At 43.9% G+C, this 144,179-nt stretch overlaps 1 protein-coding gene, 2 long non-coding RNA genes and 1 pseudogene across 4 annotated transcripts; 1 reads left to right on the top strand and 3 right to left on the bottom strand.

The window, feature by feature from the left end:
- Positions 1-952: 952 nt before the first annotated feature.
- On the bottom strand, positions 953-58,917 carry ADRA1B (adrenoceptor alpha 1B). Of its 2 annotated transcripts, XM_033180423.1 has the most exons (3): positions 58,856-58,917; positions 57,176-58,317; positions 953-2,080 (listed from the first exon to the last, which is right to left on the bottom strand). In XM_033180423.1, exons 2-3 carry the CDS (start codon positions 58,122-58,124, stop codon positions 1,473-1,475), a joined length of 1,557 nt encoding a protein of 518 aa, XP_033036314.1. In that variant the 5' UTR covers positions 58,125-58,317; positions 58,856-58,917; the 3' UTR covers positions 953-1,472. The 2 variants fall into 2 exon arrangements, with proteins under 2 accessions (XP_033036314.1, XP_033036313.1); XM_033180422.1 differs by lacking the exon at positions 58,856-58,917 and having other exon boundaries at positions 57,176-58,669.
- LOC117065535 lies at positions 13,460-21,594 on the bottom strand. Its single transcript, XR_004429958.1, has 3 exons — positions 21,583-21,594; positions 20,498-20,500; positions 13,460-13,671 (listed from the first exon to the last, which is right to left on the bottom strand). It is a non-coding gene; the product is annotated as an uncharacterized LOC117065535 (long non-coding RNA).
- Positions 22,911-24,059, bottom strand: LOC117065534 (annotated as a pseudogene).
- On the top strand, positions 36,664-37,776 carry LOC117065536. The gene is made up of 2 exons (XR_004429959.1): positions 36,664-37,015; positions 37,372-37,776. It is a non-coding gene; the product is annotated as an uncharacterized LOC117065536 (long non-coding RNA).
- Positions 58,918-144,179: the final 85,262 nt, after the last annotated feature.

Here is a 144,179-nt window from a genome sequence, read left to right on the forward strand (position 1 = left end):
AAAAAGGGATGGAATGTGGGAAGAGCGTTCCTCCTAGGCTTTTCTGAATCTCTGAAGAAAAATGTTTCATATTTTACTCACTGTGCTTTATTCTCTTTTCAAACTCGGGGCTTTCAGAGGCAGCAAAGACCTTAGAATGAACTCCACCATTACACAGACAGGGAACCAAGATCCAGAGAGGGGATGTAACTCTGCTCTTCATACAATAAATCAGTAGTAGGACTGAGACTAGAACCCAAGTTATTGACTCCAAAGAATGCTCCACCTTTCTGTGTGACCTTCCTCAGTGCTTTTTCCCAGGCAGGGTCACAAGTTAGCAAAGCTTGGGAGGGTTCTTGTGCTCCTGTGTGCTGCTGGGCCCCAAGGATCCATACCTTATCCAGAAATGTCTGCAGTTTGGATGTCTTTTCAAGTTCTGTGGACACAGGCAAACAATCAGTGGAGTGTTGGCCTGGGGATGCAAAGGGAAGGGGAAGGGAACCAGCCCCTCTCTCTGCCTGGGCTTTATCCTCTCAGCAAATAGGCCCATTTAGGGGACTGGCCCGGGAACCCCAGCTAGGGTTGGGGTTCTAGGGATTAGGACCAAGCCAGACATTGCTCAGTGTTGGTCACAGCAGGAAGGAGCCGCGGGAAGATTCAGATTCTGCTAAGGGTCAAAAGCGGGTAAGCAGGATTTATTAGGCAAGTCCAGGGCGTCACGTTCAGCCACAGGGCCAGATTGGTGCAGCCCCTTAGGTCACTAACCGCAAAGGCATAAATGGGACCTAGGGGAGCCAGCACTAATTGTCCTCGGGACGTGGTGAGAGCGGCTTTTCTGGGGTGGAGACTGAAGGGCAGGGGAAAGGAAAGCGAAGAAGGAGCCCAAGACCTAGGACGGGGTCAAATCCGAAGCAGAAGAAGAGGAAACACAAGGCTCGGCCTGCCGCTTGTCCACAAACCACTCAAAGCCGCACAGGAGAAATGACCTTTAATGTCGACTTTGTTTCCAACCCCACCAAAGTGCCATCCTTCAGTGAAGTACAAGGAGGGGCTTGAGAGGTACGAAGTCACGACACACACAACGCCCTCGGCTGCCTCCGGGGCGCACACTCGCTCCGCCCCCCACCGGGCGGCCCCACGCGCACACACATGCGGAACACACGCACACCGCACAGACACACTCACTTGCACCCACGGTTAAATACAAGTAGAGAGGGACTCGTTTATATATACACAGAGGGAGAGAGAGAGGTAAATCCCGGCGGCGTCGGGTCCCCCAGGCTCTCAGCATGCTCGGCCCGGCTCTCCGCGTGGTACCTGGCACCCATGCCCCTGCCAGAAAAGCAGCTGCCCCTCTCCCCGGCCCTCCCCCCCGGTTCCCCTTGGGGCGCGCGTCTACCCGGCGTGGACGCTCCCCTCCCCCCTCCGCCCCGCCCTCCCCTCCCGCCCACGATGTTTTCCTCCCCAGGGAAAGGAAGCTGCGCACGGGGGCCCTAAAACTGCCCGGGCGCCAGGGGCATGTTGCTTTTGAAGCTCGGCTGCCCGTTGGCCACGTCGGCCGCGGCCTCGCAGCCTCCGTTGCTGGCGCCGCCGTCGGTCCCGGGGCTCTCGGGCTCGGCCAGGAGCTTGAAGGTGAAGAGCTGGCCCGAGTCGTGGCGGCCGCGGCGGCCGGGGGCCTCAGGCGCGGGCAGGCTCAGGAGGGCGCCGGGCGCCTTCCACTCGGGGAAGGCGCACAGCTCGACTGGCGGCGGCGCGCCGCGGCCCAGGTAGCCCGGGCTCGGCGAGGCCGAGGGCAGGGTCCGCTGGCTGCCGCTCAGGCAGCTGCCGCTGTCGTCCAGCGAGTCCTTGCGCGACTGCGAGCGCTCCAGCGAGCCGCCGCGCGTCCACGGCCGGTAGGTGTAGGCGCAGCCGCCCAGGCGACGGCGGCGGCGGCGGCGGCGGCGACCGCGGCACTGGCACCCGAGGATGCGCACGAAAGCGCGCTTGAACTCCTTGCTGGAGCATGGGTAGATGATGGGGTTGAGGCAGCTGTTGAAGTAGCCCAGCCAGAACACCACCTTGAACACGGCGTCGGGGGGCTTCAGGGTGGAGAACAAGGAGCCTGCAGTGGGGAGGGGGGTGGGCACGGGCAGAAAGACAGCAATTTGTGAGTAGTCAAGCTCTCGCCCCAATATGCTCCTCAACATTGTCAACCCGCAGCGTTTCTGCCGCCAGGCCTTTCCCCGAGCCAGTTCCTTGGCCCGGAATACTTCCCTTTCCATTTCAAAATGAATGAATCCTACATTCATTTTTAGGGCCAGCCTCAATAACTTCGCCTTTGTCCATGAAACCTTTCTTGATCTAGTTGAACAGCATCTAAGCCCCTATAATTTCTTCTGCTAGCACTTGGCACCTTCTATCAAAGTGGTAACAATAATCGCCCACAATTGCACATCTCTTTTGGGTCAGGCATTGTGCTAGGTGCTTTCCCGATATTAGTTTATCCTTCACAAAACGTCATGAGGTAGATGCCGACTTATTTCCGTGGAAAGTAGAAGGTGTATTAAAGACCTAAATGTGAAAGGTAAAGTTTTTTTTTTTTTTTTTTTTTTTTTTGAGACGGAGTCTCGCGCTGTCACCCAGGCTGGAGTGCTGTGGCCGGATCTCAGCTCACTGCAAGCTCCGCCTCCCGGGTTCACGCCATTCTCCTGCCTCAGCCTCCCGAGTAGCTGGGACTACAGGCGCCGCCACCTCGCCCGGCTAGTTTTTTGTAGTTTTTAGTAGAGACGGGGTTTCACCGTGTTAGTCAGGATGGTCTCGATCTCCTGACCTCGTGATCCGCCCGTCTCGGCCTCCCAAAGTGCTAGGATTACAGGCTTGAGCCACCGCGCCTGGCCTAAGTTTTAAAGGTAAAAGAGGACAACATAAAACACTATTTTTTTGATCTAGGGGTGAAGAAAAACAATACTTCAAAAGGACGAATCATGAGGCAAGAATCTGAGAAGATATTTACAATGTCCAAAGCAGTCAAGCGATTGATATTTAGAATATGCAAGGAACTCTTACAAATCAGCAAGAAAAAGTGTTCCCAGTAGAAACGTGGGCAATGGAAATTAGCAGGAAATTTACAAAATAGGAAACTCAAGGGCTAATGAACATATGAAAAGATAATCAAAATATTAGGCAGTCAAATAAAATAAAAACCACAAAGAGGCCGAGTGCAGTGACTCATGCCTGTAATCCCAGCACTTTGGGAGACCAAGGCAGGAGGATCACTTGAGCCCAAGGGTTTGAGCTCTGCCTGGGCAGCACAGGGGGATCCCGTCTCTACAAAAGAATTAAGCATTAACCAGGCGTGTTGGTGCGTGCCTGTAGTCCTAGCTACTTGGGAGGTTGAGGCAGGAGGATCCCTTGAGCCCAAGAGTTCAAGGCTGCAGTGAACTATGATCATGGCACTGCGCTCCAGCCTGGCTGTCAGAGTAAGACCCTTTCTCTAAAAAAACAACAATGAAAATGAAAACCACAAAGGGACATATCTGATAGGCTGGCAAAAATTAGGAAGCTGGATACTTCCAAGTTCACGCAGGGGTGTGGGGTGTGGGGACGTGAGGAGCTTTGTGCATGGCTGGTGGGAGCACAGGCCGTACACACATCCTGGAGATGATTCTGGTAGCACTTGGTCTAATTAACTATACATACACCTTGTGACCCAGCCATTTTGCTCCAGGTCACAGATCTCAATGAATTTTCACACAAGTCCATAAGGCTCATATATGAGGGAGCTCATGGCAATATTGTTTGTAGTGACAGGAGGTGGGAGACAACCTGGATGTCCCTTCCTGGGAAAAGTAGAATGGGGTAGATGCATTCTTAGATATTATGCAGCATTTAGAGGCCCGGGGTGACATGTCCACATGACCACATGGAAAGATCTGAAATACATGGTTCTTTGTGAAAAAAGTAGGAAATAGAATGAGGTTTATGACATAATGCCATTTAAGTAGTTCACCAAACAACCACATGCATTTTGCAAAAAACACATTCAAATTAACAAAAACATATTAAAGACAGAATGCCTAGGGGTGGAAGCAGAGGGAAATGGGAATGGGAATAAAAGGAAATAAATCAATATAATGAGACAGGCCTGGCATAGACTCATGATGATGAGATGTTACGAATAAGAAACATGATTAACTCGCCCCTCTGAATTTGAGATCCCAAAACATTTTATGGCAATATTCAAAACAATTTCCATTTTAAATATAAGTCAGCTGAAACTTGGAGAGGTTAAATGACTTGCCCCAGGTCACACAGCATGCTTGTCATATATCTGGGATTTAAACTAAATTCTATTTGAATAAAAATGTGTTTTTTTTAAAAAAAAGAAGATGCAATTAATAATCTGTGTAAAGATAAGAAAATATAAAAATGCAAAAAGAAAAACTATTTTAAAAACACATATAACTCTGCAGTGCCAAAATACCATATTTTGGTATCTATACTTTCAGATTTTTCCTCTTGTATATACAAATTTAAATATCTTAAGAAAAAGGAATACTTTCTAGAACATTTTGTACCTTCTAACCCTGTCTCTGTCCCTGCCACCTGGCTTGTGGCATATTTTGTGTTCTACTTCTCAGACTGAGCTTCCCAAGGGCCTGGTCTGTGGGATCATCACTGAATTTATTTGTTAAAAGAAGAGTCAACACTCTTAGAGTGTATCTGAATGGGAGGGATCTTAGCAACTGCCAAGTCCAACCAGTTTGCAAGTGGAGACACCGAGACCCAGAGAGTAGCTGAAAATCCCTGAGGTGGTTGGCACAGATGCCACATGGATTCCCATCTTTGATTTTGGATTGCTCTTGCATTTCCTCTCTGTAGCATTTCACTTTCTTGATTATTTGAGATTTGGCCTGTTTCAAACCTGAAATAATCAAGAAGAAGAAATATAGGAGCCTGACTCCTAATTCTCTGCACAGTAACTCAGTGGTGGCTACTGGGGGTCAATGACTGGGCTCCTGGTGCAGGACTAAGTCAGTCAGGAATTCAACTTAGAAAGAGGGTTATCCATACCTGGATGTAAGCGCCAAGTGTAAGTACTGACCTCTTTTCAGGTCGGGGGGAAATGTGGCAGTGGGATACTTTCTAGGTTTGGTCTAGGTGAGACAAGGGAGGGCACTATCTTGTGGCCTGTTTTGTGACAAGATTCACACCATTAGTTTGGGGTTTCACCATTGGAGCTACTCTTTTGGATTAAGACTCTGTACAGAAGGCCCCAGCTGAAATGCAACTATGGTATATGAACACCTAGTTATTCCCTGATGCGGGGAGTTGTCTCTGTCCACAGGGATGGGCTTATTTCTGTCAGTGAGTCTGAAGAACATAGGAAACTGGCCTTGACAAAATGGGACACTGGGGAATAAATTTTGGAGAGGGCCAGACATGGTGGTTCACGTCTGTAATCCCAGCACTTTGGGAGGCCAAGGCAGGAGGATAGCTTGAGACCGGGAGTTCGAGACCATCCTGGCCAACATGGTAAAACCATGGACAGGATCTAGAGCAGGAAAGCATGTTTGTTGAGGACAAACTTGTAACTTCGTTTGGTGCCAACCCTGTTGAAGGTGGTTGTGAAATAGGCAATAAATGGATTAGTGAGGATGCAGCCTGAGAAACTGGCTCTTTTAAAGGTTGCACGAATATCAGTAATGCTAATAGCTAAGATTCATCATAGCCACCATTTATCTTGTGTGTGTGCTCTGCAGGTCCTGTGCTAACTCTTCACACCACTAGCTTATTTAATAATTATAATTGGAAGGTACCAGTGAGGAAGGTACTGTTGTTGGTCCCATTGTTTTGGATCAAGAGACCAGCATATGGTAGTCATAGTTATTTAAATTCTTATATGTTCATTCATGTGTTCATTCATTCATCCATCCCACAAACACTAAGCTCCTTAGAGGACAAGCTGTGGGAATACAGAGATGAGTTTGGGGTGTGGTGTTGCACCATGGCAGCTAACAGGCCATTCAATAGAGCAAATGTAGCATTACGAAGGGGGCATACATTTCACTTTCCCCCATGTCCGTGTGGCATATGTTTTTTGGTTGTTCTTCACGTCCATCACACTGGAAGCACCTTGTCAGGGACAATGATGGGCTAGATTTTTGCCTTCATTTTCTTACAAAGTACCCTCCAAGGACCATGGCCTTGAGAAGTGTTCAGCCAAAGGTGAGGGGGTGATGCCAACTTTTCTTATGGGCATTTACTGCCAAATTTGGGTCTGGGCTTGTTACACTGTTTATTCCTCTGAGAAGAAGCAGCCAAGGGCCATTCTTTGCCCTTGGCTCATTATGGTTAGGTAGTGTGGTCAAATGGCTGGAACCCAGAACTTGGGATGACACAGACCTATATTGAAACCCCTCTTGAGTTATTGGCTGTTCAGCTTTAGAAGAGTTAATTAGCCATCTCAGCCTCAATTTTCCCATCTGTAAAATGGTGACAATATCTGTATCATAGAATTACTGTGAATACATGAAAATATCCATATAAAATACTTGACACAGAGTCTGGCATCTTGAAAATAATAAGTAGTGACCATTTTCTAAATATACTTTATATCCTGGCCCATTCTTCTCTAGGAACTCAGCTCTGCTTAGCCCCACCTAACTCAGATGGACTTCTTTATTCTGCACCCCATAGAATTCATACAAGCAGATCATATTTTGTTATTTTATTATTTGCTTTTTCATGTTAAGCCGTCCCAGGGCTGGCTGAATCCTGGTTCGTCACCCAGATTGTAAATTCCTTCTGGGAAGGAGCTATATCTTCATTTCTTTTCTTTTCCCTTCCAGATTTGTATATATTTTTTATTTCAAAAGCAATCCATGCTGAATTTAAAAAATACATATCACAAAAAGTCTGTTAAGTCTAGAGTAAAAATACTCCACTTAAGCAGAAGGGATCAGAGTTAACAGTTTTATTTTGAATCCTTCCAGGTTTTAAAAAACAGGGTCATACTACACATTCCTTTCCCCAAATTGCTCTCTTTGCTTAGAGTATGTAAAAGATATTTCCCTGTCAAAGTACGTGGTGCTATTTCACTTCTCTCCCTGCCCCACAAGGGCTGCATTACATCCTACTGTCCAGATAGATGGTAGTTTTATTTAATGCCTTCTCTATAGGTGATTTCCAATTTTTGGGTATTATGGACTGCAGTGATGAAAAGCCACATGCATTCACTCTTTGCATGCACATTTGAGTGTTTCTGTGCAATAAATTCCACATGAGGACTCACTGGGTCATTTTCACTTTTAAGCACTGACAGCCAAATTGCCTTCTGAACTGGTTGTACTAATTTACCCACCTATCAACTGTTCCTGAGTCTGACATTTTCCCTACAACTCCCCAGCTTTGGGCTCTTTCAGCCTTTTTACTCCTCACTTGTTTGGTAGGTAAACACTGATCTTGCTCTTTTATTCCATCTGCATTTCATTTTATTTTGTCCTCCTGCAAAGGAGGGTACCCTGAACAAGTTCTCAGTGACTTCTGACAGGGAGTCCCCTTTTTTATTGGAATGGGACTCCCTGGGATAGAATCCTGGTTCTGGCCATGTGACCTTGGGCCAGTTTCATATTGTTCCTAAGCCTTAGTTCCTCATCAGTAAGTTGGGCTAATAATAGTAGTAACCTCTCTGATTGTTGTGAGGATTAAGCAAGGTAAAAACATGTAGAGTCCTTATGAGCACTCTGGATCCCAGATGTCTGCCACGCAGTCAACTGCATGAACAGTAATTAACTAAATAATAATTATTATCCCTGTAAATCCCTGATTACTGGAAATCTAATTTTAGGAAACATATTTGGGACCTATTTTACTAACTCCATGTATTATTTTGGGTAAACTGCTTTCCAATTTTGTGCCTGTTTTCCTTCTTTAATTGAGTGGTGTGAGCTGGGTCTTTTTCAGTCTTAAAATTCAGAGTTCTGGCTGGGTATGGTGGCTCACACCTGTAATCCGGCACTTTGGGAGGCCAAGGTGGGCAAATTACCTAAGGTCAGGAGTTTGAGACCAGCCTGGCCAACATGGTGAACCCTGTCTTTACTAAAAATACAAAAATTAGCCGAAATGCTCATGAACCCAGGAGATGGAAGTTGCAGCGAGCTGAGATTGCTCCATTGCTCTACAGCCTGGGCTGTCTCAAAACAAAAACAAAAACAAAAAAATTTCAGAGTCCTCATGAAGTCAGAGACCAAAGCCTTGCCATCCCTGCTGGGGCGTGCCTGCTTCCCTAGACTCTCACCACAGCGGGGCAGTGTGGGTCAGGGACTGGACCGCCAGGCTGCCACGGATTCCACAAAATTTTCGGCCCCCTCCTTCCTCCTTCTTCCTCCACCAGCACAGTAGCTGCTGGGATTAGGGGGGTCCAGTTTGCTGCACTGGCCTGCCCTCGTGGAAACCAATAAGCTGTCGTTAAGTGACAAGATGCTGAGCCTGTTAGGCATGTAAGAGGATGTGTGACAGGGATCTTTTCCCCTGGGCAGCCAAACAGACCTGTCATTGGAGAAGAGTGTGGTGGGTGAAGCTGCTGGGAGAGGGGAGTAAATACAACAGGAAGTGTGGGTTCCTGGAAGGCCCGGACACTCTGTGCTGGAAGTCAGGGCTGTGCCGGGCTCTTTAACAATGCCATTAACCCCCTGTACATGTTCCCGAGCCTGGCCCTGAGCCTGCCTCCGCTTCTCTTGCTCATGGAATGTTCCCGATGCTTCTTGCCCTGCCTCTTGAAATCATGGCTTGCCAGGACTGGGAAGCCTCCTTCCTTAATGGAGGGTCAGAGAGGGTGAGGGGAGTGACTCACTCAAGGTCACTCACCTGGTGAATGGCAGAGTGGCCACCAAGACCTGTTCAAGTTGCCATTCATTTGCTTCATTAAATATTTATTGAGGCAGTGGAGTTTAGTGGTTAAGGACCTGCTCAGACATCACGGGTTGGTAGATCTGGGGTCAAACCCTAGCCCTGGCATTCTCAGCTGGGTAAACTTGGAGAAGATCCTTAAGTTCGGTGAGGCTTGGTTTCCTGGAAAATGGGGATGGTAATAATTCTTTTCTGTATGGATGAGGTAAGCTCAGGCTTGGTAAGTACCTGGCACATTGAAAGCACTTAATAAGTATAGCTATGATGACTGCTTTGTGTGCTGCTACTATTACAACTGCCAGTGCTGCTGTTACCACCAGTACCACTGCTACCGAGATGAGGAAGGTGGTGAAGAGGATGAGGTCTTTGTGCTGTCTAGGCATTGAGACTTACCCTACTGCTCTTTCCAATACCAGCTGAGTTGTGGGCTCCACATGGCTCCTGAACCTGCTAAAATTGTGGGCAACATTCCTGTATTTTCCTTGGTGAGATTCTATAGCTGTCTTCATGGTCTTAAAGGGATCAGTAACCCTCAAAGGGTTGAGACTCACTCATCCCAGGTCTAAAGCTTGCTAAGAATTCATCATTCTGCCACCTGGACCACCATTTATTTAGCGCTTTCCTTTGCATCAAATAGCCTTTGGTATCTCAATTCTTTTGAGCTTTCTATCACTATTTTAAAACTTGCATCATTTGCTATAAATAAAACATCATGGTGGAGAAAATAAGATGAAAACAAAACAATGTTTGTACCTCCTGGATAGCTCCAGACTGTGGTGTGAATGAGGCCTGCTCCCTCTTTCTCAAAAAGGGAGATTAGCAGTGGTTGAGAGGTGCTGAAGACATTTTGTCCCTAAACCGAGAGGCACTCCTTTCTGAGGAACCTAAAGTATTGAAAGAGAAGTGAACAGGGAACCACTTTGTCTCTGGAGAGCCCAGCCCCTGGCACACGTAGTAAGTGCTGAACAGATATTTGCTCAGTGATGGCCTGACTGAGTATGTGACTCACAGTGTCTTGTGCTATCTCTAGATGTCGTTTCAGTCTTGCACACCACCCAAATCCATAGTGAATTTCACCTGCTGTGTAGGTACAGCCCTGGGAAAGCACATGTGGGAGGCATTTCTATTATTTCTTTTTTTTTCCGGGGTGGGGTGGTGAGGGGAGGAAGGATAAATTGAGGAACAATGTTACCGTGAGCCCACCCACGTTACTTGGGCTTTGAGTGCCCAAGGGCGATTTAGAGGGACTGAGAAGTGCAAGGATCAAAGACTCACATTGAGCAGGATATACACAGGGAAAAACATTTTTTGGCTGGACATGGCCCCAGCAGGTCATCCTTAAGGTGCCATTCAACAAATGTGAACAGTAAACAATGAACACTGGAGGTCTCAACCCTCTGTGAACCTCCGCTCATCAAAACCTCAGGGCATGTCTGTAGAATAGTGGCTGCCATTTATCAAGCTCTAACTCTGTGCCAGGCAATGGGCTAAGCACTTAACTGCTGTTGGGCCAGTTACTCCTTCAACAGCCACTGTTCCCAGGGCAGCCCCTCATGACTGTGTTCTAGAAGGAACCATTCATACTGTCATTTGCAACAATTCTTGATGACTGTGTCCAACCTGCATCACCGGCCTGGGGGCCACGATTCTTACACATGGGGGAACAGAAATTCAAATTTGATAAGTTGCCGAAGGCCACAGAGCTAGTAGGTAACAGAGTTAGAATTTAAATCCAGGCAGCTGTAACAGAGGCTCTTAATCACCACAATCACCACAATGCAGCTCACAGGAAAACAAAATATACATACTTATGTGTGTAGATATATATATATATATATGTATTTGTTGTTGTTGTTGTTTATTCACTGTCAAGTCTCAATGCTCATGTATAGAAAGGTCTGGGAGGGTGTGCACTGGAATGTCAACTGTGCTTATCTTTGAGTGCAGGGGAATTATGGGTGAATTTTCCTTCTCTGTGCTTTTCGGTATTTTCCAAAATGTTCTCCATGAACACAAATTCCTTCTGTAACTGGGGAAAATCCAATGAATGTTATCTGAAAGCTAAAAGACAGGCCAGGTGCAATGACTCATGGCTATAATCCCAGGACTTTGGAAGGCTGAAGCAGGAGGATTGCACGAGTCCAGGAGTTTGAGAACAACCCAGGCAACATAGACGTTGTCTCAAAAAAAAAAAAAAAAGGAAGAAGAAAAAGAAGAAATAAAAGCTAAAAACCAAACAAGCCAAAAAGGAAAAAAAAAAAAAAATTAGCCAGGTGGCATGGCCCCCACACCTGTGGACCAGCTACTGGGGAGGCTGAGGTGGGAGGATCCCTTGAGCTCGGGAGATTGAGGCTGAAGTGAGCTATGATCGCACCACTACATTCCAGCCTGGGCAACAGAGTGAGACCTTGTCTCAAAAGAAAAAAAAAAAAGAAAAATAAAAAGCTGAAAAACAAGCCAAAAGATGCTGTGCGTATTGGGTCCTTGTTATGTGCCGCCAACTTTCTTAGATCCTATTTCATTTAATCCCGACAATAGCTCCCTGAGCAGTGTGGGCTTTTCCCTACTTTACAGATGAAGAAATGGGTAGACGGCAGCACCAGTGTGAGGTCCCTCACAGGTGAGAGAATGAGAGGTTTAAAATGAAATCAGATGATTTGAGAGATTTGAAATGAAAATGAAATCAGATGATTTGAGAGGTTTGAAATGAAATCAGACGGATGACAGCACCACTCAGACAGATGGCAGCACCAGTCTGAGGTCCCTGAGAAAGAGAGTTTTTAAGTGAAATCTTTTGTTATTAAGCCCAGTAACCCCCTCGTTAGTTCCTGGTGTGCCTGTGGTCCCCTGTCCCTATCATCTTATTGTAGGGCATAAGTGGAGGAATCTTTTTAGTCTTTACATATTCTTTTTTCTTTGAGACAAGGTCTTACTCTGTTGCCAAGGCTGGAGCAGAGTGGTGCGATCTCGGCTCACTGTAACTTCCATCTCCCAGATTCAAGTGATTCTCCTGCCTCAGCTTCCTGAGTACTTGGGACTATAGGTGCGTGCCACCACACCCGGCTACTTTTTGTATTTTTTGGTAGAGACAGGCTTTCATCATGTTGACCAGGTTGGTCTTGAACTCCTGACCTCAAGTGATCCACCCGCCTCGGCTTCCCAAAGCGCTGTCTTTACATATTCTTAAATCCATTGGCCTTCACTCAATATTGGCTGAAGAAATGAGGCAATGAACAGGCTCAGAGACTGCGGCATGGTGTGGGGACCTAAAGCATCATTTATCTGGTCCACAAAATGCCAGCCATGGGCTGGGTGGTTTCTTTTTTTTTTTTTGAGACGGAGTCTCGCTCTGTCACCCAGGCTGGAGTGCAGTGGCCGGATCTCAGCTCACTGCAAGCTCCACCTCCCGGGTTTACGCCATTCTCCTGCCTCAGCCTCCCGAGTAGCTGGGACTACAGGCACCCGCCACCTCAGGGCTGGGTGGTTTCTAACATTCCTCCGGGCCCTGACGTTCTGGGACTCTGGGATTATAAATTTGATTTGATTTATTTCACAGTCAGTGTCAAACAAGCCAGTGACCTCAGGGGAGTCAGTGGGTGGAGAAACTGTTTCGATCCTCTTGTAAATGGAGTGGAACTCCTCTGCAGCACGGCTCTTATTAGGGGCACTTGGCTACACCGTCAGCCAAACCACATTTCCTCAGCTGAAACAATTTGGTCCAGTAAAAACTGGAAAAATTTACAATAGTTGCTGCTTCTTTCAGCACCAGCTTTGTGAAAGGTTTCCTTGGATTTGGAAATTCCCTTCAAGGTTTTTCCAGTTTTATTTGCCACTTAACCCTGGAATGAGATCATAAACTTGTCCAATTAATACAATATCTTTGGGCCAATAGAGCCATGTTAAGTTTTAAAACAAATGCTGAAAACAATAAAAATCACCAGAGTCACCTTTTACAACGACTCCATTCCCAAACCAGTTATTAAGGTACCACATTTACAAACATTCTCTATTGTTAATTCTCCAACAGCCCTGTCACTATGTATTTCATTTTACAGATGAGGAAATTAAGGCTTAAGAGGTTAACAAGGTCACATGCGTAGTATGTGGTGGACTGTAATTAAAATCCAATTTTGAAGCGTGGGTTTTTATTCGTTTAATAATAAGGAAAAGGAGCATTTATTCATTTCCTTAAACACTAGGGAATTTCTCCCTTAACTGGGAACACTGAATTGTCAAAGCACTTTTTCTGAAACTAAAATGTGGCATTTATCTCTTTCAACCTTGGATTACAATTGCTTAGGTCTATATCTCATCTCCTCTGATTTGACTGTGAATGAATAGAAAAGAGAGTTCATGTCTGACTCTTCTTTCTCTGCCCGAGGCCTACCTAGCACAGTGCCTGACATGTGAAAGGCACTCAGCCAACAGGTGTTGCATGAATAATAGTGATAAAAATAATAAAACCAAAATACATTAGCCTCTGGCTATGCAAAATGAGGTTCATGGATAAGCAGCACCTGAGTGCTGGTTAGACATGCAGAATCTCTGATCCAGTGCATCAGAATCTGTTTTTTTTTTTTTTTTTTTTTTTAGAGCTGGGGTCTTGCTATGTTGCCCAGGCCAGAATGGCCTTGATCGCTGGGTTCAAGCTATCCTCCTGCTTCAGCCTCCTGAGTAGTTGGAACTACAAGCAGGTGTCCTCATGTCCAGTTCAAAATCTACTTTTTAACAAGATCCTGAGGTGAGAAGTATTGCCTTAGCTCACATTACAATTTTACTTTTAAGAACTGTTTTTGTGTGTATCTTGGGATTCATGGGTGAGCAAAGGCTGGGCTGAGAGCCACCTCACTATGGGGTTGACTCTCTTGGCCCCGATCCTCCAGTGACTCCTCTAGTTTATAGGATAAAGTTCAAACTGCTTAGATTAGAATACAAGACCTGTTCAATGTGGCTGCAACGGACTGATTCTCTGCAACAGCATTGACTTTTCTGGCCCCTTTCCTTTTATTCACACTGTCCACACTGGCCTGAGATGCCCTTTTCTCTCCATCCTTTCCAGGCCTGGTTCACATTCTTTCTTCTCATAACCACTTTCCTCTGAAGTGTGAAAGCAGAGGGAAGGAATGAATAGCTCAAGAAGACCCGCTAAGATCCAGATGACTTACACACCTGACCTATTAATATTTTCATCTTTACAATAACATGGGGGTGCCTCATGTAATGCCTTGGGTTCTGTAACTCCCAATTTACAAATGTGGAAATGGAAGCCGTGAGTGTATGGAACTCACCCAATATGACACAGATATTAAGTGGTAGAGTTATGATTGAAACACTAATCTTCCTGGCCTCAAATTAGTTTCTATAATACACAATATTATTTCTAAACTCTTAGAATACTTCTGGGGTGGGGAAGGCCAGAACTAGGTACTTAGGCTTTTTTGTAAGTTTTTTTACATTTTTAAACTTTTTATTAAACTAATATTATTTTGCTTCTACAAATGACGACTCCTAGAAGTAATGACATCTTCACATATATTTTATCTGGCTATTAAGATGCAAGTATCTAGAAGCCAGGGATTTTGTGCCACCTTTAACTTAACAATACTAGTTAAGCAGATAATTCAGTGCCATATAATTTCAGGGGCTCACAGGCCTGCTGAATCTCATCCACAGATGTCCAGGAAGTACACGGCCCCCAGCTTAAGAGTCTCTGCTCTTCTCTCTACAGATTTGCATCATAACAGTTGAACTTATTTAAGGGTTTGTCTTCCTTGTTCACAAGCTCCTTAAGGCCAGGGTCAATCTTACTCATCTTGTTTTCTCTAGCACCCAACATAGAGCTTGTCTTATAGTGAATGTGTAAAAATACTTGTTGAGCACATAACCTCCTTTTCATGTGCCTGACTCAGTATCGGGTTCATAATAGATGCTGAATAAATGGCTGTTGCCTGTATTTGATTCCTTTCTCTTCTTTACGTACCTAAATGACATTCATGTGCCAACACCCAGCTCAGTTTCCATCTCCTCCCCAAACCCTTTCTGACTGCTCCAGACTTCTTCTTTTTTATTTACCATCAAAGTCCATAGTACATGGGTTAATCTAAAGTGCCATTGTTAGGGGGTGTGCCTCTTAACTCTTTGAGAACTGTAAAAGCTCCTTAAAAATGAGGTCTGTGTCTTGCCCTTGTAGCACAGGCCTCGGTATGCAGTCAGTGCCCGTTGATTAGCACTGACTAACTGATCGACCCATTCCAACTTCCAGTAGGGGAGCTACCTTTTGGCTTAAGCCCAGAGTTGAAAGCAGATGGGATGAAATAGTTTCTGCAGCACTAAGGTTCCATCTTTGATGCCAGACTGAGTTTGTTCCATGCTTTGACCTCATTGGAAATAGCACTTTCCCTGCAGAACACTTTTAGAAACTGAGCATTGGTGGGACTTACTGTGAAGAAGCTATAAAACTTTATAAAGGGTGGCCGGGCGCGGTGGCTCAAGCCTGTAATCCCAGCACTTTGGGAGGCCGAGACGGGCGGATCACGAGGTCAGGAGATCGAGACCATCCTGGCTAATACGGTGAAACCCCGTCTCTACTAAAAATACAAAAACTAGCCGGGCGAGGTGGCGGGCGCCTGTAGTCCCAGCTACTCGGAAAGCTGAGGCAGGAGAATGGCGGAAACCCAGGAGGCGGAGCTTGCAGTGAGCTGAGATCTGGCCACTGCACTCCAGTCCGGGCAACAGAGCGAGACTCCGCCTCAAAAAAAAAAAAAAAAAAAAAAAAAACTTTATAAAGGGTCATAAAAGAAGACATCTATAAATGGAGATACATAGATTGCTTTTGTACAGGGAGTCTCTATCCAAGATAACTTCAGTTTTCCCCAAATTAATCTGAAAATTCCAAACAGTCTAATTAAAATCCCAACAGGTATTTGTTGTTGTTGTTGTTGTTGTTGTTGTGTGGAGAGTTAAATGATCCAAAACCAAATTTATGGAAGAATATGGAATTTGGAAGAATAACTATGAGAAAAATATCCAGATCAATGGAAATAAAGAGGAATGGTAAGAGTGGGTATGAGGAAAATGGGTAAACTCAGCTCTATAAATATTAAAACCTGTCATAGAATCATAGTAATTTAAAAAAATCCTGGGGCAGGAAGTACAGAAGAAGGCAGAAGAAAGATCAATGAAATTACATAGTTTAAAAAGAGAACCAAATACCATGAGAATTTGATATGCCATTTCAATGCTTTTTGGAAAAAACAGAGTGTAAGTGGTGTTGGGGCAACAGGATAGCTATTTAAGAAAGAAATAAGGCTGGATCTCCACTTTATTTCTTACATTAAAATAAACTTAGGCAGATCCAATATTTTAAATATAGAAAAATTGTTAAAGTATTAAAAGAGGATATAGGTACATATTTTTATAAGTATGAAATAGGAAAGACCATTTTAAGCACAGCTAAAAGTCCAGGATTTGTAAATAAGTGTATTGATGAATTTGTCTAGACATTTTTATAAGGCTGCAAACTTCAAAAACAAAAGAAGAATTGAGAGAAATACATGTAATTAAAATGACAATAAAAGGAATGATATTTCTTTTCTTTTCTTTTTTTTTTTTTTGAGATGGAGTTTTGCTCTTGTTGCCCAGGCTGGAGTGCAATGGCGTGATCTTGGCTCACTACACTTCCGCCTCCTGGGTTCAAGTGATTCTCTGGCCTCAGCTTGCTGGGATTACAGGCGCCTGCCACCATGCCCAGCTATTTTTTTTGTATTTGTAGTAGAGACGGGGTTTTGCCATGTTGACCAGGCTGGTCTCAAACTCCTCACCTCAGGTGATCCACCCGCCTTGGCCTCCCAAAGTACTGGGATTACAAGCGTCAGCCTGGCCAAGGAATGATATTTCTAATACACAAAGCTGTCTTTCAAATAAATAAGAGAAAACTCAATAGAAAACTAAATCATATGAATAAACAAATAACAAGAGTAAGTATAATTGACACCTAATGAATTAATGAGAAATGTAACTTTTTTTTTTTTTTGAGACAGAGTCTCTCACGCTGTTGCCCAGATTGGAGTGCAGTGGCATGATCTCAGCTCACTGTAGCCTCCACCTCCTGGGCTCAAGTGATCCTCCCACCTCAGCTTCCAGAGTTGCTGAACTACAGGTGTGCACCATGGCACCCAGCTAATTTTTGTATTTTTTTGGTAGAGATGGAGTTTCACCATGTTGCCCCAGGCTGGTCTCAAACTACTGGGCTCAAGTGATCTGCCCACTTCGGCCTTTCAAAGTCCTGGGATTATGGGAGTGAGCCACCAAGCCTGGCCTGAAATTTCTTTACAAAATAAATAATGCAAAATAAAAAGCAGCAAAATAAGACTGGGGACAGTGGCTTGCGCCTGTAATTCCAGCACTTTGAGAAGCCGAGGTGCGCAGATCACTTGAGATCAGGAGTTGGAGACCAGCCTGGTCAATGTGGCAAAACCCCATCTCTACTTAAAATGCAAAAATTAGCTGGCCGTGGTGGTGCACGCCTGTAATCCCAGATACTTGAGAGGCTGAAGCCAGAGAATTGCTTGAACCTGGGAGGGTTAGGTGGCAGTGAGCCAAGATTGCACCACTGTACTCCAGCCTGGGTGGCAGAGTGAGACCCTGTCTCAGGAAAAAAAAAAAAAAAAAGCAAAATGTTAAAATATTTTAGGTATTTTTTTGTGGAAGATATTTTAAAAAGTGCTTATGCTCAATTTGGCAAGTGTGTGGGAAAACAGACATTGTCATACATTCTGGGCAGAGATGTAAATTCTGGGTGGAAAACTGGCATTATCTAATAAAACTAAAATAAGCATGACTTTTGGTCTAACTATTTGACATTCAGGAATTTAGCCTACATAAGTATTCTTGAAAGAGAGCAAAGATGAAAGTATAAAAAATGGCAGTAATGCTTTCCATAAATAGGAAATAATTTAAAATTTTAACAATAGGGGACTGTGAAATAAACCATGTAGCATTTACATAATGAAAAACCATACATTTATTAAAATGGTAAGCTGTCAATAATGGGATGATGTCCATAACAAAATTAAGTAGCAAAAAAGCAAATTTCAGGAAAGAATGCTTAGAATGCTTTGGATTTCTCTAAAAAAACCTCTGGGTGTGTGTTTTGGTATATTTACAGCCAACAAAAAAATAAAATGTGGAAATCTGGGTGAGTATACACCAAACTGTTCATAGCTGTTATCTCTGGAATGTGTTTATGTGAACGTTTTCACATTGTATTTAAAATTCTTTTTGCAATGAATATTTTTGTTTGTTTGTTTGCTTTGAAAAGGGTCTCCTCCCTCTGTCATCCAGGCTAGCGTGCAGTGATGTGATCATAGCTTGCTGCAGCCTGAAACTCCTGGGCTCAAGCGATTCTCCTGCCTCAGTCTTCTGAGTAGCTGGGACTACTCAGTGTCACCAGGCCTGGCCAGTTGAAAACTTTTTTGTAGTTGCCCAGGCTGGACTCAAAACCTTGGGCTCAAGTGATCCTCCTGCTTCAGCCTCCCAAACTGCTGGGATTACATGCAGGAGTCATTATGCCTGGCCTCAGATATTTCTTTGGTTATCAGAGAAAGAGAGAGAGAAAGAGACTGAGGGAGAGACAAAGGTCGAAAATATAGGGATGAGAAAGGAGCTAGAAGAGGACTAGTAGCTGGTAGACCTTGAAGCTAGGTCATGGCCTTTCTGGACTCCAGTTTCTCCATGTGCAAAACAAGGGGGTCGCATTAGCTACCAGGGCCCCCTCCTTCTCTGACTTTTAGCCTTGTGTTCAGCCTTTAGAGGTAGAATGGAAATTAGGGAAGAAGGTGCAGATATTTCTCCAGCCAGAGTTTCTTTGAGCCTAGGACAAACAGGCCACACAACACTGGATCCTTCCTTCCTAAGCAGTAGATGAACCTGCTGGCTGGCAGAGAGGCACAGGTGTCTCAGGATGAAAGGCTCTACAGGAGAACAGGGACAATTTCCAGCCTTGGCAAATCAGATGGTAAAACACTGAGATTAGACCACTTAGGCCATTAGGCTCCATGCAGTCCCTTTCATCTCTCCTCTCAGTGCTGATTTCCTTGCCCTCTTCTTTCTGACTCATCCCTTTGTTCTGTCCTTTCGCTGGTGGGCATTGAAACTTTTCCTACATCCAAACTGATACGACAGGTTAAAGTTATGTCTGGGGCCCTGGATGGCTCTGTGTCACCTCTCACTTCTCTGGCTCAGTCTGGGACACATTCTTCCCTGAGAAGGCCACATCTGGGACCCATACCTTCCTTGACACTGGCAGCCCTCAGGGCTTCCCCAATACAGAGTGAATGATGCTGGTACACCGTCTCTAGGGTGTCTTGTCTTCTCACCAGAGCGCTTTCTTGTCTTTCTGTATCCTGAAGGCTAAGCACATTGCCTGGCATCATGAATACTGTATAATTAAATGATTAGTCTTTGCTGCTGAAGGCATGCCACTCTCCAGGTTCCAGCAAGATGAACCCTTATCTTGCTTCTCAGTCTAGGTCTACCGGCATGCCATAAATGATCCCGAAATTCCAGCCCTCAAAGACTCCTTACAGCAGGGAAACCTTTCAGGTAGCAGTACAACTTGAAGATGTCCTGTAGGACACCCAGCTGGGTGGGCTTACTGTGGTCATACAAGAATGTTTTCTGAGAATCTCAATGAAAAAAGGTCTGAATGTGTTCAGTATTATTGCCTGTGATGGCTACATATGGTAGCCTGGATGCCAGGTGGAGGAGGCCTTCCTATTCCTTAAAAGTCAGGTGAGATTATCTCCTGTATCCCTTTCCCATAACCCTGGAAGTTCAAAGCCCTCCCTTGGAGTCTCCCAATTCCTGTTGTAGGGCAGGGACACTACCTTCCTTGTGGCCTCCCCTGACTCATGGGCTCATTTCCCTTGGTGGCCTCCTCTGTGTGCACCACACAGAGGCAATGATTCCATAAGAGAAAAATCACCCATACCAAGTGCAATGGAGTAATTGTCCTCCTAAAATCCATTTGTTGAAGCTCTATCCTGCAAAGTGATGGTATCAGGAGGTGGGGCCTTTAGGAGGTAATTAGGTCACAAGGGTGGAGCCCTCATGAATGGGATTAATACCCTTATAAAAGAGACCCCAGAGCGCTTCCTCCCCATCTTTCTCCCATGTAAGGCCACAACAGGAAGGCATCTGTCTGCAACTTGGAAGAGAGCCCTCACCAGAACCTGACCATACCAGCACCCTGATCTCGGGCTTCCAGCCTCCAGAACTGTGAGGAATAAATTTCTGTTGTTGATAAGCCACCTGATCTATGGTACCTTGTTAGAGTAGCCAGAGCTGATTCAGACACCAAGCATGGAGGAGAACTATTGATGCGGGTCTCCCTGACCCCCTCGTCCATTGCCATCTCTGCCCCTCTCCCTTTCCCTCCCAGTTTGCTCCAGGAGTTCCAAATTCATATAAATGTCTTTTGTTACTTTTCTTACGTCTCTTTTCAGGCAAGCATTTCTGTCCTGTCTACTGGCAGCTTTGGTATCAGCCTTGTTGAGGGGCAGCCGGGGAGAGAGAGTTCGGAATGGTAATGGTAGAAAATGGCTTTCGTTTTCTTTCTTTTTTTCTTCACCAGCTCTTTTTATGTAGATAAATGCTCCATTCTCAATTTGGCATAGGTTTTGGATTATTGCCCTCAGCAGGAGGTCCCCGAGCTTTGCTCCCCTTCACAGCAAGTCTGTATTGAACATCTCTTAGATGCCTGCATCTGATCAAGGAGATTAACACTGATTTAGGAGACAAGGAGATTTCACTAATTATTCAGTCCTCAGAACCCTATAGGGTGGATATAATTATTAGCCCATTTTATAGATGAAACAATGACAGCTCAGTCTGATTAAGGAACTTGCTCAAGATTACACAACGGTAGAGACAGGCTTCAGTTTGAGGCCTGACCCAGAGCTACTGGCCCTTCCACCACCCCAGTGCTGATTGCCACAGACTGGAGACTTGTGACTCCCTTGGAACATTCAGTGTGGGAGTGTGTAGAAGAAGATGAGGAGGTGCTGGTTACACACAGGGATGGAGAGATGTGTGGTGGAGATAGTTTGGAAAGGAGGAATTATTTGACATTGCCACTATCTTTTTTAAATTTTTTATTTTTCTGAGACAGAGTCTTATTCTGTTGCCCAGGCTAGAGTGCAGTGGCATGATCGGCTCACTGCAACCTCTACACCACCGGGTTCAATTGATTCTCCTGCCTCAGTCTCCCAGGTAGCTGGGATTACAGGTGTGCACTATCACTCCCAGCTAATTTTGTATTTTTAGTAGAGACGGGGTTTTACCATCTTGGCCAGGCTAGTCTCGAATTACCGACTTCAGGTGATCCACCTGCCTCGGCCTCCCAAAGTGCTGGGATTACAGATGTGAGCCACCACACCCAGCTCTTGACATTGTCACTTTCAAAGAACGTTCCTATAAAAGTGATTCCATATTCGTATGTTCTGCAGACATAGGAACTGGAAGGGCAGGAAATATCATCCCCTCTGTGTAACTGCAACAGGGCAAGTGTGTTTCAGAAACCCTGTAACGTAAGAAGCTTATTCAGCTCTTGAGAGGGGAGGCCTGGCTTCTTTTATGCAGTGTCCTGATTACAGGGAAGGTGGAGAATGTGTGCTGATTCTCACAATAATTAGAAATGGACTCGGTCTTTATGACAAAATCCAAAGAAAAATACAGAGGATGGTGGGAATCTGAATTTTGTAACAATAACGACTACAATAATAGTAGTTACTGTGTACGGAGAGCTTATAGGTGGCAAGCACTGTAATAACTCCTAACATGCACCTCTCATTCGTACCAAAAACAATTCTATGTGGGAGATGCAATTAACTGTCCCCATTTTACAGATGTTGAAATTGACACTTACATGAGAGAAGTAATTTGCTCAAAGTCATGGAGCTATCTCCGTTCAACCCATGAGCTCCTGCTCTCCCATCTGCTGCTGTTTTAACTTGGTGAGGTGGGCCACTAGGAAGCCAAGGACAGTAGTTTCCCCCTTATCCACAGTTTCGCCATCCATGCTTTCAGTTACCTGAGGTCAACTGCAGTCCAAAAATATTACATACAATAAGATGTTTTGAGAGAGCGAGCGAGACCATGTTCGGATAGCTTTTATTTCAGTATATTGTTACAATCGTCCTATTTTATTATTCTTCTTCTTAATCTCATACTGTGCCTAATTTATAAATTGAGCTTTATTGTAGATATGTATGCATAGGAAAAAACATAGTGTATATAGGGTTAGGTACTATTTATGGTTTTAGGCATCCACTGGGGGTCTTGCAACATATCCCCCAAGAATAAAAAGGGCCTCCTGTACCAAAAGGCAATTTAAGAAAGTGTAGCAGATTCCACAGGGAACTGGAAAGTGCAGGGAATAAGCGTTTGACTGTGAATACACTAGTTTTCAGATAACTCATTTTCCCACCCAAATCCAGGAGAAACTGTAATAATTTAGAATTGAAAAGTCATCCTTCTGTCATCTCCAGGCCTCGTGAAAGTAAGTTCTGGGCCTCCAAGAAGGTAGAGGGAGAAGAGATGCCTCACTCACAAATCCTTCCATGATCTGTGGACGAGCAATGCCAAGAACAAAAGTGAGAGGACAGAGCAAAGAGTGAGTTTTCAAAGGATGGAAAATATAAGTAGGGATGAAAAGATAGAACTAAGCCAGACAATAAAAGGGCACAACAGCCCTTGCTTCCCTCACCACTCTGCTCCATATTTCTGACTAGGATGAGGTGGTTTTGTGCACAGTGAGACCCCAAAGTGGCTATGGGTGGGTAGCCAGGCCAGGGCAGCTCAGGTTCCAGCCCGAGGAGCAGACTGCATTCTTTGCCCCTGTCTCACCGTGGTCTGGTCTATCTATCCAGACTGAGCTAAATTCTCCACTAGGGGCTCTCTGCACCTCCCGTTCGACAGACAGCCGCATCTTCTCGTGCGTTGTCAGATGCATCCCCGACCGTGGTGAAGGTGAAGGCTGGAGTCAATGGATTTGGGCATATTGGTCACCTGGTCACCAGGGCCGCTTTTAACTGTGGTAAAGTGGATATTGTTGCCATTACTGACCCTTCATTGACCTCATCTACATGGTTTACATCTTCTAGTATGATTCCATCCGTGGCAAATTCCATGGCACTGTCAAGACTGAGAAAGGGAAGCTTCTTATCAGTGGAAAGCCCATCACCATCTTCCAGGAGCAAGATCCCTCCAAGATCAAATAGGGTGATGCTGGTGCTGAATATGTTGTGAAGTCCACAAGCATCTTTTACCATGGAGAAGGCTGGGGCTGACTTGCAGGGAGAACCTAAAAGGGTCATCATCTCTGCCCTCTCTGCTGACGCCCCCATGTTTGTGATGGGCATGAACCACAAGAAGTATGACAACAAACTCAATATTGTCAGCTATACCTCCTGTACCACCAACTGCTTAGTGCCGCTGGCCAAGGTCATCCATGACAACTTTGGTATTGTGGAAAGATTCATGACCACAGTCCATGCCATAACTGCCACCCAGAAGATTGTGGATGGCCTCTCCGGGAAACTGTGGTGTGACAGCTGCGGGGCTCTCCAGAACATCATCCCTGCCTCTACTGACACTGCCAAGGCTGTGGGCAGGGGTCATCTCTAAGCTGAACAAGAAGCTCACTGACATGGCCTTCTGTGTCCCCATCACCAGTGTATCAGTCATGGGCCTCACCTGCCGTCTAGAAAAACTTGCCAAATAGGATGACATCAAGAAGGTGGTGAAGTGAGCATCAAGGGCACCTGGGGCGTCACTGAGCACCAGGTTGTCTCCTCCAACTTCAACAGAGACACCCACTCCTCCACCTTTGATGCTGGGGCTGGCATTGCCCTCATTGACCACTTTGTCAAGCTCATTTCCTGGTATGGCAATGAATTTGACTATAGCAACAGGGTGGTGGACCTCATGGCCCACATGGCCTCCAAGGAGTAACAACTCTGGACTACCAGCCCCAGCGAAAGCATGAGAGGAGGAGAGGAGCCTTGACTGCTGGCGAGTCCCTGACACACTCAGTCCCCCACCACACTGAGACTCTTCCCTCCTCACAGTTTCCATGCAGACCCCCTGAAGAGGGAAGGGCCTAGGGAGCCCCACCTTGTCATGTACCATCAATAAAGTCCCCTGTGCTCAGCCATAAAAAGAAAAAAGTCTCCCCTAGGGTCGCCCAAAAGGGCAGATCACTTAAGCTTGCTAATTCCTCTGTCCACCTCCTTCCTTGCAAGCTGGAACCAGGTGTTTCACCCCTAATCCTGAAATGTCACTGAACCTCAATGGATTATTACAAAAAACTGCCCTGATGGATCATTACTAAAAACTGCCCCATTCCTCCTAGGGAACACATGCTCTGGTCAAGGAGGGCTCACAGAAAGACCTGCCTGGCACAACAGCATTCAGAGCAGATGGACGGGCGAGGCCCTGGACCTCACTCTCTCTTCCCTGCTTGCCCTGATCCACTGCTTGTGACAGGAGGGGAGTGGATAGGGTTGGTGGAGGTTTGACTGATCTGGGACAAGGCTTTGCAAGCCATAAAGGAGCAGGATGCAAGGGGAGATAATGAAAAACGCCAGTGTGTGAAGAAGTGCATTTGGCAAGAGAATCCAACACTTACTCTTCTGAGGTTGCTGAAGTGCACAAATGGAGGCAGGCTGGTGCCGGCCGGTCCATCTGCTCTGAGATCTTGCTGATCTTAGTAGAGGACAGCATGACCTCAGGAGAGAGTCTTGACCTAGGTACCTCCCACTACATGGCAAATACACTGTTACAGTGCCTGGGTGTTTCATTCCGGTGTCTCCTGATCTGGTTCCTTATGCTTCAGGGTTATTAAAAAGAACAATCTGGCAAAACCAGCATTTGAAGAATGAGTGTATTAGTCCTGCTTTTAGTTTTAGTTCTCATGTTGTTGATGCATCAATCCTCTGGCAAGCCCAGAAGTTCTTTTTTTTTTTGAGACGGGGCCTCACTGTGTTGCCCAGGCTGGAGTGAAGTGGTGCGATCTCAGTTCACTCAGGCTAGAGTGAAGTGGTGCGTTCTCAGTTCACTGCAAGCTCCGCCTTCCGGGTTCACGCCATTCTCCCTTGTCAGTCTCCCAAGTAGCTGGGACTACAGGCACCCACCACCACCCCCAGCTAATTTTTTGTATTTTTAGTAGAGACGGGGGTTTCACCGTGTTAGCCAGAATGGTCTCGATCTCCTGACCTCATGATCCACCCGCCTCGGCCTCCCAAAGTGCTGGGATTACAGGCGTGAGCCACCGCATCCGGCCAAGCCCAGAAGTTCTTAATGGTGTTTGTGAGCCACTGAAAGATAAAAGGTTATTTGATGTGCATATGTACATTTTCTGCGTAGCAGTTTCATAGCTTCCCTCAGATTCCCAAAAGCACCCATGTACCAAAAAAAGGATATGAGCCATTGATTTAGAGAAAATCATTGTTTTGATCAGGAACTATGTTGCATGCATGCTCTAAAAGCGTGAATGCGCTATCAGAAGATTGGGCTTCATTTTTCCCTAATGAACAATACAAATTGAGTAGTACCCCATGTTGGTGATGATGTGAGTGAATGGGCATTCATTCATTGAGGGGGGGCGTATACATTGGAATATGCTTTCTGGAGGGTAATTGAGTGAGGTGATTCAAAAGCCTTATAGTTTTATGTATTTAGTTTCCCTGAAATTACAATTTTAAGAATTTGTCTTAGTGGGTAAGTGTGCTAGCTCTGCAGTGAGGCTGACTTGAATTAAATTTTAACATCACTACTTATTATCTACATCACTGTGGGCAAGTTACTTAACCTCCCTCTAGGACTCAGTTCCCTCATCTATAAAATGGAGACGATATTTATCCATAGGATTCTTAGAAGGGTTAAATGAGACAATACACGCAAAACACTTAGTATAGTATCTGGGACAAAATAAATACTCAATAACTGCTATTATTATTTAGATACAAGGATTTTATTGGCACATTATTTATCATAAGTAAAAATTGGAAACAACCCCAAATATTCAACATAAGTGACTGGCTTAATGACACATACAATTCAACCAGGAAAAGTTAACTAAGTGAATATGATTAGAAACGTGTTCATAATATGTCAAAAGACAAAGAACAGATTACAAAACAGTACATCTGATATCATGCCATAGAAAAATGGCTTAATAAATATGTTTTCAACATTTCAGTGGTTATGTTTAAGGGGTGGCTTTTTATTATCTTTTTTCTAATTCTTTTAAATTTTCTACAATGAAAACACGTGTATAACTTCTTGTAGTAAACATAACTAACCCAATAAAAGTTACTTTTTGAAAACATGATGACTGATCTCTGTTGAAAAATGCTTTGTGGCTTTGAGTCATCATATCTGTGAAGGTTCCTTTCTTCATGTTGAAATGAGAGTTATATTTTCTTTCCTTGTTGAGACACCAGGAAACTCAAATGAAAGGGTGAGCATAAAGTGCTTTGTGAAGGGTGGTGCATGGCATGTGTGAAAAGGCCCAACTTCTTAACCTGTGGAGCTTTCACAAAATAATCTGTGTTGTAATGCAGGAGAACTCTGGAAGCCCTGTTGTCCAGACTTAGAGAACATGCCTCCAGCCCTGGGTCAAAGCCCTGTTATGATTAACTCCAGGGAAGTGGTATGGATTGAGAATGAAAGTACAGAGACTTTCAGCTATGAAAATTGGTCTGTGGTCAGGATCGCAAGTTTAATCTCTGTGAAACCGATGGGCCAGTGTGGCCGTGCTTACTAATTAGACAGCAGCAATGTAATTGATCAATTCCCTTCATGATGCAAAGCCAAAGAATCCAGGGACAGCTTGAGCTTGGAAGAGCTTGCAGAAAGCCAGAGAATGTGAATCCCTCTCCCAGAAATGTTAGCATGGTTAATTCTAAATTGCTGTGCTAATTGCTGGCTCCTTTCTCAATAACGGATAATATGGTGTTGCAACGTAGCTCCCGTGTCCCTCACGTGGCCAGACTGTAGGCTGGAGAGATTTAAATTGTGCTCATTCATTTCTTTCCTGGACTTACAGCAAGGATTCAATGTCATTAAGCTTGAAGAGTCTTTGCTTTCTGGAAAGAAGCAAAGTCATAGCCAGGTCCCCCATTTCATTTATGAATAGCTTTAGCGTTAATTTGAAAGCCAGTGTATTGATAAAAAGAATGTAAAAGGGAAACCATTAAAAGAAATTAGGCTTATTGCAACAACCCAGTATTGAGGCCAACACTTCAATTTATTTCCTGCAGATCAAATGAAGAAAAGTGCTGTAGAGGCTGCACTGGTTGAGTGAAATAAGCATGGGATTTGGTGGCAGACAGAGCTAGTTGCAATCTCAGCTCTGCCACTTATGAGCCCTGAGAACTTGGGTCAATTATTTTACCTTTCTGAGCCATGGTTTTCTTTTCTTTTCTTTTTCTTTCTTCTTTTTTTTTTTTTAGATGGAGTCTCACTCTGTTGCCCAGGTTGGAGTGTGGTGGTGCGATCTCGGCTCATTGCAACCTCTGCCTCCTGGGTTCAAGCAATTCTCCCTGCCTCAGCCTCTGGAGTAGCTGGGATTACAGGCATCCACACCACGCCTGGCTAAGTTTTCTATTATTTAGTAGAGATAGGGTTTCGCCATGTTGACCAGGCTGGTCTTGAACCCCTGACCTCAGGTGATCTGCCCACCTTGGCCTCCCAAAGTGTTGGGATTACAAGCATGAGCCACCGCACCCAGCCAACCATGGTTTTCTCATTTGTACAATGGAGAGACTTATGCCATCCTCAAAGGGCTGTGAAGATTAAATAAGATAACATACTGAAACACCTAGTTCAGTGCTAGGGACATCATAAGTGCTCAGTAAATATTAGTTCTCCACCAGTGTCTTGCCTTCTGAACAAAGCCCTGAAATCATGTCTTTGTTCGATGATACAAACTCACGTGTCTTAATCCTACACTCTGTGCCATTGGATTTTCAGATGATCCTAGACAAGGTAACCTGCAGGCTTTCCAGAATCTATGCCATGTTTATGTGTGAGCTCTGATTCTTAAGAGAGGGCACAATAGAATCTGAGCATATTCAATATTATACTATAATTTTAATTGCTTTCATAACATACATCACAGAATACAAAATTCAAATCATCTTGGCTGGTGGTATCAGAAATCTCTGATTGCAGAGGGCATGCAACTTTAGGTTTAGAAAAAGAGGTCATGAGATAAGCAAGACTGAGAATATGGATTTACAGAATGTCATTCTGCAAAACATGTGTCACACACATACTTGGAATGCCAGAGATGGGCTGGAAGGAGAAATGGGAAGGCTTTGCAGTTACTGATAATCTTTTCTTTCTTATTTTGGGTGCTGCTTACCGGGATGTGTTCATTTTGTGAGTATTGGCACGGCCATCCCTTCTGATTGGTGCTCTTTTCTGTTTGCATGTCATACTTCAATAAAAAGTTTATTTAAAGAGAAATAAGTGTCACACAGTTTGTATGCATTCAGCATGAGGTGGGATAAATTCTGGAGAAGCCTCATGTTAATTTGCCAGGGAATTCCCTGTAAATCCTGGATCAGGCTTTTTCCTGGATGGTCTAGATTTTCATAGGTAAGAACAGAATGCAATCCAAAGTTACCATCATCTCTTCTGGACCAGGGCCGCAGCCTCACAACTGGCCTCCCTGTCTCTGCCCTTAAGCCTCTACAATCCATTCTTCACTTACCCGATGAAGTCTTTAAAAACAGAAATCGGATTACATTATTTCCCTTTCCAAAACCCTCCTGTGATTTTCAATAGCATTTAGAGAAAATGCTGAACTTTCTATCATGACCTACAAGGCCTCACAGGATATCCATGCTTCCTTCCTGTCTGACATCATCTGCCACCTCTCTCCTCCTCCCTCTGTGCAGTCCAGCATTCTGGCTCCCATTTTCCATGTCACCCATGTCAAATGCATTCCTATCTCAGGGACTTTGCATTTACTGTCCTTGCTGCCTGGAATGCTTTCCCCTCAGATTCCTGCAGGGCTGTCTCCTTCTAGTCACTCAAGTTTCAGCCCATGATCTCAAAAAGCAGCTTTCTCTCTTTTTTCTTCCCTTAGTTTTATTTATTTATTTATTTTTAGACAGAGTCTTGCTCTGTTGCCCAGGCTAGAGTGTAATGGCGCAATCTGGGCTCACTGCAACCTCCACCTCCCGGGTTGAAGCAATTCTCCCACCTCAGCCTTCTGAGTAGCTGGGGATACAGGCATGCGCCACCACGCCTGGCTAATTTTTGTATTTTTAGTAGAGGTGTTGGCCAGACTGCTCTTGAACTCCTGACCTCGAGCGATTGTCTTGGCCTCCTCAAGTGCAGGGATTACAGGCCTGAGCCACCGCACCCGGCCCTCTTTTTTCTTATAATTATTTTCTTTTTCAATCAGCTTCCTCAGGTTGAGCTCATGCTTTTTTTTTGATCATCACCACCTGCTCCTCTCTAGCACACCACTTCATCTTATTTCCTCTATAGTATCTGCAGTTATCTGATATCACATGTTTATTTAAATGTATGATTTGTCCATGCCCACCCCTCAGGACTCTAACCTTCATGGAGGCAGAGGCTTTGCCTGTTTTTTTCACTCTTGTATCTGCAGTGCCTTGAAGAGTACCCGAGACGGAGAAGGTACTTAATAGATATCTGGCTGTGTGATCTTTACAGGCCTCTCACTCTCTGAATTTCAATTTCCATATCTGTAAATTTAGGCTAAAACAAGCTTCTCCCCCCGCCCCACCTCCCCCAGGGTTGTTGTAAAGATTGAAGGAGGTAACATATATGAAGCACTTAGCACAGTGCCTGGCACATGGTACAAATGGTGGCTGTGTTCCCTGGGTGCTAACTGTAAGGCATTTTTAATTTTTTACGCCCACCAGAATCCTCTCTCATTCATTCATCATGAGCAAGCAATCATCTTTTATTAGGGGCCCTTTGACAAGATGGTAACACAGCCTGTCGAGAGACCAGGTTTCACAGCATCATTCTGATGTTTCTTTGGCTAAGTGTTAGCCTTTCTCTGTGTGATGTACAATAATTAACTGATTAACAGAGACCTTGTGCTACTTCAGATCGTTCTTTAAAAGGCACTGCGGATGGAATTTGTATCTAGAATAATGAGTAGCCTGCAGGACACTGCACCACGGTCAGACAGGTAATAAACGAAAGCACAGGAGCACGACACTCCGGCCAGGAGCCAGTGGCCAGCGAGAAAGCTCTCCGCTGTGACAAATGGGGCCATTTGTTCCTGGGGCATCCTGAGTAAATTGGTATCTTTAGAAGAGTTTTGTTAAAAAACAAAAAAACTCTGCCTGAAATGTTCAGAAGGAAACAGGGCCTGCCACTTTAAGAATCTGAGTTCGTAAAGGTGAAAGTGGCCTCTGTAAGATGTGATGCACATAAATGCGGAAATCTTGGGTAAGGTACCTTATTGAATGGTAAAGAGGTATTGGTTTTAAAGGAGGAGAGAACCAAGAAGAATAAAACTGGGGAGTGAGAATGTGTATGTGTATGTGTGTGTGTGTGTGTGTGTGTGTGAGAGAGAGAGAGAGAGAGAGAGAGAGAGAGAGCCAATTGTGGTAGTCAGTCAGTCACCCAGGTAACAATATACTGATTGGAAGGAAATCATCACAAAATTTTAGTTACAAAATGAGAAAATGTTCTATTGTGTTCCTTTAAAATTTTATCTTTTCTTCCTATGATCTGAGGAAAAAAAGATTGGGAAAAAATCAAATGAAAAGCAAATCTCTTTCTCTCCCCAACCCCTGAAAAAAAAATCCCCTAAGTAGGTCACACACAGTATCCTCAATCATCTCAGTGGAGGCTCAGCCTACAGCAAGCATAAAAGAATTTCGAGGCGTTACCTAGATAGATCTGGTTAGGGAGAGATGCTGACGGGTGACACAGGGTAGAAGTCATTAGACTAACGATCTTTAATCAGGTTGGAGTTGGGGAGTTAGGGACATTCATGTCTGGGGCTCTTTCATCGGGGTCTTAAACTAGAGGAACTGGCCTCTTGGGTTTGTTTACAGCCCTAGAGAGTTCAGAGCTAAGCAAAGTTTAAGAGGGAAGTTTGTTTCTTTGGGAGAATATAAGAGCTCAATTTACAAACAGAAAAAGTACCTCATTATAGTTAGGTCGTTTATATCATTGAAACTTGTTCTGCATTATGTTTCTCTTTATCCTCCACTGAGATGATCTAATTTATTTATTTATTTATTTTTTGAGACAGAGTCTTGCTTTGTCACCCAGGCTGGAGTGCAGTGGCGCGATCTCACCTCACTGCAAACTCTGCCTCTCGAGTTCAAGTGATTCTCCTGCCTCAGCCTCCCGAGTAGCTCAGATTACAAGTGCACGCCACCAAGCGTGGCTAATTTTTGCATTTTTAGTAGAAATGGGGTTTCATCATGTTGGCCAGGCTGGTCTTGAACTCCTGACCTTAGGTGATTTGCCCACCTTGACGTCCCAAAGACGATCTAATTTATGTTTTGATTTTAATAAAGAAAGCATTACAAATTATTAATTACATATGTAATAAATGAATACTTTTAAAAATTAAGAACAATTTTTTTGACTACCATCCCTAATTTTATGTCCCTCCTTTATGGGGAACTGTTTTCATTTTTTTGGTGTATTATCTTCCAGTTTTTTTCTATGTATTTCCATATATATACTTATAGAAAATAGAATATTTGGGATTTAAAAAATGTAACATTTCATACTATATGCAATGCTCTGTAACTTGTTTCTCTCCCTAACAATTTGTCTTTTTTACGTGTTTGTAGAGGCGGGGGTCTCACTGTGTTGCCCAGGCTGGTCTGGAACTCCTGGGCTCAAGTGATCCTCCTGCCTTAGCCTCCCAGAGTGGTGGGATTACAAGTGTGGCCAGTCAACAATTTATCTTAAAGATCTTTTAAAATTAGTATCCAGATCAAATTCATTCCTTCTAAATGCTGTATCACAGTCCACTGTATGAATGTGTGAGAGTTTATTTCCTTACCTGCTTATGGATAGACATGTAGGTTGTTTCCCAATTAGAACAGTTTTTTTTTTTTTACAAAAAGTCATAGTGAGCTATATAATTCCCATACCATACATGTATCTTTTTTAAGTATACAATTTAGCAGTTTTTAGTAACTCACAAAGTTGTACACCAACCCCACTATCTAATTACAGAACATTTTCATCACCCCCTAAAGAAACCCAGTACCTGGCCAGGCACAGTGGCTCAAGCCTGTAATCCCAGTACTTTGGGAGGCTGATCACGAAGTCAGGAGATCGAGACCATCCTGGCTAACACGGTGAAACCCCGTCTCTACTAGAAATACAAAAAATTAGCCGGGCGTGGTGGTGGGCGCCCGTAGTCCCAGCTACTCGGGAGGCTGAGGCAGAAGAATGGCGTGAACCTGGGAGACGGAACTTGCAGTGAGCCGAGATCGCGCCACTGCACTCCAGCCTGGGTGAGAGTGAGACTCTGTCTTAAGAAAAAAAAAAAAAAAGAAACCCAGTACCCATTAGCAGTCATCTCATTTCCCCTTCTCAGTCTCTGCGAACACTCGTCTACGTTCTCTCTCGGTGCATTTGCCTATTTTGGACATTTTGTTTTAACAGGATTATATGACAAAATGTGATCTTTTATGTTTGGCTTCTTTAGCGTATCAGTTTCAAGGTTCATCCTTGTTGCAGCATGTATCCGTACTTTGTTCTTTTTTCTTTGGCCAAATAACGTTCCATTGTATGGATATACCACATTTTGCATATCTGTTCTTCAGCAGATGGACATTTGAGTTATTTCCTCCTTTTGGCCATTATGAATAATGCTGCTGTGAACATCTGTGTGCAAGTTTTTGTGTGAGGACATGTTTCCAATTGTCTTCTGTGTAAACTAGGAGTGGGACTACCGGGTCATTAGGCAAGTCTTTGTTTAACTTTTGAGGATCTACCAAACTGTTTTTCGAAGTGGCTGTGCCCTTCTACGTTGCCATAGATGTGAGTTTTTAGAACAAGAACGAGGAAGAACATGTTCATGGGCCAAATGGATGTGTTTATTCTTGAGACATCTCAGCCATATTTGGAGCAAGCTGAAAAACAACCCAGCACTGTTCAGTAGAACTTTCTGTGATGATGAAAACGCTCTAAATCTGTGCTGTCCAATATGGCAGCCACTAGCCACGTGTAGCTGTTTAACACTTGCAAGGAGACTCCTGTGGCCGAGGAACTGCATTTTTAATTTTAATTAATTTAAATATGATCGTACTCATGTGTCCAGTGGCTACAGTATCGGATAGCACAGTACTTATTCTCTCCTGTATGTAAAGACCAACAGAACCCAAAAGGTCACCATAAAGATACTGGAGAAGTGATCCACCTTCTAGTATGTACCTTGCAACTCCAAGTTAGCTCTTGTCACAGACATCACAGAGAAGAAATTCAGAGAAGAAATTAAATCAGAATTGAGAAGGAATTAAACCAGAATTGTACCACATTGAAATTCAGGTAACTCCCAACTTTTGCAGAGTTATGCTTGGAAAGTTGGCATTTCATGTATCTCCTTTTAGCTCACTGGTTTAAATAACTGTCTTTATATTGTTTTGTTTCTTTGTACAAGAGCAATTCATGATCACTACAGAGAAACATGAAAAGAAAATAAAAACTACCACAGATAATTGCTGCTAAAATCTTGGGGGGGTGGTGTATGTTTAAGTGTGTGTATATGCATGTGTGTGTGTATGTGTATGCATGTGTGTGTATGTGTATATATACTGTTAAAGAAAACGTTATTTAATGATCCTTCTTAAAGCACAGTAAAGAAGACTTTATTTAGAACCACTGAGATAGGTATAGGAACTACTGCAATGGGCTTTGCAGTGCAGGAGACAGATTGGGCTCAACTGTGAATACGGAATAAGCAAGTGGGAATTTATGTCCAAGGAGCAGGGTTGGGGGCAGTGGATGGAAAATTACTAAGAGAAAGCATCAGAGGTAAGGGTGATTCTGGCTAATCTGAACTAACAGGGTTCTTGCTGAAGGCAGGCCAGGGTAATCACATGTCAATTGGGGGGATGCTGGAGGATAAGAGGCCTGATCAGATATTAAGAGTGATTAGATATTGAGGTTGATTAGATATCGATGTGGGTGGTTCTTTCTGAACTGATTCACCATGGTTCTTCCTAAAACTGGGTTTTACAAAGAAGTGCACAGATAAGTCTAGAAGAAGATTCAGGAGCTGGACTAAAGTTTGATCAAGCAAGGTCTTTGTCAGTACACACAGAATTCAACTATATTTCGGCTTTGGTAGAAGAGCGGAAGTGACATTGGAATCAATCTTGTTCCTTCCTCACAGTTCCTCTTTACAGTTCTGATCAGATTTCATTCACTTACTGAGTTCTCCCTGTGCCAGGCCCATGCTGGGTAAGACCCAGTCTCCTGGGAGAGATGGACATCAAAAAGCTCAGTGTGACAAGGCTCTGATGGGCATGGAGTGAGGACAGAGAAAGCACAGGAGAGAGAGTAGCCGCTGCCTGGGGAATCGTGGAAGACAGCAAAGGAGATGTTACATTTGAGCTGGAGGAATTAACTGTGCAGAGGAGAGAAGGAAGGGTGTTACAGGCAGAGGGAATTGCACTGGCAAAGGCTTGGGGCACGACAGAGCCAGGTGTGTTCTGGGAAGGGAGACTGCTCCTGTGTGGCTGGAGGAGCAGTAGCAGGGGCCACGTGTGATTGCCTGCCTTACTGTCTTTTAATTCTCTTATCACCCCAGTGAGGTAAGTAAAATGTCATCCCTGTCTTACAGGCAGAAAAAATGGGAGCTGAGAGAAGTTAAGTAACTTGCCTGAGGTTGCACAGCTAGTAAGGGACAGGGCTGAGATTCTGATCTGTTTGAGCACAAAACCCTATCTTGGGAGATGGGATAGGTTAGATTCCAATTGTGATGAGTCTTTTCTGTCACACTCAGAAGTTCAGAAGTCACCCTGGGGTAATTCAGCAGGGTACCAGCTTGAGCGGATCTGTGCTCTAGGAAGATCTTTGTGGCAGCAAAGCAAGGACAGTTTGTAAGCAGGTCAGCAATTTACCTTGGGCTGAACTATCCTCAGTGCATTGCGCACGTACACACGCACACACACACACACACACACCACACACTCTCTCTCTCTCTCTCTCTCTCTCTCTCTCTCCTTCAAAGAAAGGAGCCTCTGAGAATCCAGCACTCTCTGTTTCCCTCTTCCTTCTCAAATGAAAACCAGCAGCTCTGAGTTATATGTTTATTCCAGATCACAGTGGAAGAAGATTAGAGGGGCTGGGGACACTGCCCCTTGCTGAGGGACCTTGGACTAATCGCTTCTCACATGACTTCAGTTTTCTTATCTGTAAAATGAAGTTCTTGACATTTCCACCTTTACATGTCCTTTCCATATTTAAAATTGTCTGATTCCTAAGAGTGGTGGGACCTATTAAGGGATTTCACTCTGGCCGCATACTGTGATTTTTGGAGAGCTATGATAGTTTTGGACTGGCTGCCCCCAAATTTAGATAGAGTCTCTTAGCATTTCCTGCATAAGGCCAGAGACTGGATTTTCTAGGCATTGCTGAGGACTTAAGAGTCTTCTTTGGTTTTCAGGCTAGGCCAACGGCCGCAAATAACCTAATTAGGACCTCGCAAGCAACTTGCCCAGTGAAAACTAATTTAATTAGGGTCTTATTAGTTGTTATAACTACTTTTTAATGAAGCTTTATTACATTCAACTACGCAAATCCTAAGCAATTGTTTTAAATGCTGGCAAATGACCCATTAGTCTTTGATTTCACTTCTGTTTTTGCGTTGTTCACATCTATCCTGAGATTCAGATGCCTGTAGTTCATTTTTCCTCTTTGAAGCCAGGTGCAGCCTTGAAGGCATTTTTCTGTTCTAGTCTCATTACCCATTCTCTGGGATTCCCCATCCACTTACGCTAGTGATATGATATTGGAGTGACATGTGGGGTGGAGAAAGGCTGGGAAATCTCTTCCCAGTGGTCTTCCATATTCCCTAACGTTTCCATCATTAATCACTCCATGGTTGGAAGACTTTGAGGGTAAGGGCCCCTGGTTGAAATGCAGATGTCATTTTGGAGACAAATGCAGAAAACCATTATTATGAATTAACACCTGAGGATTAGCTCATCATATTAGCTAATTGGTCAATACAAGAGACTTCAACAGAATGGATTCTGGATGGAGTAGTTTTGATAGTTGCTGGTGTGTAGAGGAGGATGAAAGAAAACCAAGAATTAATTCGTTTCTACTGTGCAACAGTCACTGGGCTAGGTATGTTCACATATATTATCTCATTTAATTCTTTTAACAACCTTGATATAAATGTATTATTATCACTGATAATAAGAGAAGAAGAGAAGAGTCAGCTTCATGTCACACAGCTAGTAAGAGGAAAAGCCTAGGAGAGCACTGAAGTGTGGGCAGCTTTGGCCTCCAGTGGGACAGTGTCATGACCCTGGGGGTTAACAACTTCAGAGGATTGCCTGAGGCCAGGCGAGCCCCAGGACCAGTGACTGAGGGTCACTAAAGACAAACTTGACAGGGCTCACAACTTGGCCTGAGCAGTGCTGATCTCTTTGTGTTCTGTTTTTTTTCATCCTCAGTGGGCAGTGTGATGTCACAGTATGATGTCATCATTAAGAGACTAGGATCTGGGCTAGGCATGGTGGCTCACACCTGTAATCCCAGCACTTTGGGAGGCTGAGGCGGGAGGATCATGAGGTCAGGAGTTCGAGATCAGCTTGGCCAGCACGGTGAAACCCTGTCTCTACTAAAATACAAAAAATTAACCGGGCACGTGGCGTGCGCCTGTAGTCCCAGGTACGTGGGAGGCTGAGGCAGGAGAATTGCTTGAACCCGGCAGGCAGAGGTTGCAGTGAACCGAGATCACATCATTGCACTCCAGCCTGAGTGACATGGCGAGACTCCCAAGACTCCATCTCAAAAAAAAAAAAAAAAAAAAAAAGAGGCTAGGATCTGGCAGGAGGCACACTGAGATTCACATCCTGGTTCCAGCCTTTTTGTGCAGGTATGACCCTGGGCCAGTTGTTTAAACTCCCTAAGCTATGGTTTTCTTATCTGGAAAGGAGATAATAGCAACTTCCTCATAGTCTTCTGGAAGTTATAGAATATGTGCCAAGCATCTGACACCAGGCAAGTGCCATGAGCAGGGCTTCCTCCACGTCTGAGCTGGTGTTGGAGTGCTTTGTAGCTACAGTGGGAAAACAGGAAATACACACACAGGGAACGTGGAGACTGTTCTTATTAGGCCGGGGGTTCTTAAACTTAAGTGCGCATCAGTAGTACCCAGAGGGCTTGGGAAAACCCAGACTGCTTGGGGTGCACCTCCAGTTTCTGATTCAGTTGTTCTGGGATGGAGTCTAGGATTTGTCATCTATAACAAGTTTCTGGGTGATGTCAATGCTGCTGGGCTGAGGACCCCACTTGAAGACCTGCTGGTTAAGGCCACTCACAGTGTATGCTCTCTGACAGCACAGGACAGCTCTCTGACAGCTCCAGGACAGAGTGTTCCAAGTCCACCTGAGCCTGGGGTGAGTCAGAGAAGCAGAGCTCTGGCTGTTTTCCTCTTTTCCATTTTCTACCCTGCCTCTGTGGCTTCTTGAGTCCTTGAGAGCCAGTCCTTGTGAACAGGGGCCAAAAATATTCTCTTAATTTTGATGCCTTATTTACTTATTTATAGCCACGCCAGTTCCTGGGCCTGCTTAGGTTGAAGGGATTTTTTTTTTTTTGATGGTTTGAGTAAACTAATTTTGTGGCTAAAAGCACTGATACAATTTGTTTTTCACTGAGAGCAAAGAGAAGTTAGGCTCCAAGTAACAACTTCCAATTAATCTATCAGTCTGAAAGTTTACATTTTTAATAGGCTTATCATTTTGATTTAACAAATGGTATAGACATTGTCAGGCATGCAGAAAAAATAGTGCTTGCTGTCCATCATCCTTTTCATCAAGAAGGCGCAACTCACTGGATACCAGTGAGATAATTTATGTAAAATTGTTTAACATGATGTCTTTCAAAGGACCAATTATAATAATTTATGTTATTGTGTTTACTGAACAAATGTTTATTGAGCCCTTATAAAGTGACAGCATGCTTGACGTCAGATTTTCTCCACTTCAACAGCGATTGACATCTTGGGCTGGGTAATTCTTTGTTGTGGGAGCTGTCCTTTGCATTGTAGGATGTTTAGCAGCATACCTGGCCTCTCCCAGTTAATGCCAGTAGCACCCCCAGTGTGACAATAAAAAATGTCTCCTGACATTGCTAAACATCCCCTGGGGAAAAATTGCTTTTGGTTGAGAACTACCGGTTTACATGAATAATCTTATATTGCATCTTTGCAACACCCAACAAAATTAGCTGTTATTTGTTTTATTTTAGAGATGGGAGAAAAGGGGATCAGAGAGTTGAGCAATTTGCTGAAGGCCACACAGGTAGTCAACAAGCAGGAGTGGAGTTTGAACCCAGGACTGACAATCCAGAGCCTCAGTCTCAATCACTATTCTTGCTTCTTAAGAGTACATATTTAAGAATGTATAGAAGAGGCTAGGTGCGGTGGCTCACACCTGTAATCCCAGCACTTTGGGAGGCTGAGGTCAATGGATCACTTGAGATCAGGAGTTCGAGACCAGCCTGGCCAACATGGCGAAACCCTGTCTCTACTAAAAATACAAAACTTAGCTAGGTGTGGTGGTGCATGCCTGTAATCGCAGCTACTAGGGAGGCTGAGGCCTGAGAATTGCTTGAACCCAGGAGGTGAAGATTGCAGTGATCTGAGATTGCGCCATGGTTCTCCAGTCTGGGTGACACAGTGAGACCCTATCTCAAAAGAAAAAAAAAAATTGTATAGAAGAAAGTCCACCCAATCACAGACATTGTGGTAATTGCCTTTGGGAAGGAGAGAGGTGAATGAGATGAGGGGTGGGGAGCCTTTTAGATATATTTGTAACATTTTTATTTCTTAAAAGAAGATGTATAGCAAATTCAGCAACATGTTAAATTTGGATGGAGGACTCATGGGTGTCCCAAATTACTTCTTGTACTTTTTGGAATGACCGAAATATCACAAATCTAAATATTGAAACAATTTGAAAAAGAGAGAAACATGACCATAGATGTTAGGCAAAGTCATCTGATTTTTTTTGACCATGTGATCATCATACCTGGCACTCTAAAAAAACTTTAGTTTTTTATTATTTTGCCCTTTTTTAACAGAGGATTTTCCCAACTATTCAGTGAGGAGGAACCTGTCTCATTTTTGTTTCCTCAAAACACATAGCCCATTCATAGAATTTGTCATGATCATAATATTAACAGGTACTTAAATATCTCCTCTGAAGTGGATGCCATATTAGAGGCTTCATGTACATTAATAGTTGACGTTTATGAAATATTTACTAGTGTTTGGCACCTAGCTGAGTCCCTTTCATCCATTTCTCATCTATTCCTCACTACAATTCTTTGAGGTTGATGATTTTGGTCTCGTTTTACAGATGAGTTAACTGGGGCTTAGCAAGCTGAGCAGCAGAGCCAGACAGATATGTCAGATTTCAAAGTTCCTGTTCTTTTTTAGTTTTATTTATTATTTTTTTTGAGATGGAGTCTCGCTCTGTTTCCCAGACTGGAGTGCAGTGGTGCAATCTCGGCTTACTGCTACCTCCACCTCCTGGGTTCAGGTGATGAATTCTCCTGCCTCAGCCTCCTGAGTGGCTGGGATTACAGGTGCCTGCCACCACATCCGGCTAATTTTTGTATTTTTAGTAGAGACGTGGTTTCACCGTGTTGGCCAGGCTGGTCTCAAACTCCTGACCTCAAGTGTTCTGCCTGCCTCTGACTCCCAAAGTGTTTGCTAGGAGTATAGGAGTGAGCCACTGCCTGGCCTTCAAGTCCCTATTCTTTCTAGTACAGCAACTGAAGCAGGAGTCATTAAGAGCTAGCAAGGGTGTCTCAGAGAAGAGAAGGTGCCACCCCTCTTCCTCAAGATGAGGGGGTGGGATGACGGTGACAGAGGCAGGTGACAGGAAGTGCTTTCCTGGTCAGATTCTGGGAATCACTTGGTGAGCCCAGGCCTCTGGCTTAGTGGCATTCCCAACGCTGTGGCAAGTGGGTCAAAGTTCACCCAGCCCCTGCCTTGTCCTAGTTGCTGGTTCCAACACCTCTAGATTTAGTAGAGTTTAAAGATAACCCAGCTTCTCCCTCTAGATCAGCAGTTCAAGGGTAGGGTTAAATTATGCCTCTGACTGACCAGGGTCCATTGGTTCCCTCTCAAAAGGCCTCCTTCCCTGGCAGAATCTGCTCAAGCAGCCAGCTCCTTGCTTCTTGAGTGGTGCTCAATTGAATTTTCAGTTCGTGAGTCTGGCGTCTTCCAGGGCCAATCTGAATTTTCCAACTAAAATGTGGTGCATTGGCATGCCCTGATCTAAATATAGGCTGTCTACTGCATTCCCTCGATCCACACAGGCCCCCACGGTGGGGTGGGGGTGAGCTTAGATGACTAGAGGAATCCTTCCTTATTAACTCATCCTTTGAGTGCCTCCAACTGGATTGTTTTCCTGGGGATGGCAACAGCGTTTTCTTTTATTTTGTTATGGTTTTAAATTGGGATGTCAGTCCTGGAGCCTCGAACCACTGATGTGGACTGTGGTGGGCCTGGCAGCCCACCACATGTGAAAGATCAAATCTGTTTATACGTCCTGGCTGACTGCTTTTTTTTCTTAGCTCCTGGATAAAATACACACATTCTGAGGCTGTTGTCTCCTCTGGCTCCTTTGATGGATGGCTATTGCATCCCAAGAGGGCAGCTAGCTAGCCCTGAACTCTGGGAAACTGACACCAAATTAGCTGGAAGGATTTGAAGCTTTCAAGACATCTTATCACCTCAGGAGGAAGTCACGTAGATGCCTGAAACTTCTTGTGCCGCAGGCGGTGAGAAGCTATCAGCATAAAAACTGGCTTCTTCATCAACGTTGAAACATACTTTGTGGATGTGCAAATTGCTACACCCTTTCCAGAGAGAAATTTGACAATATGCATCTGAGGCCTTTCCCGGGAGTCTGCCTTTTGATTTAACCATTCAAAGTAGACTTTATCCCAACAAAATCCTAAAGGGCAAGTGCCCTAAAGATATTAAGGAAAAGAATGTGTGCATCAGAATATTTATCACAGTTAAAAACTGAAAACAAATTGCACATCAAGAGGGAATGGATTATTTTAAACATACGAAAAAATGCTTAACCTCATTCACAAAAATTCCACCTGTCAAGTTGGCAAAGATCCAGAAGTTTGATAACAGCTCTTAGTGAATGTGCGGGCACCCTCAAATGTCAGTTACTGAAATGTAAATTGATATAATCTCTACAGAAGACGATCTGGTAATATTTACAAACATGAAAACATTTACTCAGAATGGTCCACTTACAAGATTTTACAGATATATTTACTCATGTGGAAATTGGTGATGTATAAGAATATTGTTTTGTAGTAACAAAAATTTAAAATAACCTACAATGTCTTTCCATGGAGATCTATCTGAAAAAAAAGAAATACTATGGAGCTACTAAGAATGAAGCTACTTTATTTGGAAATGGAATTTCCATTGAAATTGAAAGAACTTCAAGATACATTGTTCAGTGAAAAAAGCAAAATATAGAATAGTGTTTATGTTATTTCCATTAAAAAGATCATATAAATATATTTCTATATGCATAGAACATATCTGGAAGAATATATAAGAAACTGGTAGTAGTAGTTGCCTCCATGGAGGGGAATTGGATGACTGGGGCTAAGGAAGTGAGAGAGACAGACTTTTCACTCCACATTTGTACCTTGTAAAGTGATACCTTATGTGTGTCTTATCTATTGGTGTAAATGGCTTGTTTACATAACTGGATTGGTTAAATACATTATGATACTTTCTATTATGGAATTCAGTGCAGCATTAAAAAGATGGGAAAGGCTGACCACGGTGACTCATGCTTGTAATCCCAACACTTTGGGAGGCTGAGGCAGGATGATCGCTTGAAGCCAGGAGTTTGAGACCAGCCTGGGCAGCATAGGGAGACCACATCTCAACAGAAGAATTTACAAATTAGCTGGGTGTGGTGGTGCACACCTGTAGTCCCTGCTACTTGGGAGGATGAAGTAGGGGGATATCGCTTGGGTTCAAGAGTTCAAGACTGCAATGAGCTATGATTGTGCCACTGCACTCTAGCCTGGGTGACAGAGTTATACTCTGACTTTAAAAACAAAAAAGAAAAGAAAAAAAGGAAAAACAAAAAAATGAAAAGATTCAGATTCATCGATATGATAAGAAGTCAGTCAGGATGACTTGCTGATTAGTGAAAAAAGCACTGGGTGATCCAGTTTGTGTGAATACACATAACAATACACAGAGAAAATTCTGCAAAGTTGCATAGGCAAATATTAAACATGGTTATATCGATGGTGCTATGGTCTGAATGTTTGTCTCTCCCAAAATTAGTATGTTAAACTTAATCCCCATGCAGTGGTGTTGGTAAGTGGGTCATGTGGAAGGCGAGTAGGTCACCAGGGCAGAACTCTGATGAATGGGATCAGTGTACTTATAAAAGAGGCATTCGAGAGCCTGTTTGCCCCTTCTGCCATGTGAGGACACATAGAAGTCACCATCTATGAGGGGCAGGTCCTCACCAGACACTGAATGTGCCTGCTCCTTGATCTTGGACTTCCCAACCTCCAGAACTGTGAGCAATAAATTCTGTCGTTTATTGTAAATTACCCAGTCTAAGGTATTTTGTTACAGCAGCCTGAATGGACTAAGGCAGGTGATATGATTATGGATGATTTTTCCTTTCTTTTTTATATTTTGCTGTTACGTATAAATTAGTTTTTGCTACCAAGAAAGAGAAAATTGTTCTCATTTTGAAAAGAATAAAAAATCAATAACTTGACAGCATGAATTTGAACTGGGAGAATGAGCAGGGCTGTAACCAGCAGAGGAAAGGGCTGAAGTCATTTCTTTCTGTTTTTTTTTTTTTTTTAGATGGGGTCTTAACACTGTTGCCCAGACTTGAGTGCAGTAGTGTGGTTATGGCTCATTGTACCCTTGACTTCCTGGGCTCAAGGGATCCTCCACACTCAGCCTCCCTAGTAGCTGGGACTACAGGCCCATGCTACCGCATGACGCTAATTTTTATTTTTTATTTGTAGGGATGGGGGTCTTCCAATGTTGCCAATGTTGCCCCTGGGCTCAAGTGATCCTCCCACTTCAGCCTCTCAAAATGCTGGGATTACAGGCATGAGTCACTGCTCCCAGCATGGGCCAAAGCAATTTCTAAGTGTTCCAGATCTGGTAATCACAGAGCAGGAGATATATACATATATATAGACATGTCTATCTCTCTATCTATCTATCTATCTATCTATCTATCTCATATACATGTTAAATTAGATTGAAAATGACTAAGAACAACAATCTCTTTTTTTAGCCATTGATAGTTTTTCTTCTAAAATTTTAAAAATGTTTAGTAGTCCCCACTGTAATTCTATTGAAACCTAATTTGTATTCTATCACATTTTCTTAATTTCATGTTCTTAATCACAAATAGAGTATTTGCTTATTGCAACATGTGAAATAATACAGAGGTTATAAAAAAGCTAACAACCTACTTCTCCTCACTCCATCCTACCCCTTGAGGTAACTAAACTAATAAATAGCTTTTAAAAATTGGGTTAGACATTACTCTATAACTTGCTTTTTTTACTTAGCTATCATGAGCAACCTGCCTAACTAATAGATTAGTAGATGTAGATCTAACCTATTTGTTTTGTTTGTTTGTTTGTTTGTTCGTTTTTGAGACGGAGCCTCACTCTGTCACCCAGGTTGGCATGCAGTGGCGTGATCTCAGCTCACTGCAACTTCTGCCTCCCAGATTCAAGCAATTCTCTGGCTAATTTTTATATTTTTAGTAGAGAAGTTGTTTCGCCATGTTGGCCAAGCTTGTCTGGAACTCCTGACCTCAGGTGATCCGTCTGCCTCAGCCTCCCAAAGTGCTGGGATTACAGGCATGAGCCACTGTGCCCAGCCTAACCTATTTGTTTTAACACCACTGTGCATTTTAGTATATTTAAAATTTTTTATTACACACAATCAAGTTAAACCTAAAATACCAAATCTTCCTTGCCCCAGCCACTACATTTCTAGGAATTTATCCTGAATATGTAGGCACAAACATATATACAAGAGTATTCATTCAACATTGTTTGTAGTAAAAGACCAAAAATAACCTAAATGTCAATCAACTGGGAAATTAATAAGTAAAATAGGACACTTCGTATAATGGATTATTATGCAGCCATGAAAACCAGCAGTAACTCTATGCATTCTGACATAGAACGATGTCTAATATATGCCGTGCTGTTGAATGAAAAATGAAACTTTCACAGAAGTGCTTCTAAAATGACACCATGAATCAAAATAAACAGAGTGAAAACACACATATTCTACATGCAAAAACACTCAAACATACACCTACACATATGGATATGTATGCTTACAAATAAGACTATTTTGGAAAGCATACACAATCTGGTAACAATCTTTACTTCAGGGGAAAAAATACTAGACTGTTGGGTGTGAATATGGGGTAGGTAAGAGCAGAAGAATTTTTTCATTTTTTTTTTTTCTGATTCAAATAAGAATCTATGCATCATTAAAAAATAAACTAGTTGATTTTTAAAAATTGCTACAAGTAATCATGCAAAATAGTTATAAGGCATGATGGCACAGTCCAAGTTCCCTATGGTCCTAAGTCTAAAAACAGGCATTCTTTATAAAACATTGTACAGAAAAAAGGTATAGAAAATCTCATATCCTGAAGTACATCTTTGTAATGTCCCAAGGCAGTGTTCTTATTCTGGAGTTAGAGGGTCCATGAACTCGGGTGAGAAAAAAACCCTCTTTAAAAAAAAAATACAAAAAACAAAAAAACCCCAAACTAACCTTTGGCGGAAAGTTTGCATTTCCTTTGATAGGAATGTAGGCAAGCAGCCACACTAGAGTCAGCAGGATTTGTCACCATTATAAATCAGGTTTGTGATATCACATTACATTTGTTGCAGATAATCTTGAAATATTTCCATTTGTCAGTACTTCAAAATTATAGTAGTTATTTATTTGACTTGCTGCTAGATCTTGTTTAATATGTTAAAGGACATTTTTTACTCTATAATAAATTTGTTTTTTCAACATTATAACTGTATTTCAATATAATTGGTTTTCTTTGAAATCCTGTGTCTTTTATCTGATGTGTCGACTGTAAGAAGGGGCTTCATCAGATTGCCAAAGGGGTCCGCAAAACAATGAAGCCAAGGAACCTTGGTGTTAAGGTAAATGCTAAAGGGCTGGGGACAAGGAATCACAAATGGGCGCTGTGGGAAGTGTCCCTAGAAGCTGGGAGAAGGGATCCTACCGCTTCCTCTTGATGCCGGGGGCCGATTAATGGCCTGAATATATGAATCGGAGATGTAATTTTTTGTTGCTGTTCCAGTTGGTGGATCCTCCTCCTACCGAACCAGCTGCCTCCCTGGATCTCCGCCCGGCCGGTGCTGGTGGTGTGAGCCCTGGGGCTGATGCCTGCGAATGACAGTGAGCCCGGCTTGCCCTTGGTCCCATTTTAACCTCCTTTTGGGGCACAGCCAGGGTGCTAAGCTCGGCCTCTAAGCAATGCATGTTAGCCTGGCAGGAAACTAACTCTGTCTTGAAGAATTTCAAAAAGTGTGCAAAACTAAGCCCCAAATTCATCCAAGCAGGAGATAGAGAGCTTAGGAGGGAGCAAGACACTGTGGGCAGACACCCTTGGAAAAAATTAAACGGGGCTCTAGGAGGAATGGGCCACTTGCATGTGCTAGAACATTCTGTTTCTGAACATTTTGAACTGAACTGCTCATTGGTGCAACTTTTATAGCACAATTCCTGCGCTCACACCAGAGAGGGGCACTTGAGTGTTCAAAGGGTGGTCAGATGAGCTGTGGGTGGGTGTGGCCAGGAGTGTGCTGTTGATAGAGTCCTAAGAGCAGAGCCTGCCAGTGTTGACAGATTCTACTGTATCCTGAGCTGACTCACGTGCTGTCATGCCAGGAGGGGTGATGATGGCTGGGGTGAAGATGGCCCTCCGCCTGCACTGATTCCAGCCTCACAAGTCCTTAAAACACAGCTCACTTTCCTTTTCCTCCCCCAAATCTTATTTCAGCCCACTCTTCTTTCTGTCTCCTCTGCGTTCTGGAGGCACCCATCATTCGGATGGCACCACTTAGCTTGTGCTGAAATTGATCCATTCCTTCATTTAATCATTTATTCCCTAAGTATTTAGTGCTGGCCAGCCATAGATTCAAATCCCAGCTCAGCCACTCACTTCTATCATCAGGGCAAGTAAAATAAATGAACACTTTTTAAAAAAAATTTCAAACCCACATTTACAAAACTCCTGCTTCCCACAAAATACACACATGGTAAGTCACATTTTTCCTTCTTAAATGGATGATGACTTTGCTCTCTCATCATGAATCTTTCTCTGGATTGTTGAGGCTGTTAGTGCCAGTTTTTCTTTCCTCTCCGTCTCAGGCTCTGGCATGAAACTGGGGTACTATTGGATGTCCACACTATAAACACCCTTATTCCAGGTTTTAAAACAGGGAGACATTTTTGTTGTTCAAATTGAGACACTTTTGAAAATAAGAAAGGGTTATTATGATAATTATAATTATGCTTTGATAATAGGCATAAAAGGAGACCATCTCAGTGAAATGGGACATATGGTCACCCCATTAGAGAACAGTGATATATTACCCAACAGAAAGACCCAGTGTGTCTTCAGAGCATTCACAAAGCCGGGGCACCGGTATTTTTGGTGAAATAATCTGATATTAAAGAAATCAAAGTTACCTGCATGGAAAGAATCAGAATATTGTTGGCCTTCCTTACATTTATTTTAGGGCTCTATGCATATGTATGTGTTTGTGTGTGTGTGTGTGTGTGTGTGTGTTTTAATTTATAATTTTATTATTCCCTTTTCAATACCTTAGGCCTTTGGAGGTCTCTATCTGGCTCTGCTATAAAGTCACTGGAATAGTTTTCTCTTTTCCTGCTTCTGCAGGGACCAACTCTGACTATATCCCTCTCAGAGGTGAGAGGCAAGTGACCAGGGCTAGTAGGGTGAGGGAATGTGTGAGGGCCAATTGGCAATGGGACAGTCTCCCCCAGAGGCAGGTGGAATGGCAGTCTTTTAATAAAGAATGAAGAGGCCGTCCATTTTCAAAATCCTACCTTGTGTCCACACGGGTCTTCACCTAGCCAATCCCTTTTCACTGGCTTCATTACCAGGTCCAGATCGGCGTTTTGGTTTTAGAATATGAGTCTATGACAGTCTGTTTGTAATGAACTTGTGGTAGTTTCAAGGAATGAGACAAGCCACTTAACCCCTCTAAGCCCATTTCCTTATTTGTTTACCTATTAATTTAATTTTTTTGAGATGGAGTTTTGCTTTGTCTGCCAGGCTGGAGTATAGTGGTACAATCTTGGCTCACTGTAACCTCCGCCTCCCAGGTTCAAGTGATTCTCCTCCCTCAGCCTCCTGAGTATCTGGGATTATAGGTGCCGCTACCATGCCCGGATAATTTTTGTATTTTTAATAGAGACAGAGTTTCACCATGTTGGCCAGCTTGGTCTCGAACTCCTGACCTCAGGTGATCCATCCACCTTGGCCTCCCAAAGTGCTGGGATTACAGGTTTGAGTCACCACGGCTGGCCAATGGGGCCTTATTTATAAAATGGGCAAAGCGTGAATACCTATCTGATGGGCCGTGGGACGTTCAAGTACTAGAAGAAGTCTGGTACACACTGTGTGAATCCTATTGGACATTGCTAATTTTCTTTTTTTTTTTTTTTTGAGACAGAGTCTCACTCTGTCACCCAGGTTGGAGTGCAGTGGCGCGATCTCTGCTCACTGCAAGCTGTGCCCCCTGGGTTCACGCCATTCTCCTGCCTCAGCCTCCCGAGTAGCTGGGACTACAGGCGCCCACCACCACGCCCAGCTAATTTTTTTGTATATTTAGTAGAGACAGGGTTTCACCTTGTTAGCCAGGATGGTCTCGATCTCCTGACCCCATGATCCACTTGCCTCAGCCTCCCAAAGTGCTGGGATTACAGGCGTGAGCCACCGCGCCCGGCTGGTCATTGCTATTTTTATGGAGTTTACTATGTACACATCACTGGGCATGAAGGACAAGAAGACAATTTGAACTTGGACCCTGCAAAGGTTTGCAGCCTGGCAGTGCTGCAAAAGTTGTGCACATCAGCCATTATCCCCAGAGAGAAATGTGACAAGCACCACAAACCAGGGATAAAGTGAGTGATTACTGATGAGGAAAAGGGTGGGATCCAGGAAGACTTCGTGAGAAAGGTGTCAACAGAACCACATATTTACAGATGAGCAGGAATTGGATATTCAGAGGGTGTGAGAAACACACTGGTAGGAGAGGGAACAGATGCACAGAAAAAAGAAAATGCGAAGTGTATTTGGGAAGTGGCAAATGATTTTCAATTGAGTGCACTCTTTTTTTTTTTTTTGAGACAGAGTCTCGCTCTGTCACCCAAGCTGGAGTGCACTGGCCAGATCTCAGCTCACTGCAAGCTCCGCCTCCCGGGTTCACGCCATTCTCCTGCCTCAGCCTCCCGAGTAGCTGGGACTACAGGCGCCCGCCACCTGGCCTGGCTAGTTTTTTGTATTTTTTAGTAGAGACGGGGTTTCACTGTGTTAGCCAGGATGGTCTCGATCTCCTGACCTCGTGATCCGCCCGCCTCGGCCTCCCAAAGTGCTGGGATTACAGGCTTGAGCCACCGCGCCCGGCCTTGAGTGCACTCTTAATTCTTCTTCTGGGCTCTGTGCTATTCATTCATTCATTCAGCTTGTGTTAGGCAGAGATTTGGTCACTGCTTAGAAGACATTCACAGTAGGTAGAGGAGAAAGAACAGTTAGGAGGTTGCTGGAGAGAGCCCTGAGGAGAGTAGCCTTAGGGCTTCCCTCTTCATGGGACCCTATGCGGCCTCAGCAGGGGCCCTGCAATGCCCCCGCCATGGCCACACAAAGTTTTCAGAAGTAAGGTGTATTAATGAAATTGGTTATTCCCCTTATTTAAATATTATTCCCATTTCTCCTTATGTAGGTGGTTAATATAGGGGCCATGGACATTTTTGGGAACCAGCTAAGAGCCGAGTAAAGATAGATTTTGTTTGGGTTCTGTTGAATATACGAATGTGGTTTACAGTCTTTTCTTTCTGTGTAGCTAGGTCACCACTAGCCACAGGAACTGCAAAGTGAAAAAACAGCTTCTAGAAATACTCTCTTGCCCACGATGCCAACTCACCTGATCTTGTGGCATCAAGAGGCAGGACCAGAGGCAGATTCATGATGGAAGAGTGTCCCCATGGTGCTGGCACCACACGTAGGTGGGTGGGTGGTGGTGAATCCAGGTCTGAAATGTATGCAGCCAGAAACTAAACTGTAAAAAAGTGCTCTAAATTTTATGTGCTTCTCCAAATTTGATAAAAATCTGAAAAATGTGTGTGACATTACCCAGAAGTTGTGAAGCTGAAAAAAGTCTTCTAAAACATCAATAATACAAGAGAAATTTTGACTTATCTTGCTAGAGGAACAACCCAATTATTTTTATCTTCTTTATGGTCTCACCAGGATACGGTGCCTCTTGGTTGCTGAATGACGGGCAGCCACACGCTTTTTCTTTCCTCCTTCTCAGAATAAACTCTGGCTTCCCCAGTTTCCTTCCTGCACTTCCTTAAATCAGGCTCAGAGCCCCACTTCTAGGAGAGCTCCAAAGATGAACCCATCTGACTGCCTGCATTAGCATCCATGTTCTGTCACTGATCAGCTGGGTAACCTGAGGAAAATCACTCAATCTCTCTGAGCTTCTGTTTCCTCATCTGTAAAATGGGGACAATACCAGCGCCCACTTCACAATCCTGTGGACAGGTATGAATAAGGGAATACAGAGAAAGCACCCCTACCCAGCATGGAGAGCACAGTAAGCCTGGCACTCAATGAGACCTAAATGGTAGCTATTAGTATTACTATTATCAAATGTGGTTAGGAAGCACAGTGACTGCAGAAACATTCTGCAGATATGGCAGGAAGCAATTTCCCACTGCTTCCCGGCAGACATCAGTTATTTTTACTAGCCACACACACACTCAGGTAAAGGCATTTCCTACATAACATATCTTAATAGGCTCATCCATGATGGCACTGCAGCTACACACGCACCTGCTGGTATTTGTGTGAGCCGTTTTGCTCCAGCAGGGGTGGGTGCCTCTACGACGGGCCCCACCATCCTGTCGGACCTGGCAGGCATAGCTCTGCACACATCATTCTTCCCTTCCCTGCCCCTCTGCCCCAGACGGCCGAATCTCACAGCAAAGCTGAGGCTAATGCATTCACCCAGCCCTCCTTCCTTCTCTCTTGCCCTCATTTCTTTCCTTCCTCCCGTTTTCCTCACAAATATTTGTTGTGTCTAGCCGCCATGGTGTCTTCTATGATTCCAAGACTTTAGGAGACTCAGTAAAGTTTGAAAAAAATTTCTGAAAGGGACTGACATAGGGTACTAACTTTTAATTTTGCCAAGTAAGATATCAACACACACACACACACACACACACACACACACATACACACACACACAAAAGCACACTGTTGCCACTAATTACCATCGTTCCATCAAAGAAGTGCTATTTCAGTGTCCCCAAATAGAAAAGACACAGTCTTTATAAGAAAAAGACAATCGTTTATATGACATACATTTAATTTTTAAAGGAACACAGCATTTTCCTAACTTCTTTTCTGATTCGTCATAAGCCAGTAAAATCTCTGGGTGCCAGATCTCAGATAAATGTTGGAGAAGAAGTTTACTGACAACAGGAATAATATAATGAATGTTTATTGAGTGCCAAATGTGGTATTTGATAGACTCTACCATTTACTAACTGTGTGATCTTGGGCAAGGTACTGAACCTCTCTGAACTCTAGTTCCCTCACCTGTAAAGACAGGGATGACGATGCTTGCACTGCAAAGCCTTCCAGGGATTTCTAGGCATGGGGAGGACTTGTGTGGTGCTGGCTGCATAACAGTCACCAGGGAAACTTGTTAAAACTAAGATTCTTGGCACTACAAGGAGAGAATCTGATGCAAGAGATCTACAATGGGGCCCAAGGACCTATGCCTTTAAAAACAGCCCCCTCCTCCAGACGTTTCTGATGAACAGCTAGGTTTGGGTTGCTCACAGCCCCTGACTTTTGAGTTGGACCTGTCTACTCGACTTACGTGTGTGGCAGATTGTTCCTAGCATGGTGTGTTCAGAGGAAAATCTTGGGAGGTATCTTGTTTGCTGTGTTCAGCCTCCCCCCTCCCACTCTGTTCCCCTTCTCAACAAATGGTACCTCCATCTACTTAGAAACCCCAGGGTTATTCTGAACACATTTCCTCTCTCACGGACTCTCCTATACTGTCACCAACACATCCTCAGGTCCTTGAAGCTGTCTGCTTCTCCACCTCCACTGCCCAGCCTGGTCTAGGTCATCATCATCTCTCACTGCCACTGCAAAGCCTCCTACCTGTCTCGTCTGAAGTGTATGCTCCACACAGTGGCTGCAGTCACTTTTAAAAGATGTGATTCAGACAGTGTCTTTCATCTGCTTCAAACCCTGCTGTAGTGGCCAACGCACTTAAGATAAAAATCTAAAGTCCTTAATGTGGCCTAAAAGCACCTGCATGGCCCGGCCTCTGCCCACGCCTCTGGCCCTGACACGCACCTGCCTCCCTTCTAATTCTCTGGGCTCTGTTAGTTCTCCACTCTCTCTGGCCTCAGGACTTTCAAGTGTGCCCCTCCTCCTGCCCACACCTTTCTTCCTCTATCAGCCGCCTTCACTGAATTAGCTTCTCCACACTGTTGAGGGTTCTACTTAAATGTCACTGCCTCAGGGACCTGTGATGTACTAACCCCTGTTTTAGAATTCTAGCAGCATCATACTCCTTTTCTTCAAGTCACTTATTGCAATTTATGTTCACGTTTGTTTGTGCATGTGTGCTTTTCAATATATCTGTGCTCCCCACTAGAGCCAAATTCTAAGAAATATAACTATTTTGCTCACCATTATATCGTCAGTGTAATGCCTGGACATGGCACCCACTGAATAGATACATATTTATTCAGTGAATGGATGAATGAGTAAAGATGTGAACCCACATCACCAGAAGGGCAAGGTCTCTCCCACTTTTTCTTTCTGGTTGGGGTGACTGACAAAATGTCTAATCCTGAGAGACCCTTGTCATACACAGTACAGGAGAACATCGAGCCCTGAGCTAGAACATGGATGACCCGCCCTGATATGTCATGGGTTGGTTATTTTTTCAGGAGTGAGCAGGCAGTGGAAGAAAGGCAGATTTTGCAACAGAAGCATCATTACTAGTTCTTGACAGTGTGGTTCTGGGTTTCCTGGAGAACATGTGCTATGAAAACAGGTTGCTAAAAGATAGCAAAAGGGCAAGGTATTTCCTTGGCGTGGTGGAACAGGTATGGGTCTGTTCTAACAGTCCTGGATTCAACTTTTGGCCCTATCACTTACTTGGTGTGTGACCTTGGACAGGAAGTTTTACCTCTCTGAGCTTCACTATATTCATCCATAAAAAAGGAGCAGTTACTTTTGCCTGTTGGGGTAGCTGTGAGGATTAATGAGATAATGTCTGTAGGAGGCCTAGCAGAATGTCTGGTACATAGTGTGTATCCAATACTGAATACAATCTCACCAGGCTGTAAGCCTCCTTCAATCAGGGGCCATGTTTGTTTTTGGCTTGATAACCCAGTATCTGGTGCAGTGCCTGGCATGTAGTAGATGCTTTAGGAAGTCCTTATTAGTGATTTAATACATGGTCAAATGGGTTTTACTTTAGCAGGATTTCCCTCTTCCAGGAAGGATTCCCGTGTGTAAAAACTTCCCCCTTGCCAAGTACTCAAACCAATTGATTTCCTTGTGGGCAACTCAAATCCATGTGTTTTGAAGTCTCAGAGCTGGAAGATGAATGCGTGTTTGTGGGGGTGGCTCTGTCTTGAGTCATCTCTGAGACCCTTATGCTTGCGGAAGGTGGAAATTTGTCAGCCCCCATTTGAATGAAAGGGCTGGAGGATCAAATCAATGGAGAGAGGGATTCCTATTTTGTTCCAATACTATAGAGAACACAACTGTTTCTTTGAAATTGAACTTCATTTATTTGGAGGGGAAAGCAGTTAGTTCAATAATGGCTTCCTGGTGCCTTCCAGCATTTTAAAAGACAGAAGAAAGATTTGGAGCAAGGCAAGGTTCCAGTGTTTTCTAAACAACTCACTAAGTCCAGCTACTGGTTGGCTGCCGAGCACTTCCTGCTACTGGCCCTGCATCCCCCAACTTCCCCTGCTGCTGCAGTGCACATCCTCAATAGCTCAGTCACTTCTTGAGACCCTGACCAGGCCTTCCCCAGGTGGGCTGGAAGTTAGTCTTCATTCTAATGCTTGGCAGTTGAAGATTCTCTGACATCTTGCAAATGGCTCATGGAGTAAGAAACACTGCTGTATTCTATTTCAATTATTTCCTGTCCCTCCCTGGCCTGTTTCCAGGGGCCAAATAAAGAGGTCCTTGTTTGGTGGAGTCCATCCCTGCTCCTGAGTAAGTGAGCACTGGTCCTTGGTCCAACTTGGTCTGAGGCCACAGGAAAAGGGTGAGGAGGACATGGGGGAGGGTGTCCCAGGTGGGGAGAGGGCAGGAGGAGACAAGAGGCCCTGCTCTGCAGGCATCCCAACCCTACCCCCAGAAATAAAAATAAGAGATGAAGAAAAACAAATGAGGCCCCTGAACAGGATCCTGTAGGGGGCAAAGCTATTTTCCCTCCTTCCTGGGAGAAATCCCAACCCTTCTCTCCTATGGAGAAAACAAACACAGCTATGGAAATCTTGTGCCATCCTGGCACCTGAAAGTCTATCACCAGTTGGAAGTTGCTCCTACCTGCACTTCTCCCTTTGCCAAACACAGTCCTCTCCCACATCTGCTTCCTCCCCTTATGAGTGAAAAGGTTTTCATGGAAAATTTAGAATTTGGAAACTTCTTCAGATTCCAAAGAAGTTATTGTTCTATATCATGCTACTTTTGCTTGGGTGTTATTTCAGCTCAGAGGAAGTAGAAACCTATATCTCTATTTTGCTGGAATGCTCTTCCTGAATCATTAAGAAAACAGTAATTAAGTACCCTCTTTGTTTGAAGCTCTTGAGTACTTTTTGAAGCCCATCCCAAACCCAAGTCCTAGAGTCTACATTCCCCACCTTATATGTTCGGTTTTCAGGGAAGAAGGATGTTGATGGGGTTGGCTCAGGGACAAATCATTGGAAGATCTCTGGGAGATCATCGCATGATAGTTGGAAAGTTTTCATTGCCAGAAGAGAAACAAGATAGCATCAGGGTGGCAAGAACCTCTCACTTTCTATTGTGTGGAAGCTCAGGACCTGAGATGCTAGGGGGACAAGGTCTCAGCAAGGCACAGACAGAAAGGAGAGAGACGATGGGGGTAATATGAGTGAGGAGAAACTGAGGGTGGGCTTGATGACTTACAAAGCAAGACCCAGAGAGAAGCCACATCATCTCACACTACGATGAGTCTGGGAAAGGTCTGAGATTGGCAGCATTTAAAACCCTGGCTTCCAGGGTACTGGGGCCTGAAGGAAACGGAGACATTTTCTGGTCAGTGATTCTCAAAGCCTGGCCTGTGGACTACCTCTTCAGAATCATCTGGTGGGCTGATTACACCTTCAGATTCCTGGGATCCTTCTGACTTACTGAATCCTGTTCACTGGGGGTTCGGCCCATGCAGCTACCATTGTTTATTAAGTTTCATAGGTGATTCTAATAGTTATCAAAGTTTGAGATCCCTTAAGCTGATTCAATCCCCTCGTTCTCCAGATGTGAGACCTGAAGCCCAGAGAAGCAAAGCAACAGGCCTAGGGCCATAGAGCTAATTGATGGCAAAGCTCAAATGGGAACTCTATTGCTACTAATCACTGGAGCTGTGTTCTTCCCATTTCAATATGCTGGAAGCCTCCTTACCTGTTTGGAGCTATTTCCCCTGCCCCTAAAAGCCAAAGTCCGCACCTTTGATACATTCGTGCATCCTGCTGAGGCCTTCTCCTTCCTGAGCATGCTCTGGTCACAGCCTCTGCAGGCTGGAGAGCAGGGGCAAAGGAAGAAAGGAGAAAGACTCAGTTCTCTTCCAAGACTTTAGTAACAGGTGTGGGATTGGCAAATGAGTAGAGAAAGAGAAAAGACACAGTTATACTGAAGGGGAGATTGGGGTTTGGTTTGTACTGCTCATAGCTAACTTACATTGAGCATCTGCTATATACCAGATACTGTGCTAAGTCCTTCCTATACATTAGTGCAAACTCCATGGAGCAAATATTAATTAGCCCCATTTTGTAGATGAAGAAACTGAGGCTCATATAGGAGTAGTCATTTGGCCAAGGTCATATGGCTAATGAGAGGCCAAATCACCTCCATCAGCTCCATGTACAGCCATGATCTTTGTAATGGCCCAATGCTGTGTGAACTGTCATCCATTGTAAACCCAACAAGCCTGCAAAACAACCCCGAGACATTGGGAAAGAAAAGCAAGCTTCCCTGCAATGGTATGTGATCATGCCTGGGGAGTAGAACTTTTTCAAACGCTTTCCACTTAACACTAACCACTGAAAATATTTCTGAAAGGCATTAGCCTGCAGGCCTGCTTTAGAAAAGATGACAGGGAGAAAAGGTTAGACGGCTTTGGAAAATCTTTTTCTTTTTTTCTTTCTTTTTAAATGGAAACGTGATATCCGTTTGCTTCCTTTCCATTTGCCTTTTTCTCTTGAAAGCATTGTGTCTTCAGAATTTATAGCTGCTTGAGGGATTTGGTTATATTTGGGTCTGACCTGAGACTCTGGTGTGATTGTAGGCATATGTGGTCCGTGGCATGTAGCAGCTGTTACCGCTCCTGATATCATGGCACATAACTGTGTCATGATAACCTCCCTCCCTTCATTTTCTGTAGTGTCCCCCAGGGATAGGAGAAGGAATCAAAGCAGATCAGTGCCTCAGAGGAAGGACAAGGGTTTCCCAGGCCATGTGGACAGCATGTGATGGATGCCCCCTTTTAGGGTTTACCTGCTAACCAGACCTTGACTTCTTCCTTAGAAAACATCAGGTAACCTTTTGAACAATTCAGTTAGTAGGACCACCAAACAAAAAGAAGATGAACACATTTTCAGAAGAGGGGGAGGACGCACTGAATTCCATCTTACCAGGATTTGGTGTCTGTCAGCTAAGGTGAGGGGCAACTATAAATTGATTCTGGGCATTCCATAAATCACCAGAGTTAGAAATATTTTTGGGTAAAAACTAAAAATGTGTGACCCTCTAGTCATCTTCTCTTTCATATCTCAAGCTTTCAATAACTTAAAGTCTGCTTGGGGCTGTGTGGCTGTAGAATGCTCGTATTAACTGATAATGAACGTAGTATATCTGGGTGATAGCTGTCAGTGAAGAGGGGAGGGAGAGAATGCAGCCTCTGCAAAGCTCTTGAGAAGCGTGGCTTCTGCACTAGCCCTGGAAATGCTGAATGAATGCTGCCTTTCTGTGTACGAGCTGCCTCCCTGCTTCCCAAATGCCGCATCTGCAGTAACTACAAACTATTTTGTATGCTGCATTAGTGACACTGCCTTAGCCGACACATCATTACTACTGAAATAACGCCGAAGTGATATTCAAGTCCAGTGTCCTTTTTAATTATTAAACCGAGGCTGTTGAGTGAGTCATTCCCCATACCAGATTTTCCTTCTGTGATTCTATTTCTAGAAGCTAGTACCTTAGCGTGTTCTACTAACACCTGAGTTGGTTTTTAGCCAGCTCCCCAATCTGCAAAGCCTTTGCAGAACAAACAACATTATTCAATCGCCAAACACGCACAGACTGCATAAGAAACAAAACCCACAAAAAACTTTAGAGTAAGCTCATCAGTAAACCCAAGGTCCAAAAATGCCCAGTTCCCCTCCTGCTAGTCCCCAACTTACCAAGCGGTAGAGCGATGAAGAAGGGTAGCCAGCACAAGATGAACATACCGACCACAATGCCCAACGTCTTAGCTGCTTTCTTTTCCCTGGAGAACTTAAAAAGTTTGACAGCTATGGAACTCCTGGGGTTGTGGCCCTTGGCCTTGGTACTGCTGAGGGTGTCCTCATGAAAGTTCTTGGAGTGGATCCTCAGGGTCAGCTCCTTGGAGTTGGACATCTCCTTCATGACTCCCGCCTCTAGGTTCTTGGTGGTTCTCTTGGCCACTATATAGACACGGCAGTACATGACTAGAATGACCGCCAGAGGGATGTAGAAGGAGCCCAGGGAGGAGAAGAGGGCATAGAAGGGTTCTTCAGTGACCCCACACTCCTTATCATCGTTGGGTGCGGGCTCCTTCCACCCAAGGAGAGGCCCAATGGAGATGACGGTGGACAAGACCCAGACACTGAGCAGCGCCAAGATGGCCTTCCTCCGGGTGACCAGCGTGGGGTACTGCAGAGAGTAGCGCACCCCGATGTAGCGATCGATGGAGATGGCACACAGGCTCAGAATGGACGCTGTGCAGCACAGGACATCCACGGCTGCCCAGATGTCACAGAAGATCCGCCCCAGCACCCAGTAGCCGAGCACCTCTAGGGCCGCTGAGAAGGGCAGGACGGTGAAGCTCAACAGCAGGTCGGCCATGGCCAGGTTGACGATGAAGTAGTTGGTGGGCGTCCGCAGGTGCCGGTTGCAGGCCACAGACAAGATGACTAGGATGTTGCCCACGATGGCAAAGAGGATGAAGGCGCCCAGCACCAGGCCCACAGAGATGGCCCTGGTGATGTCCAGCTGGGGCAGTGTGGAGTTGCTCGAGGTCTGGTTGGGGCCAGTGAAGTTGGCATTTTTCAACTCTCCCCAGTGGGCAGGTGCTGATGTGTTGTGGCCGGTGTCCAGATCGGGATTCATCTTAGAGTTCGCCCTCCATAGCCAGGGGGATGATTAGGCTCGGAAGGGCTGCGGCGAAGGCTCCTCAGCTGCCCTGAAACTTTGCTTCCCCCGTGGTCTTCTTCCCAGAGGCGCCCTCCTGGCGTGGAGTCATCTCCCCCGGGCAGCCCAGCCCGGCAGCACGTCTCCTGCCTGCACCGAGCCGCGCGCTCGCCTGTCAGAGGCAGGAGGAGGAGAGAGAGGGTACGAGGCGGCAGCTCTAAGTTTAATGGTCCACGTCAGGCGCGCCGGGTCGGGCTCGCGGGGGAGCGGCGGGGAGGAGGGGGCGGCAGGGCCGGGGGCGCCCGGCGGTGCCCAGCTTGCGCGGGTCTGCGGACCGTGGCGCGTCCTCTGCCCAGTGAGCGCCGAGGAGGGTCTGCTTTCAATGAGCCGCCTCTGGGCTGACTGCACGGCGGTGACATCAGGCGGGGGAGCCCGGCGCCCTGACTCCGTGCGGCACTAGGGGGCAATGCGGGTCCAGCCAAGGCGCCCGCAGCCCCGACGCCGCCACCCCGGCAAGCCGGGAGGCCAGCCGCGTCCCCCGCCGCTCCCAGGGCGCGCCCTCTGCGGGGGGCTGGGGGTGGGCGGCAGGGGCCGGGAGGGCGGGACCTGGGCGTGGAGATCGCGGGTCATCCACCCCCTAGGCGGCCCGCTGGCGTTATTTTCCCCGCTAGTCACTCTTCACTGTCAAAGGTGGGTTGGGGGCTGCTTACCTCTAATCGGGGCTCCTGGAGTCAGGCCCCGGATTTAACGGGATATGCAAATTGTCCGGCACCTAAAAGAGGGAAAGAGAATTGTAGGGTTAGGCAGGTGGGAGGGACTTGAGTCGGATCTGAGGCCAGCACTCATCCTTCATCTCGCTCCCCTCGCCCCGTGCAAACTCTTTGGCCCCAGTAAAATCCGGCTTCTCTTCATCTTTTCATTCGCTCAGGCATTCACTCATTTATTCAGCCGATTGTTACTGAGTCTCCACTCTCTGCCCTGGCTCTAGGCGCTGTGGACATAGCAACTGAACAAAATAGACGGACTTCTGCCCTCTAGGAGTGTACCTTCTCCCGACAGAAGACAGATAGTACACTAAATAAGCAAACGACGAGGTGTGTAATGTGATGACAGGTGTTAGGCTGAAAATAAAGTAAGGAGAGAGAAATACAGTGAGGCGTTTGTAGGGTGGGTTTGAAATGTTAAGTGGGTACTTGGGATGTCACTGAAGTGATATTTGAGGAAACCTGAAGGGAATTGAGGGAGGAAGCGAGCTGCTATCTAGGAGTGGGGGTGAGGGAGGTCAGAGACCTGGGGAAGGGACGTAGAGTATCTTGGTTATTTGTTGAATTTTTTCCTTTCTGTCTGAGATCCATGTTGGACATTCAGTCAAAGGGATGCACTCCCAAAGGTGGGTGAACGGTACTTAGAAGAGAAAGTATGGGGAAAGAAAGAAAGAAAGAAAGAGAGAGAGAGAGAGAGAAAGAAAGAAAGAAAGAGAGAGAAGGAAGGAAGGAAGCCAAAGAACTTTATGTTAGTTCACATTTATCCAACAATTATTATGTCCTAGACAGTGTTCTGAGTTCTTTTTGCGTTTTCTCGTGACTCTCATGAGATAAAGAATATACTCTGCATCATTTCTATTTCATGGATGGGACACCAAATTACAGGGAAGTTTAGCTGTTTGCCCAAGTTCACAAAGCCATGGAGGAGAGCTGCTGGGAACTGAACCCAACTGTGGGGTCTCTCCCAAAGCTGGATACTCAGCTACTATGTCACACTTTTCCCCCTGGGGCGAGGTAGGGGATGGAACCACTGTTGTAGATGGAGCTGCCTTTTGAGTAGTTAATTTTGGGGACCGAGTCACTGGTGCTGGGCAGGGACTCCCATGAATTGAGCACTTACTGATAGCCATGCATTTACTCATTTTCTTTGACTCTTTACAATTCTTTGAGAGAAGCATAACCATTGTTCATTGACAGATGAGAAACAGTGGTTCAGAGAGAGTCAGTTGATTCCTGAGGTCATAGGCTAGCAGATATACGGCAGAGCAATGGGCAGTGGCAGCTGGAGATTGAAAAGTAAAGCCTGATACCTTCTTTTACTCCAGCTCACAAGCCTGCATCTTGGGTTTCTCATCTTCTGCTCTTGATAGTCGTTATAACTTGATATTCACGGGTAGGGAAATCAGAAGTCACTCAGGGTGACTTACATCTAAGCTTCTCAACGTAGAGGTAAGTTCTTAACCTCTTTTTATTTTTATTTTTTGAGAAGGGAGGCAGGTGGTTATCACACACCTTTTGAAGGTTTTAATTTACTCCCAGCAAAATGCACAGACTCCACAAATGTGCAAAATACACAATTTCAGGAGGTTTCCCTCGGGTTAAGAAATCTGTGGTAGAGACAGCCCTGAAAATAGACTTTTTAATATTATAATTAAATTGCCCTAAGCTGCATTTGAAGATTTGAAAATAAGAGATTCACAAGTTTATAATGATTTGATCTTCAGACGCTCTCAGAACCCTGGTTTGCTTATCTTCCCATGTTGGAGGTGGTGTACTAGGGAAACGGACTGGCAAGCCGGACAAGTACAGAGCTGGTTAGCAAACTCTGTTTCCCTGGCCTACAGGACAGTGCTCCTTCTGCTACTGCAGCCACTCATGACTTACACAGTGGGGTGTGAGACTGGAATAACTTGGCAGCCCTCTGCCAGGGGTCTCTATTAAAAGGAGAGGCTGTCCTTGGTCCTGGGTGGCTCAGACTAGTCTGTCTGCAGATAGGAGCCAGCTTAGATGATCTTTGAGATCCTGTAGCTCCAGGTGGTCAGCTTCTCTTGCTGGATAAAGTGGCCCCTGAAGGCACCTGCAGTCCTTTCTCTCATGTATTTTCCAGGGTAGGGGTGAGAGTGAGGTATGAACTCAGTTCCCACCATTCCCAATGTATTTTCAAGTCTAAGATAATGGGGTTTACTTACAAGGGGGGAGGGAGGAGGAAGAGAATACCAGTAACCTGGCATGTAGCTGGCATTAGCACAAAGACAGGGGTGTAGGGGAGGGTAAGGGTGGGATAGAATAAAGAGCAAGTTCCAAATCCACATTTTGATTGTGGTGGCCCATTTCCCACTTCCCTGGGCATTAATTTCACCAGCTATTGAACAGCCAGCAACACACCATTGAATTTACTGAGGCTGTGTCTACATAATCACAGTAACCAGCTGCAGTGTGAAAACTCAGCCTATCAGACATTTTTCTGTGGTGGCAAAAGGCCAGGAGGAAAAAAAGAGCAAATCTGAGATTCAGAGATGGTTTATCCTCATTGTGAAAGAAAATAGTTTGTTACCTAGATGAGAACTTATGTCTTGATTCAGGTGTCAGGATGTGGAAGAAATTATTGAGCCAGATTGACAAGTTCAAAATCCTTGCAGGTTTCAGACTTGTTGTCATTTACCAGTGTCTTTCGTGAAGACGAAACAAAGATCTCATTGTAAGGGGAACAGGTATTAACCTTAATAGCAGCCATATAGCAGGACCCCACTCAGCAACCTTTGCTAATGGTGCGTTCCTTTCTGCTCCTCCCCTCCCTTTCCTGGAGATGCCTCTTAACCCCTCTGGCTGATTTTTGACCCATGGACTTGACCATTTGTTTAGGTGTCATGAGAATACAGACGATATTTCATTTTCTCGGTACTCCCTGGGGTAAAGCCAAGCACAGAGCTCTGACTCACTCGACGCTTGTGGAAGAAGAATCTTTTCATTATCCGTCTTATTGCATTAGAAACCTCTGATGTTGCAGAACTCTCGTTTCTGTGAACCCTCCAGGGGAAGCTGCCACTGAAGTTGACCTGTAGGGAAACTGAAGCTATGGGAGATTCAAGGATCTGCTTAAGACATCTATGGGAGGAGATCTGTCATCTGTGATCATGCAAATTTTCATGGTGCTCTCTCTAGCTTTCAATTTGACCAGGCTTATAGAGAAGCATGTACTCTGTGTAAGCACCATGCTAAGCACCGTGGGTGAATCAAAGATGATGAAACCAAGTAAACAGTAACCTAACACTGAGCTAGGTGCTGTGGGAGATGATGATAACGCTAAAGCACTTTTAAGAGAGTACCTACTGTGTGCCAGGCACTGTGTTATGCAATCTATGTGCATTTCCTCAACTATTCACAACAGTGCAAGGAGGAATTCTTTCCATTTTACAAATGAGGAAACTGAGGTTCAGAGAGGTTCTGTGACATGGCCAAGGCCATTCGGTGAGTAAGCAGCATTGGTATTCAAAGCATTGTTGTCTGGCTCCAAAACTTGCATCCTTCTCTCTGCACCAGACTGAGATTAAAACAAGAAAAAGGCAGCAGAAGGCTCAATGTTAGCCTGAAGGAAATAACAGCAGAAAACAGAATGTGACCAGGGTCCTGAATAAGGCAGAGGTCAGGGAGGGGAGGGCAAGGGAAAGCTGTCTGGGAGAAAAGATTCCTCAGTGGAGCACCTTAGGTTAGTCTTCCTCGCCTTCCAGGCCAGCACTTGATCTGCTGAGGGAGTTGAGAGCTAACTTGGATTCTAACTGCACTTCTGTCATTTAATGTTTACTGTGACTCTGGGCAGGAGAGTGAAGTGATGAAGAGCCTGGATCAGACACACCTGGGTTTATGTCCCACTTCCACTAATTTATTAGCTGTGTGTTCTTGGGCAAGTCACTTAACCACTCTGGGCCCAGTTTTCTCACCTGTGAAATGAAGATCAGAATAGTTCCTAGCTCTACAGGGCTATGGTGAGGATGACATGTGAAAATGTGTGTAAAGTGCTCGGCATAGAGTAATAGTAATACTATCTGCTAGGAGTTAGCGCTTGCTAGGTGCCAGGCGTTGGGCCCAAAGTGCCTTCTGTATATTATCTCATTTAATCCTAATGATAACATTATGAGGTAGGTACTATTATTATTGACATTTGATAGATGAGGAATCTGAGGCCCAGAGTGGTTAAATGACTTGCCCGAGGCCACAGGACTAACAAGTGGCACAGCTGAAATACAAAACACCCAGTAAATGAGGCTAAACTCAAAAAAGGAATTGGAGTAGTGAGGCATCTGCTTTAGGAGGTACACCAGGGCCTGTGGGGACTCGAAGGATAATTTTTGTCCCACCTGTACCCTGGTGAGAGGATGAGATGCATTCTTTCTTCTGGGTGGGGTACACTAACTAGAGCAAAGCCTTCTCTTCTACCTCCAAAGGCAGCAGGTCAGAGGCTCCCAAGAGTGAGGAATTTCAGCTCCCTCTGGAAAGGACTGTGTTTTCTCTGTGGTCATTACAACTTGTCACTCTCTGGTGAGTATGCATTCCCCCAACCCAGAACTTCCAGTCATACAGCACTCCCTGGTAAGACAGAGAGAGCTCAGTGGCAGCCCTTTGCAGCAGGCTGATAAAGATCAATTGGCAAGTCACCCAGGGGCTGAAAGTCACCTAGGGGCTGAATGCACATCACTTGTTCGGGGAGAGTCCGGGAGCTGGGGTGTGAGGCGGGGGCTGGGGTGTGAAGGCACAGGGTGCCAGAGGGAGAATCCGAAAGGCCTTCTGTTTCTGGAACAAGAGAGCAGATCCATTCTCTCTTATGCCTTTGTGCTATTCTGGTGGGACAGTGTAAACAGGCTGCCAAAACCCACCCATGCTGCTACAGAATCGAGGGCAAAGGGGAGTGTGTGTTGCTTTCTTGAATGACTCTGGCTGACCCTTGCTGACCATGGGCTTGCCACTATCACTTTGCCCAAAAATCTAGGGTGCCTCTAGAATTTCTCTGGGAAACGATCTTTAAGTTGCAGTCTGGTTTGAAGGTGGGCATGCCACTGTTTGCCCCATGACTTTCTCAAGATAGATGTCACTGTGCACATCACAGATCCTGGGTAGGGAGCAGATAGAGATTTTACTGGGGCAAAAGTCCTCCCAAGCTTCCTTGGTATTGCTACTGCCAGGATCTATTTCCCAACCACACGTCCTAAAGTCATCAAAGGTTAAAAAACAAAACAAAACAAAACAAAAAACCCCAGCAAAAAAATACCTAGGGCAATACATTCCTTACAGCTGACATTTCAGGGCTTTGGCCCCTCTGGGCTGCACTGCCACAAGTCAGGATGAGAGACTACGGAGGTGTCAGAACTAGAAAACTCTAGAGATCATCTAGTCCAGAGTCTGCAAACTACAATTCATGGATCAAATCTAGCCTTGTGCCTATTTTTGCAAATAAAGTTTTACTGGAACACAGCTCTGCCAATTTGTTTGCATGTTGTCTATGGCTGCTTTCAGGTTATAGTGGCAGAGTTGAGTAGCTGCAACAGAGACTGTCTGTCCTGTAAAGCCTAAAATATTTACTCCCTGGGCCTTTGCAGAAAAAATTTGTTAACCTTTCATCTAGTCTAATGCTCTTAATTTGCATATGAGAGCACAGAGGCCCAGAAAGAGGAAGAAATTTGTCTGAGGTAGAGCCAGGGTCACTAGCCAGGGGATTTGGCTCCATGCCCACAACTTGTTTTTGCCACCACTTTCATCTGTTTCTGCAGCATGGCACAGGCTCTGAGTTTGAATCTCGGCTTTAGTTGACCCAGATGTGTGACCTTGGGCAAGCTACATAAACTCTTTCAGCCTCTTTATTTTCATCTGTGCCCAGAGGATAATGCTTTCTATTTCTTGAGATAATGCACATTCTAGGTGGTTGTGAAAATTAACTACATATAGTCTGTGTTGCATAGGCTGGCAGCTGGCTCTTTAAAACACTCAACAAAAGACCTCTACTATTATTATATTATGTTCTCCGTAATTTATATATGTTTGTATGTATGTAGGATATGTATGTGTGTGTGTATGTATGTATATATAAGTTGTGTCTCTCACTCCAAATTTCTTAAGGGAAAGGGCCTCCTAAACTAAAGGCCTCTTACCTGTAGTTCTTAAACTTTTGGGTTCTAGGCCTTATTGAGAATTTGCTGCAAGCTATGGATGAAGCTGTGGATACGTTCTTTACCTTCCACTTTTCCTGAATTCCTTATAGTGGCTTCCTCAGTGCCAAGTCCTTGGTAGGGCCCCTTGATCAATTGATTTCCATTTTGTTACTTCTTATTTTTGTTTGAGGAGCCTCTCTGTTGTAACTCTCTTTGTCTAGGCGTAACCTCTTTCAATTTTGGGCAATAGAACGAATTCAGTGTTTCACCATTTATCATGGAACAGAACTTGAACTGAATATAGTGAATTGACGCCGGCCTTCCTTGTCCTCCCGGAGTTTATAGTCTAAGATGAATAACGGGAATGTGCAACGGAGGATGCATAGAGAATTGTGTCTGACATTGAACAGGGATGTGAGTTAAATAAGAAAATAAATAAATACATGACACAAATCTCAAATTTCTCCATCCTTTCTCTTCTTCCTTTTTTTGTGCTCTCTGAACCAAACCATCCAATCCTTTTGGGGGGATTTTCACTTGTAGCTATTAAGTTCAGAAAAGTCTAAACGAAGCGGTGGGAACCTTTTCCTTGGGGGCATCTAAAAATTGTATCTGGACAAAGTGTTAGAGCCCAGCTTTGGAGAGGACAGACCAGGCCCCAGGGGAGCAAGGCAAGGAAGTGATGTCAGAAGGCGGATTCTGCCTTCTCATCTCCCTTGTCTGGCAGAGGTGACAGTGTAGGGTCCTGGAATGAGTGTAGGCTTGCTTGGGAAATAGTGTGTGGCATGACTTGGGAATGGGGAGCATAGTAAAGGGGGGAGCAGGGTGAGAAAGAGGCAGTTTCCTTTGCCCATCTTCATCGTGCATTGAGGAAAGCTGGGACAGGAAATGTCCAGCATGTCTCTGCTGTTTACTGGACACCAAACCAAAAGATATGGAAGGTTGCCTTGGGAGTCCTGAAAAGACAAGGGGAGAAAGAGGCAGTATTTTGGTTTTTTGACTTCTTGTGACACTTCTTGAGTGAGTGCTCAGGGAAAGGGGAAGATTTTGTGGAGACTTTTAGACAGGAGCAGCCTGGTGTAATGGCAATTAGCTATGTGGTATGAATTGCAAGTGCCTGGGTGGGCCCCAAATATTTCCCCTGACCTTTGGAGTGCTACCCACTTACATTGCCTGCTTTCTTTGGCCCCATTTGAATTAACTCTGACTTACTGAGTGCAGTTATGCATGCAGCATTGTGCCAAGTGAATCCCTATGCATCATCTCATTTAATTCACCGAACAACACTTCTGTGGTATGTCTTAAACCCTTGCATGGCTGTAAAGGAGTCTCTGAAGCTGGATAATCTATAAAGAAGAAAGGTTTATGGGGACCATACAAGAATCATGGTGCAGGCCTCTGCTTCTGGTGAAGGACTCAGGCTACTTCCACTCCATGGTGGAAGGGGAAGGGAAGCTGGCATCACATGGGGAAAGAGGAGGAAAAAGGAGGACGTGCCAGGCTCTTTTGAACAACCAGCTCTCACTCACTCCTGCAAGAATGGCACCAAGCCGTTCATAAGGGATCCTCCAAACATGTCCACAAACCAAACATGTCCCACCAGGCTCCACTTTCAACACTGGAGGATTGAATTTCAAAATGCGACTTGATGGTGCCAAGTAAAGCATATCCAAACCATAGCATGGTTGACATCATTAGCTCCAATTTACGGGTGAGAAAACCGAAGATAAGAGAGATGCATTAACTTGTCCAAGATTATTCAGAGATGAGATTAGAGCACAGGCAGTCCAGAGAGGCAGAAGTTGTGCTAGGCTGTGTGCTACTGCACAACACAAATGTGTGCCCTTCTCCATGGTGAGGTTTGGGAATTGAATCTCTCCTCCTAACACTTCCTGGGGAACCTTCAGGGAGTTTATATCAGGATCCTGCCTTAACTCTTCCAAGAAGGGTGTGAGACCTGATTCAATAACTGTCTTTAAGGAGGGCAAAAATTATTGGTGTCATGATGGCAGCCAGCTCTATGTGTGTGTGTGTGTGTATGTGTGTGTGTGTGTGTGTGTGAGAGAGAGAGAGAGAGAGAACACACAGCTATAGATGCCAAAGACAAAGACAGCATGAGAAATGCCAGTTAACCCTAAGGAAGTAGCTTATTAAACAGCAAGCTGGCTTCATCCAGACAGATCAAATTCTAGCTCCTGCCACTTCCTGGCTTTGTGACCTTGGGCAAGTTACTTTATTTACTTAAGCTTCCATTTGTTTGTCTGTAAAATGGGGATTTTAATAGTATTAAAATCCACATGGAGTTGTTGTGAAGATTAAATGGAACTGTGCTTGGCACCTAGAAAGCTCTCAATAGATGTTAGTTATTATGGATGTTTTTGTATAATCTTAAAAACACACAAAAGATTTCTCAGTATCTGGAGTATTTAGGTGCAGATTTTCTCTGTTAATCTCTCAGCTATCCTTACAGCCCTTTACTTGCCAAATGATGTCACTGATGCATTTTTTTTCCTGACATAAATTGCCCTGAACAAACAGTGGCTGGTAAAAGAACAACAGTATAAATAATAACAGCTAACATTTGTTGAGAACTTCTGTGTACTAAGCATCTGTTATATGCTTCACACGAATTATCTCATTCTAATACAAGAATCTTATCAGGTAGGCAGAAATAATATATCTGGCCTTTGAGATGCAACTTCTGAAATTGCCATATCCAGAGAGCCAGGACTTGTTGGAAATATTTCTATCCACAGTGAGGTTGGAGATCAAGCCGGTTGTGGGTGTTGGTGAACTTGGGGAATGGGGTGTGGCAGGCAGTTGGCCAGTGAGCTTGCTGTGCAGTGGGAGACAAACCCAGCTCAGTTCAGCAGGCAGAGTGGCAGGTCCTTGGACTATAATTCATGGCCACTGGTACAATTAGTGTCAACAGGAATTTTCCTTGTGTATCAGACCAAAGAGGCTCAAAGGCTATAAATCGTCTCATTGGAAGCTGGCCATTCATACCCTAGAAGGGCAGGGAAGGCAGGGGGACTCATGTGAACCTCCATCTACTCCTAGATACTTACACAGAGGACCAGGTCCTCTCGGAAGGGGATGAAGAGAAGGGAGCAAATGGCAGGGAATGAATGCCAGTAAATTTGTATTTTCAATTAAATCCTGGGACTAAGTGGAAATGAAAAAAAGGATTCAGTCTGGAGCTCTCAAGTCAAGCTGGGGAACTTGTCCCTAAAAGAGTTGGATCATTGCCAGGTATGAAAGTTTGGCCTTTTGTTGTCACTTAAAAACTTTAGAATTTTCCTTTGTTCAGTCTAGGGAACTGCTCACTTTTCCCCCTTCTTGGTCCTGCTCCATCAAGAGCCTGGAATTTAGAAAGGAATGTAGAGTGTTGAGTAGGCAAAGGTTTCTCCACATAGGCAGCTATGCTCAAACTTTACAGGGAATAAAAGTCACCTAGAGCAAGCCTTAAAATGCAGATTCCTGGGCCCCAGCCCTAGATATCCTGATTCAGTAGGTTTGAAATGGGGTTCAGGAATTTATATTTTTGTAAGTACCCCAATGATTTGATTGCGGAAGACTACATTTTGAGAAACATCATTTTAATCCAACATCCCTATTTTTACAGATGATCCAGTGGAGGTCGTATATAAAATGGTTGGTTGAATGTTTCATATAGAGGGTTCTTATACACATAACTTGGTTGAGTGTCTCATAGAGAAGGTTCTTGGTTGAGTGTCTCATAGAGAAGATTCTTATAGGATGCAGGTCTTAAACCCAGGTTTTCTGATTGCCAGTCTGGCCAGTCTTGCCTCCACTGGAATCATTAAAAATGGCATTGTGGCTGGTACAGTGGCTCACTCGTGTAATCCTAGCACTTTGGGAGGCTGAGGCGGGCAGATCACCTGAGGTCAGGAGTTCAAGACCAGCCTGGTCAACATGAAGAAACCCTATCTCTACTAAAAACACAAAAATTAGCCTGGTGTGGTGGTATGTGCCTGTAATCCCAGCTACTTGGGAGGCTGACAGGAGAATTGTTTGAACCCGGGAGACAGAAGTTGCAGTGAGCTGAGATTGCACCACTGTACTCCAGTCTGGGTGACAGAGCAAGACTCCGACTCAAACAAAACAAAACAAAAAACAGCATTGACCTTCACTTGCTGTAGTTTATTGTTGCCTAGTGTCTCCATTCATCACACTTCAGCTCAGGGTCGCTTCCTCAGGGAAGACTGTCTTGCCCCTCCCCACTCAGTCTAGGCAAGGTTTCTTTGTTTTCCACGTGCAGAAAATCACCTCTCTCTCTTTTACAGCATTTGCCGTGGTTTGTGGTTACATACTTCTGCGTATGACTCTTTGACCACACTCTGTCTCTCTCCCTAGGCTTCAGGCTCAATGAGAGCAGGGCAGTGTTTCTTTTTGTTCCTCCAAGGGCCTAATGCATTGTCTAATGGTTAGTAAGTGCTCAGTAAATATTTACTAGATGAGTGAGTGAATGAATGAATGCATGAATGAAAAGGGCAGTTTGATCTCAGCCTTAACTGAAAGTCAAAATAAAGCAATATTTGCGAAACTTTTGTCTTTCAATGGCAATCTCTTTTTAGACGTTTTAAAGTTGTCACTCTTGTTTCTGGCCCAGACTTTTTGATTCCAAATGCCCATTGCATTCCTGAAACCTCAGCTTCCAGCATGCAAAATTGTGTAGGAGGAGGCTGGCTTTGTTTAACTGTCTATGTGTCTATCACATTTTTCTATTTCTGTAGTGAATTTTGTGTTAGAAACCTATTCTTCTCTCTGCAACCCTCTCTTCCTTTCAGCTATAACCCCTCCCCAAGATTCCAGTGGTCTCCTGTTGCTTCCAACAACCCCTTAATCTGACCTTTTCTAACCTTTTCTTCCCGAAGCCTGCCAGTCCAATGTCCTATTTCCTCCAGGCCTGGCGTGTGTTAGGAACTCTTCAGAGAGATAGGTTCTTGCTAACACTGGATAGTGACCTGATCTGTTGGCTCCTCTTCCTCCCCTTTCAGTTTTAACTAAGATCATCACTTTCTTAACTAAAGCTGTGTGCTCCAATGAGCTGGTCAAATCCTCAACTCTATGGAGCCCATCAAACACTGATGGTAGGAGAAAGATTCTAGCAATTAGTAAATATTTATTGAGCACTGTGTTAGGGTCTGAGGTTCATACAAGGATGAATTAAAAGTATTTCTTTCTCCCAAGCCTCTTTATGGGAAGAGAGTCATGGACTCACATTCAATAATGGTGTGGCAGTTAAACAACACTCGAGGACACTCCAGTATCTTGTTACTTGCCAAACAACTGATGATCACAAGTGCTATGGATTTAAATTAGACTGTGTATAATGCACTTTGGAGTGGGCCTGACACACAGTAGGCTCATTCGGTAATGCTAATCCTTCTTCTCTCTAAGGGAGGGAGAGATTTTTCTGGGCTAGAGTAGGTCACCTGGTCTCCACTGAGGAGGGGCCTTCCGTTAAGGTTCTGGGAAGCACACACAATTTGTGAGGAAACTTTTTCAGTTCCACAAATGTACCCATTTGCATTCAGGATTAATTTCTATTTGGGAACAACTACTCTCCTTGCATTAAAGCAGGTCTCCTAGAACCTAGCTTATCCACGCTTTTTCATTTGCTGTGCCTACATGGGAGAGAGGCGTTTAGAATCAGAGCTAGGACTGTAGAAGTTGTGTAGCCCTTTCCTTATTTTCCAGGTGGGGAAACTGAGGCCAGGCAAGTTACTTGACCATGGTCACTCAGAGCCAGAACCAGAACTGAGGCCTCTAATGTCCAGCCCCATAGTCTTAAAAATAACTATATGCTATTTTCATTATTTAAATATTAAACAAATGCAAGCAGCTTTAAAAAAATTATCAAGGTAAATTGTGCTCATCTCAAAGCTATGGAAAGACATAGAAAACGGAAAGAAAATCACCCTCATTTCACTATCAAGAGAACATCATTGTTAACATTTTGGCAAATCCTCTCTAGTATTTACACACACACACATGCATATGTGCACGTGCACAACACACATACACATGTGTGTGTGTACAGGCCAGGTGCCTTTTGTTTGGACCTCAGCCTACTTTCAGCCTCCCTTTGTAATGGAAGCTGTGCCCTGAGTCTTCAACCTGTCAGGCCCAGGTGCACCCTCCCCTCCAGCTCTAGGGGTGGACTCCTGACACAATCAGAGCCAAGGAGTACCCAGGTACTCTTAAGACGTGGGATTTGAAGATGAGGGGATGTGAGGTTTGGAGCCAGGTCTGGAGGTGTTGTGGTTGCTATGCAGCCACAGTGGGAGAGCCTGTCTGGGTGTGAATGGAGCTGAGTGAATGTGGCCACCCTTCCCACACACTCCCACGGGAGTTGCCAGAATAATTTCTACCCTTTAAAGTAGCTACTTGGCCATTACCGGTGGATCCAATTCTTAGCTGAAGGACTTTGAACAAGTCACTTAGCCACTGAGCCCAGTTTCCTCATCTGTAAAATGGGGTAACACTTGGAGGATCATAGTGAGGATAATATATCACTACTACCACTAATAACAGAAATAGTAGTTAAATTTACAGCCGCTTTTATTAATTGTTTGCTAGATATCAGGGCTATGCTAAGCAGTTTAATATATTGCTTCATTTAGTCTTCACACGGGCAGAGAGTGGAAGAAAGAGGGATTTGCTTATCCTTGCCTGTGTTTGGGCAAGGACTAAGATGCAGGGCCAGGTCCCAGCTGCCCTGATTCCTGGTGCAGTCATTTGCTAACTGATTGCTTCTGCCTCTTTGAACATTTGGGGTGGGGACCTTTATGCTTTTCAGGGCCTGTTAGCTGGGGACTGCTTGGGTCCTCTAGAGGGACAGGATGCTGGTTCCAAACTAGAGAATGGGAAGGTCTTGCTGGGCTGTCGAGGGAGAGGTGGGGACACTGGCCAGAGTCCTCTCTGTCTGCAGAGTCCCCCTTCCTGGCTGGGCCCCAGAGTTCCCTAGGTAACCGCAGGGGATGCAGCACAGATTCATGGGCCTGCTGTTCCCAAGCAAGTACCTGACGTGTTCTGTCCGAGAGCGACAGTGTCTGATTCCTGTATGACTCATCAGGAGGGGAATAGACACACGCCGGAGGCATAGGAGGAAGGAAAACCCCCACATTCTCACCTCCCACCAGCAAAGGGATGAAGAGGAATCTCTCCACTGCACACACTGCTTAAAAGGCAGGTGTTTTCCACATTTTATAGGTGGGGAAAATGATGACCTGTTATATCCACTCTTTCATCTGTTCCATGGACATGGGTTGAGCAAGGGCTTTGTGCCAGGCATCATGTTGGATTGTGTGGGAGACACAAACTTGGGAAAAACACTGACTCTACCATCAACTGGGCTGTTGACTAAGATGTGGCAACAGGAAATATCACCCAGGGTGGGGCCTTGAAGAGTGGGAGGGCCCCAGGAGTTAGCATGCCAGTCATTTGTCTTTGAATAGGTTCAATTTCACCTCATGTCAAACATTCCTTTTTTTTAAAACAGTGGTTAAAAAAACACGTAACATCTATTTACCCCTTTAGCAGTTTTTAAGTATACATTACAGCATTGTTAACTCTATGGACATCGTTGTACAGCAGATCCCTAGAACTTGTTCATCTTACATGACTGAAACTGCAGACCCATTGAACAACAACTCCCCATTCCGCCTCCCCCAGCCCCATTCTACTCTCTGTTTCTATGAATTCAACTACTTACCTCATGTAAGTGAAATCATATTGTATTTGCCTTCTTGTGACTGACTTATTTAACTTAGCATAATGTCCTCAAGGTTCATCCGTGTTGTAGCATGCATCAGAATTTCCTTTCTTTTTAAGGCTGAGTAATATTCCATTGTGTATATATTGTGTATATATCACATTTTCTTTATTCACTCATCTGACATTTAGGTTGCTTCCACAACATTGAGGATAATGCTGCGGTTTCACCATGTTAGCCAGGATGGTCTCAATCTCCTGACCTCGTGATCTGCCCGCCTCAGTCTCCCAAAGTGCTGGGATTACAGGCGTGAGCCACCATGCCCAGCCTTCTTTGTCTACTTTTTAATTGGGCTGTTTGTCACTGCAAACATTCTTTGAGCATCTACTTCTACATGCTGAGAAGAGCTAAGATGAACAAGAAGCCCCTCAAGAAGCTTTCAGGAAGGCTTTTGGGATTTTTTTTCAAAGCAACATATCTGGTTAGTTACAAGAAATTTGAACTACACAGAAATTAAAATGATAACTTATAACAGGTTCTTCAGTTTATTCTGGTATTCCGAAATTCTCCTGCTCCTCCTTCTCCTCCCCTTTCCCCTCCCCCCCTTCCTCCCCTTCCTCTCCTTCCTCTCCTCCTCCTCCTCCCCCTCCCCCTCCTCCTCCTCCCCCTCCTCCTCCTCCCCCTCCTCCTCCCCTTCCTCCCTCTCCCCCTCCTCCCTCTCCCCCTCCTCCCTCTCCCCCTCCTCCTCCTCCTCCTCCTTCTTCTTCTCTCCTCCTCCTCCTCCTCCTCCTCCTTCTTCTCTTCTTCTTCTTCTCTTCTTCTTCCTCTTCTTGTATTGATCCTAGTGGGGTTCCATTTGGCTTATTTGACTGTGCTGGAAGAGCAAGGGGTGTACCTGCCGAGAAGTCCCCTCACTTCTCCCTCTGCCTTTATCCTCTGAGGAAGGCATGAGGGAGGAAAACGAGATTTCTCGGGGTTCTTCAAGAGAGTGGATTATCTTTGATCTCCACTCTTTGGGAGCTTGTTGGAATGACACCCATTTTACATAATAAATAATTACAAGTTAATGTGCCTACTTCAAAATAATACATATATTATATGTCTAATATCTATAATATGTGTAATAGTAATAAATAATATAATGAATATATAATAATAAGTGTACCCATAGGCAGGTTTTTCCCTTCAGAGTACTCACCTCAGGAGGCCATGAGCTTGTTTTCATAATCCAATTAAAACTATTTTCTCTCCTCTTTCATTATTCTTCTCAGACCAGTTTGCACCTTCTTGTGACCATCATGGTGGAATTAAGCACTCGTTCTTTGAGAGCAGATGTAATTTTCAGAAGCAATCCATAGTCCTTATGAAGACACTCTGAGCTGGTCCTTAGCCTGTCTGTCCCAAGTCCATTCCATGGCCTGTCTTGCATGGCTGTGGGGCTGCCCACCCCCCATCCAGGCTCCCTGTCATCTCGCTGCCAGCTGGGCTTGGTCAGCTGGAGGGATGGCAGAAGGGAGAGAGACAAGAGAAGTGAGGACATTTCTCCCCTTTGCTGACTCTTTCTCTCTCCCTCAGGGGCTATTTCTGATTAAGGTTCATCACTTTCACGGCTCCCACTACACCAGACAGGCCTAGCAGTACAAATACATTTATAAAAAAGTCAATGGCTTGCTACACACCAGCATGAACTTGCTACAAAATATAAAAGAAAAGAGATTCTACTCACAAAAACAACCAAATATGCAATGCCTAGGAATAACTTTAACAAGGAACATACAGGACCTATATGAAGAAAGTGACAAAACTTCACTGAGGGGCATAAACAAGGCCTTGAATAAACGGAAAGATGTATTCCACTTCTGGGAGTATAGTAAGGATGTCAATGCTTCTCAGTTTAACCTATTAATTTAATGCCATTCCATCGAAAATATCACTGGGATTTGGAGGGAATTTAATAAAATGATTCCAAAGTGCTTCTGGAAGAACAAATGCTTAAGAATAACCAAAAAATTTCAGGAAAAAAGGTTAGGTGGAGGGAATTTCCCTACCAGATTTAAAGGCTTGATAATGTGACTGTAGTTGAAACAGTGCTGCTGGCAGAGGATCAGGCTGGCAGATTATTGGAATAGAATAGGCTATTTAAACTAGATTCAGCGACGTATGAGAATTACTGTGTTGATAAAGGCATTTGTGAAGAAAGGAAATGTCATCTTTATCAATATATTAATTGGGTATTTGCAAAAAATAAAGTTACAGCCCTACTTCTCACCTTACATACACTATACATTCCAGATACATCTCTTGGCAGAGATTTTGGGGATCCTGTGGTCTAAAACAGTCATTTCACAGGCTATAAAACATACAGAAAGGAGAAAGAGCTTGCCCGACAACACACAACACATTAATAGCAGGGCCAATGATTCTTTACTTCCTATTTGGAGCTGTCTACCCTTTAAGGACCCATCTTTACAGTCCAGTTCATTGCCTCCTACCACAGTTTTCATTTCCATAAGGCATCACAGGAGCAGGGCTGCCAGGCGCAGTTGTGCAGGTTATGACTGTACCACTTCAGGGGGCTCCATTTACATCAAAATCAATATGAATGGTACCCTTTTGGAGCTGTGCAGAGCACAGTCAGTATGGGCATACTTAGGAGTCCTGCCCAGGAGGATGGATCTGGAATTCATTCTTCAGCAAGGATGAAGAATGAAAGAAGTGAAGCTTCTTTCTCCAGTATGCATGGCTGTCCATCAATTCTCTAGGCATTGGCTGTCAATCATGTTAGTCTTTCCCACTCAGCCCAGCCTTAATCTCAGAATCTTTCCAAACCCAATCCTGTAAGATATCTCAACACAGTTCTTCCACTAGTTGCCTTTCCTTCCTTCCTTCCTTCCCTCCCTCCCTCCCTCCCTCCCTCCCTCCCTTCCTCCTTCCTTCCTTTCTCCTTCCTCCTTCCCTCCCTCCCCTCCCCCTACCCCGCCCTCCTCCTTCCTTCTTTCCTTCCTTCCTTCCTTCCTTCCTTCCTTCCTTCCTTCTTCCCTTCTACCCTTCCTCCTTCCTTCATTCTCTTTTCTTCCTTCCTTCCCCTTCCTTCCTTCCTTCCTTCCTTCGTTCCTCCCTTCCTGACAGGGCCTCACTTTGTCACCCAGGCTGGAGTGCAGTGGCATGATCAAAGTTCAGTGCAACCTTAACCTGCCAGACTCAAGCAATCTTACTGCTTCAGCCTCCCACATAGCTGGGACTACAGGTGCGCACCACCACACTTGGCTAATTAAATTTTCTTTTTGTAGAGATGGGGTCCCACTATGTTGTTCAGGCAGGTCTTAAATTTCTAGGCTCAAGTTATCCTCCTGCCTCTGCCTGTCAAGTGTTGGGATTACAGGCGTGAACCACTGCTTCTGGCCTCCATTAGTTTTCAATTGTAGCTGGCCCTTGAACTAAATAAAATCCATTTACTTTAACTGTTTTAAGTGAGTAGCTCAAATTTGTCCTCAGAAGGATCCCCCTTCCAAGTCTCTTCTCAGCTTCTATTCATTGATACCAACATAGATGTGATAAAACTGCCAAACAAAACAATTAATACTGCCATGGTAACATTATAGGATGCTTTAAAGATTAAATGCAAAAATGCAGATAAAATCTTTAGATAGTGACTGCCAATAATTAATATTTTCAAATAACAATGAACTATTTAAAAATCACCTTGTTGAAATCTATAAACATGTGTTTGTTTTGCTAATAACCTCTAATGTATTCTCAATCTAACCCTTAGGTTCCAAAAGTACATTAGAGATATAAACTGCTAAGTATTGTTGAGAATCAGATGTTTATCAGAGTTTCAGTCATTAAACACACACACACCCCACTTTTGGGAATCAGTTTCTGTGATCCAGAAGCTGCTAAAATCTATGGGCAACAATTCTCTCTGCCCTCCTGTCTTACAGCTGTCTCCTGAGTCAGTCTCTCTCCCACTCTTCCTGCTCTCTGTATTCGCAGGGAACCAGTGATATGCAGGGTTGTGGGGGCAACAGGGGTTAAGAGCAGCTTCAGTGGCTCCCTTTGGCATTCCAGAAGCAACCAAACACATTTGCTGGACCCAGATGCCAGCACCACTGATTCCTTTAAGTGGAATCATCAACAGAGCCAGTAGAGACACCACAGATCAGCCCTGCCAGGGCTTCTCTGCCTGTGGTTTGCCTGTCTGGCTGGGCAGGGTGAGGAGAGAGGAAGAGGGGGAAGGGGATGGGAGTGGGAAGTGGCAGGGAGCCCTATTAGCTATGGCATTAGATGCGGGAGCTGTGCCAGCCCCGAGCCCTCTGTCATCCCAGCCTCTGGCAGGAACATTTCTGTTCTGGTGCCAGTGCCCTTGTCCTTACCCTGCCATTGGACCTTTTATAAGTGGACAAGGAAAAGGTGGCCAAACCCCTTAGATGTCCCCTCAGGTCAGAATGACAGAGAATGTCCCAGCAGGAAGGGACTTTCAGGATCACGTGACCCAGACTCTTAATTTTACAGATGAGGGCACTGGGATTCTGGAAGCACCATCTTGACTCACATGTTTACCAATAAGGACAGGTCTGGGCTCTTTTAAAGACCCATACAGGACAACGCCGTGGGAGGTTAGTAGTTGCGCCTGATCTTGAGGAGAAATGGTCAGGGATTTTAGGAACCTTGGAAGGCCATTGGAGGAAACATTTTTGGAAGGGGGGAAATTTTAAAAATCACTCCACTTAAAAAATGGCTACCTGCTTTATACCCATGGGAGGGACCAGTCCTAAGCATAGCCAGGTGAGTTGGTGGGAGAAGCAGAGGAAATGAGGAAAATAGTCGCTGGAGTTGAAAAAGCTGCATTTTCCTCCCACCTCTGTCATCTCCTTGCTGTGTGACTTTGGATCAGTTGCTTGGTTGTCTGAGCCTTGACTTTCTAGCCACTGCCAATAGGCCCCAAAGGATTGCTGGGAGAAAAGAATAAAAGATATACAGGCAATTTTTCCATTGTCTCATATTATATAAATAATTATTTGAGACCTGGGCAGAATTTGGTGACATGGAACTGTTTTACTTGTTTTGATGTGCTGAGCATAGAATTAGGTGCTTTTCCATGTGAATTCATTAAATAATATGCAACAATCTTGCATCTTTCTGACTTGGTGACTTGGAGAAATAAGATTTTTTCCCCCTGCGCTGGGCAGTACTCTCTGTCCTTGAGAATTTTGTCAAGGGGTTTGTTACATCTGTGATTTCAGTGGAGCGTGGCTGATGAGTATGTTACCCTGAGATGATCACATCATAAAAGAAGAATGGATTTGACAGAGGACCTAATATGCTCTTCAACATGGAATTCGTTTCACATCATATTTCGTTTCCAAACCCTGAGAAATATGGGATACCTGTGCCCACATTCACTAAACAATAGCTTTTTAAATGTTTCTTCTCTGAGCACTCATCTTTCATCTGACTCAGGAGGAACACTTGAGAATTCCAGGAACATATTTAATCACTTAAAATTAGTTGTGCCATCAGTCTCAGGAGAATTGATACAAGAACTGGGAATTACAGCAAGCACACTCATGGAAGCACGTTCCCTAGAAGAGGGCTCCACTTGGGCTCAGATGTGATTTCACATCCAAAGTTTTTAAAATTTTAAGTTTATCTAAATTGATCTTTGGTAACTTCTTCCTTTACCTTCCTTCCTTTAGCTTGTTTATTTATTTTTAACAGAAGGAGGTCCCATTTAAAATTCATATTCTTCTGAATTCTAGAAAGTAGAATTTCAAAATCTTAGTTCTGCTTCATCTTCAAGTAACAGGACTGTCATTTATTGATTCAACAAATATTTACTGAGAACCTTTTGTGTGCCAGGCACTGTACTAGGTACTGGGAATACCAGATTTTTGGGTAGATGCCAATATAACTTTTCATCCATCCATTCATCAGCAAGTATTTATTGAGCACCTACTATAGCTGTCAGGCACAGCACTATGTGAGGGGGACACAGGTGAATGAAACAGAAGAGATCCTTTCTTTCATAGCCCCTGTAGTCTGCTGGGAGCATTGAACTCCTGACCTCAGGTGATCCACCCACCTCGGCATCCCAAAGTGCTGGATTACAGGCATGAGCCACCTCACCTGGCCTGGGGTGCACTGAAATTGGACCATGCCTTCCAGGAGCTCACAGCTTCGTGTATAGGGCAGACATAGCACAAGAAATGCAAAACAGTATGTAAGGCCTTGAATACATTTGGACTTCAGAGAGCTTGGGAATGCCAAAGGGAGGATGAGAATGATTTTTTTTTTTTTCTTGAACTTTTACTTTAAGTCCAGGAGTCCATGTCAGGATGTGCAGGTTTGTTACATAGGTAAACGTGTGCCATAGTGGTTTGCTGCACAGAAAGAATGGGAACGATCTTAAGGAAGTGTGGGATTGTAAATACTGAGCACAAACTTGTAAACCTGAGACTTGGGTTTGAATTCTGGCTCTGTCTCTAGTAGCTGTGTGACTTTGGTGTCTCCTTGTCTTAATTTCCTGTTTTCTAAGAGGGTAGCAGTAGCATCTGGTTCCAGGTGGTGAAGCTTCAATGAGGCATTGTTTGTAAAGAAAGCATGTAGCACAGTTCCTGGTGGCTGCTCTTCTGCTCTTAGAGTTAATTCTGATGAGGACATGATCTTTGGGAGGTGAAGATTCCACTGGGCCTGGGATGTGGTAAATTGGTGAAATGGGTCCATATGATCTTTGCTGCCATCTTCATCTAGAAGGGCAGTGTCTTGTGAGAGGAAGAGCACCAGGCTCCAGCCGGCTCCGGAGCCTAGGTCAACCTTTCTCAGAGTGTGTGGGCTGCATAGATAGCGCTAAAGTGGTACAGAGGCAAGTGTTGAACAAACTGAAGAGCTGTGCATTTTTCTGTGTATAACAAAGATACCGTCTTTCCATTTACAGTAGTTCTATAATGCTTCCTTTAAAGATAGATTTATACACATTAAAAACATGATTTGATTTAGAGGAGAAACTTAAGAACTAGCAGAGGTATGTGAACATGGTAAAATCATGATGGTGCTTGTCTGATGCTCTGTTGTGCTAAAAGGAGCATAGGGAATGCTGGCCTAGAACAAGGTTCTTAATGGTGCCAGTTCTCCTTTTTCTTGCCTGTAAAATGACAGTGACAACATCATCTTCCTGGGGCTAGAGACCTGACACGAGAGAATGCGTGTGAGGGGCCCTGCATGGTGAGTGGCCCTCTCCCCTGACGTTGCTCTATTCCCACCTTGTGCATGACCATATTACCTGCTTTTATTGTATAACAAACTAAAATTAATTTGTTTACAATTCCTCTCCATAACACTGAAATTCCAAACATTCTGAAAACTGAATGTTAAAAAAAAACAAGTTCGGAACACATCAGTTTATTTTTGATACAAATTTACAGTTTTCGTAGCAAAATTTGACCTAAACTGATGCAAAGTTATCTGCTTCCTTAATGTATCCCTCTAAGTGTAAATATTTACATGTGTGGAGACAGAACTGTGAATATGCTTGACTCGGATATGCTGGCTTGGATTCTATGGAGTATAGCATATTATATGGTATTTGAATTGCATAACCTCTCTAAAATGTGAAAAATTCTCTATCTCCTAAAACATCTGGTGACAAGTGTTTTAGATAAATTATTGCAGACTTTTAATTGTTTGTTTTCTCAACCAGCACATAAATCCCAAGAGGGCAGGGATCACATTTGTTTTATTTAAGGCCGTAGACTCAGGCCTAGACCAGAACTGGCACATAGTAGGCACTTAGTAGATGTGAAGGAAGGCACTGAATGGGTGTCTCCCTGCAGGGCACCATGGCCTGTCTGTGGGGAGGGGATTTCTGGCACTTCAGCAAGGTGTAGCTGTTGACCGCCTGGTCCCTTGCAAGGTAGGTAGATATTGTGGCCATGTGAGGGGCCAGCCTGAGTCTCCTGAAACTGGGTCTACCTTAGTGTTTGGTCCAAGAGTGATTAGGTTTACTTGGGGTGGTCCAGACATACTATCCAGAGAGGCCTTTCCAATCCAGGCCCCTGTAGTCTCCTAAACTCCCAGAACCTGGTGCAGATTCAGGGCCTGTGAAGCTATTTGAACTGTGGGAAAAGTTTGCAAGTTTTCTCTTGCTTTCTGACCCATCAGGGCAGCCCCTAAATCTCTGGACTGGTATTTTCAAAAGCCTTTTGATGACAGTTGAGCCCCTGACTGCCTGTCTGCCCACCTTCCACAGACAGCACCCAGTTCTCTGCTCCTTTTGGCACAAAAGGAACGTAGGAAATCCTTACTGAATGACTGAACAAATGAAGAAAGAAAGAATTGCATCTTTCTTGACATTTGACCTTTTCCCTTCCTCCTGGCTTAGCACAACCCCTAGTCTTTGCCTTTGAGCTTCTTCCTGGCATGCATGTCTTGTTCTCTGCTTTGTTTTGCAACATACTCAGCTATCAGTCTTGGCTCCCAGGCTGTGGTTGCCACTTGGAGCCCCTCCTTCCAAGCTGCCTCTCCATTCTCATATTCATCCCCATTAAGCATTGCTCCATCACTTCCTATGGATAAGGTGCTGGGCATAAGCTCATTATCTCATTTAATTGTTTTATTCCATCTTTACAGAGAGGTGAAGTAACTCACCCAACATCTGGCAGAGCTGGGATTCAACCCCAGGCTGGACTGGTTCTTCTGACAATCTTTCTACATAGCCTGGGTCTGTTAGAGCCTCTCCATTTTCCTCCTTTGAGTTGTTTCCACAGATTATCAAGATATACTCAACCTTTAGCTCAGCTTGCTTAGCACTGCAGCCCAAAGCAAACCCCTGGACGCCTGGCATTAACTGCTCAAGTCACCAAAGGCATGCGAGTTACCAGAAATGGGTTCTACAGCTTTGTGGCTAATGTGTCAGGCTCTGGAATTCCACAGAGATGTTTTTCAGTCCCAGCTCTAACAGCATCTGCTTCAAAGAATATAAGCTCCAGGAAACCATGATAGGTACTCAATGACACGTGTTTGATTAATTCTACTAATTAATTAAGTTAAATAATGCTCGTAAAATACAAATCAAAATCACAGTGAGATACCATCTCATACCAGTCAGAATGGCGATTATTCAAAAGTCAAAAAACAACAGATGCTGGCGAGGTTGTGGAGAAAAAGGAATGATTTTACACTGTTGGTGGGAGTGTAAATTAGTTCAACTATTGTGCAAGACAGTGTGGCGATTCCTCAAAGACCTAGAGGTAGAAATACCATTTGACCCAACAATTCCATTACTGGGTATCTACCCAGAGGAATAGAAATCATTCTATTATAAACATATGTGCATGCATATGTTCACGGAAGCACTGTGTTCACAATAGCAAAGACATGGAACCAACATAAATGCCCATCAATGATAGACTGAATAAGGATAATATGGTACATATTCACCATGGAATACTATGCAGTCATAAAAGGGAAGGAGATCATGTCTTTTGCAGGGACATGGATGGAGCTGGAGGCCATTATCCTTAGCAAACTAACACAGGAACAGAAAGCCAAATACTACATGTTCTTACTTACAAGTGGGAGCTGAATGATGAGAACACATGGACACATGGTGGGTAACAACACACACTGGGGCCTGTCAGAGTGTTGAGGGGGAGAAGGGAGAGCATCAGGAAGAAGAGCTGATGGATGCTGGGCTTAATACCTAGATAATGGGATGATCTGTGCAGCAAACCACCTTGGCACATGTTTACCTACATAACAAACCTGCACATCTTGCACATGTATCCTGGGACCTTAAAAAATATGTATAATGCTCGTAAAACTGTTAGTTCAGAGACTGGCACAAATCAAGCATCTTCAAAGGATAGCTGTTATTTTCTTTTTCTGAAAGGGAGTCTTGCTCTGTTGCTGAGGCTGGAGTGCAGTGGCATGATCTCAGCTCACTGAAACCTCCACCTCCCAGGTTCAAGCAATTATTTTGTCTCAGCCTCCTGAGTAGCTAGGGTTATAGGTGTGTGCCACCGTGCCTGGCTAATTTTTGTATTTTTAGTAGAGATGGGGTTTCACCATGTTGACCAGGCTGGTGTGGAACTCATGACCTCGTGATCTGCCTGCCTCGGCCTCCCAAAGTGCTGGGATTACAGGAGTGAGCCACTGCCCCTGGCCAGATAGCTGTTACTTTCATTTATCATGAGGAACCCCTTTCAAATTTCAGCACTGATAACTCAAGCTTTTTGACAGGTGCAAGTTACTCCTCTACTGTAGCCATGGTTGAATCCTAAGGCGGCTCTCCCCTACCAAAATCAGGGCCTAGATTGAGCAGTCTAAAGTTTGTGCCCAATTCTGGTTTCTCTGCTACCACTTTGCCCTTGTTGCATGCAGAGTCAGGCCTGGCCTGCAGCTGAAGACCTGAGGGAGTAGGGCTGCAGGAGGGTGTTATGAAAATTCTCAACAAGGTATCTCTGATGCTTTGCCTGAGGGTTAAAAGCACAGTCAATTTATTTTATGCCTTTCCACCTCCAAGTCATCCAGCTCCTGCAGGATCCTTAGCTTGGGAACATTAACTCAAGTGTGCCAGAGCCTCCCCTTCCTACTGTGTAAGCCACCTTCTTACCTGTTTTTCCCTCCCTCATCAACCAGATTGCTCATGTGGAACCCTAGTTCTTGCTGAGGTGTCAGTCCCTGAAGGATGGGTCTTAAACCAATGGCATTGAAGTAGGTGGAAATTGAGATGGGGAAGAGTGGTGTGAGTGATTTTCAAGCCATGTTTGTACTTAACACAGTGTAGTTTTATATATTTACGATTTTCATCAGAAAAGTCATCTTGGAGTTTATTGATTTAATAAGCCTGTGCAAGCAAAAGTACTATAAAGCAGTGCGTAGCTCGGAGGGGTTATTGAAATCAGTATTGTTGGGTTAACATTTGTAGCAGGGAGCCCTTTTGAGTTGACATTTGCATTTGTTTATTTGTTTTTCTTCAGAAGAAGGAGCCAGAAGACCATCTGGAACTCACTGAGCATAGCTTCCCTCTTAGAGGGTGGGTGGGTGTAGGATATTCTGGACTCACTGAGGGGATATAGTTAGAATGGCAGGTGCAGCATGAGTTGCTATATGATCCAAGGAGGAATGAGTCCAAGGAAGTCTTTTAAACCTGGGAATTATGGAAGGTGACTGTGTCAGGAAATATTTCCCCAAGATAGCCACAACAATGTATTTCCCATCTTACAGGTTTGTTTTACAATGAGAAATGGACACATCACCTTTAGGGTAGGGGGTGGAGGATTGTTTCTGTTCCCTTCCCTTGAAATGGGGCAGGTCTTTGTAGCTGCCTTGACCAACAGAATGTGGTAGAAGTGATGCCACATGGATTCCCAGGTTAGACTGTAGAAGGCAATACAGCTTCTCTGTGGGTCTTAGAGCCCAGCCGTCACGTGTAAGGAAGACCAGGCACATGTGCGGGTATTTGACTTGATGGTCCCTGCTAGGCCCCCAGCCAAGGGCAAGCATCAACAGGCAGACATATGAATGAACAAGCCTGTAAGTGAGTGCAGCCTTCAGCCTTTGAACTTTCTTGTTGAGATCCCCGAACATTGTGGATCATGGAAACAACTCATCTGAACCCTACCCTGTTTGAATGCTGATCCCTAGAAATGATGAGAGGTAATAAATGACTGCTGTTGTTTTAAGCCTCTATAGACTTTTTGAGGTGATTTATTATGTGGCAATAGATGACTAATTTAATAGATGATTATTTAGAATAGGAGGAGCAAGGCAAGTATCCTACACCTGGGAAAATCCTTGGCTGATATTGGAAGGAGGTTGGGGGTTCTGAATTTGCAAGGGAGTAGAGATCAATAATTTCTGAGTACTTCCTGGGGCCATCTATGGTCTGGGAGATAGCAGGAAATGCAATAGAACCAAGAGTTTCCTGGACAGGGTGAATCCTTGAAGGAGAGGCAGAAAAACACTCGGTGTCTACTACTAGGTTTGGAGCCTGACCCTCAAGGCAAGCACCCCTTGCCCATGGTCATGTCTGGAGATTGCATGCTCTTACACCTCTGGATGCTGGAGGCTGGCAGCATATCTTAGCACCTTCTGGAGGCTTCTGTGCCAGAGTCTATTTATCTGCCATTGTTCATTTCTTTTGGATATCATAGGAGATGAAGTTCCCTAAAGCCTTTGGACAATCATAAGTGTTAGGTTCAAGATGGAAGATCTCTGGTTACAAAACAAGGAAGGAATTTATAGTAGCCACGTTCTTGGTTGCAAGCAACAGTTATTCTAGATGATTTAAGCAGAAAATGAGATTATTGAAAAGATTTGGGTAGATCTCAAAATCACTGGGAAGTCTAGAGGATAAGGACCAAATCACATGATGAACCTGTTTAGTAAGGACATGGATGCCACAGCCATTGGAACCTGAATATCATTGAACCCTAAACACAGCCACTGGCATGACCCCCATTATGGTCCTTTGAACCTGGATGTATGTGGCTACTTCTCTATCAGGATGGAACCTCTCTGTCTCTACCTCTTCATATCACTAGCTCCTCTGATTGATGGAGCCTAGGTCATGTGCTACTTCCTAGCTACAAGGGAAGCTGGCAAGTCAGGGATCTAGAGCTTCATCTTTGGACAATGGGGAATTCCCTCCAAATAGGAAGAGGCTTCAAGCACTGGGCAGAAAAAAGTTACAAATGCCCACTACTGTGCTGTTGGGGACTTGTTGCTATATGGGTACATCAGTGTGTAGATGTGAATTTGTGGTGGGGAGAGGGAGGATAGACCTTGAATTGGAGAACTATGGAGAAATTGCTAGAAGGAATATTACATTTAGAAAATATAGTGTGGTGGCTACTTCCCTGTTTATTCTCAGCACCATTGTTGCTCTTCCATGCTGTGCATCACAGGTCCTGGGCCACTGCAAACTACAGACCCCAGCCTCCCTTGATAGGTTCAGTCAGTGTGAAGCACTGGTAGGAGGTTGGAAGTTGAGAGAAGGCAGGATGCAATGTTCTTTCTCTTTCACTGTTTCTCACTTTGGAAGTGACTGTATCTCTAACAATTTTGACTTCAGTCATAAAAGCTCAGTACTAGCTTGGAGCTTGGATGAGCCCTCTGTGTTGGTACTAGTACTGGCTTGGTGGCCTCTCCTTGATGGTTCCATCACCGTTCCTGGTGCCCCCAGTGGTGCAGTCATAAGTGCATTCCTGGGCTTAGATAATAACATAGTCTCATCTTTGTTCCAGCCCTAGGAGGGGTAGGTGCTTTCTGCAGTTCCTACTCTCTGGGTTTCCTCTCCTTTTCCATTTTTTTGTTCTTCTATTATTTCCAACAGTGTATAACTAGGTTTCAGGATTAAATCTCCTCTATTTGAAATACCTAATATGTTTCTTGCTTCCTTACTAGGTTCTACTGATATACATGGTAATTTGGTAAGAATAATATACTTTACATTTATAACATAGTTGTCAATTCCAAACAGGTTTCATGTTTGAAGGAACCTATTCCAAATAGGCTCCATTACTTCCTCTTTCCATCTGGGGAACTCGTATGCACACTTCAAAACTTTGTTCAGGCATTAGTTCTTCCATGATGTCTTCTCTGATATCACCCCCACACTCTGTCCTCCTAAGCTCTAAGGTGCCAAATACAGTACCACATACTCATAGCAGGTATATGATAATAGTGTTTGTTGATGTTTACAGTGACGGTCATGAAGATTTGAAGTGTATGTTTGCAAAAAAAAAATGCTTCCAATAGCTCTTTTTAGACAAGTGTGCTGATCTCTAAGCCTGGAATTCTAGTCTAGATTTTATTAGTAGCTAGCTGTACAACCTTGGGCAAGTCTTGACTTCTCTGAGCTGCATATTTTTCTCCTGAAAAATAAATGGGTTCAATCAGGAGTGTGATTTACAAACTTGTTTTAAACGTTATGAGTAATATTATTTGAGAGCCCAATACGGAAAACAGAAATAAGGGCACTGCTTGAAGTGAGGGGTGGGCACTCTAGAATTCTGTGTACTCTACTGCTCCCTCATCCCTTAACCCTTGTTGGCACTTCCACTGAAATGCTAGGGCTCCATCTGCACTAGATGACGTCTATATATTCCATCTCTACACAGAGAGGCTGGCACATGATGGGATGTGGGATGTTTTTGGCTGCAACTAATCAAACTTCCAGCTCAAAGTGGCTCAAAAAAGGAAGTGTAATAGCTTCATGTAAACCACAGTTCAGGTAAACAAGTAGGTTTCCAAAACCAACCAAATATGATGCCCATGCATTGCTCAAATGATAGTCTAAACATGGCCTTACTTATACCACTTGATTTAGAAGTCTGGGTGCAAATCTTCCTCAAAATCATGTCAAACAAGACATGTATATTTGGTCAACTGGATAACCACACCACACTCAATGGTAGATAGAGATGGAATCCTGGGGAGATATTTGAATAAGGATAGTTGAAGTATTTTCAACATCATTATAAGATCATTATAATAGCTTTGAACACTGAAGCTTAGTTGTCCTGTAACCAACATTCCCTATTGAAACTAACCGTATCTGTGTTGGTTTATATTTTCCAACTCCACATGTAGCCTGACTAATTGGCTTTACTTAGTTGAGCTGGATGTTTGCCATTAACATAGCTTGATATAATGGGAAATCATCTTTGTAATCAACCACAGAAGAGCCACTTGATGGTTTGGTTAAAGTTCAAGGGTACTGAATTGTACGTAGTCTGGTCTTTGTTAGGAGGGAAGAATCATGGTAATATGGGGCAAAATAGAGGCAGAGAGTTTCTTTGAATGAGCCTGACACCTGTCTTGAGTTGTTACTAAGGAGAATATTTGACCATGAGGATTAACACATGTTATCTATCCACTCAATTTTTCATCATGATCATGATCATCATCTTTGAAGTCAATATCATTGTCTTTGAAGGCATTGAGCATTACTTGGTGCTAGATACTATACTCATCATATCTAATCCCCACAGCCATATATTTACAGAGGAAGAAACTAAATTCAGGGAAAGTTCCATTACTCTCTCTTTTTTCATCAGCTAGCAAGTAACTGAACTGAGAGTCAGATCCATATCTGTTTAATTATAAGACCATGCTTATAATCACAACACCCCACAATGTAAGAGTGGGCTTCCCATTCCTTTTTGTTATATTAGCATGATGACATTGCCATCATCAATATGTCCCCTTGCTCATGGACAATCCAAGGCCTATGAGGTCCCTATGGCAGAGCCCCCTGTGACTCATCCTTAGCATGAGGTAACTTCAAGTGTTTGCTTTCTTCCTATGCCTGGAACTGCTGGGCACTGCCGAGTTGTCACCTGGCTTGGGAGACTCACTGAATCAAGATGAAAGCAATTAGCATGGGAGATCTGCCAACTCATCCTCCATGCCCCCAGCAGACAGCTTAATTTCCTTGCTAGTGAGAACTCCTCATTGGCAAGGATCTTGCTCCTGTCATGGGGGATTTTCCAGGAGATTCACATGTCTCTCTTTAATGGCTACAAAAAGTCAATTAATGAGCTGAAAAGGCAGAAATGAAGAAGAAGGTGGAAGCAAGATGAACATAGAGAGCCAGAGAATGTGGTCAATGATTAGAAAAAAGAACCAGACATTTAAGGCAGACTATGGGTCCCATGAGAAAGGATCCCTTGGTTAAAGGTGATGGCAGTGGCTACACTAGCTCCTGCTCTCCAAAATCATCACCATTACTAAAGCATTGAAAGATCACTGGATGTCAGTTTTAATCCCTGAATAATACTAACTTATTGTGACTTTTGGTGCAAGTTTTTCCCTTTTCTGGATTGCATAGCATGGAGATTAAAGGTGCAGACCTTGGCGTCAGACTGCTTAAATTTTGAATCTAGTCTCTACCATCTATGAATTGATTCTAAGAAAGTCATTTAATCTCTCTAAGACTTAGTCTTTTTAAATTGTATAATGGCGATAATAATAATATTGTTCTCAGAGGGTTGTCACAGGGTTAAGTGCAACAATGCTTGTAGAGTTACAAGTACGGAAGCTGGCTCATGGTAAACGCTGTCTAACTTGGGATGTTTTTCGTTGCAACTCATCAAACCTCCAGCTCAAAGTGACATAAAAAAGAAGGTGTGATAGCTTTATTTAAAAAGAAGTTCTGGAAGAGGATGTCTTCAAGGTTGGTTAAATAAGTGCCTCAGTGGTGTCATCAAGGACCTGGGTTTTCCCATATTTCTGTTTTGTGATCCTGAGCATTGGCTCCAACCTTAGGCTGATAGCAGGATGACTACATCGCTTCCAGGAATCACATCTAGATGTGTTAGTGTTAATGTCCAGAGGAAGAAGAAGGATGTCTCTCCTGAGATTCTCTATTTGAAATGAAACTTTTTTTGTAGAATCCCATTAGCAAATACCTGCTTATGTCTCATTGGCCAGAATTGGGTCACATGCCTGTTGTGACCAATCATTGGTAGGCAGCATTTGACTTTTGACCAATGGAACTCATCCCGGAGTTGGGGGCTGCAGTCAGTTTCACCTGAGGCTACATGGAGGGAAGCTGATTGAGGTTCTATTAGGAAAGAAGAAGGATGATGTGGATGCTGGCTAGGCATCTGGCAAAAATCTCCAGAAAAATAAATAAATTTCATTATTATTATTTTTATTATTACTGTTATTCTTATAACTTTCTTGTTTGGACTGCTTGCTCTCCCTGTCTGTTTCCTGTTCTGATAGTCTGTGACTCTGATCTTACTCAGCATTCTCAGTGTGGGCTGGGCTAATTTGGTCCCTGCATCTTCTGATGAGAAGGCAACTGAAAAGTACCATTTCTACTTCCAACTTTCTTTCCCCTCTTACAAATACTTCAGGTGGAATAGCCAAACACTCCCAGGTGTGCTGAGCTACTAAGAACCAGCCAAAGGAAATTACGGTGAGTTGTGTAACTGAGCGGAGGATACAGTTGATTATGTGCCAAAGCATCTGCCTTTTCAGTCATATATATGGGAATCCTTTCTCTATTTGAGATGGCAAGTCCATCTCAAATAGAGTTTTGGATTGGATGGTGGTAGATTTGAACATTTCTAGTTCATTTGGCTAACTCCTCTGTGTTTTGTGGTCACAGATTACATAGTTAATACTTTTTTTTTTTTTTAAAGAAGAACCAGTGTGGATATATTGGTGAAAAACCACTCCCATTTTTGGAGACACAACCTGTCTTGGTCTGTTTTGTGCTGCTATAACAGAGTATCACAGACTGGGTAATTTATAAAGAACAGAGATTTATTTTTTACCGTTTTGGAGGCTGGGAAGTCCACTGTCAAGGGGCCTGAATCTGGTGAGGGCCTCCTTGTTGTATTATCCCATGGTGGAAGTTGAAAGGGCAAGAGAACATACACAAGGGAGGGGAAGGGGGACAAACTCATCCAATTATCAGGAACCCACTTCCATAACAACAAACCCACTTCCTGGATAATGGCATTAATCCTCGCACGAGGGCAGAGCCCACATGACCTAATCACCTCTCAAAAGTCCCACCTCTCAACACTGTTGCATGAGGAATTAAGTTTTCAAATTTCCAGCATATGAACTTTCAAGCCATAACACAACCCCAAACATAATAGCATGCCATTTAGGGATTGGAAAAATATTCCTCACTTACATGGGACAATCAATTATTTTTTGCATCCCAATCCTGAAGCACAGCTTAATTTTACATCCATAATTGAATTGATTTTTTTTTCTTTTTAATTTATTTTTGGCTTTAGGCCATAACAAAGGCTGCTTGTGGAGAAGATGGCACAGACCACTTCTCTGTGTTGCAAGTAGTCAGCTCATTCAACCATTGGCAACCCCTCATCCACTGGTCAATTGGCCTGGGTCAACTAGAAAGTGATGTGTTTGGTATTGAGGGTATATATGAGCCTACTGCCTCATAGTGCAGATAACAATTTCCTCCAAGGGTCAGGTTAGACTCTGCTGTCTGATGTCATAAACTCCCAGGCAAGTGGCAGAAATTCAGCAGCACAGGAGTTCTCTCAAGAACCAGCCAGGAAGTCTCTGGAATCTGGCAAAGTGAATTGTGGTTCATTGAGTAAGATGTTCATCACCCTCTTCTTAGAAATAAATTCCATTTGCATCATCAGGGAGTCACAGACTGTTAGAGCTCGAAGTAACTTTGGACATCATGTGTTTAAATATTTTTGCAGCCAAGTCCATGGGGAAGGCCTAATTTGTGTCCCACTGCAGGGACTGTGACACAGAGGTTCTGTTTATATGAAGTCCCTGTAGGCCTTCTAGGAGAACCAGTGGGGAACATGTTGGCACTGACTGTTGCTCTAGGATAAATTTCTTCAACCAAGGTGGAGGACAAGAGTTGCCCTTTAAGTCTTGTACTGAACTGACTCTAAGTTTGAGTCTAATTCTTGGATAGTCTGTTAGAGAAGGGGTAATTTTGGATTCAACACTTTTTGCATCTTGCCCTCTGTTTCAATCCCAAAGAATTCTCTCTGAAGTTCCTAGAAGAGAGAGCATGGTAAAAAATTACAAGTGTGAGACAAATAAAAGAATCATCATGCCAGGCTGCAAGACATTGAGAACACAGGGAAACTCTTCTTGGGAGTTTGAAAAGAGGTGGGTCTTTTGATTATAGGAGTGGAAGCATGACAAAAACCAAGTTGGAAGGGTGAAAAAGAGAAGGAGCAAGGGCCACTTGTGAGATAGAGAGCTTGCTTGAGTGACAAGTTAAGACTTGCCTCAAGGGTAACAGTAAATATGGTGGCTTGGAAAGCCTAGAACCAGCAACTGGCACAAGAGAATGTCAGTGGCCAGTAAAGAGCTGATCATGGGAACTGAGCTTATCCAGTCTGTCTCCCTCTCCTAGGACCTCGAATCTTGGGAAGATTGGTTGGCCTTCATTTATTCCAGCCATGGCATCTTGACATTGTCAGCTTGGAGAGCTTCTCAACATTCTCTCTCTCTCTCTCTCTCCCTCTCTCTCTTTTTGGTTAGAGTTGAGTTCTGTTGATTGAATTTGAATGGTCCTAACAGTTACAGGGTCCCTTTGCCAATTAGCTAATTGCAAAATGAATAGACACCGAAGAAGCAAGTTTGGCAATTTAGAGAGCTTGAGCCCTGAAGCCACAAGTTCATCCCTGTTCTGCAGTTTGGATATTACCAAGCACAGCTGTATGATCAGGCTATTGGGTGATGGAAACATGTCAATAGTGAATGCCTGATGCTTTGCTGCAGGTGGAAGACACAGATGGCTAGCTCTCGTGACAGTTTTCCTTGTCAGAAATCATTGTTCTCTTTTTGGTCTCAATATGACCTGTGCCAGCAGAAAGAGGGCTCTGGGAGTCAGCACAGCTGGGAACCAGCACTATCTGACTCTGGGCAAGTTGCTCTACCTCTCTGCAGTCAGTTTCCTCACCTATAAACCAGTGAAACAATACATAGCAACTCAACATATAAAATTAAGAACAGCAGGATTGCAGTGCTGCCAGAGGATGCTGGTGGGTGGAATCCTGTCTACTTCGGAAGGATTCCTGAATACTTTCCTGCTACCTCCTCTTTTGGTCCTTGAGGTTCTTCTGGGGAACGCTCGAGGTCTGAGGCACACCCTTTGATGACTACATTGCTAGATGATCTGTAAGGGACTTTCTAGCCTAGGAGTCTATTCATTTATTTTACAAAACAGTCAAACAAGTCTATTCATTTGTTTTACAAAACAGTCACATTTCCATAGTCCCTCCTCTTCATCCCCTGCCTACTGCATAAGCCTCAGCACAGCACACATACCAACTTTCTGTGTGCACACAGGGAGGAGGAAAATGAGCTATTTTTGTGTTCAGTGCTTGCGGATTGGACCTTCTGTATTTCCAGAGATGGCCAGGATCATTGACAAGATGCTAAGGAGCCACAAATAGGTCAAGTGGAATGTTCTTCTGCAAAAGGGAAGCCTGAGCCCTTTTCGGGCCACCCATGCCACTAGTCAGGCTTTCCAGGACTTCATGGCTCTGCATCAGAATTTCAGAGGTGCAAGAAGTTCTGAAAGCCTCCAGTCCCTAGAGCCCATGTCTGGACATCCTAAGGATAATATACTTCTCTGAGAGCATACCTCTCAGATCCATTTATAATATTGGTATTTAAAGGTGTACAAGAGATGTCAGCATTTCTATTCTATTCACTCATACTCCTTCCTAAAGGTTCTTCCCTCCTCTCTAAGAGAGCCTTCAAATCCTTGCTAAAAAGATGCCTAAATGCAGCCACATTTTGTACTAGTAGATTCCTCCCCACTTCCTGACAGCCACTGCTGATAGGTCTAGGAGTGACCACTTGACCAATCGATTCCTCTCTATTGGGACACAGAGCCTCTGTCATTTACATGCTGACAGACATGAAGCTGTGTGGGGGTATGTCTTTGGGACAGCTGCCATGTTGAGCCATGTGGAATAGAGAAAATTGGCATGCCAAGAAGAGAAGGTAGTAGATACACAAAATGAAGGTAGATAGAGAGAACATGGGAGTGGGTAGTGGGAGAGGAGAAAAGGGCAGAAAGAAAGAGAGAGAGAGAGAGAGAGAGAGAACTTTCTGATAATTGTTCTCATTCCACAAGACCCTGTAATCTTCTACATTTACCTGTCTTTAGAGTCGCCTGAATCCCTCCATCATGCCAGAATTTTTATTGAAGTAGCCAGAATAGACTGTTCCTGGCAACCAGGCAATCTTCAATTAAGACAAAAGACTTAATGAAACAAGTCATGGCACCATCTACCCTGAAAGAGCTCGTGTATCTCTTCATTCACTCAACTGGTATTTACCTAACCTAGACGTGGCAGCACTGTGGGTACCAGCATGAAGGATACAGTGATGAACAAATATTTAGGGATTTGAAATAATTTCAAGTGTGGAATGACCTGGCTGGATAAGGAAATGGAAGATGACTTATTTGAAAGGCAGTGATAAGGAAGAGGAATTAGACCTGCTTTATTAGCCCCAGAGGGCATAAGAAAACTTGGGTGGGTAGAAATAAAAAGGGGGCAGATTTGGCCTCAACATAGAGGAGAGCTTCCTGGCAGTTTGGAACTGTCTGAAGATGGAACCACTTGTCTTGAGAGTTGACTTTCTCCTACCAAGGGGCTAAATGACCAGTTTTCATGAGCTTTGTAGGGTAGATGCAAGCAATAGATGAAGGTTTAGATGAGATGACCTTTAAGATTCTGCCCCAAACCCTTGAATTCACATTTCACCTTGGGCCCACGTGGTCTTTGTGATTTTAGGCCAGTTATTTAACTTCTCTAAGCCTGTTTTATCACCTTTGAAAACTGGGATGGGAAACTCTTGCGCTATTGTAAGGAATGAATTATGTGGCACTTAGTAAGTGCCTGGCGTGGGGAAGAAGGAATTCAGTATATGAGTGTTTTCTTTACTCTTCTCTGTTATAGGTGAGGGTTTTCTTTTTATGAAATGCTGCTCTCAACTGCTGCCACCACTTCAGGGATTTTATTTGCTTTAAGCAATTGTAGTCCATGAAGATGATAGAGTTTGTGTCTTATTCACCTTATTTAACATAGGGTGGTGCCCAAAAAGGGTCTTCATAAATGCAGATATGATTTATTATGGAGCCTCAGCTAACAATCCCCACACTGAAATATCTATGAGGAATGCATTTCTTCTCTACCCTTTTTAAAATTTTTTAAATTTAAATATTATTTATTTATTTATTTTTGAGACAGGGTCTCGCTCTGTGTCTCAAGCTGGGGTGCAGTGGTGTGATCTCAGCTAACTGCAACCTCCGCCTCCCAGGTTCATGCGATCCTTCTGCCTCAGCCTCATGAGTAGGTGGGATTACAGGCACTCACCACCACGGCCAGCTAATTTCCATATATTTAGTAGAGACGGGGTCTCACCATGTTGGCCAGGCTGGTCTTTACCTCCTGAGCTCAAGTGATCTGCCTGCCTCAGCCTCCCAAAGTGCTGGGATTATATGCGTGAGCCACTGTGCCCAGCCACTTTTCTACATTTTAAGCTTAAACACCGAGTCACAGGTAAACACACATGTACACACAGACACACACATGCATGCATATGGACTGCAACTAAGATAATGCACACAGCATGCAGGCAGATATGCACAGACATTCATGCCCCCCTGCCCATAATTAAGAAGATGGAAGAAGAATTGGCTTGTGGAATGAGTCACAGGGGCAGCCAGGATGAAGGGCAGGATTCAGTATCCCCAGGGAATCTTTATTTATAGCCCTGGCTGCTGGAGAGGGGGCTGGAATTATTCCTAAAGAGTTTCAGTGATGGAGTGATCAGATAACCAAAAGATGTCATTCCCACCGTCGTGCTTACAGGCAGGCGCCTGTTGCTGCTGGAGCCAGCAGAAGCGCTGTGTCACTCCAGAGCTGTGGTTCATGGGAGGAGCCGAGCTGACTGCATTCCAGCTGGTCCATCGGCAGTCGCTGGGCCCCTTTCCCCAGTGCACAGACAATCTCTATGCTAATCCGAGCAAATCCTCCCAACCTCAAACAAACAGAAACCTCTGGGACAGCAGAGGCCACTGATTGCAGAGGATGCAGCTTAGATTCAAAATGATACAGTCTAATCCGTTGGCCCCACAGCCCTGCCTCTGTCAATAGTGTGGTTTCTGTAATGAGCAGAGAAAGTGGCATGAGGAATATGCAATAGGAGACCTGACCTATCTCACTCAGGGCCGGGTTGAGGACGGGAGGAGGCAGCTGGCTCTTTGCTAGGTTTTGAGGGACATCAGAAAAGTCTAGGGGGCATGAGCATTAAGTTCCTTGGGTACAAGCTGTCTGTCTTATTCATTCTGGCACTCCTGGTGGCAAGCACACAGGAGATATTAATTGATAAATGGATACATGCATGATCTATGCAATATCTCAGTGTGTGAAGACCCCACAGTTCTGGTTCTTGAATGTGATACATGATAGAAAAGGAAGAACATTTTTTAGGGAGCTAAGCAGACTAGGACTCTAATCCTGTTACTTCCTGTAGAAGACCTTGCACAGGTCACCTATTCTCTCCAAGCCTCGGTTTGCTTACTTGTAAAATGGAGACTCCCTGTTATGTGCTATGTTTTGGGAATCATGGGAAGGATTAAAGATGGTGAAGTAGGTTACTTCACTTTATTATATGTGCTACCTAGGGGAAATGAGGTATTGTTATCAGCCAATAACACGTTAGCTGAATTAATCAGACAGATTGCACGTGGAAAACAGGGAATCCAGAACTGCCTGAGATGGTCTGGTTTATTGGCTCTTTATTTCCCAGCCTCCTTCCTTGGACTAGAGCCCTTCTCTGAGTGGGAGTTCTCTTCTCAGTTGGCTCAAGTGTGTGGCTGGAACTTTGTTCCCATTTGGGGCAGGAGGCCCCTTGGACTGGACCCCAGCTGCCCAGTGCAAACCCTGTGCTCAGCCCTCATGTGCTCTTCCTCTTGGTCCTTGACCCTTACCTTGGCTCCTGGCACTGATATAGCTTAGGTAACAGCTGCTGCTCATCTCTGGACCGACTGATTCAAAAGGGCAACTCTAGGTCTGCTGGGCCTGGTGTCCCAGACTGTTGGAGCTGCCTGAGACTGCCTCGGCATTTGGTCCTCTGATTCTTGGGCCCCGTTCATCCCTGGAGTCCTGACAAGACCAAGCTGAAGAAACCTGAACCTGCTCTTCTAGGTTACAGAGCACCCAATCCAGCACTTGAATCTCAGGTTGTTCCCAGAAGAGATCAGAAAACAGGAAGTAAGGCTCGGGAGAGAAGGAAGAATCGGGAAGAGGATTTCAGGAGCATTCACTACAGCTGCCATCAAAACATTACTTCCTAGACTGAGAGGAAAAAGTAGTAGTTATTAAAAGCCCCAGGCGTTTCAGCTGAAGAGATCTGAGCTTAAAGCCTGCCTCTGTCACTTGTGAACTGGGCAGCCCTGGGCACACTGCACCTTCTTTCTGAGCTTTGGATTCCTTGCTTATAAAGTCGGGTTAGGAACAGTACCTACCTTATGGGTCTGAGAGCATTGAGAGACATAATGGCTGCAAAGTGCTGAGCACAATGCCTGGTGCACAGTAGGGAGTCCATAAAATAGTGGCTATGATGGCTGTGATTTGATGATTTTTGTGACCACTGCCCTAGTGGCTGCTCAGGATCATCAGGAGGACTTGAAGAGATAAGGGATTTGAATGTGTTTAGAAGGAGGCTGGAGAGCCTGATGTCAACATGGAGTATTGAAATCATTGTTTTCTCAGTTTTTGACATTTGCCAACTGATGTGCTGTTGCACCCAAAAATTGGGTGCATGGCAGCCGGAGGGCATGAAGGACTTCCCCAGAGCTGGCTGCTGGCATGACCTTCCCATCTGGTGCAGTGGGAGGGAAGAGGCTTGGACAGAGTTCTCCTATTGTCCCGGGTCTTCTGAGGCCATCAGCTTTGCTCAGTTTTTCTAGCTGAGCAGAGGGGTTTACAAAGGGTGGAGGGGAGACACAGGGGATCGGGAGCTGAAACTTTATTTGCTAAGTGTTTTTCAAAGCCTGCGGCTCTAAGAAGGTGACAAGGGGCCAGGCAACAAGCCTTGATTTATGAACTGAGGCTCCCATTCCAGAAAACACATCATCAGTCCTTGTAGTAAAGAGCTCCAACCAGAGGGGCTGCCCTTCTGACTGCAGGCCTGAGTTCCAGGACTGCTCTGAAAGGCAACTCTTTTTTATGCACCCCTTAGGGGAAGAAAATCCAGAGAACAAATTCTGGGCCCTCCGTAGGGATGGGAACTGCTCTCTGATGGCAAGGGAAGTGCCTAAAACACAAGCGCCAGGCCCCTAACAGTGAAAGGGAGAGTGGTAGAGTTCTTAACAAAATGACCTTACTGTCAGCTGGTATTCTCCCCATCTTCTTTTTCACAGAACTGTATCTGCAGCAGTATGCTAAGATGGACCCCCCTCTGCTGAATCTAGGGAATGAGCCACGTTTGGTCTCACTCAGACACGACAATTTCATTCCCATTTGCCAGTGATTGGTTTAGGGATGGTCATGTGGCTCAGTTCTGGCCAATGGAATCTGAGTCAAAGTCTTCTGGAATCTTCTGAAAATATTTTGCTCCTTGATAAGAAAGAGACAGAGGAGGAGAAATCCCATTCTGTCTCTTTCTTCTTTTGCATGTCATTGTATGAGGATGTGGTGTTTGGCAGCCATCCTGCCACTGTGAGGAGAAAGCCAAAAATGTGGCACAGAAGCTGATTCAGAGCCTTCACATTGTTGAGCCACAGTCTAACCCTGGAACTGCCAACTTGTAGACTTTTGTTAAATGAAGTAATGAAAGTCCTTTTGTTTTGTTTGGAGACAGAGTCTTGCTCTGTCACCCAGGCTAGGGTGCAGTGGCATGATCTCAGTTCACTGTAACCTCTGTCTCCTGGGTTCAAGTGATTCCCCTGCCTCAGCCTCCTGAGTATCTGGGATTACAGGTATGCGCCACCATGTCTGCTTAATTTTTGTATTTTTAGTAGAGACGGGCTTTCACCATGTTGGCCAGGCTGGTCACGAACTCCTGACCTCAAGTGATCCACCTACCTCGGCCTCCCAAAGTGTTGGGATTACAGGCATGAGCTACCGTGCCCGGCCCCTTGTTGTTTAAGCAATTTTTAGTCACATATGCTGTTCCATCTATACCAAAGCATCTGAACGAATCTATCAGGGAAACCTCTTCTCAGTTGACCCTCCCTTTTTCTTCTCCTTTCCCTGCTTTAATTCAGGTGACTCAAACCTGGATGCCTGCAGGGGCCGGAGCAGAACTATGCACAACTATAACTTGTGTGGCACAAGGAAGGCGAATTACAGAGTGTGTGCCCCTTGTGAAGGGGCTGGTGCTGGTTATTGAGTTCCAGCTGGTTCTGGCTGTGCAGGAATCCTACCCATCTGTGGCCAGATATTTTTATTTTTCAGGAGAAACTGGAAAACTGGATTTTTAGGTGGACTCTCAATTTAGAAATGCATGTTGAAATTTTAAAGTAAGATACTGTATATGAACCAAACTGACATATCTGTGCACTATGCATGGTCTCAGGGTCATATATTTGTGACTTGGGTTTAACCCCAGAGTTTCATTTTTCCTTGAACTTGAACCTTAAGGCTGTCAGTGACTTATTTCAGATTTTACTGTTGGGTAGGAGCTGTGGTTGTGGGCTTGAGTTATATGGCAGTGGGGAATAGAAAAGAGGAGAAAAGAGAATAGAAGGTTGTAACTGTGTCCTGACATTAAGGTAGGACATCTGCAAGCCAACAAGCCTTTATCCTGCAGGATAAACCTTCTCTTAGCATAAGTCTTGTGTTTGATTTTACTGAAAAGGCCACTATTGTTTTCTCCACCATGAATTATGTTACCAAAGCCCCCTTCTCTTATCTAAATGTCAGTGTGGCTCAGGCTCTAAGAATTGGGCCTATACCACCAAACGACCATGAAGCTAGAAGTTTTGATGCAATTTCCAAGGAAATTGCCATCCTGTTTGACTTAATTAGTGCTGTGAAGACACAAGCTTTGTCTAGGAGCATGAATTCTCAGTTCTCATTTAGCCCAATAAATGTTCAGTTCTTTTCAGCTAAAGAAAATATCTCATGGAAAATACGAGGACATACTCTTTTCATGCAAACTGCATTTGGGGGCATGAATAAATTCAAATGGGTCCCTGTAGGGAAGGCCTGGACTGCTGTGGACATTTTAGACCTTTGTTAAACTAACTTTCCATGGACCTGAGGATTCTGACCCCCAAGGGGGCAAGTCCAGGCTCCTTGTCCCTGCATGACCCACACAGGTTGTTTAATTTAATTCTTCAGGCTGTTAAGTTGGAAATCTTCATGTTTGCCTCCAGGTCATCAAATTAAAAATTTTCAGAGTGCCTTTGTTGCAAGGCATCAGAGAACAGCTAACACGAACTTCATGCCGTGTACTGTGTACAGCCCAGTGATGCCCCTCGATGACAAGAGAAGATGAGTCACCACCAGCTTCAGGGATTTGGAAGAAATGTCAATGAAGTCATGAATAATAGGTGCTGCACTGACACCTAAGAAGGTTAAGGTCAGGAATTAGTTGGCAGGGAAGAAAATTGTGAAGGAGGCCACCCACAGCTCTACAGAGCTTCAGTAGCTTGTGTCATCTGATTGGATAGTGGTGAGCTGGGATAGCCAAGAAAATAAGGAATTTATTTCATTTTGAAGAAAGAAAATGTGCGTACGTTGGTGGTAGTGGGAGGTTCTTCCTAAGGGCAGAGAGGTGGACTTGATGGCTTCTGGAAGCCCCACCAAGCTTCAGGCCTTTATTGTGGCTGTAGGGGCTGGTATTAGAAATCAGTGGGTCTGAGAACTTCTCCAAGCATCCTGGGAGTTTTTTAGAGGGAACATTTTACAGAAAGGCAGAAACCAATCTAGGCTACCTCTAGAGAGAAGACCCCAATAGCCCAGAAGGGCTGCAGAATGTTAGATTGTGTTTCAGTTCCAGTGGGAAGACACTATCAAGACAGTAAGTAGTTCAGACGATGTTTTCTGCCCTCTGCATAAAAAACAAAGAGGTGAGGTTAAAAAGCTAGTGGTTGTGCTTCCATTGACCTTCCAGTCAAATGCTATTTTGGTGATTCATTCTGGGGGAATGAAGCAATGGATCATCATCAAGAAAATGATGGAATGCCTCACCATTTCATGGTGTCTCCACTTGTTTGTCTGTCTACATTAACCAGAAAAATTCCAGCGAGGATAGGCCTGCACACTGTCTAGAGATGGAGGGAGGTGAAATCACCTCCACGATGGTCATTGCTATGGCTTTCACTCCTGTTGCCACCATCATCCAGTATATGTGTAGACTAAGAGAGCTCTAAGACGAGCACAATGACAACAACAAGGCCTGTCGTAGACTGTCATAGTCAGGGTTTGTTGTTAGGGATTGGCACTTGGGGAAGGGAGAGGAAACAGGATTGGACAGAGGGAGAAGTTGAACTGTGATGTTTATCAGAGTTGTCCTCAGTGAGCTGAAAAGACTGAGTCTTTATCAGTGATTGGATGTGTGCTGTCAGGGAAGGGTACTCTCCTGGGCAAGGTGGCTCTCTGCAGCTGAGGTAGCCAAGCTCAAGCTGACAGCTGGAGGGTCTGCTGATGGCACTTGCAGCAGCGGGCTCAGTGGGTTCTTCCCTGAAGGAGACCGGAGCACTGCAACTGTGTGCCATTCAAAAAGCCCAGATCTTGGGTGTATACCAAAGGATTATAAATCATCCTACTATAAAGACACATGCACACTTAGTTTATTGCAGCACTATTTACAATAGCAAGGACTTGGAACCAACCTAAACACCTATCAATGATAGACTGGATAAAGAAAACGTGGCACATGTACACCATGGAATACTATGCAGCCATAAAAAAGAATTCGTGTCCTTTGCAGGGACGTGGATGAAGCTGGACATCATCATTCTCCACCAACTAACACAGGAACAGAAAACCAAACACTGCATGTTCTCACTCATGGGTGGGAGTTGAGCAATGAGAACACATGGACACAGGGAGGGGAACATCACACACCAGAGCCTGCTGGGGGGTGGAGGGCAAGGAGAGGGAGAGCTTTAGGACAAATACCTAATGCATGTGGGGCTTAAAACCTAGATGATGGGTTGATAGGTGCAGCAAACCACCATGGCACATGTATACTTATGTAACAAACCTGCACGTTCTGCACATGTATCCCAGAATTAAAAAAAAAAAAAAAATCCCAGATCTTGAATCCAGGGAAGGGTTTATTGCAGATTTCAGAGCCATGAAGCCACCTCTCAGGACCTTGGTCTATCTCCTGACCAAGCAGTCAGACAAAGCAAGTAAAATTTCTATGACAGTAGTGAGAGCCAGGCAAGATGGCAAGACCTCAGGCTTATGATTCAGACAGAACAGGATTCAAAATCCACACTCATACTCACCAGTTGCATGACTCTAGGCAATTACATCACCTTCTCTGAGCTCCTGTCCCTTTCTGTAAAATGGGGATAATAGTGTGCTGGTCCAGGGCCCACTTGTCTTCCCATAGTGTCTTTCCCTTCCCATGTCTGTTCTGTATCACAGGGACCTTATCTCTGCAAGCTGCAACTCCCAGGCTCCTGTGTCAGCTGGATTCTAGCTGAGTTTGGCCAATGATAATTTGGGGACAAGAAGCAGCAGCTAGTCAGGGCATTTCTCCCTCCCTGCTTCAGGTGGTGTCCCCAGCAGCAGCTGCATCTCTGCAAGCAAGAGCACTCATTAACATAGACACACTCAAAACTGCCACATGTGCAGTTTCTAACAATGTTGACAAGCCAGTGCCTTAATTATTTTATTATTTTAAAATAAGATCATTTTATTTGATTAATTATAAGAATATTTTAATCTTATAAGATTATTTTAGTTGATTAATCATCACTCATGTAGAGGATATGATACAGTTGGAAATTTTGATTAGGACATGAAAAAGCAATGTTGAAGTTTATCAAGTTTCTCAAAGATTATTGTCCTGCAGGATCCCTCATGAGTACATAAAGTAGTGGGGAAGGGCTCCAGGGTGTCAGAGAGGAACAGTAAGGCAGAGGTGGAGACCCTGCAGAGAGATGTTTAAATAGCATATAAGTAAAAGTTGCCATCATCACAACTCTGAAGAGAACTATAACTTCAAAGTCATTCAAAATTGGCATTCAAAGTCTGTCAAAACAGGGCGTCAATCTACTTTTTAAACTCTCTTTCTTAGGCTTTGTATTGGGTTGAATAGCAGATCTCCAAAAGATATGTCTAAGTCCTAACCCCACCCCACCACCCCGGTACCTGTGAATATGACTTTATTGGAAATGGGGTTTTGGAAGATGTTAAGAATCTTGAGATGACATGATCCTAGATTTAGGGTGGGCCCTAAGCTCAATGACTGTTGTCCTTATAAAATAAAAGAGAGGGAGAGTTGAGACATAAGGACACAGGGGAGGAGCTGCAACCCAAGGAATTAGAATCACTAGAGGCTGAAAGAGGCTTATGGGAGCCTTAGGAGACTAATGTAGACCCCAACTTCCAGTTATATTGGGCCATTGAGTTGTTTCCTGAATAACCCAGCTCTTTGCTGACCTTGGGTTTTTAATCATGTTGCATTGGACACATTATTATATTTATATTTAATGCATGCACAGTTAACTATTTGGTTGGCAAAAAATAACATGAATAGACTGAGAGAGGCTGAGAGCAGAGCAAATTGATGGTTAAGCTGCTAGGGACAGCTCTGTCTGCTTTTCCATGCTGAGTGGTGAGTGCTGCCCTGCAGGATGCGGGAAACATGGCCACGGCTACTCCTCACCACTCACATGGTCTTCCCACAGGATGAGCATCTCATCACATCATGTATGAGTCCAATGTGGAAGATTTCATGGTTTTCGTACAACCTGGCCCCTTAAAGCAAGTTTATGAATTCAGCTGAAGCAACAACAATTGATTTCGGGACTACAGGACACAGTGACTGTATTGGATTTCTTGAGAGACAGTGTCATTTTCCAACACAGTCTCTCATAAGGTATTTTTAAGGGAACTTTTGACTATCCTCTATTTATGGCTTTTTTTTGGCTTTATGCATTGATTTTAGAACACAAATGCTGAGTAAGATTTGATTCCTTTGAGTTCACATTGCTTAGAATCCCTCAGCATACTTCAACATGCCACTTTTTCCAACGACTTCTCCCTTCATATCCGTATTGGTGCTGAATTTCTAACTTCTTCAAAATTCCATAGTATTTCCCTCCATCACTCCCATGTATCTTCACTTATAGGAATTTATACACACATCAGCTTCCCTTGCAGAATTTTTTGACATTGAGGGCTATATATCTTTGAATCTCCCATAGGCCAGTGGATCATTGAATGAATGGTTGGATGGATGGATGGATTTATTGATGAGTTTATAGATTTCAGAGAAAAATCAAATGGAATCTAATATCCAAAGCAAAGAGAGCTTGTCTACATTTACACTGCCAACGTGAGTCTTGATGCACAAATTGGGAATCAGATTGCCAGGTGATGCCACACTCTTGCAGATAAATGGTTTGCTTTCTCTGTGGACTTAAAATAATTCAAGCGTCAGGGCACTCCTTTAAATCACTGGTACAGGGATGCATCTATACTGCAACTCAGCCTAAGTGTCAATTCCTCAAGGAACTCTTCCCTGCACCGCCAAGTCTAGATGAGTCTCCTTCCTCTCTGTTATGTGCTATCACGACATTCTCTTTTTTCCTTCATAGCATTGTCACATTTTGAAACTCTATTTGTTTCTGTGACTTTTTGTTTACTATCTTTTACACACTCCAACCTCTTGGCTGACTTTAAACTCAAGAAAGGTAGGATTGATGTCTGTTTTCTTAACCATGGTAATCCAGTGTCTAGTTCAGTGCCTGCCATTGGCTGCAATATATTATAGCAGTAACATATCACATATTACTGCTTCTAATGTCTAATATTAATTGACTACGTATTATGTGCCAGGCACTGTTAAAAACTGTTTTATATAAATCATCTCCTTTTATCTTCACAATAACTCTCTGAAGCAGGAACAATCATTATTCCCATTTTGTAGATGAGGAGACTGAGATACAGGGATGCTAACTGGTTCAAGGTATCACAGCTAGGAAGTACCACAGTGGAGATTTAAACCCAGGGATGCAAGCCTCAAAGTCAGGAAGTGTTCACTAAATATATGTTGAATAAATGAATCAATCATAATCAATATTACTGTTTATCTTCTGGACTAATCACCTAGCCAATGCAAAGATGTCTTCTACAACTACTCTAAGAGTTAGTTCTCCAGATCCTTCTGAAATACTTCTGGCAATGGGATTCATTAGCTTTTCCAGTTGGGCAACTCTAATAACTAGGATGATTTTCATTATGTAAAACTGAAATCCACTTCTGTGATGATTTTACCTGTGGACATCTGTTCTACTCTCAGTAGTTTAAAAGAACTGTAGTTCCTCTCATACAGCTCTGATAAGAGTTTTCACTTAGATGACAGCCTATGTTCCAGCCATATCTGCAGCTTCTGGCCAAACCATAGTGTACTGGTATACCTGTTAAACTGAGGCATCCACACCTGGATAGAAGGCTTTCCAGGCATGGTTTGTCCAGGGTGGAGTAGAGTAGGAATATGCAGGTCTGTAACCCTGGGGACTGACATGATGCTTGTTGAATTCAAATGAAATGCTTTCATAGTGATAATAATAATCCCTTTACTTTGTAGTTGAAAATTACAAACTACAGGCCGGGCGCGGTGGCTCAAGCCTGTAATCCCAGCACTTTGGGAGGCCGAGACGGGCGGATCACGAGGTCAGGAGATCGAGACCATCCTGGCTAACACGGTGAAACCCCGTCTCTACTAAAAATACAAAAAACTAGCCGGGCGAGGTGGTGGGCGCCTGTGGTCCCAGCTACTCGGGAGGCTGAGGCAGGAGAATGGCGTGAACCCGGGAGGCGGAGCTTGCAGTGAGCTGAGATCCGGCCACTGCACTCCAGACCGGGCGACAGAGCAAGACTCCGTCTCAAAAAAAAAAAAAAAAAAAAAAAAAAAGAAAATTACATACTACATATGCGTGCCCAATTTCAGTTGATTTTTCTCTACAATATGTTGTTTAATCTCTGCTATGTTTTTGATTGAGGCTTCAGGATATTAGAGGCATAAGCAAGATGAGAGATGCTTTGAGGTCCAGAGAGGTTGAATGGTTTGCTTAGAGCCAAGCTAAGTTTCCTTTTAAAACTGATGATTTCTGGAAACTATGTCCTTCTTACCATGATATCCTATGAACCTGGTGGGCTTCCTACCCTCTGGTTCTTTTCAGTAGATTAACTGTGGTCAAAATAGTGTTGGCAATGAACTTTCTATCATTGGAGGTGTATGAAGTGATAATAAGTTGGCCTTTGAATAAGGATGTTGTACCCACAACAGTTGAGACATCTAATGAGTATTGGTCTAAATGATCTTTCAGGTAATGTAACCTCAGGCCTTATAAAAACTATGCCACCCATAGATTGCATAGGGATCAGGTAGAGTTTTAGTCACAAAGCTTTAAAGACTTCTATCAACCAAATCGTTTCTGAATATAGCAACCTAGTTTCTCACCAAAACGTAGAAGCCAAGATCATCATCCTTCAAGACTGAAACACTACCAAAAATATAAGAGTTTTCCACACTGATTCTCAATACCTTGTGGAAACTTCCCAAGATCTTTTGTCCCAATCCTATTTGTTTTTCACACCTAGCTCAACTCCTATCTACTCTGAGTATCCTTTCTCAATCCTCTAAATTAGAATGAATCCTTCCCTCCCATATTTCCCCATAGGACATTGTAACTCTCCTATAAAACCTATCAAAGTCTGCCTTATATTATGCATCTTTTCCCATTTCATTGAGCAATCACTGATAAATCAGCAAACACTGATTTATTTGTACATAATTTATTATCATTATTAACCATGTACCACGCCAAGTACTTTACATGTTTTGCCTCTTGTTTTGTCTTTACCTTATTTATTCTTTGCAATGACCCTTTGTGGTAGGTGTTTATAATATCACCATTTCACATATGAGGAAACTGAGGCTTGGAAATTAGTCATTTTCCTAAAATTACATGGTAAGTTGGTGCCAGAGCTGGGCTCACAAGTTCTTCTAGAACAGAAGCCATGATTCTTCTTTCTCAGTCCCTAGAATTTTACTTTGTTTGCAATGGGTGTTTAATAATTTTTTTTCTGTTGCTTATAGACACAGATCCAGAACACGTCAGACCACACTTGCGATGAAGAAAGTCTGTGGTTCCAGAGAATCAAAGCCAGGTAGATAAGCTGGCAATTGGATCAAGGTGAAAGCAGTTCTTCCATTGAGTTAGGTGAGCACTCAGGAGCTCTATTATGCTAGGGACTCTCTGACATCTTTCATCATGTGGTCAAAGGAAATAATGGAAAGTAAAGAACAGTGGTCTCCATCTTTGATTTCAGTCTTAGGTGGAATAAGAGATGGAACACTTTTATTGTCTTAGCAGTTGGTTTGAGAATTCTTTCTGAGGAGAGATCTACCTTGGTGGGGAAAAACCCCTTGACAAGCCCACTTACTGTAAAATACTTACAGCAAGTATAGCTGTACCTGAGTGAAGAGGAAGAAAGGGAGAGGCAAATATGAGAGAGGGTGAGGGAGAGGGTGGTAGAACCAGCAAGATGGTGAATCAGCTGTACTGCATTGTACATGATATAATCACTCCCCAGAACTGTGTGATCTTCAATGAATTCTTGAAAGCTTAGCAAAGGGCAGACATAAATAGATTTCTCATGGAAAACAGAGAAAGCCCTATGCCTTGGGACACGGGTAGAATGGAATTAGTGAGCCAACAAAAAGATTCTCAACACCAGAAAAATGCAAAGGTCTTGAGGACGGCTTAAGGCTTTCCCATGCTGTAGAATTCAGGGTTCAAGGCAACATCATGGAGATTTCAAGGATTTTGGGGGGGCCAGTGGGCAACTGTTTGACATTTGGTAACATACCCAAAAGAGGTCATATAACTCATTTAAATTCAATTGAACAGAGAGTAAGTAGATGTTTCTTGAGCACCAACCCAATGCCAAACGCTGTGCCAGGTTGGACATCACTTCAAGGCTGCTGGGGAGAGATTATGAAGTAGATCTATGGGAATACTTCCCCCATTTTTCTGCTGAGAAATCTCTCTCAGTTCTGCTGGCCGTTCACTGGTTCCTGAGATAACTAACCTGACTTATCCCTCCAATATCAGAACCGCAGTTTGGGAGCTTTCTTTTCCTCGTTTTCTTTCATCAGAATTTATTCATGTATAAAATGCTGTAGAGTGTTGTCAAGAGTGTTCTGAACTTAGACTTTGGAGACCTTAGACTTTGCAGAGAATTCTTGCCCCAGAACTTTCTAGCTGTTTGACATGGGAAAAAACACTTAACTTTTGGGAGACATTCTCATTTTGGTTTATGTCTCTGTAATGGTTTTTATGTGTTTGTCCCTCACTACATTGTGAGCGGCATAAGGGCAAGTACCATTACTACCTTTTTTGTTTTGTTTTTTGTTTTTTTCTTTTTTTGAGATGGACTCTCACTCTGTTGCCCAGGCTGGAGTGCAGTGGTGCGATCTTGGCTCACCCCAACCTCTGCCTCCTGTTTTCCAGTGATTCTCCTGCCTCAGCCTCCAGAGTAGCTGGGATTACAGGGGTGTGCTACCACACCCAGCTAGTTTTTGTATTTTTAGTAGAGACAGGCTTTCACCATTTTGGCCAGGCTCGTCTCGAACTCCTGACCGTAGGTGATCCACTGGCCTTGGTCTCCCAAAGTGCTAAGATTATAGGTATGAGCCACCGTGCCCAGCCCATCTTTTTTTTTTTTTTAGACAGAGTCTCACTGTATTGCCCAGGCTGAAGTGCAGTGGCATGATCATGGCTCACCGCAGCCTCGACCTCCCGGGCTCAAGCAATTCTCTTGTCACAGCCTCCTGAGTAGCTGGGACTACAGGCACAAACCACCACGGCTGACTAATGGAAAAAATATATATTTGTAGACATGAGGTTTTGCTATGTTGCCCAGGCTGGGTGTTATTATTTTGTCCGTATCTTTAGAACTCTTACATAGTGCTTGGCAGTCAATAAAGTTTGTTCTAGAAATGAATTAAGGAATGACCACCCAACTCTCCTTGCTACTTATGTAAAGCTGAAATGAGTTAATGAATATGAAAGAGTATTTAAAAAAACATAATTTGTCTGTTTATTAGAAACCTCATTGTAGCTAGCTGCCACATCAGAAATAATTCAGCTAAACCACTTTTATTAAGGTGTTGATGTTTTAGAGTTAGCTTTATGGGTTACGTCTGCCAGGGGCTACTTGTGTTTTTGTATGTAGGTTTTGAGGAAGCGTATATTTTATGAAAAGAGTTTAATTGATCCATAGGTATTATGAACAGCAGTGAGAAGCATATTGTTAAAGGGATTTTTTGAACAAAACAGGGCTTTCTGGGTTTCTTCAAGCAGGAAATAAAAATCTGCCAGTTTGAATCATTTCCAAAAATGCCGCGACTACAGCATCTTTTCTAAGATTCTTGGAAAAATGCAACGCAGTTGTGATAGGCTATATCTTTAACTCACTCTCCATTTAAAATGAAGCACAAGAAAGTGGAGACAAATGACCAAGCTATATAGAGATTGCGAGAATTAGTGATCAGCGTTGGCTGCAAACCATGTGAGTTACGCTTTTCTGTTCAGTTTCACGCAGAAACTTCTCTCATTTCATTTTAGATTGCATCTGCTTTGCACAGTGTGTGTGTGTTTTTTTTTTCGCAAAGCACCATGAATGATTTATGACTTTCTGACGCCACATCCCACAAGATTACATAAGGAACAGTGAAAAACAAGTGATTGCGCCAAACTTAAAAAAACCCCAAACATTTCCAAAGTGGATTTCATCTTGACTGCAGTCAGCTAATAGTTTTTGACTCACCACAAGTGCTCCTTCATTCCAAAGTGCGCCCCATTTCTGTGAGGATCCCCCAGATTTTCTTTCACTGTTGACAGCACACTATGATCAACTCAGTCTTTTTTTCCCAGCAACGTCCAGGAATGTCCAATTTTCCCGAATCCTCCCCTTCTCTCTGAAAGTGAACTTTGCAGCTGGATTGCAGAAACAGTCTCATTAGTTTGGTTAATGATTGGACAAAAACCTTGATAGGAGTAATAGCTATCAGGCTTGTCATTTCTTTTAATCATAGAATAATAGGATTTCAGAGTTTGCAGGGGCCTGGGATTCCCTAGTTGTACCCACTGTTTGACAGATAAAGAAGCTGATAACCAGAGAGGTGAGGTAACTTACCCAAAGTTACACGGTTAGATTACTTTAAGCAGAGTAATGGACATAATTCAACCTCAGAGTGGTGTCGTCTGTGCATATTTATCAATAAACTTTCATCGTCCTACTTAAGTGAAGTGACAACATTAGATGTTATTTTTTAATTATAGGAATTTTAGAGCTTATGTGATGGACTTTCTGTCATTGACTTGTTTATGAAGCCCGAGCAAATCCATGCGGGCGAGGAGGACAGCTGCTTGCAAGGCAGGGGCTGTGTTGAAGGCTAGAGTACTGGGTTGCTGGCTGCGAGGGGTGATGTGTCTTTCCAGAGTCTTGGTCAGAAGTGGCCAAATTGGGGTAATGAGGGTTTGTCTGAAACCTGAGGTCTGGATCAGTGGCCTGTATGAAGTTTCAGGTTTGAGGGGTTGGTGTGAGACAGCAAACTGAAAGGTGAGTGAAAGATAAGGAGTCAAGGAGCACAGAGGGCAAGATGGCTGAGATCAGTGTTCAGGGTGTGGGGCTGTGATCAAATAGAAGGATCACCAAATAGAGGAAGCACCGGTTGTTGGTTTAAGGGAGCAGGATTGCGTCACATTATTTCAAGTTTACAGATAAGAATGGAAAACCTACCAGGCCGGGTGCGGTGGCTCACACCTGTAATTCCAGCAATTTAGGAGGCCAAGGTGGGTGGATCACTTGAAGTCAGCAGTTCAAGACCAGCCTGGCCAACATGGTGAAACCTTGTCTCTACTAAAAATACAAAAATTAGCCAGGTGTGGTGGCGTGCGCCTGTAATCCCAGCTACTTGGGAGGCTGAGGCAGGAGAATCGGGGAGATTGCAGTGAGCCGAGATCTGGGCAACAGAGTGAGAGCCCCATCTGGGCAACAGAGTGAGACTCTGTCTCAAAAAAAAAAAAAAAAGAAGAAGAAAAAAAGAAAAAAGAAAGCCCGCCACCTTTACTGATGAGAAAAACAAACAAATTACAGAACAGAGTAATAGAGTGTAGAGTGTGACACCATTTATGCATAAATCTGTCTCAGCCTCTGGAGTGGAGAGAATCATATAGTTTCCAGGTTAAGAGCACAGACTTAGGAGTTAGAAATTCTGAATTTGCAGCTGGGCGCGGTGGCTCAAGCCTGTAATCCCAGCACTTTGGGAGGCTGAGACGGGCGGATCACGAGGTCAGGAGATCGAGACCATCCTGGCTAACACGGTGAAACCCCGTCTCTACTAAAAAGACAAAAAACTAGCCGGGTGAGGTGGCGGGCGCCTGTAGTCCCAGCTACTCCGAAGGCTGAGACAGGAGAATGGCGTAAACCCGGGAGGCAGAGCTTGCAGTGAGCTGAGATCAGGCCACTGCACTCCAGCCCGGGCGACAGAGCAAGACTCCGTCTCAAAAAAAAAAAAAAAGAAAAGAAATTCTGAATTTGCTTTTTGGCTGCATTTTTCTAGCTGTATAATGCTGGGCAAGTCACTTAACCCTTCTTTGCCATCAGTTTCTCAATCATAGAATAAAGTCCACTTTATTGAATTTGCTGTAAAGATTTGAGATAATGTACATAAGGCACTTAGCATAGTGCCTGGCACATAGTAAAGGTATAAAAACTTAGTAGCTATTTTTATTTTTAGACTTGACCTTTGGAAATAAAATGGATTTGAAACCCATTTCTGTCACTTTACTGGCTGTGTGCTTTTGGGCAGGTCACAACCTCTCTGAGACTCGGTTTCCAATCTGTAAAATGGAACCAGTAATCACCACATTGTGGGATGTTGTGAGAATGAAAGGAGGCAGTGTAAAGGGCTTCACCCAGTGTACTTAAAGAAAGGTGGTGCAGCCGGGTGCGGTGGCTCACGCCTGTAATCCTAGCATTTTGGGAGGCCAAGGTGGGTGGATCACCTAAGGTCAGGAGTTCGATACCAGTCCTGACCTGTATCCACTAAATATACAAAAATTAGCCGGGTGTGGTGGTGGGTGCTTATAATTCCAGCTACTCTGGAGGCTGAGGCACGAGAATTGCTTGAATGCGGGAGGCGGAGGTTGCAGTGAGCCGAGATCGTGCCACTGCCCTCCAGCCTGAATGACAGAGCGAGACTCTGTCTCAAAGAAAGGTGGCGCTCGTGAGAGCACTAGGATGAGGTTCAAATGCTTGCTGATGGAGTCAGGGAAGTGAAAGGAAGGGTGATCGTAAAAATGCTGACAGCTATTGTTAGTGTCTGTGCTGTTTGAAAAAAGATTGTGTTTACAGTCAGCCTGTTTTACTGAGGGCAAAAGGAGTGGTTAGTAAATAGCAAAATCCAAACAAACAAAGATGAAACCTATTGCTGGCTTTGTAGTGTTTGAATGCTAAGGATAAGAAGGTAAAGTCGAAAGAGACAAGCTCAGGCTGCGCCAGAGACATTCTGATGTCCAGAGGCTTCTCTCTTAGGTGGAAATCACTGTGGCTGTTTTGGACAGAAATAACAAGATTTTATAAATCACCTTATCAGGCTGAGTGTTTTGAGGGTATGGATATGATTATAGCCAGCAGCAAGGATATCCTGATTTTAGGTCAATTGATGTGATGAATTACAGAATTTCGGAACTGGAAGTAATTTTGGCCTACCGCCAGGCAAGCTCTGGAACTTCTTTTTGCCTTGGGCCATGGACAAGGGTCTGAGAGTGCTCCAAGGAGGTGTTACTGTAACAGTCTTCTCAATTGCTACCAAATGTTGCTCACTTTTAAATCACCCTTTCTTATTCTGAACCCTGAACTGCATCTAGCAATCTCAACTTTCTATAAAGAACACAGCTTATCCAACATGCTTATGTATGTACCATTTGAAAGATCTATGATGACTGAAAAATGGATTAAAAAGAAAAGTCCTGCCAGGCACAGTGGTGTGCACCTGTAATCCCAGTTACTTGGGAGGCTGAGGTGGAGAATCCTTTGAGCCCAGGTGTTTGAAACCAGCCTGAACAACATATTGAAATGCCATCTCATATAAATAAAATATAATAAATTAAGAAGCCCCAACTTTTCCTCAGAAGGAAGATTCATTTATATATTCTTACAATACTTTATTCAACAAATATTAAATGAAAGTCTCTTTGCCAGGCACAGTGCTAAAAATTTTTTTAAAATGTAAAAGAAACAAAGAAAGGAAAAGAGGGGAAAAAAATGCAGAGCTAAAACAACAAAAGGTAGATTTTATTTAAAATTAGTTTGGAAAAAGAGGCGATGGACCAGGAATTAGAAAAAACTGGCATTTAATTCCATATCTTTTCTTAAATAACTGCAATCTTAGGCAAGTCACTTCTTTTTTGGGCCTCACATTTTCATCTATGAGATGAGGAGACGGGGCAAGTTGTCTTAGGTGGAATGATCCATTAGTTTTCAGCGTTGGAGAATAGACTGAGATGGCATGCTAATATCCACTGGGGTTCACACCAAGCCATTTTTATTATTTCTTTTCTTTTTCTGGTCAGCAGAGGGAATGCCGGGTGCTCCAAAGAGACCGAAGAAGGGATATGTTTCCCCTTGCATCCATAGAACTAGGAGGTGAACTTGGCTGCCTCACTTGATGTCCAGATAATGTCAAGACCAGAGGGAAGGCAGCTGGCCTGGGGTTTTCAGTGTTGGCAGCAAGAAACCTAGACCCAGGGGGCTGAATACCATGTGTGTGATCCAAGCATTGCCACAGGAAGCCCAACAGGTTCAGCTCCTGGGGATGAACACACATCTTCCTTTCTACCTCTCTCTGCCTGTCCATGAGTGTACATTTCAATTTAGTGACCTCAAACTTGGCTTTCTAGCACAAACTTGCATTTCTAACTTCTTCAGGATTTTTGTTCCCAGCCACCCCCTCAAGATGTGTTTGCCCAGCAAATCTTCCCAGGGACAAGGGGACTCAATTCCACACATGTGTGTCCAAGGTGACAGCCCCTCTGGCAGCTGTGAAAAGCAGCTCCTGTGAAAGTGACAATGGATGGTGCTGACATGCCCCTCGGCTACTAAGTTTGCTTCTGGAGCAATGGGACACAAGTGACATCGGACTTAACTGCTTATGTTCTTGGAGACAGTTGAGGTGTCATGATTTTACAATAATGCTTCTTCTTTTCCTCTAGTCTTGGGGAAGAACATCCCAGTCCTCAGCCAGGGCTTCCCACGTGCTTCCAGGGGAGATTCTTACTCAGTCTGAGCCAAAGCCCAGGGTGGCACCCACCCTCGCTGGCCAACTCTCCTGGGCTACCTTTGATTTTCAGCACTAACTCATAGTTTTCAGCTTTGGAGAATAGATTGAGACAGCATGCTAATATTCACTGGGGTTCATACTGGTGAACCAGAGACAGAGCACTCAATTGTCCTGTTTGTAAAATGAAGCCAATGAATTAGACCAGGACTTTCCACCCTGTGCTCTGAGGCGCCCTGGATGTTCCTCACCGCGTCTGTAGATAGTGGAAGGAGGAGATGGGGCTTTGGTCCTTAAATCAGACAACTCTTCTTTCATCTCTTTTACATTTTGAACTTTGTTTATAAGATTTCCTTTGAAGAAAGTGTCCCCCTTTTAAAAAATAATTTTAAAAAGTTTTGTAAAACAAATGGAATGAATGCATTCATTTATGTAACTTGGTTTTTTGACACCAGCTATGTTCCAGGCACTGCTATAGGCACCAGGGATTCCAGCTGTGTCGGCTGCTGTTACAGCCCTCCTCCTACCCACAGGCACTCATCTTTCCTTTACTCCCCAGCTTCTTGCTGCATGCACCCAGGACTCTGCCACAGGGCTTTCTCAGCATGCTTGGCCAATGCTCAGGGCAGTCTGGGGGTGCTAGGGACTGCGATCTGCAGGGGAAGCCTTCAGTTAACAGAAGGGGGTTGGTAGAAAATATCCCTTGGTAGGGGCAACTCTGAGGCATGTGCTCCATTGTCTGTCAGCCAGAGGTCCCCACTGGGAATATGACTCAGTTGCTCATTAACACGTCATGTTTTGGCTTCCTTCCTTTCCATCTTACTTTCCAAATCGCCTACTGGTGCTTTCTGGGATCACCTCCCAAATGAACTACTGTTGCTTGTATCCTTGGCTCAGGGGCTGCCCCTTGAAGGGACTGGGACATCCTAACCTGTCCTGTAGAGCTTACAATTGTGTGTGTGCTTGTGTTTATTAGACAATGGCTGGGGTCTTCTCTAGCTCTAGCTTAATCAAGGACACAGAGCCAAGGACCTGAAGCTGCCTTTGAGTGGGGCAAACCCCAGTCAGCCTTTTGACCAACCTCTTGATTGAGTTGCCAGATATTTACCCAGTGCCACTGTGAGCCAGTCCTGCACTGGGCTCTGGGTGGAGAGCCAAGCATTGGACTGGAAAATGGATCTCTGTGATTCCTCTTTTAAGATCCATTGGCATTCTCTCAATGTAGGGATGCAAGAGAAAATTCTGGCCTAGTAAGTTATAACTTGGAAAGAGAAGAAAAGACTTAACTATAATCCAATTTGAGAATAAAAGCAAGTTATAGGAGAGGAAGGTTCTTGGGCTGTATAACAGCAAAATATGCATATGATATATATGCATATATACAATAGTAATAAATGCATGCATGCATGCACATGCACACCTATCCACCCCTCCCTAAAACTGGGGAATAAAGGTACTAGTAGCAAATGGCTATCTGCCTTAGCCTTGGAGTCAGGGTAGGGCTTGGTTTCCTGAGCCCTAGCTAAGCAGGTTGACCTACAGAGCAGCCCTCTGGTTACAGGCAGAGGGTCCCTCTCCAATGAGCAGACCACAGAAGTCAAGGGCTACTGTGCTACAAAGTGCAATGCAAGCAGCAGCACAATTAGGTCTAGGAGTGTTTGTTTCTAGGTCCTTTCAGTATTTGCAGGTGAAATTCCATTGGGTGAGGGTCTAACTACTGTAGTTGGGTCCAGCTCTAAAGAGCATTGCTGTCCACTGAGTTCTACAGAGCTTGGACCTTCATTCCACACAGTTATGTTTGACTCTCTCCTCCAACAGTCACATTGGCTCTTGGCCACCCCAGATGATTAAGTTGCACGTTTCATCAGCCCAGACAGGCATGCAAAGCTGTTATTTGAGAAACTTAGCTAAGCTGCAGAAGAATATGAAGGCTATGTTGTCTGGCACTCAAACAACTGGTCTGTTCGTTCGAATAAAATGGGTCAATTCCTTTAAAGGAAACAAAGCCATTGAGAATGGTTGTTTGGCATGATAAAGACAAAACCCACTGGCTAAGAGAAGTCCTCATCTTTCACCAAGAGGCCCTACAATGTGCCATCTCAGCCTCCCTATAACTACATTTGGTCAATTTTTTCATTTCCCTTTTTATTTTTAATAATATAAACTTCTGGATTGGACAGCTCAGATTGCAGTTGGCTAGAAAGGATTTCCTTTTTTCTCTTGGCTCCTGCCACCTTCTTCTGTCATTGATATTGTGAATGATCCGTGACCAGCTGCTGGGATTGGACAGGGGTTGCCGATTGGGATGGAGAGGGGTTGCAGCCTGTCCTTGTTTCCAAGTCTAGGTCTGAGCCCCAGGCCAGCTGCAATGATGCCTCCAGGCCAAGAGGCTGTCCCTTTTTATTTCCTCATAGACCCAGGGAAAGGATTGCCTCAAGCACTAAACAACATGGAGTTGTTGGAAATGGGGGAGGTATTGGTAGATGTCCTCCGTGTGAGATGTGGAATCTCCTGAGTGTCTGGACAGTCCCCTCGTAGAGATCAACTTGGTGTAATCCAATTCCCGCAGCCCTCGGAGACTAAACCCAAATACCAAGTGACGGCTTCTTAATCATTTGGCTCCCTAAGTGATCCTCTTTTGGCAGACAGAAGATATCTCACTCTAGTATGGTGGCAGAGTGAGGGCCAGAAGCTGGCTTTCCTGCCTCCCCATTAGGCTCCCTTTCAGTCCAGAGACAGAATACACAACTCCTAAGGGAGGTCTCAAGTGAACACCTAAGGAGGAAAACGGTGTGGTCACAATTTCCCTTGAATGTCCCTCTGAAAGACTTCCTTGCTCTTGTCGGAGACTGGTAGAATGCAGTCATTTTTCTCCCAACCTTGGACCAGATCACTACTGCTTCTTGGAGCCTCAGATGATGTAGCTGGCTCACACTTAGTAAAGTGTTTAAAGTGTGTCTTTAAACCCTAGAGTCACTCTCTGCATGCGGTGGTGATGATGTGTATGTGGCCATGGATGGACCATCAAAGAACATATTCAATCTGGCACTCATCTTGGGGTCCATGGTCAGAGGGAGGAAGGACAGGTGGGATCACGTATGCTGTTCACTTGTTTTTCTCTCTCTGCTTGTTTTGATTGTTTATTTGAATATATCTAGTTCAATTCATGTAAGTTACATGTGGCTATAGGTAAATCCACTGTATATCATGGTTAAAGGCAAGAGCTTTGGAGTTATGCTGATGTGAGTTCAAATATTGGCTCTGTCCCTGCCTTGTGATTTTGTGTTACTTACTTAATTCTATTCTTTTTTACTCATCTATAAAATGGGAATAGTAATACCTGCCTCATAGAGTTCTTGAGAGATCTAGATGAGAAAACAAACATGTGTGACGTGTTAAGCATGGAACCTGGTTCAGATAAACACTCAATAGCTGCCAGCTATGAGGTTGCATGTGAGGATGTGAGGATGATAATTTAATGGTTTTCCTGGGAAGTAGACATTGTATATATGTAGAACTTGCCTAATTTGGGATTTCATGGATTCTCTTTTCTCCCTCCTTCTTTATTTTGTCCCGATCTCTTTTAGTTTGTCTTGGTTTGATCTTCTATGAACCATTTTGACAATAAAAGCAAAAGCAAAATAACAGAATGTGAAAGTTATTGGACTGTACTGCAGTTCCTAGGTACAAGGTATATGTGTGCCTAAGTGAGGCTCTCCATGTGTCTGGATGTAAGATAGATCTTTTTAGTCTATGTCTCAAAGGAGAAGAAGCATGTTGGATGGAGTGTAACATGGATCTAATTAAAGACAGAATGGTTGTATTGAGAATATTAATTATCTAATAGTTAATAATTTAAACTAATTTTTTTATGCTTAACAAACATTTGGAGACATAAAACCCATTCCTGTGTCTGGTACATATTCACAATGTATTTTTGATCAAGTCACTTATCTCTGGGCCTCAGCTTCTCTCTGGGCCTCAGCTTCTCTCTTTGTACAATGAAGATGTTGACTTATTTTTACTAGTAAAAAACAATTCGTCAAGCAAAATGGTACATACAGCTCCTATATAAAAAAAGCGGGTCAAAGTGGAGCCATTCTAGTTGAAGAGCTTACAGGTTGCCTAGAGCTTTTTAAATTTGGGGTCCTCTATGTCTTCCCAAAAAGCTTCTTATGGGCCTTCAAGATGCTCTCAGTCCCCAAGAAAATAAACTCTTTGTTCTAAATTGTCTTAATTCAATAGTGTTCACATCTTTAACAGTCTAGAATCCTCCAAATCGCAGCAAATAAGAGAGTAGATCTACAGTGAAATTCTGGGGTGACCGTAGGAGCAAATGTGTTATCTATCATTATAGGACTGCTTTCTTTGAGAGAAGCACTGTGCTCAGCTTCTTGAAAAGATGATCTCATTTAATCCCAACGACTTCTTTTGAAAGTAGCTACTATTATTGTTTCCATTTTGGAGTTGAGGAAACTGAGACTCAGAGAGGTTAAGTGGCCCAAGGCGACAGAGCTAGGATTTGAACCAAGTCTATCTGTCTCCAGCGCCCACATTCTTAACCATTTATCGAGCTTCCAGCTGCTGAGGTCAAGGAGAGAATTACTTAGCAGGCTTGAGGAAGCTGCTCTATTTTATTGTCTAGCTCACTACTTAAAACCACAGTCACTGCATTTGTTTAGAAGTGGTTGCCAGATATAATTTTTGTTAATGGAGCCGTGTAAACTTGCATCCTGCGAACATAAATAATTCACACCCTGAATGAGCTTGTTTGTTGGTGCACCCTCTTCATCAACAATGAGGCGCTGGAAGGATTGTTTCATGTGTACTCTTGGAGACAGATTGTCGGATGAGTTTCACAGATAATCCAGTCATCCTTGGGCTGGATGGGGAAGGTTGCTTTTGCTTTTGGCTGCTGTCTTAGCTGTCTTCCATCACTGGCCAAGTTAAGGAGCTCCTCCCAACTCAGTCATCCAGTCAGCTTAGTAAGAGTCAAACTTCCGGCTGGCCAGGCACCTGTTAATCAGGGTGACCCAAGCCAAGGGCAAAGCCAACAGCCGTCTTGACATGTTAAATGATGCAGACAGCCTAAGAAACATGTTGACTCTGCACTGTCCTTCTGACTCACCACCCTCTACGTGACTGGACTCTCCTGTTCTCCGCTCCCCATTCTGGGGTATCTTTCAGTTTGCAAAGCATTTTAAGTTCCATTGTTTCATTTGATTCTCCTAATAACCTCCGGGAGCTAGATAATCTCAGTCCCTGTTTTCAGATGTAGAAACCAACACCCAGTGGGATTCATGACTTGCCCCAAATCTTGTGGCTACTAATTAGCAGAGCAGTGATTCAAACTCAGGCTTTCTGTCTCCAAATGATACATCCCAACTGACTCAGGCTATGGGCTTTTAAATTCTCTACCTTTCTTTTCTCTCCTAGTTGGACCTCTGACTTTATAAGCTCTGGTTTCTCCATTGTTGATTCAATTTCAGTGGCTGATAGTTTCTGCTTCAGATCTTAGTCAGTTTTCCTTATGGACAACACAGTGACTCCATTTGTCTTTCACTTTATTCCCTCATTTTGTCATTTGTTCACAAAGATTTATTAAGCACCTTCTGTGAAGCAGGCACCGTGAACAAGAAGAACAAGAGACCATCCTGACCTCTCTGCCATGTTGGATGCCATCAACTGGGTTCCTTTCCTCTATTTCCTTCATTGGCTCCTTCTTCTTCATCAATGCCTTAAATGTTGGCCAAAAAGAAAAATAAAAAAACAAAGCAAAAAGCCCACATATACACACACAAACCACGAGGCGGGCCCTAGCTGAGAAGTGCAGATGTAGTGCTCCGGTGGGGGTCAAGCTGGAGTGCAGATTGGGGAGTCATTGCTTATTCTTGGCATTTGAAAATCAGAGAGAGCAAGACTGCTCAGGGGAAGGGACAGAGCAGAGGTGCTTGCAGGCTGAAGCCACACTCTGATGCTTGTGTTGAGCCTACACTAAATTTTGGAAAAAAGCAAACCAGTCATTGACATTTAAAAATCAGAGCAATTTACAAAAATCTAGGTTTCTGGCATTTCTTTAGTGATGAGAATATCTGGCAATACTAGGCCTACATCACAAGCTGACAGGTGACTGCAACTGAGTGGCTGCCACCCCTTTGGAGAGGCAGGCATGCTCCAGGTCCCCACTTTCCCTAGACAGCTCCCTCCATTTCCATTCCTTGCCTAGCTGCTGAGGACTTCCACATTTGTGATCTTCATATAGAGTAAGGGGTGGGAAATACACTGAGGGGAGAACACTCACAGTCACTGGATAACTCCCAGGTAAACCTCTTTTTCTGGTTTCACCTCAAATTTTTCCATTTTGCCCAGATTCTAGTCAAAAGACACGAATTCCATCTCCTAAAAGGAAGGAAGAACCTCTTCAGAGGTGGAGAAGTTTAATACATTGCTCATTGCAGCGGGTGCTGGACAGAGGTGGTTATTCATTCCTACTAATAGAATTAAGCCCACTGCCTGGTCTCTAGTGCACTTACAAGTAATCAATACCTAAAGTAACTTGGAAATTAAAAGGCCCCCAGCCCTGCCTACTAACAAGAAAGAACTGGAGAGGACTGGGAATTTATTGTTCAGTTTTGAAGCCAGGAACCACTCAGACAGGGCTGGAGAGCAATTTGTTTTTTGCTCTCCAGTTGCCACTGGACTGATTTTACCCCCGCGATGTAATCTTGTTATGCTATGGTTACACTGGACCACATAAACTCATCCTTTGTCCTCCAATGAAACAAATGTTTTCTTGCCTGCCCTTTTTGCTTTTATGAAAAAAGGTCATCACAGTATTTTCTGTTTTAGCCTGAATATGCTTTTATGAAAAAAAATTAGGAACTAAAAGGCATATCTTACACATGCTCCAAATAAAACAGTATCCTGAGTTCTGAATTGTTTTTGTGCCTTGCCTGAATTCTTTGAAAACCTGAAAATGATATTATTTCCTTTTTTTTTTTTTTTTTTTAAAGAGGGAAGTGGCTCATTGTAGCGGAGGATTTCCATAATAATAGCTCCAGTACCAAGATGTCAAAGAAGTGATCACTCACTTCAAGGGGTACCTTTTCATTTGTTCATTCTTAGAACATGATCAACTGAGTGACCTGAATACAGTGTGTAAGGTAAAACACTCAGCTGGGTTCTGAATTCCAGGATCACTTTGCTGCTAGCTTGCTGTGTGATCTTGGGGAAGTCACTTTCCCTCTCTGGGACTCAGGTTTTCATTTGCAAAATGAGTAAATTAGACTGGATCAGGCTTCCCAAAATTTAGTTATTTAAGTACCACTTTCATGATTTTTTGCCACAATCTCATATTATCTGTTCTATTGTTAATATACCTTTTTTGGGTGACTTTAAGTACATCTCTTACAAACATACTTTGTATTGCTATTAAAAATGAAAAACCAGTATCATGTTCCCCAAGTAGAAAATCATCCTAAAAATAAGTACAATGATAACAAAGCAATTATATTCAATTCAGATACCGTCAGCTGCCACGTAATGGTTGCTCACATCAGCGGAGTGACAAACCTGTTTCCTGTGAAGCTACTCATTGAATCCCCATGGTAAATCTATGGAAGAAGGACTACTATTAACCCCATTTCACAGATGAAGATGCTGAGCCATCGAGAGGTTTATTAATGTCTCCAAGGCCACAGAGTGCCTGTGTGCTTTAGCAGGGATTTTAACCCAGTCAAACTGTGCTGTTTGCCTAATGGTGTGGGTCTGCTGTCCATTTGTTAACAAAGGGAGATTGTCTTGTGTCCAAGGGTGTTAAAGACACACTAACACAAAAAGAGATTTTCTTGCTGATGTCATCAGAGGTGGTGAAAGCGGATGGGAAGGGCGATTTGATGTCCTCCACCCCTTCACTCCTCCTGTGTGTCCGCTCTCTTCAGTGCCTACCTGACTGCACGAAGTTCTATTTTGTGATTCACTTGCTCTGTACTTAAATCCTTATCTTACTCCTTTTCCATTGCCGAATATCACATTTTGCCCCTAGTTATTTTTCTTAAATGAAATTTTAGAAGAGAGACACAAAATGGGATTTTTCAAACAAGGCGGCTCCCTTCCATTAGGAACACAAAGGGAATCTGAGATTAGCGGCAATCAGCTCAGTCCTCATAATGTTCCAATAATGACTTAGAGTATCTTTTAATAGCAGTTAACACATCCTGGAGGGCCAGCGTGGTAATTGTCATTCACATCACCCCACATCTCTTTTGTCCTGGGTTCCTGGGGGATTCAAGGTGGTGGCTGGTGACAGCAGGTAGGAGTGGAAGAAGAAGGGGTGGGAGGCAGGCAGGGATGGAAACCACAGCCTCAGGACCATCTCTGGAGTGAATGAGCTGGGACTGCAAGACTGATTCATAGCAGACCTGGGGCCAGAGTCATGAAAAGTTGATCCAAACATTTGTGCAAAGCGCTTCCCTGATGTGCGATAAAGGGCCCCCATAAATGTGACACATTCCCCATTCTCTACAAGAAGGAGAGTCAAGCGCCTCTGGCAGGTGCAATAGCCTGGAACTTCCTGCCAGAGTGCGTATCACTCACGCTTGCCCAAGCCCTGAAACCCTGGCGGCTTTTCAAGGCATCCAGGGAGAGCGTCAGGTGGCTGGGGTGTGGTGGGCTGATTTCACATAGCAGGGACTACAGACTTACTCTTATTTTTACCTTAATAATCATACTAGAAACAGCTATAGAGCCTGTGCTGTGTATGGGACATTGGGCTAAGGGCTCAACATGCATGATCGCATTTAGTCCTCTTCAACACTGTGGAGTCAGTACTATTCTTATCCCTACACTACAGATGAGAAAACTGAGCCTTGGAGCAGTTAAGTAACTAGTGAGTGGTGAAGCCAAGATGGGAAGCCAGGCAGTCTGGCTTCAGAGCCAAAGCTTTAAAAACTCTGCGATATGCAAAAAGAAGAGGTTTATTAGATTCTAGGTGGCTCACAGAATGGAAGTGAGAGAAATGTTGGGTGGGACAGGAACCAAGGAAGATCTGGGACTGTTTCTTTAGGCCATTGCCATGGAATGACTCAGCCTTCAGGAGTGTATGTTCGGCAGCTGATTTTCTGCTCTGTGGTTTGGATGGGAGCTGATCACAGAACGTGCTGTTTTATTACCTTCTGCTCTGGGCTCAGCTCTGGAGTTGGAGGTAGAAGGACTGTGTGCTGTGTGACCTTGGGCAAATAATTTAACCTCCCTGGGCCTTAGTTTTTTTTTAATCTGTAAAATAGGGAAAATAATAGTATCAATTAGATAGGGATATTGCAGGGATTATATTAGCAAATATTTGCCAAGCATCTAGCATGATGCTTGATACTTAGCAAGCACACAGAATGACTGTTAATAAAGGCGGGGGAGGGCAGCTTATTGGGCCCCTGCAGCTGTGGATCCTGAACACCTCTCCCCTTTGTCTACTCTGTCAGCTCACCCTGAGGAATATGACCACTTTTTCTATATGGTCCACTAGAGAACCTTGCTAATCAAAGTGCAGTCCGTGAACCAGCAACAGCAGTGAACTGCTCACCTGTGAGTTTGTTTGACATTCAGAGATCCAGGCCTCTCCCCAGACATCCTGAATCAGATGCATTTTACCAAGATCACCAGGTATTTTGTAGGCACAGTAGTTTAAGAAGCACAGCCTCAGAACTTTAAAAAGCAAATAAAAGAAGAAAAGAGGTCTAGAATCTCTTTATCATCATTAGAGATTCAGTATGAAGCATGTACTTTTGTTTCTCAAAGCTACAACTTTTAGGATAATAATAATTCCCATGATGGTAGCACTTCACAATGTGACTAAAAGGCCATCACACTCACTTTTTGCTTGCTTTGCAGTATGACCTTGTATGGTTGGCAGAGCAGCCAATGTTTTCTTCCTTTTACAGATGTGAAAACTGAGGCAGAGTCTCAAGTGATTTTCCAATGTTACCCTGCTACCAAATGTCAGAGCCAGAAAGCAAGCCAGGTCTTTCAGCATCCTAATTCAGGGTGTATGGCAGTTTCCATTCCGTTCATGAACAATGAGAGAATCAATGCTGGTTCTTCCTCCTTCTCAGTTACCAGGACATAGCCTGTCACCAAGTCCCATGACATTGTTCCATTAGGATGACTTGGATTCAGGCTTTTGTTATGATTTCCCTTGTTCTACCTTCAGCTAAGCTCTGGTGATAATAACAACAATATAAGTGATTGCATATTGAAGACTTATTCTGCTAAGAGCCTTTCTTGTGTTAATTAACTCTTTTCATCCTCCCAGCCACTTTATGAGATAGGTGCTATTACTATTACCATCTTATTATAGATGGTACAACTGAGGCTGCAAGTGAGAAAGTTGTCCAAGATCAAACAATAGCAAGTAGGGGAGCTGGGGTTTGAATGTGAGGAACTGTTCACATCTCAATTCCTGCACTAGCTTCTGAGATGGTGTGTCTATTCACGGTCTGCCCTCCAAGCCTCTGTAACATGGGTGTCTTCCTTCCCCTTCCTTCTCTCTTCCCCAGAAAGCCTTTTTGTTTTTCAGTAGCATGTTCTGATTGAAGCCACCCTCTTTTTGCATTCCCCAACGTGCACTAATACCCATTATACTGTATCATAAATTACTTGTTAATTTCTTATTGCACTCATAAGAGTATAACCTCCAGGAAGACAGGGGCTTCTTGGTCACAGCTATTGTCCCATCACAGTGACTAGCACAGAGTAGGTGCTCAGTAAATGTTTTCTTTAAAAATATATAGAATTGGGGTCTTACTATGTTGCCCAGGCTGGTCTCAAACTCCTGGGGTCAAGCAATCTTTCTGCCTTGGCCTCCCAAAGTGCTGGGATTATAGGTGTGAGCCACCATGCCTGGCCTCAGTAAATGCTTATCGGATGAAAACGTTCTTTGCATTAGTTTGGTTTCTTCACCTAGGCTGTAGTTACATGTGGAGAGTATCCAAAACTATGTCTGTATCCCCCACTGCACCTCAAATGGTTCTGGAATGCCATACAGTTGATATTTATTGATGCAAAAACATGTGTTCCCCTCAGTGTATTCATCGAGGGCCGACACAGCCATTGGTATTTAGTCCTCTGGGTTTCTTATCTCTAAAACAAGGTGAGGTGAGGCCCTCACAATTACCTTGTTTATCACCAGCAGGGTCCAGGTAGAGATTTCCGGCCAAGCAGGGCCTGTGGTAAGGAGACACCTGACTCCCGATAACACCGCAGACTGAGCTCGCGAGGTCCCATGTAATCAGTGGCTGCACTGACTACAGCCTGAGCCCTGGACCAGGTGCCAGGCAGGGGCCTGTGGGAGGTCAGAATCTGTCCCCTCCCTGGCCCCTTGGCACAAACCAGTGCTGATGAGCTAAAGAAGGAATTCCTGCCTTTGAGGTATGAGCCAGCTGGGCTGCTGCTGCTACTGATCAGCTAAGAAAATAAGTCATCCCAGCTGCCTGCGGTTCCCCCAAGGGCTGGCGCCAGAGTGGGAGCTGGGAAGGTCTTCCTGGGAGGGCTGGGAGCTGCTGGAGATATCAGCTGGGCTCAGGTGAAAGCTTTCTGGATGGGGAGGTCCAGACTCCAGAGTGTAGGATTAACTCTTATTTTCAGGCTCTGGGCTCACAGTCTGCCCCTTGGCTTGTCTTCCAAGGGCTGAGGCCACAGCTTATGCATTTATGTGATTTGGGTAGGCAGGGACCCTCATCTGTGTCCCATGGGGTGGGAAGATCCTTCGGGTTGATTAGTTGGGGAGGAATGGGCCTGTGCTCCCTTCTACCTAGCAGTCTAATACTGGGAGTGTTAATTTCACCCACCGCTCACCACTCGCCCTTTGCAAGAGTCCTGCTCTTGAGGCCTGCCATTCTCATCACCCCTTAGAAGAAATCCAGTTGAATTCCCACAGAGGTAAGTATAAACAGTTCTACCATCAAGGTCTCAGAAGAGTGCCTTAAAAGCAGTAAAGGCAGGGCAGGGGGCAGCTGTGACCATGAGGAGGGAGAAGGGTCTCCTAGTGAAGGCTTTGGGGACATGTCCTACTCGATGGCCCCCATCCTGCCTCTGAATCTTTTTAGTCCCCCTAAATCCCCCTTCAAGTTCCTGCCTTTCCTCTGGTCCTCATTCCCTCCCATTCCCCTTGGAACCTTTTTGCACATGACAGTCGGCTGAGGCTCAGGCAGGAAGTGGGGGCGTAAAAGGCATCAGAATGACATGTGAGGCAATAGTTTGTGATTTATTGGAATATTAATGTGTTTTTGAGCTCCCTCCATTGCCTTCCTCCTCCTCATGTTAATCAGGTAGCTTGGGCTTCTTGCTTCAGGGACTCTTGTCAGCAGAAACAACCTGCAGCCCATGGTTCATCTGGATCTTGTGAAGAGATGCTCTTAGGTGTCCTTGGGGAAGGAGAAAGGGGAGGCAAGGAGCAATTCTCTGGAATGGGAAGGGAAGAGAGGTCTGAGGCAGGGGCACCCTGGGGTAGAGACCAGGGGATGCATCTCCTAGGCATGTTCTCAAAGAGTGGCACTTTTTGCTCTCTGTGGACGTCTCTCTGGCTGTGGGAAGCTGTGAGCCTTCTGTGGCAGCTGCCTAAGGAGATAAAGAGATCCAATGGGGATGGCAGCTGGTGCCCCCAGGAAGGGGGGACCCTGGAGCTGAAGACCTGGGTCTCAGTGGAGTTCTGTCTCCCATGCAGGACATCAAAAGAGAGTAGGCCTTCCATGCAAGGGGTCACCATAGAGGTGGACCTAGAAGAATCAGGGGTTTCATGATAGGCTGGAGGTTACAGACCCCTGTCTTGTTTCCAGACTATCACACAATTATGTGTTCTTATTTGCAGCTGGGAGAGGGAGGGAATGGGGTGCTCCAATAAGGACTTTATCCCTCAATCTCCATTGTTCAGGAATAAATTGATTTTAAATAATAAAGAAGGTGATATTCTTCTCAAACTTCAGTTGGAGGCCTGCAATTTGTACTTGCCCACTTGATTCCAGGGTGCAGACTAATTCAGGGAAAGGGGGTTCTTTTCCTGTGACAATACTTCCTATACCACTTGCACACATTGCTTTGGCACTTCCATTTATTCATTTATTTTATAAATATTAATTGAGGATTTACTATATGTTAGGTACTGGGTTAAGTGTGGAGGATACAATGATGCATGAAGCCACCCGCCATTCTCTAGAGATCTCATAGTCTCACAGGGAGGACATGTGTTTATCAAATAATTCTACAAATGTGTGTATATACATGCATATACTGGGATAAAGCCTTACAGAAAAGTAGCTGTTGCTACAAGAGTGAGTAGTGTCAGGTCTGGTAAGTCTGGAGTTGGGTGGGAAGTGGAGGGGTTCAGGAAAAGCAGTAAGTTCTGTTTGAGCTGAGGTTTGAAAACCCATATGTGTGTGGGTGCATGTGTAAATGAGAGCATGCACACAGGTATATATGTGCATACATGTACATGTATGTGCACGCATGCAAGAAGGGTATTTTAGTGAGAGGGAAGAACATTCTAGGAGGCCTTGAGGTGGAGGAAGAAGCCAGGTTCCTTTAAAGAACTGAAAGAAACCCTGGTGGCTGCACAGAGGTGAGGCCAGGGAGGGGACAGTGAAAAGTAAGGTCACCTAAGGCCTGAGACATCGGGTTGGGTGGTTTGGCCTTTATCATAGGAGTAATGGGAACCATTGAAGGTTTTTAAGCCTGGAGGTAATAGAATCTGATTTACATTTTAAAAAGATTATTCCGACTGCTGTGCTCAGCACGGATGATGGGAAGACAAGAGCCAAAATAGACCAAAATTTTGCAAGGATATAGGTTTATCTGTAACCACGGGGAAGATGTTCAAACATTATTAAGTGAAAAACAAAACAAAAACAAGTTGCAGAACCATAAGGATGATGTCATTTGTTTTTTTCAAAGCATGCGCACATTTATGCATGTACATTCACATCATAGCAGCTTGTGCATGCATAGCTTCTTTCCAGCCCTTTGCTATCACTGGCACTTCATTGCAGAATGGAAAACATCTTAGATTTGGGGGGCCCAAGAGCTTGGGATATTGTCATTCTTTACTGACTTAGGGCATGTCATTTAGCCTCTCAGTGCCTCAGTTTTCTCATCTGCAAAATGAGGGTATTGGACCAGATGAGCTTTAAACATGAATTCCTTCAACCTTTGGATTCTTGTGACTCTGGGCAGGAAGAAAGTGTGAATAAGAGAGGTTGCGTACATTATGCAGGCAAATTGCCTACCCCAGCTCTGTTTTAACACTGCAGGGTTAGGGTGACATTCTAGAAGAGCAGCAGCAGAACTTCGGAGAGTGAGAACATCTCTCAGGGCAGCCTGACAGCAGGAGGAGTGGGCAGCTGTCTTTGCACTGTGATTTACCACCTGCCTGGATCAAAATAGGCCCATCTCTTGGCCTGCTCCAGGAAGCTCCTTCCTGGGAAACAAGAGATTAATTTACCCAGAACTAGTGCTGGATCTATATCAAGCTATTCCCCTCCAGGATCCCATAAACCCAGATGAAGTAATTTTACTGGTAGAAATGAAAGAAGGGGACCAGAGAAAGGGGGAATCAAGGTCTAACCAATTTTGAAAGACAGTGTCTTGGTGGCATCCTTCTTATGACTGGCCTGATTGGGGTGAAGGGGTAAGTATCACTGGGAGTAGAACTGGGGTATTGTTTCCATATGGCTGTACTTGGAACACAAATTCTGCAGGATGTAAGGTGTTATTCAAAATGGGGATTCCACAGTCAAATAAGTTGGTGAGATACTTACTGGCTTAAATAAAGTTGAGCGGGTTTTTCTACCATAGGACTTCTTAGAGCTTTACTAAACTAACTTCATCATGAATTCTTGAGAAAGGAGAAAATAATATACAGTGCACCCACCTGTTTACAAGCAGCACTTTCTGGGATAGATCTTCCACAGGTCACACGGTAAAAATGACAGACTAGGCTATAGGTTTGTGGGGAGAGAGGCTGGGTCTTATTTCCACCTGAGCACCCAGTACGTATGAGAGTGATGAGTCCATGGTGGGTACATGGACTGATGGCAAGTGAACTAAAATCTTCCAAATGAACTTTGCCAATTTTAAGATGTGGCTGTTACACCTGGATGTCTAAATTCTCATATAATACATCTTAGTTCTTATCTTAGAAGTCTCCTGTTAATATCAGTAGGGTAACCATAGTAACCTTATTAAAATGACTGCCTCATTATCTTTAAGAGCTTTATCCTTTATTCCTGGTAACATTTTCATGTTCATTCATTGCAAGGTAAGTGGATGGCCCGAATGTTAGGAGACCTGAATTCAAGTTCTACTGATAACTACTGATCATTATGCTAACAAGTTAATCATCTAAAGTTTTAGGGCTTTGATTTCCTTATGTTTGAAGGTCAAGAATGGACTATGTATTAGCTTTGCAGTGACAACAAATGATCCCCAGTCTCAGTGGCTGATGGTCTATTTCTTGCTCGTGTTAGCTGTGGATATGGGTCAGTTGCTTCTCTACACTGATGACTGGGAATCTTCATTGTGGGCCCAGGTAGAAAGTGCAGCTCTGATGGAGGCATGCTGAGTTGTGCAATCGCTCTTAAAGCTTCTGCTTGAACAGAACCTACTTCACATATGTTCATATCCCTTTGTCCAAAGCAAGTCGCATGGCTGAGCCTAGAATTAACAGATTGGGGAAGTACCATTGTACCTCAGTATCCTCAGGGGATTGGTTCCAGGACCCCTTGTGTGTACCAAGATCCAAGGACGCTCAAATTCCTGATTTAAAATAATGTAGTATTTGCCTATAACCTATGCACATCCTCCTGTATAATTTAAATCATCTCTAGATTACTTATAATACCATATATAGTAAATTATTGCTTAATGATGGAAATGCATTCTAAGAAATGCATCATTAGGTGATGTTTTCATTGTGTGAACATTATAGAGTATATTACACAAACCTAGATGGTACAGCCTCATACACATCTAGGCTATATGGGATAGCCTGTTGCAGCTAGTCTACAAACCTGTGCAGCATGTTACTGTACTGGATACTGTTGGTATTTGCAACACAATGGTAAGTATTTGTGTATCTAAACACAGCTAAACATAGAAAATAAACAGTAACAATATGGTGTTATAATCTTATAGACCACCCTTATATATGTGGTCTGTCATTGACCAAAATGTCTTTATGGGTGTTGCATGGTTGTACTCTGTCAACTCTAGGTGACTAGTCATTATATTGTATTTTAAAGTTTATGTTTTTTATTGTTGTATTGCTTTTATTGTTTTTGTGATCCACAGCTGGTTGAATGAATGGATGCAGACCGTAAATATAGAGGGGTGACTGTGTGTATACCCCTCCCACAGGAGGGCACTGACAGTCATAAGACAGCGGTGAGGATGTCTGATTTTTTGACTGAGAATTATCGGTGACATGGACACAATCTATTATGGACTAGATGATAGTTACACTCCTTCAGCCCCAGCTTTAGTATTCCTGGTATTCTCCTAGAATGAATCCAACCCTGATGCAGAGTATTGGAAAATAATTTTTAGTGGACCTTAATGAAAGACGGAGAGAACAGATTTTCACTTGCTGGCAGCTGGCAGCAAAATTCTGGAATGGGTTTTTGCATAGAATGTGACGAGCAATTGGATTAAGGAGTAGTTTGTGCACTTCAGTTTCGTTTCTAAGAGTCATGCTGGAAAGGACTCATTGGTCTTAGAGGGGTCGTGAGACTGGTGCTCTGGGGAGTGACATGCACAGTGAGTCTGGGTTTCAGTAGAACTTTGGCAACATCTCCTTTGGATATATGACTAGGATGATTTTTTTTTTTTTTTTTGAAGTTACCAACTGTATCTGGCAAGTAAGAATGAAGAGGTGGATGGGTTGCCTCAGGGCTTTGCACTCAGGCTTTCCTCATTTGGGCCATACTTTTAGCAACACTGGGTTGAACTCTAGTTCATCAGATCCATCCCGGGCACTAACCTGGGAAGGGTAAAAATGCACAGTGTGATGAAATTGGTATTCTTAATTGATCATCACAGGTAAGAATCATGGGTAAGATCAGCAGGATGAAATTGAACAGAAGTAAATATTAAGGCACCATATTTAAATTTCAATAATTGATTATATAAATAGAGTATTAGGGAGACCTGACTTGATAATTGACCTTCTGCTACAAGATTATAAACCCTAGAAGTCTGGTTGAGAATAAGTTTAATATAAGCTAATATAAAGCAACTGCCATATAAAATACAATGTGGATAATTATATATATATTTGCCCAGACAGTTCTCAAACTCCCAGTCTTCAAGAGATCCTCCCACCTTGGTCTCCTGAAGTGCTGGGATTATAGGCATGAGCCACTGTGCCAGGCCAGATAATGATTTTAGATTTTATAAATAGCGGTATAATCAAGTCTTACTTCTAGTCCATTGACCTGGATGGGACAGCTGGATTAGAGAGGGACGGATAGAGAGAGAGAGAGATATTGAGAGAGGGAGAATTTAGCTTGCCCTACCACTCAGTGAGTGTATGCCCTAGGTTGAATCAAAGCTGGGATTTGTTAATCTGCTATTCCCTTTGCTACTTTCATTTCCTTTGTGCCTCTCCAAGTATGTATATTTCTCTGTGTTGAGTCTGATTCTGCTGTAGTTAGATACATATTTTAATGCCAAGTTTACAGTGCAAGTGGCTTCCTAAATGCAAGCAATTGATCATGTGATCCACTAAAGAGAGTGATCTAGCACTGGAGAAATCTGAAGATGTTGGATTTCTTGAGAGGTAATAATACTGTTTTACAAAGTGGCACCCCTTTCAGGGGCAATTTAGGCAATACTGTTTTTGCCTGGTGTGCTAACTTTACATTCCACTTTCTATGTGAGATGTGACTCTACACTGTCAAGATCTATGGATGTAATGGTTCTGCTGTAGTTTGAGAGGATGTTTACAAGTCAGAGCTCATAAAAAGAAGCGTGAAATGTCACTAGAACACTTGAAGGAATTAGAATGTTTTGCCTATAGAATGAAAGCTTGAGAGAATTCTGAAAACTGCCTTTGAATATCTAAAGGGCTGTCATGTATCTGAATACATTCCTGTATTGTTTTGAGAACAGAGTCAGTGATAGTTCATGCAAGTTTTGCATGACCTGAGGTAAGGAAGATTTTTCTAACAATTTATGATAAAAGATGGAGTAAATGGCTTTCATAAGGTAGTGAGTTCCCTGTTCCTTGCAGTGAACTAGCAGAAGTTGATTGACCATGTCTCTGAGATGTTCATAGGGAGATCTCATCTTTTGTTTCATTAGCACTCATCCACCCCTCCAGAATTCTGTTGGTTATTACACCTGATTTTCCTCTTAGAACTCTTGTTAAGAACTCCAATTGTAATTCACATGTCTCAGATGAACTGATATTGACTTCACCTTTGGCTTCAGGGATCAGGCTGTGAGGTTCAAGTCTGGCATGACATTCTTGGCTACAGTAATTATTAGTGATGGACATGGGACCTGTTTCTGGCCAAAGAGAACTGCTGAGCAAGGAGCATGACTCTTTCTCCCTCTGGGTTTGAAGCAGGAAGGATGTAAGTCAGGGAGAGGGTAGCCCTCTTGACATCATGAAGAGCTTGAGAATGGAGAAATCATAGAGAGGGAAGAGTCAAGAGATGGAGAGGGGCCAGGCCTTGATGACCATCAAATCACGCCTAAAGTTAGTGCCCCTGCAGGGTCACCTGGTCATGTGAGTCAGCACATTCCATTCTGTGGTAAGACAGTTTGAGGAGAGCTCTCCATAACTGGGAAACAAGAGTCCATGATAGTTTCAAGATGTGCCATGAGGTTAGAGACTATAATTTTCCAGGTGGTGAGTTACAATGTTGTTCACCTAGTTATCTCTCAGATGTGTCTGTGACAGAACTAAATGCCATCATGAGTTTCATAAGCAAGAAACACATTGCAAGTGGCAGAAAACTGAGCACAGAGTTGGAATGATTTCTCTTAAGTGCTTCTGGAAGCATCTCCTCTTATGCTAGAGGTGGAAGCCTAAGTTAAAAAAAAGGAGAGCATTTGATTTTAACATTTTTGGGTGCTGCCAAAGTCATTTAAAAGTCTTAGTTCATACTTACTAATTTTGCCAGAAGTGACCTATGTAAGTGCATATGGTGGTGAGGATGGGGGTAGGAGAAGCAACTGTGATGTGGGAGTTTGCAATTGCAATGAAGCAATTTAATGAGCTCAGATATGACAAGAGCAGGGGGCAAAAAGATTATGAAGTCATCTAAGCCCATAGGTGAAAAAAACATCCTTGTGAATTCCAGGCATACATGACTTGTAGTGTGGGTTTAGTACACTAGAGGCTCTGGGGTGCCCGTAGTCACTTCTAATTTCTCCTTCTTCCTCTTCCTCCTCTCCTTCTTCTTCTCTTCCTTCTCCTCCTCTTCCTCCTCCTCTTCTTCTTCTCCTTCTCCTTCTCCTTCTCCTTCTCCTTCTCCTTCTTCTTCTTCTTCTTCTTCTTCTTCTCCTTCTCCTCCTCCTCCTCCTCCTCCTTCTCCTTCTCCTTCTCTTCCTTCTCCTTCTTCTTCTTCTTCTTCTTCTCCTCCTCCTCCTCCTTCCTCCTCCTCCTCCTCCTCCTCCTCTCCTCCTCCTCCTCTTCTTCTTCTTCTCTTCTTTCTTCTTCTTCTCCTCCTCCTCCTCCTCCTCTCCTCCTCCTCCTCCTCCTCCTCCTCCTCCTCCTCCTCTTCTTCTTCTTTCTTCTTCTTCTTCTTCTTCTTCTTCTTTTCTTCTCTTTCTTGAGATGGAGTCTTGCTCTGTCACGCAGGCTGGAGTACAATGGCATGATCTCGGCTCACTGCAAACTCCGCCTCCTGGGTTCAAGCAATTCTCCTGCCTCAGCCTTCTAAGTAGCTGGATTACAGGTGCCTGCCACCATGCCCAGCTGATTGTTGTATTTTTAGTAGAGACAGAGCTTCACCAAGTTGACCAGGCTGGTTTTGAACTCCTGACCTCAAGATACACCTGCCTCGGCCTCCCAAAGTTCTGAGATTACAAGCGTGAGCCACCGTGCCTGGTCTGTCACTTCTAATTTCAAGCTCCAATTTCTTCTTTGTCTTTCATCATTGAAAAAAACCCAACCAACTTGGAGTGTTTGTTTATACATTCAATAAATATTCTAGATGTTGCCTGAGCATGTTTCAGGTGCTGGAAATGCTTCAGAGAACACCCTAAGTCCCTGCCCCTCATGGAGTTTGCATTCTTTGGAGGAAAGGAGATTAAGCAAAAATATGAAATATTAATATAGCATCAGTTAGTGTGTTAGTTTCCTGCTGTTAACATCACAAGTCACCACAAACAGAGTGGCTTAAGACAACACAAATGTATTATCCTGCAGTTCTGGATGTTAGCAGTCTGACATGTGTCACACTGAGTTGAAATCAAGGTGATGGCAGAGGGATGTTCCTTCTGGAGTTTCTCAGGGAGAACCCCTTTCTTGCCTTTTTCATCTTATAGAAGCAGCCTGTGTTCCTCAGCTCATCCCTTCCTCACATCACTTGAACCTCTGCTTTTATCCTCACATTTACTCTTCTGACTCTGACCTTCCTGCCTCCCTCTTATAAAGACCCCTATGCTTATGTTGGGCTCATGTGGCTAATCCAGGATAATCTCTCTTTCCCAAGATCCTTAACTTAATCACCCCTGCAAACCTTCTTTTTCCAGGTAAGGTAACATATTCACAGGCTCCAGGGTTTAGGATGTGGACATCTTTGGGGGTTGTTATTCAGCCTAGTAGAGGTAGTTTTAAGCGTTATGAAGAAAAAGAAAGCAAGGTTAAGGAAGAGAGAATGAGGTGGGGAGGAGAAGGCCCTCTGTGGTGGTGACGTTTGTTTTGAGACATGAAGTGCAGGCTGGAGCCATGGGAAAGCTGAAGGGAACGTCTTCCAGGTAGACTGGAGGCAAAGGCATGGAGGAGAGGCTCAGCTTGGGGTGTTTGAAGGACAGCAAGAAGTGCTGGGTAGAGTGAGTGAGAACAGCGGGGGACGATGGGGTTGTCAGGCAGGCTGAACCTAGAGTGGGAGTTTGCTGTTCCTGATAAAGGCTTTTGACTTGATTCCAAGTGTGACAAGAAGGTGTTGGTCAAGGAAATGACATGATGTGACTCAATGATGGAGAAGGCCCCTCTGGCTGTTGTGTGAACAGACCATGGGAGCAGAAACAGGGAGAGGAGTTGAGAAACTCCTGGAGTTGTCTAGTGGAAGGATGATGGGCCACAGTGTTGGGTGGAGGTGGCGAAAAGTGGTCAGATTTAAGATGCATTTTGATGTTGGAGCTTGGAATTGCGCAGGAAGTGCTGTGAGATTGGAGGTAAAGTGTGAGGGAAAGAGATGTGTTAAGGATGATACAGTTTTAGCCTGAAACTCTGGGTGAATCAGGTGCCATTTGCTACAAAGGAAAGCACTGAGGGAGGAGCATATACTTTTAAAAATGGGAGTGAGAAAGGGAAATCGAGAGTTTGGTTTGGTTTGCACATACTAAGTTTGAGATGCCTGAAAAGATGTTCAAAGGGCAATGTTGAGTGAGAAGTTAGATAATCCAAGTCTGCAATTCAGAGGAAATGTCAGGGCAGAAGATATAAATTTGGGGTGAGGATATAGATGGTATTTAAAGCCACAGGGCTGGATGAGGTCATCAAGACAGTAAGGATAGTAAGGATAGAATTTGGAGAGAAGACCCAGGGCAGAGCTCAGGGGCCCTCCTATAGCAACAGATCAGGAAGATCTGGTAGCAAAAAAAAAAAAAGACAAGAAAGTCCAAAGAGTTCATAGAGAAACCAGGACAGGGTCCCTAGATGTCTAGTGATAAAAGCGTTCCAACAAGTTGGGGTATGATCGACTGTGCCATACGCTGCTAGCAGCACAGGTAAGAATTATGGGAGCAAAGCACTGGTGACCCATTGGATTGGTGACACGAATTGGTTGGGGACTTTAAGAGGAGATCTTTCAGTAGAGTAGAGGATTGGAAGCCTTGCTGAAGAAGATGGCAAAGACAATGGGTGGGGGAGGGATTGAAGGTGGCAAGAAGAGACAATTTTTTTCAAGGAAGTTTGCACTAAGGGAGGCAGAGGAAAGAGTGTGTTAGCTGGAGGAGGATGTGGGTGTGAAGGTGATGGGAAATATTGCTGTGAGTCTCTGTAGGCCTAAGAAATCATCCAGCAAAGAGTGAAAGGCTGTTCATATAGGAGAGAATGGGGAGAAATATGTCAGCAAAGTCCCCAAGTAGGAGAAAAGCAATGGGGTCCCCCAGCATGGAGGGAGTCATTGGCTTTAGTCCAAGGATCAGCGGGGATTTGAAATTTGTGGCCTGAAAGTTAAAGTGAGACTAGTCAGCTGTGTCTGTCTTCTTTTGTAGCCACAGTGTGAGCTGCTAGGGGTTCTGGGAAGTGGAATTTATTCAGGGTTGGGGTTTTGCCAGCAGACAACAGAGTGGGAGCTGGCAAGGAGTTGTTGAGGGTGTCTGGATGGAGCCCAGTATGAATGCAGCTCAGGGCTGTGCAGACCCAATGAGCTTCTATCCTCTAGTCTTCCTCTGGCCTTGTTTTCCACTCCCCAAACCCAGACAAGGCAGTGTTTCTCAGTGATCGCAGAAACACCTGGTGCTTGTTAAAAGGGCAGATTCCTGGGTCCTATCCCCAGCTTACTGAACCTAGATCTTTGGGATGGACCCAGTGTCTCTATTTGAAACTTTGAAGCCAGGGTCCCAGTGGGCTTAGCCTCCCTGGGGTTGATAGCCAATGCTTTGGGAGCATCAACTTGCTTTTATAAGGAATCTTTGCTTAATTTTCTGTTCTAGGTGATATTTGCAACTAGGTTTAGATAAATGCCAGAAATTTAGATTCTTCCATCATTCTTCCTTCTCATCAGCATTGCAACTTTCCCCTTTTTTAAAAAATTGTGGGGGGCGGAGCAAGATGGCCGAATAGGAACAGCTCCAGTCTCCAACTCCCAGCATGAGCGACACAGAAGACCGGTGATTTCTGCATTTTCAACTGAGGTACTGGGGTCATCTCATTGGGGAGTGCCAGACAACTGGTGCTGGTCAGCTGCTGCAGCCTGACCAGCGAGAACTGAAGCAGGGCGAGGCATTGCCTCACCTGGGAAGCGCAAGGGGGAAGGGAATCCCTTTTCCTAGCCAGGGGAACTGAGACACACAACACCTGGAAAATTGGGTAATTCCCACCCCAATACTGCGCTTTAAGCAAACGGGCACACCAGGAGATTATACCCACACCTGGCCGGGAGGGTCCCACGGCCACGGAGCCTCCCTCATTGCTAGCACAGCAGTCTGTGATGGAACCGAAACGGCAGCAGTGAGGCTGGGGGAGGGGCGCCCGCCATTGCTGAGGCTTAAGTAGGTAAACAAAGCTGCTGGGAAGCTCAAACTGGGTGGAGCTCACAGCAGCTAGGAAACCTGCCTGTCTCTGTAGACTCCACCTCTAGGGACAGGGCACAGCTAAACAAAAGGGGAAGCAGCAGAGGCCTGTGCAGACATGAACGACTCTGTCTGACAGCTTTGAAGAGAGCAGTGGATCTCCCAACACGGAGGTTGAGATCTGAGAATGGACAGACTGCCTGCTCAAGTGGGTCCCTGACCCCTGAGTAGCCTAACTGGAAGACATCCCCCACTAGGGGCAGTCTGACACCCCACACCTCACAGGGTGGAGTACACCCCTGAGAGGAAGCTTCCAAAGTAAGAATCAGACAGGTACACTCGCTGTTCAGCAATATTCTATCTTCTGCAACCTCTGCTGCTGATACCCAGGCAAACAGGGTCTGGAGTGGACCTCAAGCAATCTCCAACAGACCTACAGCTGAGGTTCCTGACTATTAGAAGGAAAACTATCAAACAGGAAGAACACCTATACCAAAACCCCATCAGTACGTCACCATCATCAAAGACCAGAGGCAGATAAAACCACGAAGATGGGGAAGAAGCAGGGCAGAAAAGCTGGAAATTCAAGAAATAAGAGCGCATCTCCCCCTGCAAAGGAGCGCAGCTCATCGCCAGCAACGGATCAAAGCTGGTCAGAGAATGACTTTGACGAAATGAGAGAAGAAGGCTTCAGTCCATCAAACTTCTCAGAGCTAAAGGAGGAATTACATACCCAGCGCAAAGAAACTAAAAATCTTGAAAAAAGAGTGGAAGAATTGATAGCTAGAATAATTAATGCAGAGAAGGTCATAAATGAAATGACAGAGATGAAAACCATGACACGAGAAATACGTGACAGATGCACAAGCTTCAGTAACCGACTCGATCAACTGGAAGAAAGAGTATCAGCGATTGAGGATCAAATGAATGAAATGAAGCGAGAAGAGAAACCAAAAGAAAAAAGAAGAAAAAGAAATGAACAAAGCCTGCAAGAAGTATGGGATTATGTAAAAAGACCAAATCTACATCTGATTGGGGTGCCTGAAAGTGAGGGGGAAAATGGAACCAAGTTGGAAAATACGCTTCAGGATATCATCCAGGAGAACTTCCCCAACCTAGTAGGGCAGGCCAACATTCAAATTCAGGAAATACAGAGAACACCACAAAGATAATCCTCCAGAAGAGCAACTCCAAGACACATAATTGCCAGATTCACCAAAGTTGAAATGAAGGAAGAAATCTTAAGGGCAGCCAGAGAGAAAGGTTGGGTTACCCACAAAGGGAAGCCCATCAAACTAACAGCAAACCTCTCAGCAGAAACTCTACAAGCCAGAAGAGAGTGGGGGCCAATATTCAATGTTCTTAAAGAAAAGAATTTTAAACCCATAATTTCATATCCAGCCAAACAAAGTTTCATAAATGAAGGAGAAATAAAATCCTTTACAGATAAGCAAATGCTTAGAGATTTTGTCACCACCAGGCCTGCCTTACAAGAGACCCTGAAGGAAGCCCTAAACATGGAAAGGAACAACCGGTACCAGCCATTGCAAAAACATGCCAAAATGTAAAGACCATCGAGGCTAGGAAGAAACTGCATCAACTAATGAGCAAAATAACCAGGTAATATCATAATGACAGGATCAAGTTCACACATAACAATATTAACCTTAAATGTCAATGGACTAAATGCTCCAATTAAAAGACACAGACTGGCAAACTGGATAAAGAGTCAAGACCCATCAGGCTGCTGTATTCAGGAGACCCATCTTACACGCAGAGACATACATAGGCTCAAAATAAAGGGATGGAGGAAGATCTATCAAGCAAATGGAGAACAAAAAAAAGCAGGGGTTGCAATCCTAGTCTCTGATAAAATAGAGTTTAAACCATCAAAGATCAAAAGAGACAAAGAAGGCCATTACATAATGGTAAAGGGATCAATTCAACAGGAAGAGCTAACTATCCTAAATATATATGCACCCAATACAGGAGCACCCAAATTCATAAAGCAAGTCCTTAGAGACTTACAAAGAGACTTAGACTCCCATACAATAATAATGGGAGACTTCAACACTCCACTGTCAACATTAGACAGATCAACGAGACAGAAAGTTAACAAGGATATCCAGGAATTGAACTCATCTCTGCACCAAGCGGACCTAATAGACATCTATAGAACTCTCCACCCCAAATCAACAGAATATACATTCTTCTCAGCACCACATTGCACTTATTCCAAAATTGACCACATAATTGGAAGTAAAGCACTCCTCAGCAAATGTACAAGAACAGAAATTATAACAAACTGTCTCTCAGACCACAGTGCAATCAAACTAGAACTCAGGACTAAGAAACTCAATCAAAACCGCTCAACTACATGGAAACTGAATAACCTGCTCCTGAATGACTACTGGGTACATAACGAAATGAAGGCAGAAATAAAGATGTTCTTTGAAACCAATGAGAACAAAGATACAACATACCAGAATCTCTGGGACACATTTAAAGCAGTGTGTAGAGGGAAATTATAGCACTAAATGCCACAAGAGAAAGCAGGAAAGATCTAAAATTGACACTCTAACATCACAATTAAAAGAACTGGAGAAGCAAGAGCAAACATATTCAAAAGCTAGCAGAAGGCAAGAAATAACTAAGATCAGAGCAGAACTGAAGGAGATAGAGACACAAAAACCCTCCAAAAAATCAATGAATCCAGGAGTTGGTTTTTTGAAACGATCAACAAAATTGACAGACTGCTAGCAAGACTAATAAAGAAGAAAAGAGAGAAGAATCAAATAGATGCAATAAAAAATGATAAAGGGGATATCACCACGGACCCCACAGAAATACAAACTACCATCAGAGAATACTATAAACACCTCTACGCAAATCAACTAGAAAATCTAGAAGAAATGGATAATTTCCTGGACACTTACACTCTTCCAAGACTAAACCAGGAAGAAGTTGAATCCCTAAATAGACCAATAGCAGGCTCTGAAATTGAGGCAATAATTAATAGCCTACCAACCAAGAAAAGTCCAGGACCAGATGGATTCACAGCTGAATTCTACCAGAGGTACAAGGAAGAGCTGGTACCACTCCTTCTGAAACTATTCCAATCAATTGAAAAAGAGGAAATCCTCCCTAACTCATTTTATGAGGCCAATATCATCCTGATACCAAAGCCTGGCAGAGACACACAAAAAAAAAAAGAAAATTTTAGACCAAATCCCTGATGAACATCGATGCAAAAATCCTCAATAAAATACTGGCAAACCAGATTCAGCAGCTCATCAAAAAGCTTATCCACCATGATCAAGTGGGCTTCATCCCTGGGATGCAAGGCTGGTTCAACATTCGCAAATCATAAACGTAATCCAGCATATAAACAGAACCAAAGACAAGAACCACATGATTATCTCAATAGATGCAGAAAAGGCTTTTGACAAAATTCAACAGCTCTTCATGCTAAAAACGCTCAATAAATTTGGTATTGATGGAACGTACCTCAAAATAATAAGAGCTATTTATGACAAACCCACAGCCAATATCATACTGAATGGACAAAAACTGGAAAAATTCCCTTGAAAACTGGCACAAGACAGGGATGCCCTCTCTCACCACTCCTATTCAACATAGTGTTGGAAGTTCTGGCTAGGGCAATCAGGCAAGAGAAAGAAATCAAGGGTATCCAGTTAGGAAAAAGAGAAGTCAAATTGTCCTTGTTTGCAGATGACATGATTATATATTACAAAACCCCATTGTCTCAGCCCAAAATCTCTTAAGCTGATAAGCAACTTCAACAAAGTCTCAGGATACAAAATTAATGTGCAAAAATCACAAACATTCTTATACACCAGTAACAGACAAACAGAGAGCCAAATCATGAATGAACTTCCATTCACAATTGCTTCAAAGAGAATCAAATACCTAGGAATCCAACTTACAAGGGATGTAAAGGACCTCTTCAAGGAGAACTACAAACCACTGCTCAGTGAAATCAAAGAGGACACTAACAAATGGAAGAACATACCATGCTCATGGATAGGAAGAATCAATATCGTGAAAATGGCCATACTGCCCAAGGTTATTTATAGATTCAGTGCCATCCCCATCAAGCTACCAATGAGTTTCTTCACAGAATTGGAAAAAACGGCTTTAAAGTTCATATGGAACCAAAAAAGAGCCCGCATTGCCAAGACAATCCTATGTCATAAGAACAAAGCTGGAGGCATCACGCTACCTGACTTCAAACTATACTACAAGGCTACAGTAACCAAAACAGCATGGTACTGGTACCAAAACAGAGATATAGACCAGTGGAACAGAACAGAGTCCTCAGAAATAATACCACACATCTACAGCCATCTGATCTTTGACAAACCTGAGAGAAACAAGAAATGGGGAAAGGATTCCTATTTAATAAATGGTGCTGGGAAAATTGGCTAGCCATAAGTAGAAAGCTGAAACTGGATCCTTTCCTTACTCCTTATACGAAAATTAATTCAAGATGGGTTAGAGACTTAAATGTTAGACCTAATACCATAAAATCCCTAGAAGAAAACCTAGGTAGTACCATTCAGGACATAGGCATGGGCAAGGACTTCATGTCTAAAACACCAAAAGCAACGGCAGCAAAAGCCAAAATTGACAAATGGGATCTAATTAAACTAAGAGCTTCTGCACAGCAAAAGAAACTACCACCAGAGTGAACAGGCAACCTACAGAATGGGAGAAAATTTTTGCAATCTACTCATCTGACAAAGGGCTAATATCCACAATCTACAAAGAACTCAAACAAATTTACAAGAAAAAACACAAACCATCAAAAAGTGGGCAAAGGACATGAACAAACATTTCTCAAAAGAAGACTCATACAGCCAACAGACACATGAAAAAATGCTCATCATCACTGGCCATCAGAGAGATGCAAATCAAAACCACAATGAGACCATCTCACACCAGTTAGAATGGCAGTCATTCAAAAGTCAGGAAACAACAGGTGCTGGAGAGGATGTGGAGAAATAGGAACACTTTTACACTGTTGGTGGGATTGTAAACTAGTTCAACCATTATGGAAAACAGTATGGCGATTCCTCAAGGATCTAGAACTAGATGTACCATATGACCCAGCCATCCCACTACTGGATATATACCCAAAGGATTATAAATCATGCTGCTATAAAGACACATGCACATGTATGTTTATTGCGACACTATTCACAATAGCAAAGACTTGGAATCAACCCAAATGTCCATCTGTGACAGACTGGATTAAGAAAATGTTGCACATATACACCATGGAATATTATGCAGCCATAAAAAAGGATGAGTTTGCGTCCTTTGTAGGGACATGGATGCAGCTGGAAACCATCATTCTTAGCAAACTATCACAAGAAGAGAAAACCAAACACCGCATGTTTTCACTCATAGGTGGGAACTGAACAATGAGATCACTTGGACGGGGAAGGGGAACATCACATATCGGGGCCTATCATGGGGAGGGGGGAGGGATTGCACTGGGAGTTATACTGATAAATGACGATTGATGGGTGCTGACGAGTTGATGGGTGCAGCACACCAACATGGCACAAGTATACATATGTAACAAACCTGCACGTTATGCACATGTACCCTAGAACTTAAAGTATAATAAAAAAAAAAAAATTGTACCTCCCTTCCATCCTGACATGCTACCGCTGAGCACTGCCTTTCCGGTGGAAAGATGCTAATATTCGGTGTCTGAAGGTTCCTGGGGTGTGGTGTGTTTGGCTAAGAAAGCAGAGCTTTGTGGACTTATATGAATAAACTCAAAGGACATATTCTTCTCTCCTTGAAATTTATTTCCCAACAAGAAAAACTGTCTGTTTTTCCATCACCACTTCCCTCAACTCCACAATATATGAAAGCTTGTCTGCCCCTTCCTTTTGGCCATGATTATGTTCCATTTGGTCTCACAGAGGTATCCATTATACTCAGAAAGTTACTTCATATGAGATGTAAATGTTTAAAATGAAGTCTAGCAAGATACATGTTCAAATGAACTTGTCCCTTGTCAATGGGTCATGCCAGTTCCTATGAGAATGATGATCTCTGCTCCACTGATGCCCCAGCTACCCTGTTCTACTTTCAGTTTCTTTTTCTGACCAGGCCCTTCCTGCCCCAGGGCCTTTGCATGTGCCATACTTCTATATGCAAAGCTCCTCCTTCCACCCCCATTTCACATGGCTGATTCCTTTCCTTCTTCAGGCCTCTGTTTAACTATCACCTCCTCAGAGAAGCTTCTCTGACTACCGTAGCTACCGTAGGTTTTCTGATCACTACTACCTCCCCTATTTCTTATCTCAGTACCACATGTGTTTCCTTTATTGTTCTTGTTACAGTTTGTAATTGTTTGTTTAATTAATAATCACCTATATCCTACAATATATTGTAAGTAATAAGAGGGCAGGATATAATCTGCTTTGTCTCTTATTTTGTCCCCAGTGCCTGGCATCTTATGGGTCCTCAATTTGTTGACTGAATAATTTGAGTGTGTCTAACATGGCACTGGAGTGGTGTGATTAAAGCACATTTTGGTTTGTATTCCTTCTCTTCCAGTTAGGATTAGGTTCAGCAGCAGGTGACCCAAAACTAAGAATAGAGGCTTGAGCAAGATGGGGCTTTATTTCTTTTTCTAATATGGGGTGGTTCCATGGCAATCAGGGATTCAGGTTTCTGGCAGCTTTTAGTTCCCTTTGGCCAAGAATGTAGCCATTGTACTCAGTGTTCAAGATGGCAGCTAGTGCTCCAGCCATCACATCCACATTCCAGGCAGAAGTTTAGAGGAAGAGGTTAAACATGATGGAAAAAAGAGCCAATGCCAGCTGCCTTTTCAGAAAGTTTCTCAAAAAGCTGC

The sequence above is a fragment of the Trachypithecus francoisi genome, unplaced genomic scaffold (assembly GCF_009764315.1).
Source record: "Trachypithecus francoisi isolate TF-2019V2 unplaced genomic scaffold, Tfra_2.0 Lachesis_group2, whole genome shotgun sequence".
Lineage (NCBI taxonomy): Eukaryota > Metazoa > Chordata > Mammalia > Primates > Cercopithecidae > Trachypithecus > Trachypithecus francoisi.

What these genes read in the sequence shown, in the direction of transcription:
- ADRA1B (XM_033180423.1), bottom strand. Translation starts at nt 58,124, where the DNA reads ATGAATCCCGATCTGGACACCGGCCACAACACATCAGCACCTGCCCAC. An exon ending in CTTCATCGCTCTACCGCTTG is followed by an intron (nt 2,081 to 57,175) that starts GTAAGTTGGGGA and finishes TCCCCACTGCAG; the next exon opens with GCTCCTTGTTCTCCACCCTG.